A 144,179-nucleotide genomic window follows, 5' to 3' on the forward strand; every position below is an offset into this window, starting at 1 on the left:
AGGAACTCTGGGGCTCCCACAGCCTCCATACCATTCAGCCACAATTCCCACTGGTTTTTATAGCCTGAAGTTATAGGAACTTCTCTTTCTGACACTGTAACCCTGGGCTGAGGGGCCTGGTATGGGACTGGGACACCTTGCTCCTCATGGGAGGCCTTCATAGCCGAGATATCCCTCCTGCTCTAAAAAATGGCACACGTGGTGTCAGACCAGCCCATTCAGCCCTTCTGCCCATCCTGCCCGTCTCAGTGTGCTTTCTTTTTTACTTCTCTAGTTGTAGGACTTCCATTCAGACAGCTTTCAGGCACTTCTAAATGATGGTTGTTCTGTATTTTAGTTGTAATTTTGATGTGGTTGTGGGAGGCAGTGAGTACAGTGTTTACCTATGCAACCATCTTGGTTCTTCTACACAGTTTGAATGAGAAATGTTTTCATGCACTTGAGGAATATATGTTGAGTAATGGCCATCTCTAGAGAAAGGATATAGGATGCTGAGAAAAAAAACCTTTAAGATATAATAATGATGAAACAATATACATAAAATATAGGTCATATATACCATGCCATATGGTGTCATGTGAAGAAAAAGAAAGTACGTGTAAAATAGAGTGGATGGGATGTTATTTTATACTGTGAGTTCAGGAAGCCCTGCAAACAAGGTGACATTTGAACAGGGACCTCAAGGAAGTCAGAGTGGGGGACACAAGGTTATTAGGGGTGCAGGAAAAGAGTCAGTGAAAAAGCCCTGAGATGACACTTGTTCCCGATATTCAAGACTCAAAAAGGATCCAGCATGGTGAGGGGAATAATCGAGAGGGGAACAATAACAGGTGGTGTCAGAGAATGTGAAGGAACAAGGTGGCCTCCGTGCTCACAAAGAATCCCTTGTTCACGTGTTGTTCTCTGCACTTTATTAATTTTGTCTCAAAAAATACTGTAAATACTAATGGATTCCCCTTTTATATTCATGTGTTGGTTAACATTCTGGCATCTGTATTTTAACCAGTTAACTGCCACGATATTTTAAATTTAATTAAAAATGGTCTGCCGCTTGCATCTGTGGACTCTTACAGAGTACAAATGGTTAAGGAACACATTTTGGAGTATATGGGCTCAGATCCAACTGCCCCATAACACACACACACACACACACACACACACACACACACACACACACACATCCCGCCACCCCCCAAACATGAGAGTGCACTACTAATTACTATCTGGGGCCATGTTATCACCAGGCTTTTCTCACCCCATCATAATAATTAGAAAAATAATGATATAAGGAATGATGTCAATACCAGTTTATCTTTATCCTGAAGAATATAGAAGTAGTATCAAATTCCAGTTGGTAAGCCTCCTGTGGACATGTAAACAGGGGACTCTATTTTCTTATGGCTATGTTGTGTCCCCTATTTAAAGAAACTTTAAAAATTGATTAACTAATGAAGCAACAAAAAGCAGTTTATCCAAGAGAAAAAAGTGATATTTTACATTGTCAAGATGCTGTACAGATTGAACATTCCTTTGGAAAAAAGAGCAAAGGAAACAAACACACAATCTACATCAGCAAATACAACATACAATAATGGGGGTTATTGATGAAATGGAAAACAGTTTGTAAATGGTAATAATACATGCCAGCCATTTGTAATTCAATGACTGACTTTTCAGTTTAACTACCACATATTAGCTGTTTATACTTGCAGGCCATTTGAACCATTTCATTTCTTTAAATTAATTATATTTTTTGGTACGGCCTACATGGTTTTTACATGCTTTCTTTATTTTTTATCAATCAATTGATTAATTAAAAAAATTTTTAAAATTTATTTCAGAGAGGAAGGGAGCAGGAGAGAGAGATAGAAACATCAATGATGAGAGAGAATCATTGACTGGCTACCTCCTGCACCACCACACCAGGGATGGAGTCCGCATGCCAGGTATATGCCCTGACCAGGAATCAGACTGTGACCTCCTGGTTCATAGGTTGATTCTCAACCACTGAGCTACACTGGCCAAGCTAATTTATTTTTTGTTAATCCTGACCTAAGAATATTTTTTCCATTGATTCTAGAGACAGTAGAGGAAGGAAGAGGAGAGAGAGAGAAAGAGGGAGAGGGAGATAGATAGATAGATAGATAGATAGATAGATAGATAGATAGGAACATCGATGTGAAAAACTTTGATTGATTGCCTCCTGCACCTGCCCAGACCTGGGGCCAGGGAATGAACTTGCAACCCAGGTATGTGGCCTTGACTGGGAATTCAACTCATGACCCTTGGGTGTGTAGAACAACACTCTACCACTAAGCAACACTGGCCAGAACTATATGCCCTTTTAAAAAATGAGGTAACATTGGTTTATGACATTATCTAAGTTTCAGGTATACAACATGATAATTATTAATATCCTCACCTGATGGTGAAGATTGCAGCATCCATTGGCCCATGATGATGGACAGATAATCAATATATTATATGTAGAGTGCTTGGTATACTTCCTTCTTGTTGGTAAATGAATGGTTACCACTGTGATGGGATAAGGCTGATTATTCTACATCTCAAATGTCATTAATGCTGCCCAACATCTTGGTCTCCAATTCCACAGACATATTTCAGTTCCCTGTCATCTCTCCCACCAAACAGGTGGGCACCCCTTTAGTCAAATACTCACATTGACTCAGAGAGAACTTTAATGCTGATCATTGAACTCTCTGATTTAAATTCCTCCCCTAGTGACTCCTTACTGGATTTAGAAGCCCAAATTCTGTAGCTTCAGCTCAAGTGTCTGTGAACTTTCAGCCAGCTCCACCCTCACAGAGCCCTGGCCTCCCTCACACTGGTCTCCTAAACATTGAGCTTGACTCCAGCTTCAGAGCCTTTATGGGCTTGCTTTCCTCTGCTTGGGGTCTCCCCACTGGCCTTTTTGGAATTTTTCACCCCCCTCCATCCTCCAAACTCCAACTCATCTTTCAGAGAGACTGGATCCTCTCCTTCATGAAGCTTTTCTTTTTCTAACATTAGCACAGGAAAAGGTCACTTTCTCATGCTCTTAATCTAAGTGTTAGGGCACCCATGGTGAGATTTTAATTTAATTCCAAGTCTTTGTTTCTTGCTAGACTGTGAGTACCTGAGGCATATAGCATGCTATACAAACTCATTCTCCCCCTTCAGATTTAGTTTAGTGTGGCTGAATAAACATGTATTCTATGAAGCTGGGTGTGGAGGACAAGCTTGAGGAGTATTCTCCATATTCTGAGATCAGGAGCCATTAGGGTGCCAGATTACAGTTGTAAGAATGAAATAGAATGGAATCAAGGAGGCACAAAAGAAAGTATTAGAGTGTGTCATACACAGTGAGGGTACATACATAATCATTTCACGGTTCTCTTGTGTGTGTGTGTGTGTGTGTGTGTGTGTGTGTGTGTGTGTGTGTGTATGTGTGTACGTGCAAAAATGCTGGATAACAATATAAAAGGTGTGTCTTATTTTGAGACACAGTAGAACAGATCTGGAATTCTACACAAGAAATGCAAGAACTGCGTAAAAGGCCATTTCCTGCTAATGAAGGAAAAGTAATAATAGTGAAGAGCCCAGCAGAGGGCCAGGTGCAGAGAGAAGAGGGAGCCAGTGTGGCTGCTGAAGTTACCTGGGACTCAAGGGACCACACACCAATTGGACCTTCCCTGCTCCACTGGCCTCATCACAGCGTCCTCCCCAGCCTCTGATCTAATTATGATTCCTGCACCTATGCCACGTTTATTAGATCACTCTGGTGTTTATATGGCTCAAGAGCATCTTTCCTTTGCAATTTTTGGCTTTGAGGTTTCATCTCTTTTGTGACACAACTGATGGGTGGGCACTAGTCCTGGTTCTGTTCCTTGTCAACATTCAAATCATCCCTGAACATTTTTTATAAAATCCTGCTTATGCCACAACTATTGATCCCCTTTCTTCACATAATTATTCCTGAGAATACGATATCATAGCACACTTATTTTATTATACTGGACCTTCTTTGCATAATGTGAGGTTAAGTGAGCAGGGAGCCCACTGATTTTCCTCATTTATGTAGTTTTATAAATGTGTGCTTCTATATAGAAAAAAGTTAAGGTTTGGAATATTCATAATATAAAAATGGCAGGGGAAAATAAACATGGTTGAATATTGTATATTCACCTGATGGCTTTAATAAAATTGAATAAAACTGTAAAACTAATTTCAAAAGAAAAGAAAAAATATAAAACTTTAATCACATCTATATAGGCCTCTAATTCCAGATATATGGGCAAAGGTGTGGAATTAAAAATACAAAAATATACTTTTAAAAGGCAGTGGAGAAAGCAGTATCTACAGTTATAATTTCCACCTATGTAAACATAAATAGATTATGCTTACAAAATGAAAGGAAAAGATCATTAATTAAATGCAAAAGAATGTTTTTGCCAAGGTGAAAGATGTAGAACTGTTTACGTTTAAAAATAATGGGAGAAGACACAATATGACAGACTGATGGAATTGACCACACAAAATTAATACATTTTCATCCATTTCCCTAAATCCATCATACATATGTAAAGGAATTCTATGCCAAACAGCAATGACTTTAGAAGAAAACTAATTTAGCATACTAAATGTATTAACTATGTATTCACCTACCTAGCAAACATTTATGGCAGTCTCTCAGCTCTGAGCTGGCCTGGTTAGGCTCTCAGGTTACCTCAGGGAGAGATTCTGGGATGCAGTCCTTGAATCTTCCCACAGCATCTGCTGCACTCTCAGACTCACCTGGATGGGTCCCTGAAAGGAAGGGCTCCTTGTAGAAGTCTGAATTGCTCCCTGGATGGTTAATGTGGGAGACTGAAGCTCTGTTCTCAGACAAAAGAGCAGGAAGGAGTCAGCACTAGTCTCAGAGTCAGACTTGAGACTCCAAAAGAAGTAAACATGTTCTGTTCCAGTCTAACCTTGCACAGGTTGCAAGTCTGATGCAGAGGAGATATTATTCCTTCTTTATCTGCTCATTAGCTGCTGTTGGCATTGTTGCTCCCATCTCTGAGCACCTGGTTTCCCTGTGGGACACCCTGGTCTGAACAGAATGGAAAATTTTCCTGCCGATTCTTTGTTGCCAAGGGACCAGGTTAGATGTTAAGTGAATCCTGTTTTTGGTACGCCTTCTCTATGACCCTCTTGAGGTCTCATCTCCCAGCACCTTACCCAACTTTGAATTACATTTTCTCAAAGGTCCAAGACTGAGGAAACTGGCTTGGCTAGGAACCTTGGATATTCAAAGCACTGACTTGTTGTGGGGCATAAGCCATGATACCTCCAGAAAATTGCAATTTCTCTCTTCAACAAGAGAGAGGACTGTGTGACTTTGATGTAAGGTCATACTCCTTGGCTTCATGACATATTTATCAAATCAATGAGAAATTTCATACTTATATCAGAAGACAAGAGCTGCTATGTAGTCCCACATTGTAAGACCTTTGTTAATTTGAAGCCATAGTTATATAACTTATGCCATATCATCTGTTTTTAGTATCTTACAGGCTTTGTTTGATTTAAATTTTAGAAAAGTCCATTCTATGAACTTCATTCTCCATTGCAGGAATGGGGCTGGAAGGAGTTTAGTGATCTACCCAAAGTTATAATTGGAATAAGGAATAGGTGTTGATTGGAATTCTGTCTGCACACTTCAACTTTTCCTTTCCTTTAAAAAATATGTTTTTCCTAGAGGTCTGGTGCATGAAAACTCATGCACACGGGGGGTCCCTCAGCCCAGCCTGCGCCCTCTCACAGTCTGGGGCCCTTGTGGATGCACACCTGCTGGCTTAGGCCTGCTCCCCGAGAACAGATGATCTAAAAGAAATAATCATATCCTTGGGTAAGGATTTCTTAAAAAGGTAATGGTCACATGAAAATTCATTGCCTGCGGGGCTGAGGGGACTAGGCGCCACCATCTTGTGGCTGTGGGTGCCTCCATCTTGTGAGGGTGTGTTGGTCAATTAGCATATTGCGTCTTTATCATATAGGATTGATTTGAGAGAGAGAGGAAAAGAGAGGGAGAGAGAAACATTGATATGAGAGAGAAACTGGCTAATAAAATTATGCAGGTTTCAAGTGTACAAATCTATAATATATCCTCTGTATTTTGTATTGTGTGCTCACCACAGAAAATAAGTCTCTTCTTGTCACCAAATAGCTGACCTTCTTTACTCTCTTCTATCTGCCCCCACGCCCTTTCCCTCTAGTAATCACCGTACTGTTGTCTTTGTCTATGGGTTTTTGTTCATTTGTTTTTTTGTCTTTTTTATTGCTTTCAGTTTTATATCTCACATATAAGTGAAATCATATAGTTTTTTTTTGCATTTTGTGACGGTTTTATTTTTTAATTTTTTAAAATTTTTTAAGTCTCTTATTTTTATTTATTTATTTATTTATTTTTTAATTACTTTATTGATTAAGGTATCACATATTTGTCCTCACCCCCCCCATTCCCATCTCAAACCCCTCCCCATGCATGCCCCCACCCCCCTGTTGTCCGTGATCACTGATTAGGCTCATATGCAAGCACATAAGTCCTTTGGTTGATCTATCTCTCTTATCCCCTCCCCTACCTTCCCTCTGAGGTCTGATAGTCTAATCGATGCTATTTTTGTTCATCAGTCTATGCTGTTCATCATTTCCCCTAGATGAGTGAGCTCATGTGATACTAGAAATACACTTATAAGAACTGAAAATGAGACAAGCAATAATGGTTATGCTGAGAGGCAAATGAATCAGTCTATAGTGAGTTTCTTTCTGGGCCAACAGTTCTTTTGACTCCCAATTTCTATGTCCAACAGTTCCTTATGTGTACATAACAGCAATGATATTTCAGTTCTGGATGGTGGACAAATGGTGGTAATGCAGGTCCGACCCTCTCTGGTTTGGTCCTGGGCAATCTGCAGTGACGCACATCTGCTGACTGCTAGTATGGCAAGGCATCGTCAGCATCTTCCATCTCTGGACTGTTTCTCTTCTGTCTTCATGGCTGGAGCACTCCTGTCAATTCCTCTCTGTTGCAAGAATCCACATGGTTTCGGAGTTGTTTTCTGAAAATAAACAAACGAATTCTCGACCAAAAGTTAATAAAGGAATCTTTTCTATAAATTTGACTTGCGATCCTTTTTCATTTTTGCCCAAACGATTTTCCTTTGGCTTGTTTTGACACCATGTATGTTTTACATGGGTGTCTTGCTCTTAGCATTACAAATGAAAGTTAATTTTCTAAAGTAAAAATTTTCGGAGGAAGAAGGAGCCAAGATGGCGGCGGAGGTGAACGGATGATCTGTTGCCTCGCATGGCAGTTTCGGAAATACAACTAAAAGATGGACTGGTGAGCGCAGCGACTCCTGCTCGCGTCTCCCCAGGCCAGGCGGCTGCTCCTCTCGGTCAGCACCTCAGCCGGGGCCATGAGCTCGTGGGCGGCCGTGGCAGCTGCTGTGGCGGTGGCCGCGGACTCGGAGCAGTGGCTCTCGGTGAAGGAAGAGACCATCTTTCTGCAGGACGGGCCCATCCGCGTCACTGACCTGGCCGAGCTGCTCAGTGAGATCCTCGGGGCCCCGGAGACCGCCAACACCGACTTAGAGGATTTTTAGGACTTCCCGTCTTACATTCAAGTCCTTTAGCCATTTTGAGAGAGGAGAACCAAGAAGGCAGCAAAGTTAAACAAAGAAACTTCGCCGCACACAACAATTTCAAGGATACAACTGGAGGACAGAGCGTCTGCCACCCAGAACCACAGGAGAGCTGGCTGAATGGTGGATTTACAGCTAAGAGGGAAGAGGAAAGAGCGAACTCGGAGGGGCTGAGGTGCGGAGGCGCGTGGGTTGGGCTGGGGGCGGGGGAAGGGTCCTGCGGCTTTTGTTCCAACCCTAGGGGAAATTAGCTCCCCATCACCCTGAAATCCAGCTTCTGGGGACGCGCGGGAGACCCAGACGCCTGCGGGGAGAGGCTGGACTCTTGGCCTTTGTGTCGGAGAGTGGGAGTAACTTCCTTGTGGAGGTGCGCCCAACAATCAGTGTTTGCTGCGCTGGAGTGCGGAACGAGGGGGCTTAGAAACGTGGAAAGCAGAAAAAGCAGACTTGCAGCCAGTTCGGTTCGCCACGCCATGGCCTGGTGGCGCCCTGAGGCCCCGCCCCGCCCTGAGACCCGCCCCACCCTGGGACCCGCCCCGCACGTTTTGCAGACCCGCCCCGCACGTTTTGCAGGCCCACCTGGGCTCCAAGCAACGGCTTTTGCGTGTGGGTGGCCTGCCCTATGGCAGCTTGACCAGATAAACTGCGGTTCTAGTCAGACTGCTCCAGGGCCGCTCAGACAGGAGGAGGAAACTGCAGTTTTTGCTGTAATTCCTGCTGAGTGGCCTCAGGCAGTAGCTGACCTACACTCCATTGGAGACCCAGAAACGAGGGCATCTAGTGGTCGGTGTGAGATGACACCAGATTTCAACCACTCGCATAAGGGACACATTCAAGAGGCAGACTCAGTGAGCGCCAAAGCCTTGCTGCACCAAGACCCGGCCCATAAACATGTCTCCTACACAGCAACTCTTCCTTCATAGACACAGAGGGTCCGCACGGCCAATTGGCCTGGAGGACAATTCCTCCCAGCGACACCAACAACAATCAAGACTTAACTATACAAAGGAGGACCAAGATGGAGGCATAGGGCGGAAGCCTGATTGTTGCCTACCACAACAATTTTGAGTCTACGATGGGAGAGCAGAGCAGACACCATCCAGAACCACCGGAGGGCTGGCTGAGCAGATGCTCTACAACTAGAATAAAAGAGAGGGGTACGCGGGATGATGCTGATGCCGGTGACCCAAAGATCACACTTTAAGAACTACGGCTCAGGCGACACAATGGCGGCCTGGAACGTGCTCGGTGCAGTTCCCCCGGCGGTCTCCGGCTGAGGGGAAGGCTCCACTCGCTGCCGAGCACGGACAGACGAGCCACTGGGAGACATGGGGTGGGAGACCCCGCGCTTGCTGACCTCCGAGTCCTTCAAGAATCTCAACGCCCCGGAAGCGGCCAGGTGCGTACGCTCGGCGACCGGCCACCGCTGCAGACCCAAGGGCCGATGCAGCCAACCCGGACCAGCCCGCCGCCGCGCACCGGGCACACCGAAGCTTCGCCGAGCCCGCCACCCAATGAGTTCTGCGGCGGCTGCCCTGGAGCTCTGAGAAAATGGCCGAAGGAATTGCTGAGATGGAATTGACCAGCAGGAATTGGGATCAAGAAGACGAAAAACCGCTGGGTCCCAGATCCGGGTGAAGCCGCACGCCCCTGGGTCCGGGTGAGGCTGGGAACTGGGTCAGGGTGAGGCTGGGTCCCGGGTCCGGGTGGTGCGGCCCCCCCTGGGTCCGGGTGAGGCTATGCGCCCCTAGGTCCGGGTGAGGCTGGTACCTGGGTCCAGGTGGGGCCGTGGCCCCTGGACCAGGGTGAGGCCACGCGACCCTGGGTCTGGGAGAGGCCACGTGCCCCTGGGTCCGGGTGAGGCCACGCGCCCCTGGGTCCGGGTGAAGCTGTATCCCGGGTCCGGGTGAGGCCGTATGCCCCTGGATCCGGGAGAGGCTGGGTCCCGGGTCCAGGTGAGGCCTCGCGCACTTGGGTCCAGGTGAGGCCACGCGCCCCAGGGTCTGGGAGAGGCCACGCGCCCCTGGGTTCAGGTGAAGCTGAATCCTGGGTATGGGCGAGGCCCTGTGCCCCTGGATCCGGGTGAGGCTGGGTCCCGGGTCCGGGTGAGGCCGTGTGCCCCTGGATCCGGGTGAGGCTGGGTCCCGGGTCCGGGTGAGGCTGTGTGCCCCTGGATCCGGGTAAGGCCACGTGACCCTGGGTCTGGGAGAGGCCACGCACCCCTTGGGTCCGGGTGAGGCCACGCGCCCCTGGGTCCGGGAGAAGCTAGATCCCGGGTCCGGGCGAGGCCGTGTGCCCCTGGATCCGGGTGAGGCTGGGTCCTGGGACCGGGAGAGGCCAGGCGCCCCTGGGTCTGGATGAGGCCATGCGCCCCTGGGTCCAGGTGAAGCTGGATCCTGGGTCTGGGCGAGGCCGGGTGCCCCTGGATCCGGGTGACGCTGGGTCCCGGGTCTGGGGGAAGCTGCTCGCACCTGGGTCCAGGTGAGGCCACGCGACCCTGGGTCTGGGAGAGGCCACGCGCCCCTGGTTCCGGGTGAGGCCACGCGCCCCTGGGTCCAGGTGAGGCCATGTGCCCCTGGATCCGGATGAGGCTGGGTCCCGGGTCCGGGTGAGGCCACGCGCCCCTGGGTCCGGATGAGGCCATGTGCCCCTGGATCCGGGTGAGGCCACGCGCCCCTGGATCCGGGTGAGACTGGGTCCTGGGTCCGGGTGAGGCCATGCGCCCCTGGATCTGAGTGAGGCTGGGTCCCGGGTCCGGGTGAGGCCATGCGCCCCTGGATCTGAGTGAGGCTGGGTCCCGGGTCCGGGTGAGGCCACGCACCCCCGGGTCCGGGAGAGACCACGCGCCCCTGGGTCTGGGTGAAGCTGGATCCCGGGTCCGGGTGAGGCCATGCGCCCCTGGATCTGGGTGAGGCTGGGTCCCGGGTCCGGGTGAGGCCGCGCCCCTGGGTCTGGGAGAGGCCATGTGCCCTGGGTCTGGGAGAGGCCATGTGCCCTGGGTCTGGGTGAGGCCATGGGCCTCTGGGTCTGGGTGAAGCTGGATCCCGGGTCCTGGTGAGGCCGTGCGCCCCTGGATCCGGGTGAGGCTGGGTCCCGGGTCCGGGTGAGGCCGCGCCCCTGGGTCCGAGCGAGGCCACGCACCCCTGGGTCCGGATGAGGCTGGGTCCCGGGCCCGGGTGAGGCCGCGTGCCCCTGGGTCCGGGAGAGGCCACGCGCCCCTGCATCTGGGTGAGGCTGGATCCCGGGCCCAGTTGAGGCTGCACGCCCCCGGGTCTGGGTGAGGCTGCTCACCCCTGGGTCCGGGGGAGGCCGTGCGCCCCTGGGTCAGGGTGAGGGTGGAGCCCGGGTCCGGGTGAGGCCGCGCGCACCTGGGTCCGGGTGAGGCCACGTGCCCCTGGGTCCGGGTGAGGCCATGCGCCCCATGGCACGGGTGATGCTGGGTTCCAGGTCCGGGTGAGGCCGCGCGTCCCTGAGTCCAGGTGAAGCCGCGCCCCTGGGTCCGGGCGAGACCAAACCAGAGGGAGTCGGACCTGCATTACCACCATTTGTACACCATCCAGAGCTGAAAAGTCAGTGCCGACATGTACACATAAGGAACTGGTGGACATTGAAATTGGGTCTCAAAAGAACTGTTGGTCCAGAAAGAAACTCACTACAGACTGATTCATTTGCCTGTCAGCATAACTATTATTGCTCGTCTCACATTCAGTTCTTATAAGTATACTTCTAGTAACACATGATCTCACTCATCTAGGGGAAATGATGAACAACATAGACTTATGAACAAGAACAGACCCAGAAACAAGGAGGCATCGATCGGACTGTCAGGCCTCAGAGGGAGGGTAGGGGAAGGTGGGGGTAGGGGGGAGAGATCAACCAAAGGACTTGTGTGCATGCATACTAGCCTAACCAATGGTTAAGGACAACAGGGGGGTGGGGGCATCTGTGGGGAGGGGTGTGGGATGGGAATGGGGGGATGAGGACAAATATGTGACACCTTAATCAATAAAGAAATAAAAAAAATCAATGGAAAAATATCCTCATGTAAGGATTAAGATAAATAAATAAATAAATAAAACATTTTCCTATGATTTAAAAATAATGTAATTGTTAAAAAAGTATTTTTTTCTGATTTCAGAGAGGAAGGGAGAGGGAGAGAGAGATAGAAACATTAATGATGAGAGATAATTATGGATCAGCTGCCTTCTGTATGCCCTCTACTCGGATCAAGCCTGCAATCCAGACATGTGCCCTGACCAGGAATCGAACCATGACCTTCTGGTTCATAGGTCAATGCTCAATCACTGAGCCACACCAGCCAGGCCAAAGACACTTTTATCAGGCAAGATATCCCAAGGGCTCAAAGGTTACCATGGAGACATTTATGGTCAGAGACGAGAAATAATTCATGCAAAGGCAAGAGCCTCTTCTGCTTATTGTTAACAAAAGTCCCCAATCTGAGGTGTGGAAAAGAGAGACTTTGGTGAGGTGAACAGTTTGCAAATAGGGGAAATGCAGCCTCTGGTGGAAATTGAAAGTGTGTCTGCTGAGGCAAAGGGAGTCTGCCTTTTACAGAGAAAGTTCCCGCCCTGGTTTCTGATTGGTCCATTTTTTAGGCGAATGAGGAATCAAATGGGCACAGTTTGATTGGTCCAAATAGCACTATCCTGATTGGTCAGCATCATGTGTTCTGATTGATCATCATGGAGCTGCTCTGATTGGTCAGTATAGATGCAAATGAAAATGTAACTGTGTAGTTGCAAGATAAGGCAGGTTTCAGCCCATGGATTGAAAGATGATACCAGGAACTACCTTATAGGGGTAGACTCAGATGGCAGGAACACAGTGCAGAAGGCTGGCAGCTCAGTCTGTGGCTTTTCCCTGAAATGCACAGTGCAGGGGAGGCCTCTGTCAGCAATGGCTGCTGGCCTCTGGTTATGAATTTGTGCCCAGTTAACCACAAGGAGGCCTTCTTGAGGTTTACACTGTACAACACCCTACTCCACATTTGACCCTGGGGAACTTTGCCCGGGATCCCAGGCAAAAAGCAGAAATTCAGCCTCTGGCCTCAGACCACCCCATGGTCTGTGTTTCCAGTGTGCTCCTTGTAGGAGCAGGGTATATTACTTTGCTAGGGCTGCATGACAAAGTACCACAGACTGGGAGGCTTAAATAACAGAAATGAATTTTCTTATACTTTTGGAGGCTGGAAGTCTGAGATCAAGTTGTCAGCAGGACTGGCTTCTGTTGAGGCTTCGCTCCTTAGCTGGTAGATGGCTCTCTTCTCTTTGCAAGTTCATATGATCAGTGGATTTTTACATATTGATTTCATATTCTGCAACTTGACTGCATTTCACATAACCTCAGAAATCATCTCTGTAAATGAGTTTGCAGGGCACTGCTTCCAAACTAGGTACACATCGCATCACTTCTGAGGGTACATTTTAAAAGCCGGAGACATTTTTTTTTGAGAGCTCTATTTTGTCTTATTGGTTAGTTGACATCAATTCCAATTTAACTCTAATAATATCGACAAACTCCTATCAAAAGCAATGTTGGAGGAAAAAGGGTTATCATTGCCTCCTTCAATCTTTCAAGGAAAATAATCTTAAAAGTTGACAAATTTAAAAAAATGTAATCTTACATTTCACTTTTGGAAATCTAGGTGGTAGGCTGCAAAGAGACATATGGGCACGTGATAGGTGAATTGAAATGAGGCTTTCTTAACGAGTTACCTGGGAACCAAGGGAACCTAGACATCACATCTGGAGGTTAATGCAGCTGCCCTAGGAGTGATCCTGGCTCAGCAGGCAGCGCCCTGGGAACAAGCCAAGCTCTGTCTCCACCTCCATAATCCTGAACCCCCGTGACCAAAGCAGGGCACAGAGTCTCCATATAGGAGATACAGTATGAGACTTAATATTTTTAAAAAATCCAAACCATTACTTAAGGTAACTGAGAAAACACCAGGCTTTATTTATATAAAGTTAAAATGACTAGTTGTAAAGTGAAAAAGAGAATCCAAGATAGGACCTGAAGAAAAATAGTGAGAGAACAAAGAAGACCCAAGGAAAGTTTTGCTTTAAAACATATAAATTTAAGAAAATGGCCTGGCCTGTGTGCTCAGTGATTGAGTTGCTGGTTCGATTCCTGGTCAAGGCACAATGCCTGGATTTTGGGCTCGATCCCCAGTAGGGGGCGTGCAGGAGGCAGCTGATGGATGTTTCTCTCTCATCCATGTTTTTATTTCTCTATCCCTCTCCCTTCTTCTTTCTCTAAAAAATCAATTAAACATATTTTAAAAAAAAGGAAAATGAAAAATATCGGATAAAAGAAGCCAGGATTTCTGGTCCTCAGTATTGTGTGCTCAGCTACTCACCGGAGTCCTGTAACGGCTTTATCCCTGACAGTTACTCCCGATAAGGAGTCCCCCCAGAGCCCTCTTCATGTCCCTGTTCCGAAGACTGTAGATGAAGGGGTTCAGCATGGGGGTGACCGTGGTGTACATCACTGAGGCCACCAAACTTGTCCTAGAGGATGAAGTGGCTGCAGAACTGAAGTAGACCCCCAGACTTGTGCTATAGAACAAGGAGACCACTGACAGGTGAGACCCACAGGTGGAGAAAGCTTTGTACTTGCCGCCAGCTGAGGAAATCCTCAGGATGGAGGACAAAATCTGAGCATAAGAAAAGAGGATTCCAGAGAGAGGGAAAACAGCTAGGACAATAGTCAGAAAATATACCACCAGGTAATTGATGAAGGTGTCAGAACAGGTGAGTTTCAGGACTTCAGGGAGATCACAAAAAAAGTGTGGGATTTCAATGTTTGTGCAGAAGGACAGTCTCAAGATGGTCAAGGTTTCAAGCAGGGAGCCTATAACACTGATGCACCAGGACCCCAGAGCCAGTAGTCCGCAGAACCGAGGGCTCATGATGACGGTGTAGTGCAGGGGGTGACAGATGGCCACAAAGCGGTCATAGGCCATCACGGTTAGGAGTAAATTGTCCAAGCATCCAAACACAAGGAAAAAAAAAATCTGGGTGATGCAGCCTTCATAGGTGATGACTCTGCTCTGTGTCTGGATGTTCACCAGCATCTTTGGGACGGTGGTGGAGGTGAAACAGATGTCTATCAAGGACAGGTTGGAGAGGAAGAAGTACATGGGTGTGTGGAGGTGGGAGTCGGAGCTGATGGCCAGAATGATGAGCAGGTTCCCGGTAAATGTGACCAAGTACATGGACAGAAACAGCCCAAAGAGGAGAGGCTGCAGGTCCGGCTTCTCCGAGAATCCCAGGAGGAGAAAGTTTCTGACTCTTGTTTCGTTTCCTCTTTCCATAGAGCTGCTGGGTTTGCCCAGAAGGAGGAAAAAAAAAAATGCAACACAAATTTCACTTCAAATAAGGAATCCTTGGAATGATAGAAATGTCCTTAATCCAAACCCAGGAAAACCATAGTCATTCATCTTAGGTAATGAATGGTTGGCTGTCTTTGCTGGCAAATTGTGGTTACTGTTGTTACCTGGGAAAGTGTCTGTCTCTAGGCCCAGTGGTTCTCAAGTTGCGGTCCCTGACCAGCATCACTTGGTAAGCTGTTAGGGATGCACATTTTGGGGCTCACCTGACCTATTGAATGGGATACTTGGGGTGTGGAGCCGGTGTCTGTGCTTTAACATGCCCTCTCAGGAACTCTGATGCTCGAAGGCGAGGACTACTTCTTGAGCAGTGGTTGCCTGCATCCCTAAGCAGTCACCCCATTCCCAGCATCTCTGACACTTTTTTGCTCAGTACTTGTAGGAAAGGGGAGTTTCCTAACTCTGGAAGGCAGACCTTCCAGTAACTAAGAGGTTCCTTTATTGTGCTGTGGTTTCTGTATCTTAGATCTTCTGGACCTTGGGTTCTCCTTCTGCTAACAAAAATAATAACCCATGTTATTATTAATCATAGTCTACATTTCATGTATATTACTAGTGTTCCTAGATAAAATAAAAAACTGAATTTTTAAATATGATCTCCTAATGCTTCTAAACATTCAGTTTGTTTTTCACATGAGTTCATCTTTTCTTTTTAGCTTTATTGAGGTATAAGATTTATAAAAATTTGTACCTATTTAATGTATACCATATATCCTGATAAGTTTAAACATATGCATACAACCATGATACCAACACCACAATCAAGGTAATAAACATAACCATCACCTTAAGAAATGTTCAAGTATTCTGTGTGTGTGTGTGTGAGATAAGAACACTTATGATCTATCCTCTTGACACTTTAAAGTGCACAATACCGCACTATAGCAGATTTCTAGAACTTATTCATCTTGCATAACAGAAATTTTATACCCATTGAGCAACCATTTCCCATTTCCCCTCCCCCCCCGCTTCTATGTGTTTGTGACTATTTTAGAGTCCTCATATCAGTGGAATAATGCAGTATTTATCCTTTGATGTCTGGCTTATTTCACTTAGCATAGTGTCCTCCAGGTTCATACATGGTGTTGCAAACGGCAGGATTTCTACATAGTATTTTGATGCATTTTAGGCATAATGCCATTAAGAATAATGCTCCTCTACATTTTATCTCTGGTATTATTATTATGTTAGGAAAACTTTTGATTTTTTTTGCATTTATAAGGTGTCCTACGCATTTTCTGATTAATTTTAAGATTTAAGAAAATAAAAAATTCAAATACAGTTTACATTCAATATTATTTTGTATTAGTTTCAGGTTTACAGCATAGTAGTGGTTAGACAATCCCATACTTTACAAAGCGTTCTCCCTATTTTCAATACCCACCTGGCACCATATATAATACAATATTATTAACTATATTTCCCATGCTATACTTTAAAGATTTTCTCTAATATTTACCTACTTTCTCCAAATAATATTAATTTACAACACCTATTTATCTTTAGCTCTTATTGTATTGGTATGAACTTTGAGAACACTTCAAATTTATGGTAATAGTTGGCATTCTTATTCTTTCTTTCTTTCATGGGAATAATCCTAGCATTTTGTGATTTAATTTTACATTCACCATAATTTAGGATATATAATTTTTAAAAATAAACTACTTTTGGTTTTATGAATTGGTAATTTTATTTCTGTGATGTAAATTCCCAAAGGTGAATTAGATCAGTCAAAGGGTTTATATATCTTTTATTTTAGTAGGTGCTGTTAGATTACCTTCTAAAGAAGCTTAGCACTTCACATTTCTTTCATCAATGTAGGAAAATACCTGTATGAGTCTGAATAGACACAATTATGCTGCAGCGACTAGCAGTCCGAAATTCAGAGGCTAACACAATAAACGTTTATTTTTTGTTCATGCAAAATCTGATGTAAGCACAAACAATTTTCCAAGCCAATTGTTCTTTATGAAGTAACTGAGGCTTCTTTGAATTTTGGGCTGTCATCTCACCAATCATCTGGAAGCTTCAATCGTGTGAAGTCTCATCCACAAGCATGACAGCAGGTGAAGAGGGGAGAAAGACTAACTGCAATGACAATTGAGCACTTTGACACAGAATTCCCACATACCCATATTGCCCATTGATTAGCCAGAACTCGTGACATTGCCACACCTAACTGCAAAGGGTCAAGGGAAAGCAATCTTGTGTGTCCAGCACCAACTTGCAATTTTTATCCCTGGATACCTTAAAGGGACTTTTAAAGGTACAGATAATTGTTTAGAGAGTAACTACTTAGAAAAAAAACAATGTTAAATCCTATCTTCATGTTCCCAAACAAATTTCAAATGTTAAGTGTGGAGCAAGAGACTACTAGAAGAAAATAGATAAATATATAGGTAATATAAATTTATACATGAATATATGTACTCTTTGAAAGTGGAAGTTCTCTCTGACTATAAAGACTTTGGTATAAATAAAAGGAAAAAAAATCAATAATTGGGTCATAAATTGAAAAATTCTGAATGAGAAAATGTGCCTTCCAGAAAATTAGAATGCAAAAATACCCTATTTGGTTGATAAATTTTAATATCTTTAAAAAAGCCTTTATCATAAATTATAAAAAGATTAATGTGTTAACTAAGAAAAAGGCATGCATTGTTAATGATTCATAAAATGAAACATAAGGGTGACCTAGCTGGTTTGTTCAGTGGTTAGAGCGTTGGCTTGCAGACCGAAGGGTCTCAGGTCAAGGGCATGTACCTCGGTTGCAGGCTCAGTGCTGAGCCCCGGGAGGCAACCAATCGCTGTGTCTCTCTCACATTGATGTTTCTCTCTCTCTGTCTCTCCCCCTCCCTTCCATTCTCTAAAAAAATCAATGGGAAAAATATCCCGGGTGAGGATTAACAACAACAACAAAAGGGTAATTAAATATTTGAGAAAATTTTTATTCTTACTCTAAATTTACAAGGGTGAAATTAAAGTAGACACCTTTTTCACTGAGGGAATTAAGAATCCTTTTTAAAAAGAAAGAAAAATGCAAAATTCATCATGTGGAAAGAAAAATAATACTAAGACACTGCTATAAAAGGATACTTTGTCTACGTTCCTGGACTGGAGAAATCAAAACAGCATACATGTCTTTTATATTTAAACACATATTTGCATAGCATCAAGAAAAACTGATCTAAAGCAAGATACACCAAAAAAGGACAAGAATAATCTTTGAGTGGTAACATGAATCTTGATTTTTAGACTTACTTTCTTCTACTACTTCATTCAAAAGTACAAATGAACACACATGCAGTCTATCTTCAAGAAACAAACATTTAATAAAATGTGAAGATGTTAAGAAAACAAACCTAGGTATAGCAGAAAATTAAGGTAAAAGCAGAGTTAATGCATTAAAAAGACGAAAAATTTTAGAACTGAAAAATAAAATGTATAGCTAATTCTTGGCAAAAGCAAACAAATAGACAAAATTAGACAGAGTGTAATAAAAAAAAGACAAAAAGAGAGAAAGAACAGAAATGCCTAAAATTAGGAATGAGAAAAATGAACACAGAGGTAAGGAAATGCTTAAATTCACTGGGTAAGTAATATTATGAATTTTTTAAAAAGAAAATATGAGTGTCCAAAGTTGATTCAAGATGTAGGATAACAGATCAACAATGCAGGAAGGAATTAAATACACATTAAAACTCACCACGTTACCACCAAAAATGCCTGATGGCATATTCTGGCAGGAACAATAGAAGAATTCTCTTTTAAGTATTAAAGAAGAAAAGAAAGTCTGCCATCATTAATATTATTTATTAACTCTTGGGCAGTTTCAACCAATGCAATGCAAGGAGAAAAAGATATAAGAGTCCTAAGTATTGAAAAGGCAACTCTTCATTGTTTGAAGATGATGCATGGGCTGGAGATAATGAATTGGCAGCTGAAAACCTCTTTTAGCTGTGTATAGTTTTAGTAAGGCAGTTACCACAAAACAAATATATAAACCAGGAGCCACTTATTTTTATATTTATTTTTAAATAATCACTCAAGGATATTTTTGTTGTTGTTGATGAGAGAGAGAGAGAGAGAGAGAGAGAGAGAGAGAGAGAGAGAGAGAAACATCAATCAGTTGCCTCTCAGACACGCCCGACCAGGGGATCGAACTACAACCTAGGTATGTGGCCTGATGGAGAATTGAACCGACAACCTTTCGCTGTATGGGTCAAAGATCCAGCCAACTGAGCCATGTGGCCAGGGCACCAGTAGCCATTTTAAAGTATTTTCAGAATGTTTTGCAACCATTGTTTCCATCTAGTTCCAAAACATTTCATCATTATGGGAACTCACTGTACTGTCTTTGTAAGTTTTCTATAAATCTAAAATTATTCAAAAATAAAAATTAACAAAAAGTGGGTACAAGGGAAAAACCCCCCAGCAGTGTTTACATGTCTAGGAAAATCTCTTAGAAAATAGATTATAATTATTTCACATATTAACAAAAATTTAAATGTCTTGGAACAGGGACTGGAAACTTGCAAATACACAAAAATGAGAGTGATAAATTTACTAAATTAGCTACAGTTTCTTGAGGCTCTCATGTGTTGAGCACTTGTGCTATATTTTATATGCCTTGGTTTATTTTATCATCATCACTATTTTTTTATTTAACAATGAATATTTGCTTACAATAATACAATGGTGACAATTAAAATGTATAGGTGTTCACTAGGTGATAGACACAAAAATCTTCCCCTTGTTTATCTTTTTAAATTTAGTTCTCATATTATCCTTATGAAGAGGATACTATCAGTATTCTCATTTTACAAATGTGGAAACTAAGACACAGAAACATTAGTTAACTTGAGATCACAAGAGGTATGAATAAACTTATAAGTCCTCACTAGGCAGAATTCCAGAGAATGTTTCTTGTTTGAATGAATGAGTGAGTAAATGACTGAATACCGTTTTATAGATAGAAGAATATGGGTGAATCTTTGATAGAGGAACTTGTAGTGGCTCCTGAATAAATGGCTAAGATGGCTGGGTATGAAACTCTTGACAGATGTTGGGGGCAGAGAGAAAGTCAGTTTCCTTTAGGAAGGTCAGAGATCCTTAGAATTGAGTCCCAGAAGAGGGAGAAAAGGAAGCTGAGAGAAAGAGAAATGGAGAGAGACACAGGAATTGTACTGTGTAGAATGTTTTAAGTAAATGGATTCTCACTATTGTGCTATCCCCATTGGTACTATCAAAGTTCATCCTTTGAGAGCTCTGCCTGCCTCCATACCTGTTTGCACAGCAGATGTCTGATGGTATTGCCGAACCACTAGTTTCCTTGGTCCTTCCTTCCCTAGGTGATGGATATTTAACCCAGCTCCAAGGAAGGGCAGGGAGGGGGCATCAGGCGTCTGTGCTCTGAAAAGCACAGTTGGACTCCCTCCTTCCTGGAATAGTTGGTCTGTAGGTGAGAGAAGTAAGGGACATAGGTACTGCTTCTGGGGCTTTAGGGATTGACTTCTCACAAATCTTCATTAAATTAATTGTTCCATGGTTACTCTATTCTCTGAGCAATTTGGTTCCCATGAGTGAAGGAACAAAAATAAAACAGAACTTCTTTTCTTCTAGTTTTGTACCCTTGGGGCCATTTTAGAGGCCAGCTACATTTATCCCATCCCTTTGTTACTGGCGTGGGTTTGCCTCAGGCTGGCCTGTAGTGTGTGGGTCCTTGACTTCCTGTAGGAAAGATTTCACAACCTGAGTCCAGGCGGACTTGAGAGTATGTTTATTAACGCTGGGGACAGTGAAACAAAGGAAGAAACACGGGTAGAAGAAACAACAGGGGAGAGCCTAGGTGGTGCATGATTTTTTGAGATCATCTTAGGCTGTTTTATTTATTTATTTTTTTTAAATTAAATTTTATTGGGATGACATTAGTCAACATGAACATATAGGTTTCATGTGTGGATGACTAAGTTACAAAATCTGTATATAGGACCATGTGTCCACCACCCAAAGTCAAATATTTTCCTGTCACCTCATATTAGGACCCCTTTCTTCCCCCACCCCTTCCCTCTGGCAACCATCACACTGCTGATTGTGTTCATAAGTTCCAGTTTTATATTCCACGTATGAGTGAAATCATATAGTTCTTAGCTTTTTCTGTCTGACTTATTCACCTAGCATAATGTTCTCAAGGCCCATCCATGTTGTTGTAAATGACGCTATTTCATCCTTTTTTATGGCCGTGTAGTACTCCATTGTGTATATACCACATCTTCTTTATCCAGTCCTCTATCGCAGGGTGCTTTGGCTGTTTCCAAGTCTTGGCCACCATGAATAATGCTGCAATGAACATAGGGGTGCATATATCTTTGCATATAAATGATTTTGAGTTTTTTGGGTACATGCCCAGGAGTGGGGTTGTTGGGTCACATGGTAGCTCTATTTTTAATTTTTTAGGAATTGCCAGACTGCTTTCCATAGTGGTTGTACCAGTCTACATTCCCACCAGCAGTGAGTGAGGGTTCCCTTTTCCCCACAATCTCTCCAACACTTGTTGTTGCTTGTCTTGTTGATAATGGCCACTCTAACTGGTGTAAGGTGATGTCTCATTGTAGTTTTAATTTGCATTTCCCTAATTTCCAGTGATTTTGAACATGTTTTCATATACTAATGTCTATTGGCTATTTGTATGTCTTCTTGGGAGAGGTGTATTTTCAGGTCCTCTGCCCAGTTTTTGATTGGATTGCTTATTTGTTTGGTGTTGAGTTTTATGAGTTCTTTTTTATTTTTTTTAAAATATATTTTATTGATTTTTTACAGAGGGGAAGGGAGAGGGATAGAGAGCTAGAAACATCAATCAACTGCCTCCAGCACCCCCCCCCCCCCACCACTGGGGATGTACCCGCAACCGAGGTACACGCCCTTGACCGAATCAAACCCGGGACCCCTCAGTCCGCAGGCCGACTCTCTATCCACTGAGCCAAACCGGTTTCAGCATGAGTTCCTTATATATTTTGGAAATTAAACCTTTGTCAGGGCTACTGTATGCAAATATTATCTCCCATCTGTTTGGCTGCCTGTTTGTTTTGTTGTCCGTTTCTTTTGCTGTACAAAAGCTCTTCAGTTTGATATAATCCCATTCATTTATTTTTGCCTTTACCCCCTAGGCTTTGGGGGTCAAATCCATAAAATGTTCTCTACCACCCACGTCCATAAGTTTGGTACTATATTTTTCTCTATGTGACTCATAGTTTTGGGTCTTAGTCTTTGATCCATTTTGAATTAATTTTTGTACATGGGGACAGACTGCAATCCAGTTTCATCCTTTTTTCATGTGGCTTTCCAGTTTTCCAGCACCATTTATTGAAGAGATTATCTTTACTCCAATATGCATTTCCGGCTCCTTTGTCAAAAATTATCTGTCCATATATGTGTGGTTTTATAGCTGGGCTCTCTATTCTGTTCCATTGATCTGTGTAACTGTTTCTCTGCCAATACCATGCTGTTTTGAGTATTGTAGCTCTGCAGTATATTTTGAAATCAGGTAGCGTGATACCTCCAGCCTTGTTATTTTTTTTTTTCAGGATTGTTTTGTCTATTCTGGGTCTTTTGTGCTTCCATACATATCTAATGATTTCTCATTCTATTTTTTAAAAAAATGACATTGGGATTTTTATGGGGATTGCATTAAATCTGTATATTGCTTTGGGTAAAATGGCCATTTTAACTATGTTGATTCTTCCAACCCATGAATGTGGGATATTTTTCCATTTCTTTGTGTCTTTTTCAATCTCTTTTAATAATGTTTTGTAATTTTCAGTATGTAGGTCTCTCACATTCTTTGTTAAGTTTATTCCTAGGTATTTTATTCTTTTGGTTGCTATTGCAAAAGGAATTGTTTTCTCCATTTCTTTTTCTGAAGTTTTGTTGCTAGTATACAGGAAGGCCATGGATTTTTGCATATTGATTTTGTATCCTACAACTTGACTGTAATTATTTATTGTTTCCAGTAGTTTTTTGGTAGAGTCTTTAGGGTTTTCTATATACAGCATCATGTCATCCACAAAAAGTGACAGTTTGACTTCTTCCTTCCCTATTTGGATGCCTTTTATTTCTTTCTCTTGCCTTATTGCTCTGGCTAGAACTTCCAGTACTATGTTGAATAAGAGTGGACATCCTTGTCTTTTTCCTGATCTTAGGGGAAAAGCTTTCAGTTTTTCACCATTGAATATAATATTGGCTGAGGGTTTATCATATATGGCCTTTATTATGTTGAGGTACTTTCCTTCTATTCCTATTTTATTGAGCATTTAAATCATAAATTGATGTTGTATCCTATCAAATGCTTTTTTCTGCATCTATTGACAAGATCGTATGATTTTTATCCTTTCTTTTGTTAATGTGGTGTATTATGTTGATTGATTTGCGGATATTGAATCATCCTTGTACCCCTGGAATGAATCCCACTTGATCGTGATGTATTACTTTTTGGATGTACTATTGTATTCAATTAGTTAGTATTTTGTTTAGGATTTTTGTGTCTATATTCATCAGGGATATTGGTTTGTAGTTTTCTTTTTTTGTGTGTTATCTTTGCTAGGTTTTGGTATCAGGGTTATATTGGCTTCATAGAATGTGTTAGGAAGTATTGCCTCTTATTCAATTTTTTGAATGAGTTTGAAAAGAATAGGTTTTAATTCTTCCTTGTACGTTTGGTAGAATTCACTGGTGAAACCATCTGGTTCTGGACTTTTGTTTTTTGGGAGGTTTTTGATGGTTGTTTCAATTTCCTGACTGCTGATGGGTCTACTTAGATTTTCCAGTTCTTCATGATTTAGTCTAGGAAGGTTATATATTTCTAGGAATTTGTCAGTTTCTTTTAGGTTATTGAATTTGGTGGCATAAAGGCTTTCATAATATTCTAGTATGATCCTTTGTATATCTGTGATGTCTGTGGTGATTTCTCCTCTCTCATTTCTGATTTTGTTTATATGGGTCTTCCCCCATTTTTCCTTGTGAGCCTAGCTAGGGGTTGTCAATTTTATTAATCTTTTCAAAGAACCAGCTCTTTGTTTTTTTGATTTTTTTTGTATAGTCTTTTTGTTCTCTATTTCATTTAATTCTGCTCTAATTTTTATTATTTCCTTTCTTCTGCTAATTTTGGGTTGCTTTTGTTCTTCTTTCTCTAGTCTTTCAAGGTGTGATATTTAGGTTGTTTACTTGGAACTTCTCTTGTTTCTTGAGATAGGCCTGTAGTGATATAAACTTCCCTCTTATTACAGCTTTCGCTGCATCCCAGAGGTTTTGATATGGTGTGTTATCATTCTCATTTGTCTCTATGTTTCTTTTGATCTCATCTTTTATTTCTTCTTTGACCCAGTCATTTTTTAGTAGTATGCTGTTTAATCTCCATGTATTTGTAGGTTTTTTTTTAACCTCCTTTTTGCTGTTGCTTTCTAATCTCAAGGCATTGTGGTCAGAAAATATGCTTGGAATAATTTCAATCTTTTTGAATTTGTTGATGCTTGTTCTGTGACCCAATATATGGTCTATCCTTGAGAATGTTCCATGTGCACTGGAGAAGAATGCATAATCTGATGTTCTGGGATGAAATGTTCTGTAAATGTTGATGGTATCTATTTGGTCTAGTGTTTCATTTAAGGCCTATATTTCTTTATTGATTTTTTATTTGGTTGATCTGTCTAGAGCTGTCAATGGAGTATTAAGGTCTCCAACTATAATTGTGTTTTGATCTGTTTGTCCCTTTAGTTCTGTGAGTAGCTGTTTAATATATTTTGGTGCTCCCTGGTTGGGTGCATAAATATTAAGAAGCGTTATGTTTTCTCGATGTAGTGTTCCTTTTATCATTGTAAAGTGTCCATCTTTGTCTCTTGTTCCCTTGAGATTTATTTTATCAGATATAAGTATGGCTACTCCTGCTTTTTTATAAATGTTTTTTGCTTAGAGAATCATTTTCCACCCTTTTACTTTGAATCTACCTTTGTCTCTGCTCTTAGGTGAGTCTCTTGTAGGAAACATATGGTTGGGTTTTGTTTTTTGATCCACTCTGCTACTCTGTGCCTCTTTACTGGTGAATTTAGACCATTTACATTTAGGGTAATTATTGATGTATGAGGATTTCCTATAGCTATTTTATCTTTTGTTTTCTGGCAACTCTGTGCTTCCATTGGTTCTTTTCCTTTATGCTTCTATATGTTGTTTTTGTTTGGTGGTATTCCATACATGCCCTCCTCCCCCTTTTTAAGGCTATATGTCTTGTTTTAAAATATGCTTTGCTTTATTTATTTATTTATTTATTTATTTATTTATTTATAATATAGTTTTTATTGTTGATAGTATTACAGATATCTTCCATTTTCCTATATGCTTTATTTTAAAGAAGTTTTATTTGTATAAGAAATAAGGAAAGATAAATTATATACTTAAAAAATTTTTTTAAAATATATTTTATTGATTTTTTACAGAGAGGAAGGGAGAGGGTCAGAGAGCTAGAAACATTGATGAGAGAGAAACATCGATCAGCTGCCTCCTACACACCCCCTACTGGGGATGTGCCTGCAACCAAGGTACATGCCCTTGACCGGAATCGAACCCGGGACCCTTCAGTCCGGAGGCCGACGCTCTATCCACTCAGCCAAACCGGTTTCGGCAAATTATATATTTTAAAAAATTACATATAAGGACACTATAGGAATAGCCTCTATACCCTACTGTTGGCTTGTTCAAAAGCTCAAAGGGCCTCAGATTATAATGTATCGGGTGAGTCCTCCCCCTTGGACCTCTGACAGCCTCTGGCAGTGTCATAAGATATTCAGTATAACATGAAACTTCTTGTCAACTTTCAAAGCTGTGAACTACTTTATGTCAGCTTCCACTACAAAATAATGACCTTTGGTATCCTTTGTTTCTTCATCAATGAATCTGTGGTAGATATTTCTAGCCACAGAACTCATTGACTTTTTTGGTTGATGTAGGATCTTATATTTACTAACTACTGCCTTGTTGATTTCTTTAATAGCATCAGGAATTTGACAATAGGTTAAGTGGAATTTCATGTACGCAGGAATGCCATTAAACTCCTCAGAAGTTATAAATGGCATTTCTTTAATATTCCTCTGCTCTTTAGAGGGCTTCTTTGTGACTCCAGGTTCCTCAACTTTGACAGGTTCTTCAGAGTCAAGATCTGATACATTACCAGAGTTCTGGGTTACTGTTACTTGAGGAAAATGGGGAGGAATATTTTCTTTGAGATGCTCCACATCTTTATAATCTTCTTCAAGAGATGCACAGAGTTCCTTGAGTGAATTGGCAGTCTGTTCTTGAAATTAAATTTCTAATTCCAAATTATTTAGAAGTTCATTTATTACCATGATCTCATCTCCTATTTTATTTAATACTAGTGGCCTGATGCACAAATGAAGATTCGTGCAAGAATGGGCCTTCATTCTCCTCGCTGCTGGCATTGCCTTTGCTCTGGCTGGAGTTGCCTTTCTGTCTTCCCATGCTGCCCAGAGGCCTGGAGAGGCTGGGGTGGTGCGGAACACCTGCGTTGTCTCCATGGCAACGACACAAGCGTCCTGCCCCATGCTTGGCACCTGCGCATGCAAATTAACCCTACACCTTTGTTGGATTAATTTGCATACTCACTCCTGATTGGCTGGTGGGTGTCACAAAGGTACGGTTAATTAGCATGTTACTCTTTTATTAGGTAGACTAGAGGCCCAGTGCACAAAATTCGTGCACTGGTAGGGTCCCTAGCAGCTGTTGGCTGCCAGCCAGGTACTCCCTCCATTCCCCTGGCTGCCTGCCACCACTGGGGCCTCCCTCCCTTCCCCCAGCTAGCCCCGCCCCCTGGATGAACTCCCAGTTGAGGGGACAATTTGCATATTACGCTTTTATTATGTAGGATAGTCTTCGAGTTAGGTTCTTGACTGCAGTGTCTTAATGACAGAGATTTTTAAATATTGCCAATCTTTTCATTAATATGAAAACATATTTGGTCCAGATCTGAAGAGGACATCCTTTAAGCCTCTTCTGCCTGCTTCCGATGTCAGGATCCTCCATTTCACGTGGTTCCTGGAGCAAAGGGCCCACTCGGGGCCTAGAGGTGAGCCATTCAAGCTCTCTTGTTTGGGGGATTTTTGTGTGTGATTGCCCTTAGTTTTATAAAAAGTGAAGTTCCATATATACCATAGTTTTTACCCTTTTTGAGTGCATCTGATCTTCATCTTCCTTTACCTATTCAGACCTGTTCCTCTTCCCCTTGTATGTTTTTGTTGTCACAAATTATCCCTATTTATGCTACGAGTTTTTTGGCAATCCTACTGATAATGTTATGATCTTATGTTCTTTGTTTTAGGTAGAATAATTTCCTTAGGTATTTCCTGCAATGGAGATTTTCTAGTGATAAAATACCCCAGGTTCTGTATGTCTGGGAATGTTGTTATTTAAAGGATAATTTTGCTGGGTATAATATGCATGGCTGGTAAATTCTCTCAGACATTTGAATATTTGGTTCCACTCTCTTCTGGCTTGTAGAGTTTCTGCTGAGAAGTCAGGTGAAATTCTGATAGGTTTTCCTTTGTAGGTCACTTCCTTCTTTTTCCTGGATGCTTTGAAGATTTTTTTCTTTGTCACTAATTTTTGACAGCTTTATTACCAAGTGCCTTGGAAAGGGCCTCTTTGGATTGAGGTAACTAGGTGTTCTGTTTGTTTCTTGGATTTGAGGATCTAGTTCTTTCCATAGATTTGGGAAGTTCTCATCCACTATTTGTTTTAATAGACTCTCCATTCCATACTCTCTCTCTTCCTCCTCCGCTATGCCTGTGATTCTGATGTTATTTTTTTTTCATGGAATCAAAGATGTCTTATAGGGCTATTACATACTTCTTTATTCTCAGGTCTCGCTCTTCTCCCCTCTGCATCATTTCTTGATTCCTATCTTCAATATCACAAATTCTTTCCTCTAACTGGTTGGTTCTATTTTCTATGCTCATCAGCTCACTCTTAATTTATTTAACTGCCTGCTTCATTTCCAGGATTTCTGCTTGATTCTTTTTTAAAATTTCAATTTCTTTGGAGAAATACTCATTGTGTTCATTGATTTGTTTTCTGAGTGCGCTGAATTGCCTGTCAACATTTTCTCGCATCTCATTGAGTATTTTCAGAACTGCAACCTTGAAATCTCTGTCATTCAACTTGCATAATTCCATGTGTTCCAGTCTGTTTTCTGGGGATTTTTCCTTTTCTTTCTGTTCATCCTTGTGGTTGTTCACAGAGTTCACTGTTCTTTGTTTTCCCATTTATCTCTGAGGAGGTCTTTCTACTCTGTTCCAGTAGATGGCGCTGAATTGCAAGATTTTTATCCTCTGTGGCCTCACAGTATTGAGCCTCTGTTGCTTGGGGTTTGTTTTTCCCTGACAGTAATGGCTACTCCTGATCTCTGCAGGTCCAGCCCAAGCACCCCTCCCTGGGGTTCAGTCACAGAGGGAAATTGTGTTTCTACTGCAACAGCTCTTGGCGTACAGATAATACACTCCTGGAGCCAAGTCCTGGAGCCAACTCCAAGGGCGATGGGAAGCGAGATTTGGGAGTCCAATCAGTGGCAGGGCTCTGCGATTTCCTTCCTTTGCAGAGCTGCTCTGTAGGGCGGGTGTCTGCTGACCCGCAGCTCACGCATGCAACTTAGACCCCATTCACAACACGCCCTCAGCTTCAGACACTCACTGCTGGCGTGCACGACCGCACAATGCCGCTACTCCAGTGGCACCTCCAACCGCTAGCCAGTTGCCCGGTTAGCTCTCCATCCCTCCCAACCAGCGGAGGGAAGTGCCCATAATTGCCGCTGCCAGTTTCCAGCCGCGCAGACAAGCTGCTGAGCTGTAGCCCTGTTTGGCACGCCTCCCTTCTCCTCTCTCTGCTTATTCCAAGGAGCCCACCTTAGTTGTTCCAGTGTGCGGGTCTCTCAGGCGTGCATTTGTGTCGAACAGGGACTTCTTTATTGAATTGTAGGTGGTTATTTTTTTGAGATGCTAGGGGAAGAGGGGAGATGCGCCCTTACACCGCCATTCCTCTGACTAGGCTGTTTTCTTGGCTCTCTGGAAATGTTATAGGAAAGAAATGAGCCTAGTGGGGCTGCTTTAGCTCACTGAGAGGTCAGAGATAAAGGGGGCCTTGGAGAAGGCATCGGGGTGGAGCTACCACATGTTCCCCTGGTTGCAAGTCGCGTGGGGACCCTTAGAAATAAAAAGTTCATGCCTGGGAAGGGGCATGGGTGTGCTCTAGGGCAAGCTCACATTGAGCCTTTGTCCTGAGGGCTTTTTATCCTTTTTTCCCCTGCAGGAAGAATCTTAGGGGAGGATTTGGTAGATTATTCATCAGCTTTCAGGTGCATTTGTAATATGCTGATGCATTAAAATGAGTGTATAGGGGAGTGTTGGTTTATTCTTTGGTCTAATCTACTGTTTTACTTTTATCTTAGGTCTGTCTGGCTTTAATGGGGTTTTTGTTATTTATTCCTCTGACTTCATTTGTCCTTGGGTTTAGCTGGCACAAATGGCTTTAATTGGGTCTTTGTTCTCTATTTTCTTAGGTCAGCTAAGCTATGTTATTTACAATCGCTAAGATTTGGAAACAGCCTAAGTGCCCAGCAGTAGATGAATGGATAAAAAAGCTGTGGGACATTTACACAATGGAATACTATGCAGCTGTAAAACAGAGGGATCCCTTACCCTTTGGGACAGCATGGATGGACCTGGAGACTATTATGCTAAGTGAAATAAGCCAGTCTGAAAAAGACAAATATCACATCATCTTACTTATTTGTGGAATCTAATGAACAAAATGAATTGACGAACAAAATAAGGCCTGAAGCATGGAGGCATGGAACAGACTGACATACCTCGATGTGGGGATGGGAGGACAAGAAGAGATAAACCAAAGAACTTATATACTGATATGCACAGCCCATGGACACAGGCAATAGAGTGATGAAGACCTGGGTGGAGGTGGGGGGTAGAGGCTGGGAGGAAGGGGGAAAAAGGGGTGGGGAAATGGGAGACATCTGTAATCTATTAACAATAAAATATATATTAAAAAAATTAGAAAAAAGAATTAAAATAAATAAATAAATATAAGGGTTTTTTTTTTTTTTTTAAAAAGTCTCTTCTTCAGCTAGTCTTCAGTTGCTAATTCAGAGTAAATGTTCCCCAATATAGTTTTATTTCCAGTTTGGATCTGAGAGGAGGTGCAATAAAGATCCCCTGCTGTGACCTTCGTGGCAGGGTTCAGGATCTGAAGGCGGGGCCAATGCACAAATGAAAATACTATACAAGATATCTGATTTAGAAGGCATTGGGGGCCAGGTGGAGACCTCTTTCTTGAAGAGGCAGACCGACCTCTTGCCTGGTCTGTTTTTTATTTACTTGAACACCCATTTTCCCTTTAGCAATGCATACAGGCAGATCAAAGGTAAAGTTTGGTAAAGTATAATGATGATCAGGTTAGGAAATTGCCTTGAGCCATTGAGCCCACAGCAGGGTAATATTATGCTGATTTTCAGCCCTGCTGAATATCAGGGTCCATGGTATTCCAATGTTTCTTTTTGCATAAATATGCTAACTGCTGTTTGCTTTAGCCTCCGGCACCCCACTACTATCTTGAACACCCTTGGACCTGGAGATTATTATGCTAAGTGAAATAAGCCAATCAGAGAAAGACAAATACCATGTGATCTCACTTATATGTGGAATCTCATGAACAAAATAAACTTAAGAACAAAATAGAAATATTGACATGGTTAAGTTGTAAGACTGACAGCTGTCAGAGGAAAGAGGAGTGGGGGGACTGGCAGAAAAAAGATGAAGGGATTAGCCAAAAACATATATGCATAACACATAGACACAGACAACAGTGTGGTGACATCCAGAAAGAAAGGGGGGTGGAGGCTAGGGGGAGGTGGGCAAAGAGGGGGGAAATGGAAATGGAAGAGACTTTGTTTGGGATGATGGGCTCACAATGTAGTGTGCAGATGATGTTTTCTTGAGTTGAACACTTGAAGCCTGTATGGTTTTCCAAACCAACATCACCCCAATAAATTCAATTAAAAAGTATAATGGGGGTTTCATTTTTTAATTTTTTTGAGGAAATTCCATACTGTTTTCCACAGTGGCTGCACCAGTCTGTATTTCCACCAGCAGTGCACAGGGTTCCTCTTTCTCCACATCCTCGTCAGCACTTGTCGTTTGTTGATTTTTTTTAAAAATATATTTTATTGATTTTTTACAGAGAGGAAGAGAGAGGGATAGAGAGTTAGAAACATCGATGAGAGAGAAACATCGATCAGCTGCCTCTTGCACACCCCCTACTGGGGATGTGCCTGCAACCAAGGTACATGCCCTTGACTGGAATTGAACCTGGGACCCTTGAGTCCGCAGGCCGACGCTCTATCCACTGAGCCAAACCGGTTTCGGTGGTTTGTTGATTTGTTGATAGCCATTCTGACAGGTGTGAGATGGTACCTCATTGTCATTTTGATTTTCATCTCTTGGATGATTAGTGGCTTTGAACATGTTTTTATATGTCTCTTGGGCTTTTGTATGTCCTCTTTTGAAAGGGGTCTATTCAGGTCTTTTGCCCATTTTTTGATTTGATTGTTTGTCTTCCTTTTGTTAAGTTGTATGAGTTCCCTATAAATTTTGGAGATTAAACCCTTATCAGATATACTAGTCGGATATACTAGTAACATTGGCAAATATGTTCTCCCATGCAGTAGGCTCTCTTGTTGTTTTGTTGATGAATCCAGAGACATAGAAGTATTGAACAGACCATTCAACCTCATAGGGAAGGCGGGAGTGGGGTGTGGGGGGTAGGAGGTGTTGAAAGATCAACCAAAGGACTTGTATGCATGCTTATAAGCATAACCCATGGACACAGACAGCAGGGTGGTGAGGACAGGTGCTGGGGAGGTTGGGAAGGGGGGATGACCGGAGAGAGGTCAATGGGGGAAAAAGAAGACATATGTAATACTTTAAACAATAAAGAATTAAATTAAAAAATATAATGGGGTGATATAATATGACCGACTGACAGAACTGACCACACAAAATTAATTAATTAATTAATTAATTAATTAATTAATTAATTAATTAATATTTATTTTTTTCACACAAAATTTATTAAATTCACACATTCCCCCAATACATCTACACATATATAAAATAATACACTGTCAAACACTAAAATACTTTGACAGAAACTCCAATTTTGTTTGAAAGTATGGAATTCAAAACCACAACAAGAAACCAGCTCTCACTCTATAAACTGTGTAAAGAGCTTGTACAATTTACAGTGAAGTAAAAGGCTTATAACTCTAAATATAAACATTTGTACCGGGAATAAAATAATTGCAAAGTAAAATTGTTTAGTATTCTCTTTTAGACTTACTAAATAATATTTTTATGTGAATAGTCAATGAGAGATGATACTGTAAAATGTTTCTCTCAGGAATGAATGTGGCAAGGTTTTAGCTACTGCCATAGAGCTGAATCTTTTTAATGAATACAAAACAGCTACTACATAAGCACTCATGTTGCCCCCACCCATGAAGTTCCCCTTTTATTTTTAACTAGAGGCCTGATGCATAAAATTCCTGCAAGAATAGGCCCTTGCGACCCCAGTTGCCTTGTGGCCCCGTCCCCTGCCCACTGGTTGTTCTGGAAGGTCATTCCAGAAGGTCATTCCGCCGTCCAGTCTAATCAGCATTTTAGCTCTTTATTATATAGGATTTGATTTAATTATTTTTTTGGAACTCGAAATATATGCAATTTTATTTTTAATGTGAAGCACTTTCAATAAGAGTAAAGCGAGAAAGTTCACATTAGACAATGGATATATCGAGGGAGCAAAGTTTATTTGGGATCACATATAGAATTTTTGTGATTTTTACACAAGAATTAACATATTATAAAATTGCCCTTGTATAAAACCCTGAGTAACCTAGATAACTGACCATAGGGGTGACTCTGCTTTTGCTTCCCCTGCCCTAATTCCAACTTTTATATTTTAAATAAAAAGCAAACCCACAAAACCCTACCCATCCTGCCTTTGGCCTCCAATAAAGGCAGAGCCCTTCAGTCAAAGTCCATTTTTTTCTCTCTCTGTCTCTCTCTTTCACACACACACACACACACACACACACACACACACACACACACACACTTTCCTGTATGGCTTTCGGGCTTGCAGGACCTATGAGTAATAAAATTTACATTGTCATAGCTCCATGATGGTTATTTCAATTATAATAAGGATCAAAAGGGTCCATCTAGTCACAACATTGATTGTGGTCTGAGGAACAAGTAGTAGGACCCAGGCCAGTGCCCAGGCGTTCCTATCCTATTGCATCACTATCAACAGACTGAGACTTATAGGGAACAATCATAAAGTCTACAGTATCAGGAAGATCATTTAAGGTACCGATGTACAAAGAATGAGGGACACATAGTGAACACAAGAACAAATTACTTACAATGATATATGTCATTTGAGAAGAAATTATTGTTAAGACATCAATGTTGCCAATGAAGTAAATGAAAATTTCCAAATATTTCTGATCACAGTTGGAAAAAAGGACAAAGGGAAAACTGTCTACATAATAGACAAAGCAGAAAGCTTAATAAAATGATACCTGAAATTGTACAGAGAAGTTAAAACAAAGATAGGAAACTCAAGGACAGAAATAAAAGGAGCAAGTCTGAAAAACCACAATCTGATTAAAGAATCACAATTTCTGATTTTGAGCCTTGGAGCCTCAAAATCAAGGCCACTTTTTCTACCTCAGGATGATTGTCCCCTTTGTACCTGCGATCCCAAAAAATCTTTTCAGGGCCCTCTTTATGTCTTTGTTTCTCAGACTGTAGATGAAGGGGTTCATCATGGGTGTGACCACCATATACATCACTGAGGCTGCTGCACTTGAGTGAGAGCTCTGGGTAGCAGCAGAGCTGAGGTACTCACCAAAGACTGTACCATAAAATAAGGAGACAACTGAGAGGTGAGATGCACAGGTAGAAAATGCTTTATACTTCCCCTGAACTGATGGCATTCTATGTATGCAGGACACTATCTTAGAGTAAGAGTAAATGATACCAGCCAGGGGACCACCACCCAGTAGCACAGTTACAAAATACATCACCATGTTATTGAGAAAGGTGTCAGAACAGGCAAGTTGGACCACCTGCTTAAGTTCACAGAAAAAGTGGGGGATTTCCAAGTCCGTACAGAAGGACAGCTGCAATACCATTAAGCTTTGTAACAAGGAATTCAGGGCACTCATGATCCAGGTCACCAGAACCAGCAGTCCACAGAGTCGGGGGTTCATGATGACCATGTAGTGCAAAGGGCGGCAGATGGCCACAAACCGGTCATAGGCCATTATGGTTAAGAGGATGTCATCCAACACTGCAAAGAGTATGAAAAAATACATCTGGGTGATGCAGCCTTTATAGGTTATGACTTTGCTCTGTGTCTGGATGTTCCACAGCATCTTTGGGACGGTGGTGGAGGTGAAACAGATGTCTACCAAGGACAGGTTGGAGAGGAAGAAGTACATGGGTGTGTGGAGGTGGGAGTCTGAGCTGACGGCCAGGATGATGAGCAGGTTTCCCAACACAGTGATCAGGTACATGGAGAGGAAAAGCCCAAATATGAGGGGCTGTAATTCTGGTCCTTCTGAAAATCCCAGAAGAAGAACTTCTGAAATTGGGGTATCATTGCCTTGTCCCATGTGCTGTAGGTGACTAGTAGGAAAGAAAAAATAGCATGATTAGTTTTTACATAAATGGTCATTACTAATATAGTTGAAATGCTACAATTATATTTTGTATCATGGCCTTTAAGACACAACCCAGCCTATGACAACTCTGATTAGGAGTTTCTGTCCTCCTTAGACCTTTTCCCCAAGGTGGTCATGGGTTACATAGTGTTTTTATTTTGTTTTCAAATCTTTATTGTTGAGAGTATTATAGATGTCCCCCTTTCTCCCCTTATTACACACCTCCAACCAGTTCCCACCCCACCCCAGTCCTTCACCACCCTACCGTTTGTGTCCATAGGTAATGCATATATGCATATAAATTCTTTGGTTAATCTCTTCCTGCCCCCCTCCCCGCTTCCCTCTGAGATTGGTCAGTCTGTTCCATGTTTCCATGCTTCTGGTTGTATTTTATTCATCAGTTAATTTTATTCATTAGATTCCTTGTTCATTTATTTTGATTTTTAGATTCCATTGATGATAGATATGTATTTATTGCCATTTTATTGTTCATATTTTTTAAAATCTTTTTCTTTTTCAACGTTTTTGTTGAGAAATCAGTTGACAGTTGTATGGGCACTCCCTCATAGGTAACTAACTGCTTTTCTCTTGCTGCTTTTAAGATTCTCTCTTTGACTTTAACCTTTGGCATTTTAATTATGATGTGTCTTGGTGTAGGCCTCTTCGGGTTCCTCTTCTTTGGGATTCTCTGCACTTCCTGAAGTTGTAAGTCTGTTTCTTTCACCCGGTAGGGGAAGTTTTCTGTCATTATTATTATTTTTAAGTGTATTTTTTATTGTTGATACTATTACAGATATCTCCCATGCCCCCATTCCCCCTCCTCCCAGCCCCCCAGGTCTTCACTACTCTATTGCCTGTGTCCATGGGCTATGCATATAAGTGCATAAGTTCTTTGGCTTATTCAAATAAGTTTTTAATATCTTGCTCTCTTTTTTGTCCCTCTGGCACCCCCATAAGGAATGTTGGTATACTTCAAGTTGTCCCAGAGGCTCCTTACACTATCCTCATATTTTTGGATTCTTCTTTCTTTTTGGTCTCCTGATTGGGTATTTTTGTTTCCTCATATTTCAAATCACTGATTTGATTCTTGGCATCCTCTCTTGTACTGTTGAATCTCTGTAAATTCTTCTTTACTTCAGATAGTGCTTAATTTCTGACTGGTTCTTTTTCATGTTTTTGCTGTTCTCACTAAGATTCTTGAAATTGTCACTAAAGCCCTTGAAGGTCTCATTAAGATCCTTGAGTATTCTTATAACCATTGTTTTGAACTCTGTATCTTGTAGTATGTTTTCGTCCATTTCATTTAGTTTGTTTTCTGGAGATTTCTTCCATTCTTTAATTTGTGACATGTTTCTTAGTCTCTGCACTTTGGCTGCTTCCCTGTGTTTGTTTCTAAGTATTAGGTAGAGCTGCTTTGTCTCCTTGAATTGGTAAAATGGCCTTGTATAGTAGGTGTCCTGTAGGGCCCAGTGGCTCAGCCTCCTCAGTGCACTCTAGGTGCACCCCTGTGTGGGCTGTGTGCACAGTCTTGTTGTAGTTGAGCCCTGATTGCTGTTGGAATCACTGGGAAGAATTGAGCTCCAAGCCAATTGACTGTGAGGACCAGCTATTTCTATAGCAGAAGAGTTGCTGTGCAGTAAATACCCCTGTGGAGCAGGACTTGCTTCAGTGGGGCTTTGGTGCTCAATGAGTCTGCCCCTTGAGTGTGTTGCTTGTGGATGTGTAGAGTTGTAATCTGCTGTGGTCTGAAGCTGTCCACTGGGTGCATTGGCTCTGAGTCCTCCCAGAAGGTGCAAAGTTAGCCACTTCCTGGGGCCACCTGGCAGGAGCCACAGAGAGATCTGCAGATGGCTGCTACTTGTGTTGGGCTTACCAGTGCCTATGGGAGGCTGAAATGTGAAGCAAGGCAGGTTGCTGCTAGTGCCAGGCCTTGAGCCTTTTATTGAGAGATATGGGGCATGCTGATTGCAGCTGCTGCTTGTTTGAGAGATTTTAGGGAAGTCTGAAGCCTGAGCCAGGACAGGCCATTCGGAAAAGCTGCTGAAAATAGCTTGGGTGGGGCTGCAAATTTGGTGGGGTGAGGTCTCAGGGAATCAACAGGGTGGAGCAAACAGTGTGCTCCAGATGATGGAGACTCAGATATGGCTGCCAGTCAGCTCAGTGATGGGGGAGGTCTCAGCATAGGAATAGTGAACTCTGTGAGCACCCCAGTTTGGGAGAAACACCCCCCACCCAAGTTCTTGCCCTGATGCCAGACAATCCAGTTCTTTTCTGTATGTCCCATGACCCCCCCAATCTGCTGCCCTAGTTCTGGGGCTTAGAGGGAGCGAGTCTGGGTAAGTTCATGTTTTGGCCCTTTAAAAGGAACTCTGGGGCTCCTATAGCCTCCATGCCACTCAGCCACAATTCACACTGGTTTTTATAGTCTGAAGTTATAGGAACATCTCTTCCTGGCACTGGAACCCTGGGCTGAGGGGCCTGGTATGGGACTGGGACCCCTTGCTCCTCATGGGAGGCCTTTAGAGCTGAGATATCCCTCCTGCTCTAAAAATGGCACACGTGGTGTCAGACCAGCCCATTCAGCCCTTCTGCCCATCCTGCCAGTGTTGGTGTACTTTCTTTTTTACTTCTCTAGTTGTAGGACTTCCATTCAGACAGCTTTCAGGCACTTCCAAATGATGGTTGTTCTGTATTTTAGTTGTAATTTTGATGTGGTTGTGGGAGGCAGTGAGTGCCGTGTTTACCTATGCAGCCATCTTGGTTCTTCTACACAGTTTGAATGAGAAATGTTTTCATGCACTTGAGGGATATATGTTGAGTAATGGCCATCTCTAGGGAAAGGGTATAGGATGCTGAGAAAAAAAATCCTTAAAATATAATGATGATGAAAGAATATACACAAAATATAGGTCATATATACCATGCCATATGGTGTCATGTGAAGAAAAGAGAAAGTACATATAAAATAGAGTGGATGGAATATTATTTTATACTGTGAGTTCAGGAAGCCCTGCAAACAAGGTGACATTTGATCAGGGACCTCAAGGAAGTCAGAGTGGGGGACACAAGGTTATTAGGTGTGCAGGAAAAGAGTCAGTGCAAAAGCCCTGTGATGACACTTGTTCCCGATATTCAAGACTCAAAAAGGATCCAGCATGGTAAGGGGAATAATCGAGAGGGGAACAATAACAGGTGGTGTCAGAGAATGTGAAGGAACAAGGTGGCCTCCGTGCTCACAAAGAATCCCTTGTTCACGTGTTGTTCTCTGCACTTTATTAATTTTGTTTCAAAAAATATTGTAAATACTAATGGATTCCCCTTTTATATTCATGTGTTGGTTAACATTCTGGCATCTGTATTTTAACCAGTTAACTGCCACGATATTTTAAATTTAATTAAAAATGGTCTGCTGCTTGCATCTGTGGACTCTTACAGAGTACAAATGGTTAAGGAACACATTTTGGAGTATATGTGCTCAGATCCAACTGCCCCATAACACACACACACAAACACACACACACACACATCCCACCACCCCCCAAACATGAGAGTGCACTACTAATTACTATCTGGGGCCATGTTATCACCAGACTTTTCTCACCCCATCATAATAATTAGAAAAATAATGATATAAGGAATGATGTCAATACCAGTTTATCTTTAACCTGAAGAATATAGAAGTAGTATCAAATTCCAGTTGGTCAGCCTCCTGTGGACATGTAAATAGGGGACTCTATTTTCTTATGGCTATGTTGTGTCCCCTATTTAAAGAAACTTTAAAAATTGGTTAAAAAACAGAGAGAAAAAAATGGACATAAAGAGAGAAAAGATCTAATAGCGCAAGTGAGTGACTGAGATGAGGCAAAGCTCCTTAGTTCTGGCAGAATTCCAACCCCAGTCCTGTCCCCTGATGCCCAGAATAACTAATGAAGCAACAAAAAAGCAGTTTATCCAAGAGAAAAATGTGACATTTTACATTGTCAAGATGCTGTACAGATTGAACATTCCTTTGGAAAAAGGAGCAAAGGAAACAAACACAATCTACATCAGCAAATACAACATACAATAATAGGGGTTATTGATGAAATGGAAAACAGTTTGTAAATGGTAATAATACATGCCAGCCTTTTGTAATTCAATGACTGACTTTTCAGTTTAACTACCACATATTAGCTGTTTAAACTTGCAGGCCATTTGAACCATTTCATTTCTTTAAGTTAATTATATTTTTTGGTACAGCCTACATGGTTTTTACATGCTTTCTTTATTTTTTATCAATCATTTTTTTATCAATAAATTTTTAAAATTGATTTCAGAGAGGAAGGGAGCAGGAAAGAGAGATAGAAACATCAATGATGAGAGAGAATCATTGACTGGCTACCTCCTGCACCACCACACCAGGGATGGAGTCCGCATGCCAGGTATATGCCCTGACCAGGAATCAGACTGTGACCTCCTGGTTCATAGGTTGATTCTCAACCACTGAGCTACACTGGCCAAGCTAATTTATTTTTTGTTAATCCTGACCTGAGAATATTTTTTCCATTGATTCTAGAGACAGTAGAGGAAGGAAGAGGAGAGAGAGAGAAAGAGAGAGAGAGAGAGAGAGAGAGAGAGAGAGAGAGAGAGAGAGAAACATCAATGTGAAAAACATTGATTGATTGCCTCCTGCACCTGCCCAGACCTGGAGCCAGGGAATGAACTTGCAACCCAGGTATGTGGCCTTGACTGGGAATTCAACCCATGACCCTTGGGTGTGTAGGACAACACTCTATCACTGAGCAACACTGGCCAGAACTATATGCCTTTTTAAAAAATGAGGTAACATTGGTTTATGACATTATCTAAGTTCCAGGTATACAACATGATAATTATTAATACCCTCACCTGATGGTGAAGATTGCAGCACCCATTGGCCCATGATGATGGACAGATAATCAATATACTATATGTAGAGTGCTTGGTATACTTCGTTTTTGTTGATAAATGAATGGTTACCACTGTGATGGGATAAGGCTGATTATTCTACATCTCAAATGTCATTAATGCTTCCCAACATCTTGGTCTCCAATTCCACAGACATATTTTAGTTCCCTGTCATCTCTCCCACCAAACAGGCAGGCACCCCTTTAGTCAAATACTCACATTGACTCAGAGAGAACTTTAATGCTGATCATTGAACTCTCTGACTTAAATTCCTCCCCTAGTGACTCCTTACTGGAGATAGAAGCCCAAATTCTGTAGCTTCAGCTCAAGTGTCTGTGAACTTTCAGCCAGCTCCACCCTCACAGAGCCCTGGCCTCCCTCACACTGGTCTCCTAAACATTGAGCTTGACTCCAGCTTCACCTGACACCACAGCTTCAGGGCTCAGAGCCTTTATGGGTTTGCTTTCCTCTGCTTGGGGTCTCCCCACTGGTCTTTTGGAATTTTTCACCCCCTCTCCATCCTCTAAACTCGAACTCCTCAAAGAGACTGGATCCTCTCCTTCATGAAGCTTTTCTTTTTCTAACATTAGCACAGGAAAAGGTCACTTTCTCATGCTCTTAATCTAAGTGTTAGGGCACCCATGGTGAGATTTTTATTTAATTCCATGTCTTTGTTCCTTGCTAGACTGTGAGTACCTGAGGCATATAGCATGTTATACAAACTCATTCTCCCCCTTCAGATTTAGTTTAGTGTGAGTGAACAAACATGTATTCTATGACAGGATTCTATGAAGCTGGGTGTGGGGGACAAGCTTGAGGAGTGTTCTCCATATTCTGAGATCAGGACCCATTTGGGTGCCAGATTACAGTTGTAAGAATGAAATGGAATGGAATCCAGGAGGCACAAAAGAAAGTATTAGAGTATGTCATACACAGTGAGGGTACATACATAATCATTTCATGGTTCTCTTTGTTCTCTCGTGTGTGTGCGTGTGTGTGTGTGTGTGTGTATGTGTGTACGTGCAAAAATGCTGGATAACAATGTAAAAGGCATGTCTTATTTTGAGACACAGTAAAACAGATCTGGAATTCTACACAAGAAATGCAAGAACTGCGTAAAAGGCCATTTCCTGCTAATGAAGGAAAAGTAATAATAGTGAAGAGCCCAGCAGAGGGCCAGGTGCAGAGAGAAGAGGGAGCCAGTGTGGCTGCTGAAGTTACCTGGGACTCAAGGGACCACACACCAATTGGACCTTCCCTGCTCCACTGGCCTCATCACAGCGTCCTCCCCAGCCTCTGATCTAATTGTGATTCCTGCACCTATGCCACATTTATTAGATCACCCTGGTGTTTATATGGCTCAATAGCATCTTTCCTTTGCAATTTTTGGCTTTGAGTTTTGATCTCTTTTGTGACACAACTGATGGGTGGGCACTAGTCCTGGTTCTGTTCCTTGTCAACATTCAAATCATCCCTGAACATTTTTTATAAAATTCTGCTTATGCCACAATTATTGATCCCCTTTCTTCACATAATTATTCCTGAGAATATGATATCATAGCACACTTATTTCATCATACTGGGCCTTCTTTGTGTAATGTGAGGTCAAGTGAGCAGGGAGCCCACTGATTTTCCTCGTTTATGTAGTTTTATAAATGTGTGCTTCTATATAGAAAAAAGTTAAGGTATGGAATATTCATAATGTAAAAATGGCAGGGGAAAATAAACATGGTTGAATATTGTGTATTCACATAATGGCTTTAATAAAATTGAATAAAACTGTAAAACTAATTTCAAAAGAAAAGAAAAAGTATAAAACTTTAATCACATCAATATAGGTCTCTAATTCCAGATATATGGGCAAGGGTGTGGAATTAAAAATACAAAAATATACTTTTAAAAGGCAGTGGAGAAAGCAGTATCTACAGTTATAATTTCTACCTATTAAACATAAATAGATTATGCTTAGAAAATGAATGGAAAAGATCATTAATTGGATGCAAAAGAATGTTTTTGCCAAGGTGAAAGATGTAGAACTGTTTACGTTTAAAAATAATGGGAAAAGACATAATATGACAGACTGATGGAATTGACCACACAAAATTAATACATTTTCATCCATTCCCCTAAATCCATCATACATATGTAAAGGAATTCTATGCCAAACAGCAATGTTTTTAGGAGAAAACTAATTTAGCATACTAAATGTATTAACTATGTATTCGCCTACCTAGCAAACATTTATGGCAGTCTCTCAGCTCTGAACTGGCCTGGTTAGGCTCTCAGGTTACCTCAGGGAGAAATTCTGGGATGCATTCCTTGAATCTTCCCACAGCATCTGCTGCACTCTCAGACTCACCTGGTTGGGGTGTCTGAAAGGAAGGGCTCCTTGTAGAAGTCTGAATTGCTCCCTGGATGGTTAATGTAGGAGACTGAAGCTCTGTTCTCAGACAAAAGAGCAGGAAGGAGTCAGGCACTAGTCTCAGAGTCAGACTTGAGACTCCAAAAGAAGTAAACATGTTTTGTTCCAGACTAACGCTGCACAGGTTGCGAGTCTGATGCAGAGGAGATATTACTCATCCTTTATCTGCTCATTAGATGCTGTTGGCATTGTTGCTCCCTCCTCTGAGCACCCGGTTTCCCTGTGGGACACCCTGGTCTGAACAGAATGGAAAATTTTCCTGCCGATTCTTTGTTGCCAAGGGACCAGGTTAGATGTTAAGTGAATCCTGTTTTTGTTACTCCTTCTCCATGACCCTCTTGAGGTCTCATCTCCCAGCACCTTACCCAACTTTGAATTACGTTTTCTCAAAGGTCCAAGACTGAGGAAACTGGCTTGGCTAGGAACCTTGGATATTCAAAGCACTGACTTGTGGGACATAAGCCATGGTACTTCCAGAGAATTGCAATTTCTCTCTTCAACAAGAGAGAGGACTGTGTGACTTTGATGTAAGGTCATACTCCTTGGCTTCATGACACATTTATCCAATCAATGAGAAATTTCATAATTATATCAGAAGATAAGAGCTGCTATTTAGTCCCACATTGTAAGATCTTTGTTAATTTGAAGCCATAGTTATATAACTTATGCCATATCATCTGTTTTTAGTATCTAACAGGCTTTGTTTGATTTAAATTTTAGAAAAGTCCATTCTATGAACTTCATTCTCCATTGCTGGAATGGGGCTGGAAGGAGTTTAGTGATCTACCCAAAGTTATAATTGGAATAAGGAATAGGTGTTGATTGGAATTCTGTCTGCACACTTCAACTTTTCCTTTCCTTTAAAAAAATATGTTTTTATTAGAGGCCCGGTGCATGAAAATTCATGCACACAGAGGATCAGTCCCTAAGCCCAGCCTGCGCCCTCTCAAAGTCTGGGACCCTTGGGGGATGTCCACCTGCTGGCTTAGGCCTGCTCCCCGGGAACAGATGATCTAAAAGAAATAATCATATCCATGGGTAAGGATTTTAAAAAAGGTAATGGTCTCATGAAAATTCACTGACGACGGGGCTGAGGGGACTGGGTGTTGCCATCTTGTGGCTGTGGGTGCCGCGATCTTGTGAGGGTATGATGGTGAATTAGCATATTGCCTCTTTATTATATAGGATTGATTTGAGAGAGGTAGGAAAGGAGAGGGAGAGAGAAACATTGATATGAGAGAGAAACTGGCTAATAAAATTATGCAGGTTTCAAGTGTACAAGTCTATAATACATCCTCTGTACTTTGTATTGTGTGCTCACCACAGAAAATAAGTCTCCTCTTGTCACCATATAGCTGATCTTCTTTCTCCCTTCTACCTGCCCCCAAGCCCTTTCCCTCTAGTAATCACCATACTGTTGTCTTTGTCTATGGGTTTTTGTTTGATTTTTTTTGTCATTTTTATTGCTTTCAGTTTTATATTTCACATATAAGTGAAATCATATAGTTGTTGACTTTTTCCATCTCACTTATTTTTCTTAGCATGATACTCTCAAGATCCATGCATGTTGTCACAAATGTCAGTATTTCATCTTTTCTTGTGGCTGAGTAGTATTTCATTGTATATATGTAGCACATATTTATTCAATCACCTATCAAAGGCCACTTTGGTTGTTTCTATGTTTTGGTTGTTTCTATGTTTTGGTCACTGTGAATAATGTTGCAATGAATATAGGGTACATATATCATTGCAAATAAATGTTTTCAATTTTTTCAGGTATGTACCCAAAAGTGGGGTTGGGTACAGGGTAATGCTCCAACTGACTGGGCCACCTTGCCAGGGCCTGTTTATTTGTTTTTGCTTTTGCTTCTCTTGACTTTAGGGTCAAATTCATAAAATTCTCTCTAAGACCAAGGTTCATTAATTCTGTACCTATGTTTTCTTCTATGTATTTGTGTTGGCATAACATTTTGAATAAAAACTGGATAGTCATGTACCAGTCAATGATGGGATACGTTCTGAAAATGCATCATTAGGTTAGGTGACATCATAGAGTCACTTACACACACCTAGTTGGTATAGCCTACTGCACACCTAAGTGATGTCTATAGCCTATTGCTCTGTAGAGGAGGAAAAGTAATTTTACCTCTTACTTTTTGAATTCTTGGCTGACACATCCTTATAATAAAATACATTAATAGGAGCAAAACAAAAAAGTTTAATAACAGGTATAGCCTCTGTATACCTGGGACAGACTTAGGAAAAGTAACTCCTTGAAATGCCTGAGCTACCACATTTACTACCATCTTTAAGAAGCTGTTGTAATAGACAGTCAGTTATTGGGGGTTACCTGGAAAAAGCCCAGTAAATGGGATCAAGTTGTTATGCATATGTAAGTCATTGTGTTTTGCATTAATAAGGTCCCCTCTTCCACTCCTGGTATGGCAAGGGAGACATCCTTACAAATGGAGTTTTTTCTTACAAATGTCAATGTCTCTTGCGGAAGGCAACTTGTATTTCTACCATGTCTGTTGTCACTTAAAATGAACCAGCTTAAAATAATTGTTATGCCAAAGAGACATATTTTGGGGTGACAAACTCTGTTCCCCTAAAGCACCTAGGCTATAAACCTGTTCAGCATGTTACTGTACTGAATATGATAGGCAACTGTTACATGATGGTAAGTATTTCTCTCAAGCATTACATTATGAGATTACTGTGGTTATGATGTCAATAGGTGATGGCAATTTTTTAGCAGCATTATAATCTTACAGAATCACTGTATAGATATAGATGTGAACCAGACTAAATTCAATTCTGTGTGCTGCATTTCATGATTTTTAGGTTTCATGCTGTGACTTTTGACTAACTTCACTGTCCTTAGTAAGCATATTGAAGCTTTCTAATTTCTTAAAATATAGCTATAAATATTTTTGTTAATAATAGCTGGAATGACATGACAACTGAGATAAATATCAATCTGGTGATTATAAACAACCATCTATCACAAGACCACCAGGAGGTGTGGTCCCTGACAATCTTTGGCCCTTTGTCTTGTCAATCATCAACATGCTAGTTATACTATAAAAAAAATCACCTAATGAGTCTGTTAGTGGAGAATAATCTGCGCAAAATTTCTGGGTTGTCTCTTCCATTCCAACCCAATATTCTGTAAATAAATTGTCTTATAGTAAATTCTGTTATATCCTACAGCATTGCCTGCTTTGTTTCTTCATCTTAAGATAATTTCACCTTATGGTGGCCATTACATCTTTGCCCTACCATCTGGCAACCACCTTGTATACATGGTCCATCATTGACTGAAATGACCCAGAGGATGTGATAAATGCTGTGCTTAGTTAATTTATATAAGTATAGATAAAGTAGGCACCACATACTAAACCTGACAAGCTCAGGGGAAACTCACGTGGTGGGCCTTACAAGCCCAGAGAGCAAAGTAACCGCATAGATGGTCTGAATGTAAATTTTTCTTTACTAAATGCGGGTCATGGTAGGTAGTCATGTCCTAGGCCTGTAGCTTCCTTGACATAAGTTAATCTTGAACTTTGAAATTGTCTATTTCCTCTGTGCATTAAGATAGCATACCTTTGAAATGTCAACATAATCTTCTTTTCCAGACCCCTCGAAGGCACAACCATGGCACCAGACCACAAGACCACGAGGTTATTTTGTTGCCCACATACCATCCCTATGTGCTGTAAAAGTCAACTATCATGAACCTACCAATGTTAAGAGAGTGTGTATCTGTTTGTTTTACTTTTTATCCAATCTCAGAGACTTCTCTGCTTTGCTTTCTTCCATCCTCTTAATCTACCAGCAATGGATTACATGTAACCCCCTGACATCTCATCCTTTGATTCTAAAGTATGAAATAATCTGCAAACTTTCCGTTCTCTGGAGCATTTTCTCAATCCCTTGAGATTTTGCTTCCCAGAAGTTGTCCGTTTGGCTCAAATAAGTTCATAAACATTCCAAAAAATTAGAACGTTGGTTGTGACTATGTAGGTGGAAATAATGTAATCACCGTGGTCATGGAACGTGGAAGAATAGTTGAAATCAGAGGAAAGATGCTACACTGCTGGCTTTGGAGACAGAAAAGGGGTCATGAGCCAAGGAATGCTTGTGGACATGAGAAATTGAAATGGGAGAAGAACTGGATTTTCCCATGAAGCTTCCAGAAGAATCCAAGCCCTTTGGACATTTTGATTTTAGTCCATTGAGATGCATTTCAGGCTTCTGATCGCAAAGATAGTAAAAGCATAAAATTGTTTCTTTTGTACCCCACTGCTGTAATTAGTTATAGCAGCAGCAGGAATTTAATACATTTATCAAATAACAATTTTTTGGAGAAAACGCAATTTTAGCTCTTAATTCGTTCTATTAGCTTTCTTTGATAAGGGCATTTGTGTTGAAAGTTCACATTAAGTAGAAGAAAAGAATTATAAAGTCAATTTGGTGATTCTGCTCCATTAACTGATCTAGTAATTCCCAATTTCATAAAATTGAAACCGAAACAGAATCCTTTCTTAACCAAACTCCTACCCCCAATGGCTCACTTGTAAGGAAACAGACCTGAGTACCTTTTCCTTATATTCACCAAAGTAACTTTTTCAGACATAAATCAGGGTCTTGTGGCACTAGTCCCCCCTCTGGAATTTGTGATAACATAGGGACATATACCTTGAGTTGGTTTTATAAGAACTAAAATGTCCTACCAGGTAGAAAAACCACTGATTATAATGGATCACAGTGACTTAAACCCCAGACTAGCTACCATTTGATGACTGATGATCAGAACTCCTAAAATATCTCATTGTAACACCAGCTCCAACCAATCAGAATATACCCATGAGCTGATCACCTATTGAAGACCACTATCCCAATTTCACCCATTAAAACCAGCTACCGATAAAGGAACTAGGAGTTCGGATTTTGAGCACTAGCTTTTCCATTTTCCTTGCACAGTGCTACCAATAAAGTGAATCTAATCTCTCCACTACAAATCTCATGTTCAGTGTGTGTGACTCATGTGGTGCCGTGTGGACAAACGCTTCAGTTACAGAAGTAAATGTGGTTTGGACTTTGAGGTCTTTGTGCATTAATATAGGAAATGTAATTTGTTACTAAAACTAAGGTCAACATTCTATGTTACACCATTGTATCTAAATTATATTAGTTTCATATTAATTTAATCATTCATTCTTTAATTTCTATTGTCACCAAATTTGTTTAAAATTTTCTTTCAACATTAAAGGTGAGAATATTAGTGTGTCTGTGTTATGTCTTTGTGTGTTTTGTTTATTTGAAAGAAAATCACATACAAATGTACATACACTTCCTACCTATGGAAGAGTTATTAGACATACTCTATGTTTAAAAACATTTTATTTATTTCTACCAATATCTACCGGAATTAAGTTTATTATTCCACATCAGCAGCAGAAATAAGGAAACAGAGAATCAGGCTAATTACATGTTTTATAATTATATAACAAAGCAATTAAAGCTTTTGTATGTTTTTTGAGTTATATATATGAACCTATGCAGTATGAACTCTTAATTTTTGCATAACTCCTTTAATTCAGCAAATATTACTGTTAACTACTAGTATGTTCAGTTTATTTTATGTTATTATACTCCAATAAATTATTTTAAAAATTTCTTAGAGCCGATAAACAGGTTCAATAATGATACATGATACAAAATATGTAATAAACATTTGCATCTATATGAACAGTCAAAAGAGAAGTTAAGAGAACAATTCCACTTCTAATTGTATCAAAAAGCATTAAATACCTAGAAATAAAGTATAAAACATTGCTAAAAATATTGAAAAAGGCACAAATAAATGGAAAGATATTCTGTGTTTATGGCTATTCTGTGTTTAATATTGTTAATGTCCATACTATTGTTAAAGAGAAAACCACAGGCCCAAAATGGCATCACTCCAGTGACAAACCCATGATGCTAAATCTAGATTTCATACTGGATTTAATGGAAGTTTCAATCTCTCCCAGAAGCTTAGTTTTAATCAACCAGCCTTGAATTTTCTGATCAAGAACCAGTAAGGTAATTTGTCACTTGGGCCCTCCCCATCTCATACAGAAAGAAGAGGGAATCTGTCTGATAGAAATCCTTCCTCTCTTCTTCCTCCAAATAAAAGGTGTCATGGCCCTCAAATAATCATTTTCCCCTGTTTTTTTTTTTAATTTCTTTATTGATTATGGTATCACATAATTGTCCTCATCCCCCTATTCCCATCCCAAACCCCTCCCCACCTATGCCCCCACCCTCCTGTTGTCCATGACTACTGGTTAGGCTTATATGCATGCATACAAGTCCTTTGGTCGATCTCTCCCCTTTCCCCCCACCCTCCCCTGCCTTCCCTCTGAGGTTCGACAGTCTGATGGATGCTTCCCTGTCACTGGGTCTGTTTTTGTTTTTCAGTTTATGTTGTTCATTATTTCTCTTAGATGTGTGAGATCATATGATACAAGAAATACACTTATAAGAACCGAAAATGAGACAAGCCATAATGGTTATGCTGAGAGGCAAATGAATCAGTCTGTAGTTAGTTTCTTTCTGGGCCAACAGTTCTTTTGAGTCCCAATTTCAATATCGAACAGTTCCTTATGTGTACATGTCAGCAATGATATTTCAGTTCTGGGTGGTGGACAAATAGTAGTGATGCAAGTCTGACCGTCTCTGGTTTGGTCCTGGGCATCCTTCGGCGGCGCACAGCTGCTGTCTGCTAGTATGGCAAGGCGTTGTCAGCGTCTTCCATCTCTGGACTGTTTCTCTTGTCTTCATGGCTGGAGCAGTCCTGTCAATTCCTCTCTATTGCAGGAAGCCACATGGTCTTGGAGTTATTTTCTGAAAATATACAAACATATTCTCGACCAAAAGTTAGTAAAGGAATATTTTCTATAAATTTGACTTGGAGTCCTTTTTCATTTTTTGCCCAAATGACTTTCCTCTGGCTTGTTTTGACACCATGTGTGTTTTTCATGGGTTTCTTGCTGTTAGCATTACAAATAAAACTAAATTTTCTAAAGTAAAAATTTTCTAGATGTAATTTACTTACAGGATATTTTTCCTTACTATGATATTCTTCTACTATCACCCCCTTTTTAAAATTTAAATATTAGTCGGTTTTTGGGAATTTTATAATGTAGTCTTGATAGGTTTTACATTTTAATTTTTTGCACTAAAATATGATTGCTTTAGGTTCATTACATGTTATGCAATTTTACCATGAGATGAACTGCCAATCAAAATTTTTGTTAACACTTTAAGAACAGCTTTTTGTATGGTACATTCAATTTTTCTAGAATATTCGCTTATTTCAGTTAGCCAATTTAAATTACTCTGAAAATTTCACTACTATTCTACTGTCCAACTCAACACTCTAACAACAATCTTATTTTACCCTGTGTATATTAGGGGAAAGGATTATTTGCCTTCTTGAGTAGGCCCTAAGCATTCCTGGTTCTAGGCTGGATTTGGATATAAAAAACCCACTTCCCCACGCCATGGCTACTAGACATCTCAAACAAGTCTTGTTGCAGTGAGAGGGCATCTGCTGTCGGCCAAGTCTCTGTTTGTTGCCTGGGTCCCGATTTGAGCTGTGCATGGGAAGCGAAGCAGCCATAGGGGCAGGAGACCTCCCTTAGAAGGGGTGAAGGTTCAGGCCCCTGCAAAGTTGGGGGGGTTAAGGGTCTGTGCCCCACCTTTGTTGATCCCCAAGTTCTCTCCTGATGGCCCCTCTGTGACTGTGCCTGTCTTAGGTTGTTCCTTCCCTGAGGAATCTTACCGGTCTCTGGATAACCAGCCATCCTCCGGGGCCAAGCAGGGTGATGTAAGGTTCAGTTCTGTCTCCTTGGTATCCTATGCCCCTGTGGCCTCCATGCCAAGCACCTGCCTTGCACTGATCACATATCTTGGGGAACCCAGGTTTATTCTCCAGGAAGGGCCCACCTCACCCCACTGGGTGAGAAACAGATCCATGGTACCAGCTACCATGATGCTTCAACCTCAGCATGAACTGAAAGCTCAGGCAACAGCTGTGGGCAACTGGACCGCGAGAAGAGGGTCCTTCTTGGCCAAAAGGGCAAGGGGTGCCAATGTAGAATGCTCAGGTGCCTTCCCAGGGGGCCCTCTGCACAGTGGAAGGGATTAAACCCTTTCACGTCTTTTTTAAATTGCTGCCAGACATTCAAATAATTGGTTTGTAAGGTTGTTTGGGATAATTGTACATTATGCTGTTATAATTCTAAATTATCAAGAGATGTACCTTTGTCTCCAATCACCAAAAAGATGATTTTTTATTGATTCCCAAGGGTGAGAGGTACTATTATAGGTAATGAGGCTAACACAAATCTGGGGAAAATTATAATGACATTGTAGAATAATATCATGTAAGGATATTCTATGCTCTAGGCCATGGCAATTCCATTTCAAACTTGCTGTCAATTTCTTTTTATTTTGTTTTTTTAAAATATATTTTTATTGATTTTTTAAAGAGGGGAAGGGAGAGAGATAGAGAGTTAGAAACATTGATGAGAGAGAAACATCGATCAGCTGCCTCTTGCACAGCCCCTACTGGGGATGTGCCCACAACCAAGGTAATGTAAATGTGCCCACAACCAAGGTAAATGTAAATGGATTAAATGCCCCAATCAAAAGACATAGGGTAACAGATTGGATAAGAAAACATGACCCATATATATGCTGTCTACAAGAGACCCACCTCAGAACAAGAGACTCACACAGATTGAAAGTGAAGGGATGGAAAAATATCTTTCAGGCAAATGGAAATGAAAAAAAAAAGCTGGGGTAGCAATACTTATATCTGACAAAATAGACCTCAAAGTAAATGCCATAACAAGAGATAAGGAAGACCACTTCATAATACTAAAGGGAGAAATCCAACAAGAAGAAATAATTCTGGTAAACATATACACACCCAATATAGGAGCACCCAAATACATAAAAAAACTCCTGGAGGATATCAAGGGAGAGATTAATAGCAATACAATCATAGTAGGAGACTTTAATACCCCACTATCACCATTGGACAAATCCTCTAAACAAAAAATCAGCAAAGAAACAGCAATCCTAAATGACTCACTAGACCAGATGGAATTAATTGACATCTTCAGAACATTTCACCCCAAAGCCGCAGAATATACATTCTTCTCAAGTGCACATGGGTCATTTTCAAAGATAGACCATATGCTGGGTCACAGGCAAAGTCTCTTCAAATTCAAGAAGACAGAAATTATATCAAGCATCTTCTCAGATCACAGTGGCATAAAACTGGAAATCAACTACAATAAATACAATCCAAAGAAATCAAACACATGGAGACTAAACAGCATGCTATTAAACAAGGACTGGGTCACCAGAGAGATCAAGGAAGAAATAAAAAACATCATGGCAACAAATGACAATGAAAACACAACAATCCAAAATCTATGGGACGCAGCGAAAGCAGTCCTGAGAGGGAAGTTCATAGCTCTACAAGCCTATTGAATAAACAAGAAACAATGGTAATAAATTACTTAACCCTACAACTCAAAGAGCTAGAAAAAGAGCAGCAAGAAAATCCCAGTGTAACCAGAAGGAAGGAAATATCAAAGATCAGAGCGGAGATAAATGACATAGAGACCAAAGAAACAATACAAAAGATCAACAAAACCAAGAGCTGGTTCTTTGAAAGGATAAACAAGATTGATGGACCTCTAGCCAGGCTCACCAAGAAGCAAAGAGAGAGGACCCAAATAAACAAAATCAGAAATGAAAGAGGTGAAATAACAACAGACCCCGCTGAGATACAAAGGATTGTTACAAAATACTACGAACAACTCTATTCCAACAAACTGGACAACCTGGAGGAAATGGACATATTCCTAGAAAAATATCATCTTCCAAAAATCAATCAAGAAGAATCTAAACAGCTCAATAGGCCAATAACTATGGACGAAATTGAAGCAGTCATCAAAAAGCTTCCGGCAAACAAAAGCCCGGGGCCTGATGGCTTCACAGGAGAGTTTTACCAAACATTCAAGGAAGAACTAAAACCTATCCTCCTCAGACTATTCCAAAAAATTCAAGAGGAAGGAACACTTCCAAACTCCTTCTATGAAGCCAGCATCACCCTAATAACAAAACCAGATAAAGACAACACAATGAAAGAGAATTACAGACCAATATCCCTCATGAACATAGATGCCAAAATCCTCAACAAAATTCTAGCAAATCGGCTCCAGCAGTACATCAGAAAGATCATACACCATGACCAAGTAGGATTTATCCCAGGAATGCAAGGATGGTACAATATCCGCAAATCAATAAACGTGATATATCACATAAACAAATTGAGAGATAAAAATCACATAGTCATATCAATTGATGCAGAAAAAGCATTTGAGAAAATCCAACACCCTTTCTTGATAAAAACTCTCAACAAGGTGGGAATAGAAGGCTCATACCTCAACATAATAAAAGCTATATATGATAAACCCACAGCAAACATCATACTCAATGGACAAAAACTAAAAACATTTCCCCTAAGAACAGGAACAAGACAGGGATGCCCACTCTCACCACTCCTGTTTGACATAGTACTGGAAGTATTAGCCATTGCAATTAGACAAGAAGAAGAAATAAAAGGCATCCAAATTGGAAAAGAACAAGTAAAGCTGTCTTTATTTGCAGACGACATGATATTGTACATAAAAAATTCGAAAGACTCCGTCAAAAAACTAATAGACTTAATAAATGAATTCGGCAATGTAGCAGGATACAAAATTAACGCCAAGAAGTCTATGGCCTTTTTATACACCAATAGTGAACTTACAGACAGAGAGACTAAAAAGGCAATCCCATTTACCATCACACAAAAAAAATTAAGATACCTAGGAATAAACTTAACTAAGGAGGTAAAAGACCTATACACGGAAAACTACAGGACACTGAAAAAAGAGATAGAGGAAGACGTAAACAAATGGAAGAACATACCATGTTCATGGATTGGTAGAATCAACATCATTAAAATGTCCATACTACCCAAAGCAATCTATAGATTCAATGCACTCCCCATTAAAATACCAACGGCATATTTCACAGACCTTGAAAGAACTCTCCAAAAATTCATCTGGAATAAAAAAAGACCCCGAATAGCCACAGCAATCCTGAGAAAGAAGAATAAAGTAGGAGGGATCTCAATACCAGATTTCAAGCTGTATTACAAAGCCACTGTTCTCAAAACAGCCTGGTACTGGCACAAGAACAGATATATAGATCAATGGAACAGAATAGAGAATCCAGATATTGACCCAAACCACTATGCTCAATTAATATTTGACAAAGGAGGCATGAACATACAATGGAATAAAGACAGTCTCTTCAATAAATGGTGTTGGGAAAATTGGACAGATACATGCAAAAAAAATGAAGCTAGATCACCAACTTACGCCATACACAAAAATAAACTCAAAATGGATACAGGACTTAAACATAAGACGGGAAACCATAAAAATACTAGAGGAATCCACAGGCAACAAAATCTCAGACATATGCCAAAAGAACTTCTTCACCGATACTGCCCCTAGGGCAATGGAAGCTAAAGAGAAAATAAACAAATGGGACTACATCAAAATAAAAAGTTTTTTCACAGCACAAGAAACTATCAACAAAACAACAAGAAAGCCCACTGCATGGGAGAACATATTTGCAAATGGCATCACTGATAAAGGTTTAATCTTCAACATCTACAGGCAGCTTATACAACTTAATAAAAGGAAGATAAATGATCCAATAAAAAAATGGGCAACAGACCTAAATAGAATCTTTTCCAAAGAAGACAGAAGGAAGGCCAAGAGACACATGAAAACATGCTCAACGTCACTAATTATCTGAGAGATGCAAATCAAAACAACAATGCGGTACCATCTCACACCTGTCAGAATGGCTATCATCAACAAATCAACAAACGACAAGTGTTGGCGAGGATGCGGAGAAAAAAGAACCCTCGTGCACTGCTGGTGGGAATGCAGATTGGTGCAGCCACTGTGGAGAACAATATGGAGTTTCCTCAAAAAAAATGAAAATGGAACTCCCATTTGACCCAGTAATCCCATTCCTAGGAATATATCCTAAGAAACTGGGAACACCAATAAGAAAGGATATATGCACCCCTATGTTCATAGCAGCACAATTTACAATAACTAAGATCTGGAAATAGCCTAGGTGCCCATCAGCAGATGACTGGATCAGAAAACTATGGTACATCTACACAATGGAATACTATGCTGCCATAAAAAAGAAGGAATTGTTACCATTTGCAGCAACCTGGATGGAATTGGAGAACCTTATGTTGAGTGAAATATGCCAGTCAATGAAAGAAAAATACCACATGATCTCACTCATTTATGGATACTAAAGAACATTATAAACTTGAACAAAAAGATAGATACAGAGGCAGTAAAGCATCAAGCAGTGTGTCAAATTACAGCAGGAAGGGTAGGGAGAGGTGGGAAAGATAGATCAATCAAAGGACTTGTATGCATGCATATAAACATAACCAATGGATGCAAAACTCTGGGTGGTGAGGGCATGTATGGGAGTGGGGTGGGGGGGGGGGGCAATGGTAAGATTTGTACACATATAATACCTTAATAAAAAAGTTGAAAAAAATATTTTTATTGATTTTTTAAAGAGGGGAAGGGAGAGAGATAGAGCGTTAGAAACATTGATGAGAGAGAAACATCGGTCAGCTGCCTCTTGCACAGCCCCTACTGGGGATGTGCCCACAACCAAGGTACATTCCCTTGACCAGAATCGAACCTGGGATCTTTCAGTCCGCAGGCTGACGCTCTATCCACTGATCCAAACTGTTTCAGCTCAATTTCTTTTTGTATAGACCAGGTCTTAGTTATATTTTCTGCACCTCTCCCAGGAGCAAGTAGTGATAGTCTCTTCCTTTGGTGTCCACGCAAGCCAGAAACCTCTTTTTATTTATTTATTTTGTTATTATTATTATTTTTTAAAATTTCTCCATTGATCAAGGTGTCACACATTCGAACCCATCCCCCCACTCCACCCCCCCCCCACGGATGCCCCCCTCCCCCCTGCCGTCCCCAACCACCGGCCAGGCTCGCATGCATGCACACAAGTCCCCCGGCTGATCCCTCCCCCCTACCCCCACCCCCCTCCAACCTCCCTCTGAGGCCCGACAGTCCGATCGATGCCTCCCTGTCTCTCGGTCCGTTCTTGTTCATCAGTCTACGCTGTTCATCATTTCCCCTAGGTGAGTGAGACCATGTGTCACCAGAAATATACTTATAAGAACCGAATGTGAGACGAGCAACAATAGTTATGCTGACAGGCAAATGAAGCAGTCTGTAGTGAGTTTCCCTCTGGACCAACAGTTATTTTGAGACCCAACCCCAATGTCCACCAGTTCCTTATGTGTACATGTCAGCACCGACTCCTCAGTTCTGGATGGTGGACAAATGGTGTCAATGCAGGTCCGTCTCCCCCCGGTCCGGTCTTGCCCAGACCCAGGGGCGCGGCCTCAGCCGGACCCAGGACCCAGCATCACCTGGGCCCCGGGGCGCACAGCCTCACCCCGACCCAGGGGCGCGTGGCCTCACCTGGACCCAGGTGCGCGCGGCCTCACCCGAACCCGGGATCCAGCCTCACCCAGACCCAGGGGCTCCAGCATCACCCGGACCCAGGGGTGCGCGGCCTCACCCAGTCCCGGGGGCGCATGGCCTCACCTGGTCCCAGGGGCGTGCGGCCTCACCTGGATCCAGGGGCGTGCAGCCTCCCCCGGACCCAGGGGTGCGCGGCCTCACCTGGACCCGGGGGCGTGCAGCCTCACCCGGTCCCGGGACCCAGCCTCATCTGGACCCAGGGGCACGTGGCCTCTCCTGGACCCAGGGGTGCACGGCCTCACCCGGACCTGGGATCCAGCTTCACCTGGACCTGGGGGCGCACGGCCTCACCCGGTCCCAGGGAGGCGCGGCCTCACCCAGACCCAGGGGTGCGCAGCCTCACCCAGACCCGGGGGCATGCAGCCTCACCAGGGCCCGAGTCCCAGCCTCACCCGGACCCAGGGGCACGGCCTCACCCAGACCCAGAACCCAGCCCCACCCGGACCCAGGGGCACGTGGCCTCTCCCGGACCCGGGACTCAGCCTCACCCTGACCCGGGTCCCAGCCTCGCCCGGACCCAGGGGCGCGTGGCCCCACCCGGACCCGGGACCCAGCAGGGCTTCATCTTCTTGATCCCAATTCCTGTCAGTCAATTCCCTCTCAGCAATTCCTTCGGCCATTTTCTCAAAGCTCCGGGGCGGCTGCCGCGGAACTCACTGGGGGCGGGCTCGGCGAAGCTCCGGTGCACCTGGTGAGCGGCGGTGGGCTGGTCCGAGGTCGCTGCGGCGGCACTCGGGTCTGCAGCGGCGACCAGTCACCAGGCGAGCGCACCTGGCCACTTCCGGGGCGCAGAGATTCTCAAATGACTCGGAGGTCAGCAAGCTCGAAGTCTCCCACCCCATGTCCCCCAGGGGCTCGTCTGTCCGTGCTCGGCAGTGAGCGGAGCCGTTCCTTCAGCAGGAGACCGCCGGGGGAACCACGCCGAGCACGTTCCAGGCCGCCATTGTGTCACCAGAGCTGTAGTTCTTAAAGTGTGATCTTTGGCTCACCGGCATCAGCATCATCCCGCGTCCCCCTCTCTTTTATTCTAGTTGTAGAGCATCCGCTCAGCCAGCCCTCCGGTGGTTCTGGATGGTGTCTGCTCTGTTTTCCAGTTGTAGTTTCAAAATTGTTGTGGTAGGCAACAATCAGGCATCTGCCCTATGCCGCCATCTTGGTCCTCCAGAAGATTCTTAAGTAACCTTATAAATGCGGTTCTGAACATTGTGTTGTCCATTAGTTTACTTTCCTCCATCCCTTCTATTTGTGACCTGCTTCGGTGTCTCCACATTTTGGCTGCCTCCCTATGTTGATGGAGTGGCTTTGTGTGGTCAGTGACCTATAGGGGCCGGTAGCTCAGCTTCCCCAATCTCCCTAGGTGGTCGCTCTTGGTACCCCCCTTTGTGGGCTGAGTGCAAAGTCTTGGTGTTGTTAAGCCTTGATTGCTGTTGGTACACTGGGAGGATTTGACCTCCAGTCCAATTGGCTGTGAGGATCAGCTGTGTCTACGCTGGGAGACAGCCTTATTCAACTAGACTTGCAAAATTGTGAAAGCCTCTGTGCTCAGCTTGGATGGGGAGGAGTTTCAGGGTGGAGCCTACAGCCTTGGCTTCCCGTCAGCCCTGCCCTATGAGGTTCCTGTGTCTCAGTGTCCCTCTGTATTCCCTGCAAACATCTCTGAGAGAAAGGCGCCCTGGAGTTTCGCCCGCTGGCAAACAGTCTAGTCTCTCCCCCAATGAATCTGGATTCCCAGATTCTCGCCCGGAACTGGGGTTCAGTGTAGTTGGAACTGGGGCTCAGCGCAGTCCAGAGCTTTTGTCTCCTTCCCACTAGGGCAATTCAGCGGCACAGTCAACAGACCATCCTCTGCGCGCATTCCCGTGCGCACCTCCGGAGCTCTGCCTTTCGCCGCACCTCTGCGTTTCCGCCTTACAGCCCAGATTTCCCCAGTATGAGCCTGGCTTCCCAGGGTCTCGCCCAGAACTGGGGTTCAGTGCAGTCAGAACTGGGGTTCAGCGCAGTCCGTAGCTTTTGTCTCCTTACCGCTAGGGCAATTCAGCGGCACAGGCAACAGTCTGTCCTCTGTGCGCATTCACGCGCGCACCTCCGGAGCTCTGCCTTTTGCCGCTCCCCCTGTGTTTCCGCCTTACAGCCCAGATTCCCGCAGTATGAGCCTGGCTTCCCAGGGTCTCACCCGGAACTGGGGTTCAGTGCAGTCGGAGCTGGGGTTCAGCGCAATCTGGAGCTTTTATCTCCTTCCCGCCAGAGAACGCCAGCCAGGCAGTCAACGCCCCGTCTTCTCCAGCTCTGTCCTTGCCGCACGCACGCGCACCCGTGTCTCCGCCTGTGTCTCTGTACCTTAGGCTTTTACAGCTCCTCTGATTTTCCTTGTGGTTTTCTCTTTCCTTCTAGTTGTGGGCATTTCAGTCAGCCAGCTTTCCTGTGGTTCTGGATGATGTCCGTTTTCACTTTTAGTTGTATTTTTGAAATTGTTGTGCCAGGCTGCAGGTTAGGTGTTTAACCTATGCTGCCATCTTGGTTTCTCCCAGAAACCTCTTTTTAATTTTACACACAAAGGAGCCATGGTTTGATTTTGTGTCCTACAAAAGGGAAGCTGGGTGGCAAACCCTGTGTAATTATACTTCCTTGCCACACCCATGGTCCTCCTGGATGACCAAGGTATTTGGTATCATTGGTGACAACATTAGGTGGGGGTTCAGCCCATCTAAGGGCTTCCCCTGTTTTTAATAGCTCCTTTGTCCCTCCCGCTTTCCTATAAAAACCTTCTATTTTGTACATCTCCTTTGAGCTCCCCTTTAGTTGCCAGATAGGAACTTTTACCTCTCCCTTAAAGAATTTAAATTTTGAGTCTTGCCAATAATAAGAGTTATCACTAGAGATAACATTTTGTGACCTATATCTAGGGCAGGGAAAATTTCTAATTCTGAGCATCTTTTCTTCTTATTGTCCTACAATGTCCTTCCTCCCTTCTGTAGCTCCAGGTGCTTTACCTCATCTTTAGCTCAGAAGGTCATATAAACGGTACCTCACTGTCTCTTTCTATTTCTAAACCTCTCATATATGCTTCAACGTATATTCCATTGGGGATAGATATTTGGTAACCAAGTTTTGCCAGTAACTATGGTAGTTCATGATTGTTCCCTATAAATCTCAGTCTATTGATAATGATGCAATAGGGTAGGAATGCCTGGCCACTGTCCTAGGTCCGACTACTTTTTCTGAGACCAGAGTCAATATTGTGACTAGATGGACCCTTGTGGTTCTTATTATAATAGCCACAATTGGACCCTCATCTAAATAAGACAATAAAACCTGGAAATTGTATGAAATACAGGAGCATGTTTGTAGCACAAGTACCTGACTAAGCTTTTTTTCAAACACATCCATCTCAGATAATCATATTGCCAGATGTATGACACTGCTACTAAATAAGCACTCATGTTGCCGCCACCCACGAAGTTTTCTTTTTATTTTTAATTTTCTTTGGAACTTGAAATATATGCCATTTTATTTTTAATGAGAAGCAATTTCAATACAAGCAAAGAAAGGAAGTTCACATTAAACAATGGATATATCTAGGAAGCAAAGTTTATTTGGAATTAAACACTGAATTTTTGTGATTTTTATACAAGATTAACATATTATAATATTCTCCTTGTAGGAAACCCTGAGTAACCTAGATGACTGACCACAGGGGTGAGCCTGCTTTTCCTTCCCCTGCCCTAATTCCAACTCTTATGTTTTAAAGAAAAAGTGAACCCACAAAAGCCTAGCCATCCTGTCTTGGACCTCAATACAGGGAGAGCCCTTCAGTCAAAGTCCATTTTCTATCACTCTGTCTGTCTGTCTGTCTGTCTGTCTGTCTCTTTCAGACACACACACACACACACACACACACACACACACACACACACACACACACACTCACTTTCCTGTGTGGCATGTGAGCATGCTACACCTCTGAGTAATAAAACTTACATTTTCATAGCTCCATGATGGTTGTTGCAATCATAATAACGATCATAAGGATCCATCTAGTCATAACAATGGCTCTGGTCTGAGGAACAAGTAGTAGGACCCAGGCCAGTGCCCAGGCATTCCTATCCTATTGCATCACTATCAAAAGAATGAGACTTATAGGGAACAACTATAAAGTGTACAGTATCAGGACGATCAGTTAAGATATTGATGTATAAAGAATGAGGGAAACATGGTGAACACAAGAACAAATTACTTACAATGATACATGTTATTTGAGAAGAAATTATTGTTAAGACATCAATGTTGCCATTGAATTAAATGAAAATTTCCAAATATTTCTGATGAAGGTTGGAAAAAACTTTGTGAAGGTAAAAAAAGACAAAGGGAACAACTGTCTATATACCAGACAAAGCAGAAAGCTTAATAAAATGGTTACTTAAATTGTATAGAAGAGTTGAAACAAACAAAGGAAATTCAAGGACAGAACACAAGGAACAAGTCTGAAAACTACAATCTGATGAAAGAATCTCAATTTCTGGTTTTGGGTCTTGGAGCACTTTTCTACCTCAGGATGATTGTCCCTTTTGTACCTGCCATCCCATAGAATCTTCTCAGGGCCCTCTTTATGTCTTTGTTCCTGAGACTGTAGATGAAGGGGTTCAGCATGGGTGTGACCACGGCATACATCACTGAAGCTGCTGCACTTGAGTGTGAGCTTTGGGTAGCAGCAGAGCTGAGATACACTCCTAGGCTGGTACCATAAAATAAGGAGACAACTGAGAGGTGAGATGCACATGTAGAAAATGCCTTATACTTCCCCTGAGCTGATGGGATTGCACGTATGGAGGACACTATCTTAGAGTAAGAGTAAAGGATACCAGCTAGGGGACCACCACACAGTAGTGCAGTTACAAAATACATCACCATGTTATTGAGAAAGGTGTCAGAACAGGCAAGTTGGACGACCTGTTTCATTTCACAATAAAAGTGTGTGATTTCAATATCTGTACAGAAGGACAGCTGCAATACCATTACACTTTGTAACAGGGAATTCAGGCCACTTGTGATCCAAGACACCAGAAGCAGCAGTCCACAGAGCCGGGGGTTCATGATGACCATGTAGTGCAGGGGGTGGCAGATGGCTAAAAAGCGGTCATAGGCCATCACGGTCAAGAGGATGTCATCCAACACTGCAAATAGTAGGAAAAAATAAATCTGGGTAATGCAGCCTTCATAGGTGATGACTTTGCTCTGTGTCAGGTTGTTCACCAGCATCTTTGGGACGGTGGTGGAGGTGAAACAGATGTCTACCAAGGACAGGTTGGAGAGGAAGAAGTACATGGGTGTGTGGAGGTGGGAGTCTGAGCTGACGGCCAGGATGATGAGCAGGTTTCCCAACACAGTAGTCAGGTACATGGAGAGGAAAAGCCCAAATATGAGGGGCTGCAGTGCTGGTTCCTCTGAAAATCCCAGAAGAAGAAATTCTGAAATTGGGGTATCATTGCCTCGTCTCATGGGGTGTAGGTGACTAGCAGTAAAGAAAAAATAGCATGATCATTTTTTAAACAAATGGCTATTACTAACATAGTTGATATGCTACAATTGTATTTTGCAGTAAAGTAATTAATATCTATTTTTTCAACATATCACATCTCTGATTAGTAATTTCTGTCCTCCTCAGACCTTTTTTCTAAGGTGGTCATGGATTACACAGGTTTTTTTTGTTTGTTTGTTTTAAAATCATTATAATTGAAAGTATTACAGATGTCCCCCTTTTTCACCCCATCACCCCCTTTACACAGTTCCCACTCCACCTCAGGCCTTCACCATCCTATTGTCTGTGTCCATAGGTAATGCATATATGCATATAAATTCTTTGGTTAATCTCTTTCCTACTCTCCCCTTTCCCTCTGAGATTCATGAGTGTGTTTCATGTTTCCATGCCTCTGGTTCTATTTTGTTCATCAGTTTATTTTGTTCATTAGATTCTTTGTTCATTTATGTTGATTTTTAGTTTCAATTATTGATAGATATGTTTTTATTGCCTTTCTATTGTTCATGATTTTGATCTTTTTCTTTACCTCTTTTTTTCCTCCACCCCAACCTCCTCTTCCTCTTTTCCTCCTTCTTCTCCTTCCTTTCTCATCCTCCTATTCTTTTTCTTCTTCTTGTTAAAGAATACCCTTCATCATTTCTAGTAATACTGGTTTGATGGTGATGAACTCCTTTAGCTTTTTCTTGTATGTGAAGTTCTTTATCTGACCTTTAATTATAAATGGTAACTTGGGTGAGTAGTGTAATCTCTGTTGTAGGTCCTTGATATTCATCACTGATTACTTTTTGCCACTCCCTTCTGGCCTGCAACGTTTCTGTTGAGAAATCTGATGGGAGTCATATGGGTGCTCTCTTGTAGGTAACTAACTGCTTTTCTCTTGCTGCTTTTAAGGTTCTCTCTTTGTCTTTTTCTAAAAAATATATTTTTATTGATTTCAGAGAGTAAAGGAGAAAGAGAGAAAGAGATAGAAACATCAATGATGAGAGAGGATCATTGATCGGCTGCCTTTTGCACACTCCTTACTGGGTATGGAGCCCTCAACCCAGGAATGTGTCCTTGACCAGAATTGAACCTGGGATTCTTCAGTCTCAGGTTGATGCTCTATCCACTGATTAGGGCTACAGCCTAATAATTGTTAATTATTAATAATTGTTAATAATTGTTAATATCTTCACCTAATGGTGAAGATTGCAGTATCCATTGGTTGATGATTGTGGACAGATAATCAATATGCTGTACGTAGAGAGTTTGGTGTACTTCCTTCTTGTTGGTAAATGAATAGTAACCACTGTGATGGGATGAGGCTGATTATTCTACATCTCAAATGTCTTTATTGCTTCCCAACTCCTCGGTCTCCAATTCCACAGACATATTTCAGTTTCCAGTCATCTCTCCCATCTAATAGGTGGGCACCCCGCTAGCCAAATGCACACATTGACTCTGAGAGAACTTTAATGCTGATCATTGAACTCTCTGATTAAAATTTCTCCCCTAGTCATACCTCACTGGAGATAGAAGCCAAAATTCCATAGCTTCAAACATGAGGCTCAAGTGTCTGTGAACTTTCAGCCAGCTCCACCCTCACAGAGCCCTGGCCTCCCTCACACTGGTCTCCTACACATTGATCCTGACTCTTGCTTCTCCTGACACCACAGCTTCAGGCCTCAGAGCCTTTATGGGCTTGCTTTCCTCTGCTTGGGGTCTCCCCACTGGTGTTTGGGAATTTTTCACCCCCCTCTCCACCCTCCAAACTCCAAGTCCTCTTCAGAGCGACTGGATTCTCTCCTTCATGAACCTTTTCTTTTCCTAACATTAGCACAGGAAAAGGTCACTTTCTCATGCTCTTAATCTAAGTGTTAGGGCACCCATGGTGAGACTTTTAATTACCTGTCTGTGTTCCTTGCTAGACTGTGAGTACCTGAGGCATATAGCATGTTATACAAACTCATTCTCCCCCTTCAGATTTAGTTTAGTGTGAGTGAACAAACATGTATTCTATGACAGGATTCTATGAAGTAAGGTGTGGAGGACATGCTTGAGGAAGTTTTCTATATTCTGAGATCAGGAGCCATTAGGGTGTCAGATTATAGTTGTAAGAATGAAATAGAATGGAATCAAGGAGGCACAAAAGAAAGTGTTAGAGTGTGTCACACACAGTGAGGGTACATACATAATCATTTCATGGCTCCCTTTGTTCACTCATGCATGCGTGTGTGTGTGTGTGTGTGTGTGTGTGTGTGTGTGAGTGTGCGCGAGCAAAAATGCTGGGTCACAATGTAAAAGGCATGTCTTATTTTGGGAAACAGTGAAAACAAATCTGGAATTTAACACAATAAATGCTAGGACAGCTTAAAAGGCCATTTCCTGATAATGAGAGGGAAAATAACAGTGAAAAGCCCAGCAGAGAGCCAGGTGAAGAGAGAACAGGGGGACAGCGTGGGTGCTGAAGTTACCTGGGACTCAAGGGACCACACACCAACTGGAACTTCACTGCTTCAGGGGCCTCATCACAGTGTCCTCCCCAGCCTCTGATCTAATTGTGATTCCTGCACCTATGCCACGTTTATTAGATCACTCTGGTGTTTATATGGCTCAATAGCATCTTTCCTTTGCAATTTTTGGCTTTGAGTTTTGTTCTCTTTTGTGACACAACTGATGGGTGGGTACTAGTCTTGGTTCTGTTCCTTGTCAACCTACAAATCATCCCTGAACATTTTTTTTTATAAAATCCTGTTTATGCCACAACAATTGATCCCATTTCTTTACATATTTACCCCTATGAATTCAATATTATAGCACACTTATTTCATTATACTGGGCCTTCTTTGTATAATGTGAGGTCAAATGCGCAGGGAGCTCACTGACTTTGTTCATTTATGTAGTTTTATAAATGTGTGCTTTTATATGGAAAAACCTTAAGGTATGGGATATTCATAATATAATAAATGGCAGGGGAACATAAACATGGTTTAATATTGTGTATTCAAATAATGTCATTAATAAAATGGAATAAAATTGTAAAACAAAGAAGAGCCAAACCCCCCGCCCCACAAAACTTTAATCACATCAGTATAGGCCTCCAATGCCAGATATATGGGCAAGGATGTGAAAATAAAAATACAAAAATATACTTTTAAAAGGCAGTGGAGTAAGCAGTATCTACAATTACAATTTCTTCCTATGTAAACATAAATAGATTATGCTGAGAAAATGGATGGAAAAGATCATTAATTGATTGCAAAAGAATGTTTTTGCCAAGGTGAAAGATGTAGAACTGTTTATGTTTAAAAGTAATGGGAGAAGACACAATATGACAGACTGATGGAATTGACCACACAAAATTAATACATTTTCATCCATTCCCCTAAATCCATCTATACATATATAAAGCAATTCTATGCCAAACAGCAATGTTTTTAGGAGGAAACTAATTTAGCATACTAAATGTATTAACTATTTATTCGCCTACCTAGCAAACATTTATGGCAGTCTCTCAGCTCTGAGCTGGCCTGGTTAGGCTCTCAGGTTTCCTCAGGGAGAAATTCTGGGATGCATTCCTTGAATCTTCCCACAGCATCTGCTGCACTCTCAGACTCACCTGGTTGGGTCTCTGAAAGGAAGGGCTCCTTGTAGAAGTCTGAATTGCTCCTTGGATGGTTAATGTTGGAGACTGAAGCTCTGTTCTCAGACAAAAGAGCAGGAAGGCGTCAAGCCTTAGTCTCAGAGTCAGACTTGAGACTCCAAAAAAACCCACAAATATGTACTGTTCCAGCCTAACCTTGCACATGTTGCCAGTCTGCTACAGAGGAGATATTACTCCTCCTTTATGTGCTCATTAGATACCTGTTGGTATTGCTTCTCCCACCTCTGCGCACCTGGTTTCCCAGTGGGATATACTGGTCTCAACAGAATGGAAATACTTCCTGCCGATTATCTGCTCCCCAGGGACCTGGTTAGATGTTAAGTGAATCCTGTTTTTGTTACTCCTTCTCCATGACCCTCTTGAGGTCTCATCTCCCAGCACCTTACCCAACTTTGAATTACATTTTCTCAAAGGTCCAAGACTAAGGAAACTGGCTTGACTAGGAACCTTGGATTTTGAAAGCACTGATTGTGATACCTCCAGAGAATTGCTGTTTCTCTCTTCAACAAGGGAGGGAACTGTGTGACTTTGATGTAAAGTCAGAGTCCTTGGCTTCATGACACATTTATCAAATCAATGAGAAATTTCATACTTGTATCAGAAGATAAGAGCTGCTATTTAGTCCCACATTGTAAGACCTTTGTTAATTTGGAGCCATAGTTATATAACTTATGCCATATCATCTGTTTATAGTATCTTACAGGTTTTGTTTGATTTACATTTTAGAAAAGTCCATTCTATGAACTTCATTCTCCATTGCATAATGGGGCTGGAAGGAGTTTAGTGATCTACCCAAAGTTATAATTGGAATAAGGAATAGGTGTTGATTGGAATTCTGTCTACACATTTCAACTTTTCCTTTCCTTAAAAAAATATGTGTTTACTACAGGCCCGGTGCATGAAAATTCATGCACACGAGGGGTTGGTCCCTCAACCTAGCCTGCACCCTCTCACTGTCTGGGACCCTTATGGGATGTCCACCTGCTGGCTATGGATGTCCACCTGCTCCCTGAGAACAGATGATCTAAAAGAAATAATCATAATCTTGGATAAGGATTTCTTTTTTTTTATTGAGGTATTATATGTGTACATATCTTACCATTCCCCCCCCACACCCATACATGCCCTCACCCCCCAGAGTTTTGCGTCCATTGTTTATGCTTATATGCATGCATACAAGTCCTTCGTTTGATTTCTTATCTCCCCCACCTCTCCCTAACTTTCCCCCTGTAATTTGAAAGTCTGTTTGTTGCTTTACTGTCTCTGTATCTATCTTTTTGTTCATCAGTTTATAATGTTCTTTATTATCCATAAATGAGTGAGATCATGTGGTATTTTTCTTTCATTGACTGGCTTATTTCACTTAGTATAATATTCTCCAATTCCATCCAGGTTGCTGCAAATGATGAGAATTCCTTCTTTTTTATGGCAGCATAGTATTCCATTGTGTAGATGTACCACAGTTTTCTGATCCAGTCATCTGCTGACGGGCACCTAGACTGTTTCCAAATCTTAGCTATTGTAAATTGTGCTGCTATGAACATAGGGGTGCATATATCCTTTCTGATTGGTGTTTCTAGTTTCTTCGGATATATTCCCAGGAGTGGGATTACTGGGTCAAATGGGAGTTCCATTTTCATTTTTTTGAGGAAACTCCATACTGTTCTCCACAGTGGCTGCACCAGTCTGCATTCCCACCAGCAGTGCACGAGGGTTCCTTTTTCTCCGCATCCTCGCCAACACTTGTCGTTTGTTGATTTGTTGATGATAGCCATTCTGACAGGGGTGAGATGGTACCTCATTGTTGTTTTGATTTGCATCTCTCGGATAATAAGTGACTTTGAGCATGTTTTCATGTGTCCTTGGCCTTCTTTCTGTCTTCTTTTGAAAATATTCTGTTAGGTCCGTTGCCCATTTTTTAATTGGATCATTTATCTTCCTTTTATTAAGTTGCATAAGCTGCCTGTAGATGTTGGAGATTAAACCTTTACCAGTGATAGCATTTGCAAATATGTTCTCCCATGCAGTGGGCTTTCTTGCTGTTTTGTTGATGGTTTCTTTTGCTGTAAAAAAGCTTTTTATTTTGATGTAGTCCCATTTGTTGATTTTCTCTTTAGCTTCCATTGCCCTAGGGGCAGTGTCAGTGAAGAAGTTCTTTTGGCATATGTCTGAGATTTTGTTGCCTGTGGATTCCTCTAGTATTTTTATGGTTTCCCGTCTTATGTTTAAGTCCTGTATCCATTTTGAGTTTATTTTTGTGTATGGTGTAAGTTGGTGATCTAGTTTCATTTTTTTGCATGTGTGTGTCCAATTTTCCCAACACCATTTATTGAAGAGACTGTCTTGACTCCATTGTATGTTCATGCCTCCTTTGTCAAATATTAATTGAGCATAGTGGTTTGGGTTGATATCTGGATTCTCTATTCTGTTCCATTGATCTATATGTCTGTTCTTGTGCCAGTACCAGGCTGTTTTGAGAACAGTGGCTTTGTAATACAGCTTGAAATCTGGTATTGAGATCCCTCCTCATAGTAGGAGACTTTAATACACCACTGACATCACTGGATAAATCCTCTAGACAAAAAATCAGCAAAGAAACAGCAATTCTAAATGACGCACTAGATCAAATGGACCTAATTGACATCTTCAGAGCATTTCACCCCAAAGCCACGGAATATATGTTCTTCTCAAGTGCACATGGGACATTTTCAAAAATAGACCACATATTGGGTCACAAGCAAAGTCTCCCCAAATTCAAAAAGATTGAAATCATATCAAGCATTTTCTTAGGCCACAATGGCATAATATTAGAAATAAACTATAATAAAAACATCCCCCCAAAATTCAAACACTTGGAAGCTAATAGCATGCTATTAAACAATGATTGGGTGATCAATGAGATCAAAGTAGAAATTAAAAACATCCTGGAGACTAATGACAATAAAAACACAACATTGCAAATCCTATGGGACACAATGAAAGCAGTCCTGAGAGAGAAGTTTATAGCTCTACAGGCCTACCTCAAAAAAGAAGAAAAAATGGTAATAAATCATCTAACTCTACAACTCAAAGAATTAGAAAGAGAGCAACAAGAAAAGCCCACAGTGAGCAGAAGGAAGGACATAATAAAGATCAGAGCAGAAACGAATGACATAGAGACCAAAAAAAGAATACAAAATATCAACAAAACCAAGAGCTGGTTCTTCAAAAGGATAAACAAGATTGATGAACTTCTAGCGAGGCTCACCAAGAAGCAAAGAGAGAGGACCCAAATAAACAAAATCAGAAATGAAAGAGGTGAAATAACAACAGACCCCACAGAAATACTAAGGATTGTTAAAAAATACTATGAACAACGCTATTCCAACAAAATGGACAACCTGGAGGAAATGAACACATTCCTAGAAAAATACAACCTTCCAAAAAGATTCTAAAAATCTCAATAGGCTGATAACTATGGAAGAAATTGAAGCAGTCATCAAAAAGCTTCCAGCAAACAAATGCCGGGGCCAGATGGCTTCACAGGGGAGTTTTAACAAACATTCAAGGAAGAACTAAAACCTATCCTCATCAGACTATTCCAGAAAATTCAAGAGGAAGGAACACTTCCAAGCTCCTTCTATGAAGCCAGCATCACCCTAATACCTAAACCAGATAAAGATAACACAATGAAAGAGAATTACAGGCCAACATCCCTCATGAATATAGATGCCAAAATCCTCAACAAAATTCTAGCAAATCGAATCTAGCAATACATCAGAAAGATCATACACCATGACCAAGTAGGATTTATCCAGGGGATGCAAGGATGGTACAATATTCACAAATCAATAAACATGATACATCATATAAACAAATTGAGACATATAAACCACATAGTCATATCAATTGATGCAGAAAAAGCAGTTGACAAAATCCAACACCCTTTATTGATAAACACTCTCAGCAAGGTGGGAATAGAAGGATCATACCTCAACATAATAAAAGCCATGTATGACAAACCCACAGCCAACATCATACTCAAGGAGCAAAAACTAAAACCATTTTCCCTAAGAACAGGAACAAGACAGGGATGCCCACTCTCACCACTCCTGTTCAGTATAGTGCTGGAAGTACTAGCCATTGCAATCAGACAAGAAGAAGAAATAAAAGGCATCAAAATTGGAAAAGAAGAAGTAAAACTGTCCTTATTCACAGATGACATGATACTGTACATAGAAAACCCTAAAGAATCTATCAAAAGATTATTAGACTTAATAAATGAATTCGGCAATGTAGCAGGATACAAAATTAACACCCAAAAATCTATGGCATTTCTATACACCAATAGTAAACTTACAGAAAGAGAGATTAAAAAAGCAATCCCATTTACCATTGCACTAAAAGAAATTAAGATACCTAGGAATAAATTTAACTAAGGAGTTAAAAGACCTATACATGGAAAACTACACGACACTGAAAAAAGAGATAGAGGAAGACATAAACAGATGGAAGAACATACCATGTTCATGGATTGGTAGAATCACCATCATCAAAATGTCCATACTACCCAAAGCAATCTATAAATTCAATGCACTTCCCATCAAAATACCAATGACATATTTCACAGACCTAGAATGAACTTTCCAAAAATTTACCTGGAATAAAAAAAGACCCTGAGTAGCTGCAGCAATCCTGAGAAAGAAGAACAAAGTAGATGGGATCTCAATACCAGATTTCAAGCTGTATTACAAAGCCACATTTCTTAAAACAGCCTGGTACTGGCACAAGAACAGACATATAGATCAATGGAATAGAATAGAGAACCCAGAAATTGACCCAAATCACTATGCTCAATTAATATTTGACAAAGGAGGCACAAATGTACAATGGAGTCAAGACAGTCTCTTCAATAAATGGTGTTGGGAAAATTGGACAGATACATGCAAAAAAATGAAGCTAGATCACCAACTTACACCATACACAAAAATAAACTTAAAATGGATAATGGACTTAATCATAAGACGGGAAACCATGAAAATACTAGAGGAATCCACAGGCAGCAAAATCTCAGACATATGCCAAAAGAACTTCTTTACTGATACTACTCCTAGGGCAATGGAAGCTAAAGAGAAAATAAACAAATGGGACTACATCAAAATAAAAAGCTTTTGCACAACAAAGAAAACCATCAATAAAACAACAAGAAAGCCCACTGCATGGGAGAACATATTTGCAAATGATATCAATGATAAGGGTTTAATCTCCAACATATACAGAGAACTCATACAACTTAACAAAAAGAAGATAAACAATCCAATCAAAAAATGGGCAACTGATCTAAATAGACACTTTTTGAAAGAAGACAGAAGTCAGGCCAAGAGACATACAAAAACCTGCTCAAAGTCACTAATCATCAGAGAGATACAAATCAAAACAACAATGCAGTACCATCTCACACCTGTCAGAATGGTTATCATCAACAAATCAACAAAGGACAAGTGCTGGTGAGGATGCGGAGAAAAAGGAACTCTTTCACACTGCTGGTGGAATGCAGACTGGTGCAGCCACTGTGGAGAACAGTATGGAGTTTCCTGAAAAAACTAAAAATGGAACTCCCGTTTGACCCAGTAATCCCACTTCTAGGAATATATTCCAATAAAGTAGAAACACGAATCAGAAAGGATACATGCACCCCTATGTTCATAGCAGCACAATTCACCATAGCTAAGATTTGGAAACAGCCTAGGTGCCCATCAGCAGATGAGTGGATTAAAAAACTGTGGTACATCTACACAATGGAACAGTACGCTGTGGTAAAAAAGAAGGAGTTCCTACCATTTGCAACAACATGGATGGAGATGGAGAGCATTATGCTTAGAGAAATAAGCCAGGCAGAGAAAGATAAACACCATATGATCTCACTCATTTTGGAATATAATGAACGGCATAGACTGATGAACAAGAACTGATCCAGAGACTGAGAAACGTCGATCAGAACATCATACCTCAGGGAAGGTAGGGGAGGGTGAGGGTAAGGTGGAGTAATCAACCAAGGGACTTGTGTGCATGCATATGAGCGTAATCAATGGACACAGATAACAAGGGGGTGGGGCATAAGTGGGGGGTGGAGGGCTATATGGGGGAATAAGGACACATATGTAAAAAATAAAAATTAAAAAAATTATAAAAAAAAATAAAAATAAAATATTAAATCTAATCCATACTAGTGGTCACCATAACCTTAAGAGAAATTGTTTCATGTGACAAAGATTTTTAATGAAACTCTCTGTAGCCTGAAAATTATTTTGGAAGGAAACAAAGAGAAGTTTCCTTCAAAAGTCATAAGGATTGTAATTGAAAGTCAATATATTTGGCCTCTTGAACTAAAGTAAGTAATTTGTGTTTTTGCCTCCCTGACAAAGTTTATATAAAGTTACAAAAAGTAATTGACAGCCAGTCTGAAATTGAATTGCCATGGCCTAGAGCAAAGAATATCCTTACATGATATTATTCTACAATGTCATTATAATTTTAGATATTTTACAACAGCATATTGCACAATTATCCCAAACAAACTTACAAACTAATTCTTTGAATGTTTGGCAGAAATTTAAAAAAGGACATGAAAGGATTTAATCCCTTTCAGAAAGAATTAAGGCACTGGGAAGGCACTTGAGCATTCTATATTGGCCCCTCTTGCCTTTTTTGCCAAGAGGGAACCTCTTCTCACAATCCAATTGTCCTCAGCTGTTGCCTGACCTTTCTGTTCATGCTGAGCTTGAAGCCTCGTGGTGGCTGGTACCATGAATCTGTCTCTCGCCCAATCATGTGAGCTGGGCCCTCCCTGGAGAAGAAACCTGTGTTCCCTGAGATATGTGATCAGTGCTGGGGCCCCGCCAGCAGGCGAGGGGATCCCAAGGCAGGTGCTGGGCGTGGAGGCCATGGGGGCATAGGCTACCAAGGAGACAGAACTGAACCTCACATCACCCTGCTTAGCCCCGGAAGATGACTGGTTAGCCAGAGACAGGTAAGATTCCTCAGGGAAGGAACAACCTAAGACAGGCACAGTCGCAGAGGGGCCATCAGGAGAGAACTTGGGGGTCAACAGAGGTGGGGCACAGACCCTCACCCCCCCCAACCTTGCAGGGGCCTGAACCCTCACCCCTGCTGACGGAGGTGTCCTGCCCCCATGGCTGCTTTGCTTCCCATGCCAAGCTCAGATCAGGACACAAGTGACAGACAGAGACTTGGCCCAGCTCAGATTGGGATCCAGGTAACAGACAGAGACTTGGCCAACAGCAGCTGCCCTATATCTAAATCCAGCCTAGCACCAGGAATGCTCAGGGCCTACTCAAGAATGCAAATAATCCTTTCCACTAATATTTACAGGGTAAACTAAGATTGTTGGTAGAGTATTAAATTTGACAGTAAAATAGTAATCAAGTTTTCAGATTAATTTAAATAGGCTAATTGAAATAAGTGAATATTCAAGAAAATTTAATTGTACTGGACAAAAAGCTGTTCCTAAAGTAGTAACTAAAATTTCTATTGGTAGTTCATCTCATGGTAAAATTCCTGAACATGCAATGAACCTAAAGCAGTCATATTTTTGAGCAAAAAATTAAAATTTAAAGTTATCAAGACTGCATTATAAAATTTACAAAAGCCTCCATTAATCAATAAAAGGGGGGATAATAGGGTAATATCATGTAAGGAAAAATATCCTATAAGTAAATTACATCTAGAAAATTTTTACTTTAGAAAATTAATTTTCATTTGTAATGCTAACAGCAAGACACCCATGAAAAACACACACGGTGTCTAAATAAGACAAAGGAAAATCATTTGGGCAAAAATAAAAAGGATCCCAAATCAATTATATAGAAAAGATTCCTTTATTAACTTTTGGTCGAGAATATGTTTGTATATTTTCAGAAAACAACTACAAGACCATGTGGATTCCTGCAACAGAGAGGAATTGACAGGTCTGCTCCAACCAAGAAGACAAGAGGAGAAACAGTCCAGAGATGGAAGACGCTGACGACGCCTTGCCATGCTAGCAGTCATCAGCTGTGCGTCGCTGCAGATTGCCCAGGACCAAACCAGAGAGGGTCGGACCTGCATTGCCACCATGTGCCCACCATCCAGATATCATTGCTGACATGTACACATAAGGAACTGTTTGACATTGAAACGGGGACTCGGAACTGTTGGACATTAAAATTGGGACTCAAACAAAAATAAAAAATAAAGTATGAAATAATCTGCAGTTTCCATTCTATGGAGCATTTTCTCAATCCATTGAGATTTTGCTTCCCGGCAGTTGTCCATTTGGCTCAAATAAATTCATAAAAATTCCAAAAAATTAGAACGTTGGTTGTGACTATGTAGGTGGAAATAATGTAATCACCGTGGTCATCGAACATGGAAGAATAATTGAAATCAGAGGAAAGGTGCTACCCTGTTGACTTTGGAGACTGAGAAGGGGTCATGAGCCAAGGAATGCTTGTGGACATGAGAAATTGGAATAGGAGGAGAACTGGATTTTCCCATGAAGCTTCCAGAAGAATCCAAGCCCTTTGGACATTTTGATTTTAGTCCATTGAGATGCATTTCAGGCTTCTGATCGCAAAGACAGTAAAAGCATAAAATTGTTTATTTTGTACCCCACTGCTGTAATTAGTTACAGCAGCAGCAGGAATTTAATACATTTATCAAATAACAAGTTTTTGGAGAAAATGCAATTTTAACTCTTAATTCGTTCTATTAGCTTTCTTTGGTAAGGGCATTTGTGTTGAAATTTCACATTAAGTAGAAGAAAAAAATTCTAAAGTCAATTTGGTGATTCTGCTCCATTAACTGATCTAGTAATTCCCAATTTTATAAAATTGAAACCAAAACAGAATCCTTTCTTAACCAAACTCCTACCCCCAATGGCTCACTTGCAAGGAAACAGACCTGAGTACCTTTTCCTTATATTCACCAAAGTAACTTTTTCAGACATAAATCAGGGTCTTGTGGCACTAGTCCCCCCTCTGGAATTTGTGATAACATAGGGACATATACCTTGAGTTGGTTTTATAAGAACTAAAATATCCTACCAGGTAGAAAAAACCACTGACTATCATGGATCACAGTGACATAAACCCCAGACTAGCTACCATTGGATGACTGATGATCAGAACTCCTAAAGTATATCATTGTAACACCTGCTCCAACCAATCAGAATATACACATGAGCTGATCACCCATTGAAGACCCCTATCCCAATTTCACCCATTAAAACCAACTGCCAGTAAAGGAACCAGGAGTTCAGGTTTTGAGCACTAACTTTCCATTCTCCTTGCACGGTGCTACCAATAAATTGAATCTAATCTCTCCACTACACATCTCATGTTCAGTGTGTGTGACTCACCTGGTGCCTGGTGGACAAACACTTCAGTTACAGAAGTAAACGTGGTTCTGACTTTGAGGTCTTTGTGCGTTACTGTAGGAAATGTAATTTGTTACTAAAGTTAAGGTCAACCTTCTATGTTAACACCATTGTATCTAAATTACATTAGTTTCATTTTAATTTAATCATTCATTCTTTAATTTCTATTGTCACCAAATTTGTTTAAAATTTTCTTTCAACATTAAAGGTGAGAATATTAGTGTGTCTGTGTTATGTCTTTATGTGTTTTGTTTATTTGAAAGAAAATCACATACAAATGTACATACACTTCCTACCTATGGAAGAGTTATTAGACATACTTTATGTTTAAAAACATTTTATTTATTTCTACCAATATCTAGCAAATTACGTTTATTATTCCACATCAGCAGCAGAAATAAGGAAACAGAGGATAAGGCTAATTACATGTTTTATAATTATATAACAAAGCAATTAAAGCTTTTGTGTGTTTTTTGAGTTATATATATGAACCCATGCAGTATGAACTCTTAATTTTTGCATAACTCCTTTAAATCAGCAAATATTGCTGTTAAGTACTAGTATATTCAGTTTATTTTATGTTTTTATACTCCAATAAATTATTTTAAAAATTTCTTAGAACCGATAAACAGGTTCAATAATGATACATGATATAAAATATGTAATAAACATTCGCATCTATATGAACAGTCAGAAGAGAAATTAAGAGAACAATTCCTTTTCTAATTGCATCAAAAAGAATTAAATACCTAGAAATAAAGTACAAAACATTGCTAAAAATATTGAAAAAGGCACAAATAAATGGAAAGATATTCTGTGTTTATGGCTATTCTGTGTTTAATATTGTTAATGTGCATACTATTGTTAAAGAGAAAACCACAGGCCCAAAACGGCATCACTCCAGTTACAAACCCATGATGCTAAATCCAGATTTCATACGGGATTTAATGGAAGTTAAAACATATCCCAGAAGCTTAATTTTAATGAACCAGCCTTGAATTTTCTGGTCAAGAACCAGTAAGGTAATGTGTCACTTGGGCCCTCCCCATCTCATACAGAAAGAAGAGGGAATCTGTCTGATAGAAATCCTTCCTCTCCTCTTCCTCCAAATAAAAGATGTCATGGCCCTCAAATAATCCCTTTTTTCTCTGTTTTTAATAGCTCCTTTGTCCCTCCTCTTTCCTATAAAAACCTTCTATTTTGCACACTCCCTCTGAACTCCCTTTTATTTTCCAGGTAGGAACTTTTACCACTCCCTTAAAGAATTAAATTTTGAGTTTTGCCAATAATAAGAGTTATCACCAGAGATAACATTTTGTGACATTTATCTAGGGCAGGGAAAATTCCTAATTACTGAGCATCTTTTCTTCTTATTGTCCTACAATGTCCTCCCTCCCTTCTGTACCCCCAGGTGCTTTACCTCATCTTTAGCTCAGAATGCCATATAAACGGTACCTCACTGTCTCTTTCTGTCTGTGAACCTCTCATGTATGCTTCCAAGTAGATTCCACTCGGAGATAGATATTTGATAGTCAAGTTTTGCCAGTAATTATGGTAGTTATGATTGTTCCCTATAAGTCTCAGTCTATTGATAATGATGCAATAGGGTAGGAATGCCTGGCCACTGTCCTAGGTCCTACTACTTTTTTTGAGACCAGAGTCAATATTGTGACTAGATGGACCCTTGTGGTTCTTATTATAATTGCCACATTGGACCCTCAGCTAAATAAGACAATAAAAACTGGAAATTAAGTATGAAACACAAGAGCATGTTTGTAACACAAGTACCTGACTAAGCTTTTTTTCAGAGACATCCATCTCCGATAATCATGTTGCCAGTTGTATGACAGTGCTACTACATAAGCCCTCACGTTGCCACCACCCATGATGTTTCCCTTTTATTTTTAATTTAATTTGGAACTTGGAATATATGCAATTTTATTTTTAATTAGAAACAATTTCAATACAAGCAAAGGAAGGAATTCACATTAAAGAATAGATATATCTAGGAAGCAAAGTTTATTTGGAATTAAACACAGAATTTTTGTGAGTTTTACACACGATTAACATATTATAAAATTCCCCTTGTAGAAAACCCTGAGTAACCTAGATAACTGACCATTTGGGTGATCCTGCTTTTCCTTTCCCTGTCCTAATTCCAACTCTTATATTTTAAATAAAAAGTGAACCCACAAAAGCCTAGCCCTCCTGTCTTGGACCTCAATACAGGCAGAGCCCTTCAGTCGAAGTTCATTTTCTATCTCTCCGTCTGTATGTCTCTCTCTTTCTCACACACACACACACACACACACACACACACACACACACACACTTTCCTGTGTGGCATGCTGGCCCTGTGATTAATAAATCTTACATTTTCATAGCTCCATGATGGTTGTTACAATCATAATAAGGATCCATCTAGTCATAACAATGGCTCTGGTCTGAGGAACAAGTCGTAGGACCCAGGCCAGTGCCCAGGAATTCTTCTCCTATTGCATCACTATCAATAGATTGATACGTATAGGGAAAAATAATAAAGTCTACAGTATCAGCAAGATCAGTTAAGATATTGATGTACAAAGAATGAGGGAAACATGGTGAACACAAGAACAAATTACTTACAATGATGCATGTCATTTGAGAAGAAATTATTGTTAAGACATCAATGTTGCCATTGAATTAAATGAAAATTTCCAAATATTTCTGATCAAGGTTGGAAAAAGCTTTGTGAAGGTAAAAAAAAAGACAAAGGGAACAATTGTCTATATAACAGACAAAGCAGAGAGCTTACTAAAATGGTTTCTTAAATTGTATAGAAGAGTTGAAACAAACAAAGGAAATTCAAGGACAGAATACAAGATCCAAGTCTGAAAACTACCATCTGATGAAAGAATCTCAATTTCTGATTTTGGGTCTTGGAGCACTTTTTCTACCTCTGGATGATTGTCCCTTTTGTACCTGCCATCCCATAGAATCTTTTCAGGGCCCTCTTTATGTCTTTGTTCCTGAGACTGTAGATGAAGGGGTTCAGCATGGGTGTGACCACGGCATACATCACAGAGGCTGCTGCACTTGAGTGTGAGCTTTGGGTAGCAGCAGAGCTGAGATACACTCCTAGGCTGGTACCATAAAATAAGGAGACAACTGAGAGGTGAGACGCACAGGTAGAAAATGCCTTATACTTCCCCTGAGCTGATGGGATTGCACGTATGGAGGACACTATCTTAGAGTAAGAGTAAAGGATCCCAGCTAGGGGACCACCACCCAGTAGTGCAGTTACAAAATACATCACCATGTCACTAACAAAAGTGTTGGAACAGGCAAGTTGGACGACCTGTTTCATTTCACAAAAGAACTGGGTGATTTTAATGTCTGTACAGAAGGACAGCTGTAATACCATTACGCTTTGTAACAAGGAATTCAGGCCACTGATGATCCAGGACACCAGAAGCAGCAGTCCACAGAGCCGGGGGTTCATGATGATCATGTAGTGCAGGGGGTGGCAGATGGCTACAAAGCGGTCATAGGCCATCACGGTCAAGAGGATGTTATCCAACATTGCAAAGAGTATGAAAAAATACATCTGGGTGATGCAGCCTTCATAGGTGATGGCTTTGCTCTGTGTCTGGATGTTCACCAGCATCTTTGGGACGGTGGTGGAGGTGAAACAGATGTCTACCAAGGACAGGTTGGAGAGGAAGAAGTACATGGGTGTGTGGAGGTGGGAGTCTGAGGTGACGGCCAGGATGATGAGCAGGTTTCCAAGCACAGTGATCAGGTACATGGAGAGGAAGAGCCCAAATATGAGGGGCTGCAGTTCTGGTTCCTCTGAAAATCCCAGAAGAAGAAATTCTGAAATTGGGGTATCATTGCCTTGTCTCATGTGGTGTAGCTGACTAGTAGGAAAGAATAAATAGCATGATCAATTTTTAAACAGATGGCTATTACTAACATAGTTGATATGCTATAATTATATTTTGTAGTAAAGTAATCAATAGCTTTTCAACATATCATATCCTTTAAGACACACACCCCAATCCATGACATCTCTGATTAGGAATTTCTGTCCTCCTCAGACCTTTTCCCAAGGTGGTCATGGATTACACAGGTTTTTGTTTGTTTGTTTTAAAATCATTACTATTGAGAGTATTACAGATATCCCCGTTTTTCACTCCATCACCCCCTTTACCCAGTTCCCACTCCACTGCAGGCCTTCACCATCCTATTGTCTGCATCCATAGGCAATGCATATATGCATATAAATTCTTTGTTTAATCTCTTTTCTACTCTCCCCCTTCCCTCTGAGATTCATCAGTCTGTTCCATGTTTCCATGCCCCTGGTTCTATTTTGTTCATCATTTAATTTTGTTCATTAGATTCTTTGTTCATTTATCTTGATTTTTAGTTTCAATTATTGATAGATATATTTTTATTGCCATCTATTGTTCATGTTTTTGATCTTTTTTTGCCTCTTTTTTTCCTCCTCCCCCTCCTTCCCCTCCTCCTGCTCTTCCTTTTCCTTCCCTTTTCCCTTCCCCTCCTCTTCCTCCTCCTCCTCCTTCTTGTCTTTCTGCTTTTCCTTCTCCTTCCTTCCTTCCTTCCTTCCTTCCTTCCTTCCTTCCTTCCTTCCTTCCTTCCTTCCTTCTCTCCTCCTCCTCCTCCTCCTCCCCGTCCTCTTCTTCTTCTTAAAGAATACCCTTCAACATTTCATGTAATACTGGTTTTATGGTGTTGAACTCCTTTAGCTTTTTGTTGTATGTGAAGCTCTTTGTCTGACCTTTAATTTTAAATGGTAATTTGGATGGGTGGAGTAATCTTGGTTGTAGGTCCTTGATATTTATCACTGAATATGTCTTACCACTCCCTTCTGGCCTGCAATGTTTCTGTTGAGAAATCAGCTGAGAGTTGTATGGGTGCTCCCTTGTAGGTAAGTAATGTCTTTTCTCTGGCTGCTTTTGAGATTCTCTCTTTGTTTTTTTCTAAAAAATATATTTTTATTGTTTTCAGAGAGGAAAGGAGAAGGAGAGAAAGAGATAGAAACATCAATGATGAGAGAGGATCATTGGTCAGCGGCCTTCTGCACACCCCTTACAGGGGATCGAGCCCGCAACACAGAAATGTGTCCTTGACCAGAATTGAACCTGGGACCCTTCAGTCTCAGTTTGATGCTCTATCCACTGAGCCAAACCGGTTAGGGCTACAGCCTAATAATTGTTAATATCCTCACCTGATGGTGAAGATTGCAGTATCCATCAGCCCATGATGGTGGGCAGATAATCAGATAAATATACTGTACCTAGAGAGCTTGGTGTACTTCCTTCTTGTTGGTAAATGAATGGTAACCACTGTGATGGGATGAGGCTGATTATTCTACATCTCAAATGTCTTTATTGCTTCCCAATACCTCAGTCTCCAATTTCACAGACATATTTCAGTTCCCTGTCATCTATTCCATCTAACAGGTGGGCACCCCTCTAGCCAAATGCACACATTGACTCTGAGAGAACTTTAATGCTGATCATTGAACTCTCTGATTAAAATTCCTCCCCTAGTCATACCTCACTGGAGATAGAAGCCAAAATTCCATAGTTTCAAACATGAGGCTCAAGTGTCTGTGAACTTTCAGCCAGCTACACCCTCACAGAGCCCTGGCCTCCCTCACACTGGTCTCCTAAACATTGAACTTGACTCCAGCTTCACCTGACACCACAGTAGCTGCAGGGCTCAGAGCCTTTATGGGCTTGCTTTCCTCTGCTTGGGGTCACCCCACTGGTCTTTTTGGAATTTTTCACCCCCCTCTCCACCCTCCAAACTCGAACTCCTCTTTCAGAGAGACTGGATCCTCTCCTTCACGAACCTTTTCTTTTTCTAGCATTAGCCCAGGAAAAGGTCACTTTCTCATGCTCTTAATCTAAGTGTTAGGGCACCCATGTTGAGACTTTTAATTCCATGTCTTTGTTCCTTGTTATACTGTGAGTACCTGAGGCATATAGCATGCTATACAAACTCATTCTCCCCCTTCAGATTTAGTTATTGTGACTGAATAAACATGTATTCTATGACAGGATTCTATGAAGCTGGGTGTGGAGGACATGCTTGAGGAGTGTTCTCCATATTCTGAGATCAGGAGCCATTAGGGTGTCAGATTATAGTTGTAAGAATGAAATAGAATAGAATCAAGGAGGCACAAAAGAAAGTGTTAGAGTGTGTCACACACAGTGAGGGTACATACAAAATCATTTCATGGCTCCCTTTGTTCACTCATGCATGCGTGTGTGTGTGTGTGTGTGTGTGTGTGTGTGTGTCTGTGCAAAAATTCTGGGTCACAATGTAAAAGGCATGTCTTATTTTGGGAAACAGTGAAACAAATCTGGAATTTAACACAATAAATGCTAGGACAGCTTAAAAGGCCATTTCCTGATAATGAGGGGAAAACAACAGTGAAAAGCCCAGCAGAGAGCCAGGTGCAGAGAGAACAGGCAGCCAGTGTGGCTGCTGAAGTTACCTGGGACTCAAGGGACCACACACCAACTGGACCTTCCCTGCTCCACTGGCCTCATCACAGCGTCCTCCCCAGCCTCTGATCTAATTGTTATTCCTGCACCTATTCCATGTTCATTAGATCACTCTGGTGGTTTATTGGCTCAATAGCATCTTTCCTTTGTTATTTTTGGCTTTGAGTTTTGTTCTCTTTTGTGACACAACTGATGGGTGGGCACTAGTCTTGGTTCTGTTCCTTGTCAACCTACAAATTATCCCTGAACATTTTTTATAAAATCCTGCTTATGCCACAACATATTTACCCCTATGAATTCGATATTATAGCACACTTATTTCATTACTAGAGGCCCGGTGCACGAAATTCATGCATGGGGGGTGGGGGGGATCCCTCAGCCCAGCCTGCACCCTCTCGCAATCCGGGACCCCTCGGGGGATGTCTGACTGCCATAATCAGGCCCAAACTGGCAGTCGGATATCCCTTTTGCAATCCACGATCGCTGGCTCCTTACCGTTGGCCTGCCTGCCTAATAACCCCTAACCACTCTGCCTGCCTGCCTAATCACCCCCTAACCCCTCTGCCTGCCTGCCTGATCACCCCTAACTGTTCGCTTGCCCCTAACCACTGTCTGCCTGCCTAATCGCCCCTAACCACTTTGCCTGCCTGATCGCCCCTAACCTCCTCTGCCTTGGCCCCCGACGCCGCGGCTTCGTTCGGAAGGACATCTGGAATGATGTCTGGAAGGTCATTCGGCTGTCCTGTCTAATTAGCATTTTACGCTTTTATTATTATAGATACTGGGCCTTCTTTGTATAATGTGAGGTCAAATGAGCAGGGAGATCACTGACTTTATTTATGTAGTTTTATAAATGTGTGCTTTTATGTGGAAAAACCTCAAGGTATGGGATATTCATAATATAATAAATGGCAGGGAAAATAAACATGGTTAAATACTGTGTATTCAAATAATGGCATTAATAAAATGGAATAAAATTGTAAAACAAAAGAAAAGCCAACTCCCCCACCCCACAAACTTTAATCACATCAGTATAGGCTTCCAATGCCAGATATATGGGCAAGGGTGTGGAAATAAAAATACAAAAATATACTTTTAAAAGGCAGTGGAGTAAGCAGTATCTACAGTTATAATTTCTACCTATTAAACATAAATAGATTATGCTTAGAAAATGGATGGAAAAGATCATTAATTGAATGCAAAAGAATGTTTTTGCCAAGGTGAAAGATGTAGAACTGTTTATGTTTAAAAGTAATGGGAGAAGACACAATATGACAGACTGATAGAATTGACCACACAAAATTAATACATTTTCATCCATTATCCTAGATCCATCTATACATATATAAAGCAATTCTATGCGAAACAGCAATGTTTTCAGGAGAAAACTAATTTAGCATACTAAATGTATTAACTGTATATTCGCCTACCTAGCAAACATTTATGGCAGTCTCTCAGCTCTGAGCTGGCCTGGTTAGGCTCTCAGGTTACCTCAGGGAGAGATTCTGGGATGCATTCCTTGAATCTTCCCACAGCATCTGCTGCACTCTCAGACTCACTTGGATGGGTCTCTGAAAGAAACTGCTCCTTGTAGAAGTCTGAATTGCTCCCTGGATTGTTAATGTTGGAGACTGAAGCTCTGTTCTCAGACAAAAGAGCAGGAAGGAGTCAAGCATTAGTCTCAGAGGCAGACTTGAGACTCCAAAAGAAACAAATATGTTCTGTTCCAGCCTAACCTCAAACAGGTTGGGAGTCTGCCCCAGAGGAGATATTACTCCTCTTTTATCAGCTCATTAGATACCTGTTTGCATTGTTGCTCCCTCCTCTGAGCACCCAGTTTCCCTGTGGGACACACTGGTCTGCACAGAATGGAAAAATTTTCTCCCGTTCTCTGTTCCCAAGGGACCAGGTTAGAAGTTAAGTGACTTGTTTTTGTTACTCTTTCTTCATGACCCTCTTGAGATTTCATCTCCCAGAACCTTACCCAACTTTGAATTAAATTTTCTCTAAAGTTCAAGACTGGCTTGGCTAGGAACCTTGGATTTTCGAAGCACTGAATTGTTCTGAAGCACAAGCCATAATACCTCCAGAAAATTGCAATTTGTCTCTTCAACAAGGGAGAGGACTGTGTGACTTTGATGTAAAGCTTTGGGCACCACCCTCCTTGGCTTCATGACACATTTTCCAAATCAATGATAAATTTCATACTTATATCTGAAGATAAGAGCTGTTATTTAGTCCCACATTATAAGACCTTTGTTAATTTTGAGACATAATTATATAATTTAATGCTATGTAATCTGAGTTTAGTACCTTATATGCATTACTTGATTTAAATTTTATAGAAGTCCTTTCTCTGAACTGATAAAATTATCACCTTCATTCTCCATTGCAGAAGTCGGCTTGAGGAAGTTTAGTGACCAACCCAACATTATAATCAGAGTAAGGTGTTGATTAGAATCTGTCATGATGCTTTCATTTTTAAATTTTATTTTATTTTTTAAATATATTGTATTGATTTTTTACCGATTGGAAGGGAGAGGGATAGAGAGTTAGAAACATCAATGAGAGAGAAACTTTGAGCATCTGCCTCCTGCACACCTCTTACTGGGGATGTGCCCACAACCAAGGTACATGCCCTTGACCGGAATTGAACCCGGGACCTTTCAGTTCGCAGGCCGACACTCTATCCACTGAGCCAAACTGGTTAGGGCTGTCATGATGCTTTCAGTTCTCAAACTGTGCAGTGGTTCCCAAAGAGGGAACATCTGAAGGTAGGCTGCTAAATACTTGCAATACCCAACACAAATAATTATGTCATATTTAGAAGATAAAAATTCCTAGTCTAGATGAGCCCTTCTCCAACTTCACAGTGCATATTATTGACTCAACAATTTTATTGACTGGGCGTTTTATCACCAAAAGGATTTATTCAGGAAAAAGAAAGTATTGCAACCCATGCATGCAGACATGACAAGCCACATGCACACTCTGGCCTGTGTGCCAAGATGGAGGAGTCCTTATGGAGGGGAAAGGAAGAGGGAAGGGGAAGTTAGAAGCATGAGATTTTTATAAACATAGAGTTCTTCGTGTAGGGCTCTCACTATTACAGACAGTGTGAGAAATTCCATTAGTGCTAGCTCCTCCCATAAACCCTCCTGACTGGTTATGTTTGCTTAAATTGCTTTTAGTCTTTATCAATATGAATCACCCTCGATTGTAGTTCAAGTACAGATACTGATTCAGCAGGTGCTGGTGGGCCTGGGGCATCTGCATTTCTCAAAAGTCTCAGGAAAATGCTGGTTTTGAGGTCCTGGTCTGAGGACCACTCTGTGAGTAGCAAATTTTGGTCCTGTTGTAGAGTAAGGGGCATGTAGTTGTAGGCCATCTTCACCAAAAATTGTGTTTGCTTAAGATTTTGAATAGAGATGTACAGTCATGCACTGCTTAACAAACAGGGATATGTTCTTAGAAATGCATCCATAGGCGATTTTGTCATTGAGTGCACATCAGAAAACTGAGATGGAAACCTAGGAAAATTAAGTAATCCTGAAAATACCACCTTAGCCACCATCATTAACTGAAGTCAGAAAAAGGTGTTGATGGAGGGGAGTCAGATATAGGTGGTTACCAGGAAAAGCACAGTAAACAGGGTAAGGTTGTTATGCAGGTTAAAGTAATTGTCTTTTGCATTGATATGAGTTTCTAGAAATAAGATCACTGCCTCCCCATTCCTAGTACAGGCTCAGATAGCACACTCCTTTGTGGGTTCTAAGCTCGGACAGGATGGCATGGGGGCTGGGAGCGTGGGCTTGTGCAGTCCCCTAGGCTGATGCAGATTGGAGGGGAGTGTTTGCCCCAGGAAAGATGGCACTGGTCTTGATGTGGCTTCTTCTACAAATATTTGGTTGTAAGACTTCTGTTCAGCTGTTTTCAGTTGGATCTCCAGGTTGATTGTTGTATAATTTAGTTGTGATTCCAAGTCCTGTCTGGGAGGAGGAGAGAGCAACTTCTACCAGCTCTGCCGCCATCTTCCTCAACAATTCTACTTTAAATCTTTGTGTCTACATTTCTTTCTTTTTTTTTGTATTTGTATTTGTATTTTATTTGTTTTATGATTTTATTTTTTTAATTTTTTAAAATAAATCTTTATTGTTCAGATTATTACAATTGTTCCTCCTTTTTCCCCCCATAGCTCCCCTCTACCAGGTTCCTACCCCCCCTCTGCCCTTACCCTCCCCCAGTGTCCTCCTCCATAGGTGTACACTTTTTGTTCAATGTCTTCCCACACCCCGCACTCCCCCTTTCCCCCGAGAATTGTCAGTCCACTCCCTTTCTATGCCCCTGATTCTATTATATTCACCACTTAGTACTATTCATAAGATTTTTTATTCCCTTGGTTTTTAGATTCACTTGTTAATAGTTACCTATTTGTTGTTCATAATTTTTATCTTTATCTCCTTCTTCCTCTTCTTAAAGAATACCTTTCAGAATTTCATATAATTCTGGTTTGGCAGTGATGAACTCCTTTAGCTTTTTCTTATTTGTGAAGCTCTTTATCTGGCCTGAATGATAACTTTGCTGGGTAGAGTAATCTTGGTTGTAGGTTCTTGCAATTCATCACTTTGAATATTTCTTGCCATTCCTGTCTGGCCTGCATAGTTTCTGTTGAGAAATCAGCTGACAATCGTATGGGTACTCCCTTATAGGTAACTAACTGTTTTTCTCTTGCTGCTTTTAATATTCTCTCTTTGTCTTTTGCTCTTGGAATTTTAATTATGATGTGTCTTGGTGTGGTCCTCTTTGGATTCCTTTTGTTTGGGGTTCTGTGTACTTCCTGGACTTGTAAGTCTATTTCTTTCATCAGGTTGGGGAAGTTTTCTGTCACTATTTCTTCAAATAGGTTTTCAGTATCTTTCTCTCTCTCTTCTTCTGGGACCCCCATAATTCTTATGTTGGTACGCTTGAAGTTGTCCCAGAGGCTTCTTACACTATCTTCAACTTTTTGTATTCTTTTTGCTTTTTCAGAGGAGTGTTTTTTGCTTTGTGGTATTCCAAATCTTTGACTTGATTCTTGTGATCCTCTAGTCTGCTTTTAGGTCTCTATATAATGTTTTTTATTTCAGTCAGTGTATGCTTTATTTCTAGTTGATCCCTTTTCATGTCCTCGAGGTTCTCGTTTAATTTATCGGCCTTTTCTAGGAAATTCTTGAAAAACCTTATAACCGTGGTTTTGAACTCTATATCCAGTCTTTTGCTTTCCTCCATTTCCTTTAATTGTGGCCTGCCTCTTTGTCTCTGCATTTTAGCTGCTTCCCTGAGTTGATGGAGTTGCTTTGTGTGTAGGTGTCTTAGCAGAGCCCAGTAGCTCAGCCTCCCCAGTTACCTGTGGTGGATCCTCTTGGTGCACCCCTTTGTGGGCTGTATGTGCAGTCTTGTTGTAGTTAAGCCTTGCTTGTTGTTGGTATCACTGGGGGGAGTTGATCTCCAAGCTAATTGGCTGTGAGTATCAGCAGTGTCTCCACTGGGAAGGCTTCTGTGCTCAGCTTGGATGGGGCGGAGTCTCAGGGTGGTGCAGACAAGCTTTGGTTTCCCATCAGCCCCGCCCGAATGTCCCGCAGTGATGGCTGTGTGCACCTCTGAGAAGGCTGCTCTCGAGTTTCTCCTGTTGCCAGAGAGGCCGGCTTCTCCCCTACCGGAGGTGGATATCAGTGCGGTCGGGAGGTTTTGTTTTTCTCCTGAATGAGAAAGCTAGCCACTGGGAGGGCTTCTGTGCTCAGCTTGGATGGGGCGGGGTCTCAGGTTGGTGCAGACAAGCTTTGATTTCCCATCAGCCCTGCCCTAAGAGGGCCTTGTTTTCCGTATCCCGCTACAATGGCTGTGCCCCTCTGAGAGAAGGCTGATCTCAAGTTTCGCCTGCGGCCAGACAGGCCAGCCTCTCCCCAACCGGTGCTGGATATCAGTATAATAGGGAGGCTTTGTTTTCCTCCCGAACGAGAAAGCCAGCCACGCACTTGGTGCCCACCCTCTCCACGCGCTGCGAGCAAGCCAGTCGTGTATTCAACCTCCCGCCCACTCCGCGCTCACAGATCTCTGCACCTCCACAGCTCCCAAAGCTTTCTCTTTTATTCTAGTTGTAGAGCATCCGCTCAGCCAGCTTTCCAGTGGTTCTGGACGAAGTCTGCTCTGTTTTCCAGTTGTAGTTTCAAAATTGTTGTGGTAGGCAACAATTAGGTGTTTACCCTATGCTGCCATCTTGGTTTTTCCTGTGTCTACATTTCTACTTTCTTTTAATTTCACTTTAATTTAACCATTTGTTCTTTTAGCTTCCATTCCCTCCAATTTTTTTTTCATGTTCTCTTTCAACATGAAAGATGAAAATTTTAACGAGTCTGTGTTAGACATATATGTGTGTGCGTTTATGAGAAAGAAATTCAGATAAAATGCACACGCATGTATGCATACATATACTTCTTACCTGTCAAGGAGTTCTTAGACTCACCAAATATTTCTAAATATTTTATTTATTAACAAAATTGACTGAATTAGGTTTATCACCTCACATCATCACCAGAAATAAGGAAGCAGAGGATCAGGGTAATTACTGGTACTCTTAATTTCTATATGGCTTCTTTAATTCAGAAAAGTTTGCATTTTAAATGCTTTCAGTTTATTTCATTCATTAATTCCAATAATTTATTTAAAATAAAAACAATTTGTTAGGACCAAAAAATGAATTTCAGTAACATTGTGGGATAAAAAAATGAATTTACAGAAATCTGTGGTGTCTAATAACAAACTGTCAGAGAGAGAAGTTAAGAAAATAATTCCACTTACAACTGCATCAAAAAGAATAAAATACTAGGAAGTGAAAGACCTGTACACTGAAAACTATAACATATTGCTGAATGTTATTGAACAAGATGCGAAAATGGAAACGTATGCTCTGGCCACTGATTGGAAGAATTAATATTGGCATCACTCATGCTAAAAGTCCAGGATGCCAAACCCAGATTTAATACTGGATCTAATGCAAGTTTCTACATCTTCCAGAAATACAATTTTAATCAGCCAGGTTGGAATCTTTTGGTCAAGCACCAGTAAGGTAGTCTGTCACATGGGCCCTCTTCATCCCTGTCAAAAGAAGAAGGAATCTGCATGATAAAACCTTCTTGTTCTCCTCTCCCAAAGAAAATATGTCAAGGCCTCCAAATCCTTTCTTTTCTGTTACTAAGAGCTTCCTTATGCTACCCTTTTTTTTCGGTAAAAACTTACTCTTGTACAACCCTTCAGAAATTTGTCTTACTTGTTAGGTGGGATGCTGTCTGATTCATGAATCACTTAATAAAGCAAATTAGATCTTCAAATTTATTAGATTGAATTAAAAAAACACCCAAAGCAATCTATAGATTCATTGCAATGTCTATCAAAATTCCAATGTCATTTTTTCACAGAAATAGAGCAAATAGTTCTTAACCTTGTAGGGCACTACAAAAAAATCCTGAATAGCCAAAGCAATCTTGAGAAAGTAAAACTAAGCTAGAACCATCATGCTCACAGATTTCAAACTACATACAAATATATAGTAATTAAAGCAGTACAGTACTGGCATAAAAACAAACTCACAGATCAAAGAAACAGAACAGAGAGCTCAGAAATAAACCCATGTGTGCTGCGCTAGCACAGACAAGGATTCGGCAAGCCTGAGGCAGGGCCGGTGAAGGATGAAGAAAAGACAGACAAAGAGAATAAGCTGGGTCGTGGTGGATCTTCTGTGCCTGGATGAGGCCACAGAACAGATTCAGACTGCAAACTGAGCCTTTATTTTATAGTCAGAGGTAAACAAGGTAGTGGTTACCATAGTTACAATGTTCTTGGGAGTTTCACTTGTTTTGGCAGCACTTGCTGCACCTCCCACAGCCCATTAGCTACCCAGGAAAGATCTAGGGAGGGTCATAAGGTCAAGCTCAATTATTCTAAGAGGGCTGTGCCCTCTAAGCAGAGGCTTGTTTGCAGCTTTGCCAGCAGGTCAGTCCAAGGCTTAACCCTACACCCATGCACATAAGGTCATTAATTTAGGAAGAAGGAGCCAAGCGTACCCAATGGGGAAAGGGTAGTATCTCCAATACCTCTCTTTATCTCAGAATGTCACATGTGCCTCATTTCCCCTTTGTCTCTGTACCTCTCATATATGTATGTGTTACTGGACCGCTTGTGTGCTGGGGGCTGCCCCTGCCCCAGCACAATCCAGAACTTTCGAGTGTCAGGTGATCTCCAGATCCTTGACTCATCCAGGAAAGATTTCAAGGATGAATCAAAGCAAGTTTTACTCAGGTAGAGACAAAGAAAGAGGCCTGGGCGTGGGTGCCACTGTAGAAGAAAAGTACCCATATGAGTGCACCAACATGAGAGTGAGTTGCACCGGTGGTCAGTTTGCTCCTGGGATTTTATGTGTGTTCAAAGTGGAAGAGGGTGGGGGGTGTCTCCAAGTGCTGTGGCACCAAATTCTGACTCTGCCTTTTGGGTGGGAGGGGGCCTTGTTCCTAACAGGGTTGTTGTGGAAGTGTCATGGAGTTTGTCCCCCTTGGCCACCTTTCTATTTGTGGTGTCACTTTTCATTGTAATGATGGTATAATGAGCTTTGGGGTCGATCTTTGGTCAATTTTCTTCCATCTTGGAATGATCTGGTTCTAGTCAGTCCTTGTTGTTGTGACCTCTAACCACTGCAGGGGTTTCCTGCCATAAACTGTTTTCTCTTTGATCATGCCCAGATGTGGGGGTTTTGGTTTCTTTCTCTCCTGCCTCATATCCATATAGAAGCCACTTTGACATATATACTTGATAATCAATCTTCCCAGGTAGTATTCTAGGAATTCTGGACACTGAGTTTAATAAGATGATAAAACTAGGAGATTAGTTATAAATCCTAGTAGTATAATACTAGTGTAAATACCTGACATTAAACTTTTGATGTATGAGGCATCTGTTTCAAAGACATCTATCCTATATAATAAAAGCCTAATATGTGAAGTGTCCGGTCATCCATTCACCAATCATAGCAAAATATGCTAATGATATGCTAAGGCCACTCAACTGCTCAGTATGACGTGCACTGACCACCAGGGGCAGACGCTCCGACCAGTAGGTTGTCTTGCTGCTGGGGTCTGGCCAATTGGGACTAAGCAAGATGGAAGAGCAGTTAAAGTACTGATACCCTGGAGCCCTCCCATCGTCCCTCTCCAGCTGACCAACCTCCCGCATCCCTCCTGACCCCGATCATGAATTGATGGGGTCCCTTGGCCTGACCTACACCCTCTCACAATCCGGGACCCCTTGGGGGATGTCGGAGAACTGGTTTTGGCCTGATCCCACAGGTCTGGCCGAGGGACCTGACTGGTACACGAATTCGTGCACCGGGCCTCTAGTCTCAAATAACCCTATTGCCAGTTTTATGACAAGGCTACTAGAGAAGCACTCAGGTCTCTCCTCACAACTCAACCTATTTTTTCTCTCTCTCTCCCTTCTCCCTCCCTTCTCCCATTCTGAGACCTTCTGATGTGGCCCTTAGGATGTTGTGTATCCTCTAGGACCTGTAAGTAATAAACCTTGTGATTTAATATTTTATTGATTTTTTTACAGAGAGGAAGGGAGAGGGATAGAGAGTTAGAAACATTGATGAGAGAGAAACATCGGTCAACTGCCTCCTGCACACCCCCTACTGGGGATGTGCCTGCAACCAAGGTACATGCCCTTGACCGGAATCGAACCCGGGACTTTCCAGTCCGCAGACCGACGTTCTATCCACTGAGCCAAACCGGTTTTGGCATAAACCTTGTGATTTAATAGATCCCTCATGATTGTTGCAATTTTAATAAGGACCACAAGAGCCCATTCAGCCACAACATTGGCTGTGGTCTGAGGAACAAGTAGCAGGGCCCAAGGCTAGTGCCCAGGCATTTTCACCGTATAGCATTACCATCCATAGGCTGAGACTGATAAGGAACAATGATAAAGTCAACATTACCAGGAAGAGCAGTTAAAGTACTGATGTATAAGGAATGAGAAACATAAAAGTTAAAATTGAGGTGTCAGATTTTTCTGTAATGAAATTATATAAGTAGTGTGAATAACCAAGCAAAGTTTTTCCCAGTGAATAATACAACTTATGACTATTCTATCTATAAAATAAGAACAACTTCCTTACAATGATATATGTCATTTGAGAATAAATTAATCTTAAGAAATCCATGTTGTCCATGAAATAAACTGGAATTAGCATTCTGATCAAGGTTGGAAAAAACGATGTGAGTTTAGAACAAAGAAGAAAGGGAAAAACTGTCTGTATAATAGACGTAGCAGAAAGTGTAATGAAATGGTTACTTAAATTGTATAGAGAAGTTGAACTCAAACAAAGGAAATTCCGGGAAATAAATAAAACAAGCAAGTTGTACAAACACAATCTGATTAAAAGATCTTAATTTATGGTTTTCAGTCTTGAAGCCATGAAATCAAGTGCACTTTTTTCAGACTCAGCACAGCTCTTTTTTTATAGCCTCCATCCCAAAAAATCCTTTCAGGGCTCCTTTTATGTCTTTGTTCCTGAGACTGTAGATGAAAGGGTTCAGCATGGGTGTGACCACAGTATACAACGCTGAGGCTGCTGCACTTGAGTGTGAGCTTTGGGTAGCAGCAGAGCTGAGATACACTCCTAGGCTTGTACAATAAAATAAGGACACAACTAAGAGGTGAGATGCACAGGTAGAAAATGCCTTATACTTCCCCTGAGTGGATGGGATTGCACGTATGGAGGACACTATCTTAGAGTAAGAGTAAATGATACCAATGAGGGGACCACCACCCAGTAGCACAGTTATAAAATACATCACCATGTTATTAAGAAAGTTGTCAGAACAGGCAAGTTGGGCCATCTGACTGAGTTCACAGAAAAAGTGGGGGATTTCCACGTTTGTACAGAAGGTTAGTCGCAACAACAGTAAACTTTCTAACAAGGAATGCAGAGCAGTTGTGATCCACGACACCAGAACCAGCAGTCCACAGAGCCGGGGTTTCATAATGACTGTGTAGTGCAGTGGGTGACAGATGGCCACAAACCGGTCATAGGCCATCACAGTCAAGAGGAAGTCATCCAACACTGCAAAGAGTGAGAAAAAATAAATCTGGGTGATGCAGCCTGCATAGGTGATGACTTTGCTCTGTGTCTGGATGTTCACCAACATCTTTGGGACGGTGGTGGAGGTGACACAGATGTCTACCCAGGACAGGTTGGAGAGGAAGAAGTACATGGGTGTGTGGAGGTGGGAGTCTGAGCTGACGGCCAGGATGATGAGCAGGTTTCCCAACACAGTGATCAGGTACATGGAGAGGAAAAGCCCAAATATGAGGGGCTGCAGTGCTGGTTCCTCTGAAAGTCCCAGGAGAAGAAATTCTGACACTCCTGTAAGATTCCCTGGTTCCATGAGGTGGGGGTGACTTCCAAGAAAGAAGAAAGGAGCATGAGGACTTTTCATACACTCTAGTGTTACTCACGTGGCTCTAACGCTACAGTGCGTCTCCCGCAGTCAAGAAAGTAGCTTCAGTATTTTGGTCTGGATTTGGTTTCATCTAGGACCTTCCTGTGTCATTTCAGAGTACGAATTTTTGTCCCAATCTCCTTTTTACCTAAGATGTCAGGTATACTATAGTTTTAATGGGAAAATTTTCATGCATTTCAGGAATATGAACTGAGTGCTGACCATGTTTTCAGCATTGTCTGGGCTATGAGTAGAGGGTGCTGAAGAACAAAAATTTGGGGAAAGAATATAGAAGCAAATAATAGAAATACCGATATATAAAAATAACATTACAAATGGTGAAAGATCTGCTCAACGTTAATATCAGAGTATGTGATGGGCATTGCATATAATTTAGTCAATCTGACTCAACCAGAAATGATTTTGCCCTGAGGGTGTCTGGCAATGTCTGAAGGGATACCACTAAATACCTACAATTCACAAAAAGCACCCCCCTCAATTATTATCCCTCCCCAAATGTCAATGGTAAAAGGTGAGAACACCTAGTTTAGATCAGCACTTCTCCAATTTCCATGTTCCTATGCAGTCCCCAGGATTCAGGCTCAAATGCAGAATTTGATGCAGCAGTTCTGGAGGGCTCAGGATTCTGCATTTCCGACAGGCTCCCTGGTGGTGTGATGCTGCAGGACCTGGCCTGAGGACCACTGTCTGAGTAGAAAGACTGTGGTTCTGTGTTAGAGTTAGCTGCAGGTAGTTTTAGGTCTTATGATCCAATTATTGACTTTGAATGGAGTTTTAAAGGAATAGTTAGTTATTCACTCATTCTAGAGGCTATGATTATTTATTGTTTCCTTTATATAAGGGCTCTTGAATGACACAAAATAATACTGAAAAAATGATTTATAACAGGTAGAATAAGAACCTCTAAAAGATGTCCACACCCTAATCCCCAGTACTTTAAATATATTATTTTTTATAGCAAGGGAAACTTAGGGTAGCAGATGGAACAGGGTTGTTAATTGGCTGACTTTATTTTATTTAAAAAAATATATTTTCATTGGTTTTGGATAGGAAGGAAGAGGGAGAGAGAGCTAGAAACATCAATGATGAGAGATAGTCACTGATCAGCTGCCTTCTGCATGCCCCCAACTGGGATTGAATTCACAACCCAGGAATGTGCTCTTCTTTTGTTTTCTTTAAATTTTTATTGTTTAAAGAATTACTATGTCTCCTTTTCCCCACATTGACCTCTCTCTGGCACTCCTACTCCCCAGCACATGCAGGGCGTGTGCTCTTGACTGAAACCCAACCTGGACCCTTCAATCCACTGGCCATCGGTCTATTCACTGAGCCAAACCAGGTAGGGCACTAATTGACTGACTTTAAAATAGAAAATGAGCCTAGATCATCCAGATGGAACTAAGGTAAACACAATGGTCCCCTAGATGCAAAAGGGGAGACAAGATGAAAATGTACACTATTGGTTTTATTTTGTTTTAAATATATTTTTATTGATTTCAGAGAAGAAGGGAGACTGAGAAAAAGAAAATAATGATGAGAGTGCATCATTGATTGGCTGCCTCCTGCAAGCCCCCTACTTGGAATTGAGCCTGTAACCCCAGATTGTGCCCTTGACTGGATTTGAACCCAGGACCCTTCAGTCCACAGGCTGATGCTCTATCTACTGAGCCAAACCAGCTAGGGCTACACTATTGGTTTTGATGAAGGAGGAAGGGCCCTGAGTGATGGAATGCAGGTGGTCAGAAATGCAAACTGGAATTGGGAAGAAAACAGATTCTCCCCTGAGCCTCTAGAAGGAACCCAGTCCTGCACACATCTTGATATGAGACTCATTTCAGGCTTCTGGCACCTAGGCCTGTATATGGTCACTTTCAACAAAGACTGCAGGAATATTTTACAGCAGCAATGGAAATCTAACGGAGTAATTTATTCAGTAAAATACGATTCATGGAACTGAGTTTAAGTCTCTCTATTCATTAGGTTCCTTGGTTAAGGGCATTTTACAATGGCATCCCACATGAAGTAAAGAAGAAATTTTTAAACTATTTGGAGATATTCCACCCCATTATCTGGAACAGTGAAGTCCTCATTACATTGAGGTAAACTGTTGTGAACTATGATGCCTTTGTGTCATTAAGACTTAAGGTACAATGTGTGGCCTTAATTTCTCTATCACTGAACTGTAAGAAGTATTGTTTCTCAGCACACTATACTCTTTGGCTAGAAGTTGGTCAGTCCTCAATTTATATTCACCCAGTGCATGGCAGAATTTCTCATTCAAAGTATGGAAAAATGACCACTGCAGGAAAAGGCTCAGTGTGGGACAGGAATTTCCACTAACTGTGCAATACAGAAAGTAAAAGAGTACAAAACGCCAAAATATATGCAGCCTCACGAGTGATGAAGGAGAACTATTTAGTATTCCTCTTTAGACTTATTAAATATTTTTCGTGTGAATACCACTGTGAGAGAAGAGACTGCAATGTATGTCTCACTAACTGCTGTTTCAAGCTACTCATATCTACACTCATTAGTCCGAATCTTTTCAAAGAACACAAAGCAATTTCAAATACACCTCATCTTAGAACTTTAATACAAACACTCTCACTTCACTGCATTGTCCTCCACTCCTAATACTCTATCTCCTTCTCCCTGAACAGCAAAGCTCCTCAATATGTTTTCATTTCACTACAGGCATTTTATGCATCTCATTCATTCTACAATGTCATCGAACTGGACTCCCATTCCCACCACACAATTGTCCACTATGGGCCATATATTGCAGATTCAAAGAGATACATACATATTAACATAGTAAGTAAATTGAGTATAAGTTAGTTACTTTACTTAACCAAGCATACAAACAGAGATAAAGGGTCTCTGGGCTGGGCTGCTTAGGGTCACAGTGACTCAGGTAAAAGCTGACATGTTCCATCCTTTCTGACCCTTTCCTGATGTACTTGCTGCATTACCAGACTCACCTGGATGGGTCTCGGAGAGGAAGGTCTCCGTGTGGAAGTCTGAATTGCTCCCTGGATGGTTGATGATGAGACTGAAACTCTGCCCCACACCAGACAGCAGAAAGGAGTGAAGCATCAGTTCCTCAGCCAGCTCAGGAATCAAAAGCCAAAACCATGACCTGTCCCCCAACATTTTACAAGCTGAGGACTGCACAGGGGAGATATTTACATCTCTCTCTATAACCTGCTCATCTGGCACATTTCCCTTGTGTCTTTTAAACATCTAAGCACATGATTTCCCTCTAGGCCTCTGGAATAAACAGATAGAAATTTTTCCTAATGATTCTCTGATCCCAAGAGACCAGTTAAAAATCAAGTGAGTTCAGTTTTTATGATGCCTTGTCTTGATCTTACATGCTTTCCAGAGATCTAACCTCTTACTACCTCATTCCAACACTGATTGACCATTTTCTTCAATGTCTGAGATTATGGAGCCCATCAGGACCAGGTCCCTGTGATCCCCAAGCACTGATCTGTGGTGGGGACACAGCCCTGATGTCTCTAGAGAATTGCTCTTCTCCTCGCCAACAAAAGGACTGAGTTCCTTTGATATGGAATGCTGGGCTTCACACTCTTTGGCTTCCTGACACACTTGTCAAAATAATAAGGAATTTTGTACTCATTTCACAAGTGAAGAGCTGTCATTTAGTACCTCATTGTAAAATATTTGTTAAGTATTAGATACATTTTGAAAGTTTTATGCCATTTATTCTGAGCTTAGTACCTTATAGAGTTTGCCTGATTTAATTTTTCAAAATGCCATTCCCATTACAAAAATTGCGTTTGAAGGAGTTTATTGATTAGCTCAAAGTTATGAACTAAATAAGGGATGGGCCTTGATTGGAATCTGTCAGGTTTCTTCCAATTTTCAAACTTTGGGTCAGTGGTTCTCTACCTGAGATGATTTTGCCCCTGGAAATATTTGGCAATGCCTGGAGGAAAGTTGCTCAACACCTATAATACCCTACACCAATAATTATGCTGCCCTAATTGCCAGCATGAGAAGGTGAGAAAATCTAATGTAGACCAGCACTTCTCCAACTTCAATGTGCATATAAGTTACCAGGATTATAGTTCAAATGCAGGTTTTGGTGGGCCCAGAGATTCTTTGAATCAAACAAGTTCCCAAGTGCTGTTGATGCTGTAGGTGCTGGTCTGTGGACCACACTTTGAGTAGAAGGGTGTGGCTGTGTTAGAGTCAGGTGTAGGTTGTTCAAGGTTTTTAGAACTAAAAATCATTTTGCATGTAATTTTGAATGCATAGTGTATTCACTTATTCTAGAAGCTGTTATAAATTCATTGTTCAACTATTTTTATAAGGATTTATAAATGACATCATATGATAGTCTTCTGAAAAAAATACCTTTTTTGATTTTTTTATACAAGGGCTCTCGTGTGACACCATGGAATACATTATTGAAAAGATTTTCATAGTAGGCAGAGCTTCCAAAGATATCCACATCATAATCCCCAGAAACTTGTAATATGTTACTTTTCATTGCAAGATAAGATTAGAGTAGCAGATTGAATAGTTGGGCTAATCAGCTGACTTTAATATAAGATTGGCCATAATAATGTAGGTGGGGACTAATGAAAGCATTGTGGTTCTAACATTGGGAAGAGGAAGAAAGAATTGTTGGAATCAGAGGGAGACTAAAAGATGCTACACAGCTGGCTTTAAAGATGGAGAAAGGGCCATGTGGCATGAGAAACTGGAGTAGGAGAGGAAATGGATTCTCCCCTGGAGACTCCAGAAGTAAAACACTCCTACAGACATCTTTTTAAAAATTACTATTTTATTCTATTTTTTATTTTTTATCTTTATTGTTGAAAGTATTTCAGATTTCTGCCAATTCCTCCATTGTCTCCTCCACTTCACTACTGCCCCCATCCTGGCCTTCACCACACTAATGTCTGTGTCCATGGATTATTCATATCCTATGATATAATAAAAGGGTAATATGCAAATTGACCCTAACGATGGAATGACCAGAAAGACCACTCAGCAAGTCACTATAAGGCTCACTGATCAACTCTCGGCCACTTTCCCCATCCTGCAGGCTCTCATTGCCCAATGGCTAATGGGGAACCAGGGGTGGGTGGCAGCAGGAGGTGGGGCTGACAAGCGGGCGGAACAGCTGACCTGTTGTTCCCTTCCCCCGTCTGGCAGGCTCAGATCGCCCGATGGTGAATGGGAACTGGGGGTGTGTGGTGGGGGACATGGGTGGCGCCAGGGCATGGCCCCTGCCCTGCTGGTTGCCCCTCACACAGAGGGCGACCCGTGGTGGGGGTGAGGCCAGCCAGCGGGTGGGAATGGCTGACCTCTTGGTCCCTCCCCTGGTCCATCAAGGTCCGATCACCTGATGGCAAACAGGGAACCAGGGGTAGGTAGCAGTTGGGGGCAGCACCAACTGCAGGCAGCCCGGGAAGATGGCTCTGATTGCAGGCCAGGCCTAGCTTCCGTACCAAGAGTAATATGCAAATTAACCATCACTCCACTATATAACCCACGCCCACCAGCCAAGCCACTCCCACCAGCAAATCAGGGTGAGTATGCAAATTACCCCCAACCAAGATGGCTACCAGAAGGCAGGCTTGGGTTTCCCCGGCAACAGAGGAAGCCAAGCTTTTCACACACTCTGGCGGGCCCAGGCCTCCACTCAAGGGTACAAAGTTTCAATTATAGAAGATACATCAATCCCAAGAGAAATGGCTGCCAGCCACGGATCGAGCAGGAGGCTTGGCTCCACTCCAGGCTACAAAGTTTCAATTGTAGAAGGTAAATAAGTTCCAGATACCAGGGCCTCTGCTTGGGTCGCCAGGGGGCGTGGCCGGCCTGCAAACCACCACAGGCCCCTCGCCCAGGCTGCCCCACGCCCCAAGGGAACCCCACCCTGATCCAGGACACCCTTCAGGGTAAACCAGCTGGTCCCCACCCGTGCACCAGGCCTCTATCCTATCTAATAAAAGAGTAATATGCAGATTGACCATCACTCCAACACACAAGATGGCTGCCCCCATGTGGTCAAAGATCCTGCCCCCATGTGGACACAAGATGGCCACCACAAGATGGCCAGCAGGGGAGGGTAGTTGGGAGGGACTAGGCCTGCAAGGGAAGGCAGTTGAGAGGGACCAAGCCTGCAAGGGAGGGCAGTTGGAGGCGATCAACCCTGCAGAGGAGGGCAGTTAGGGGTGACCAGGTCAGCAGAGGAGGGAAGTTGGGGGCAAACAGGCTGGCAGGGGACCAGTTAGACATCAATCAGGCTGGCATGGCAGTGGTTAGGGGGTGATCAGGCTGGCAGGCAGAAGCGGTTAGGGGAAATTAGGAAGGCAGGCAGGTGAGCAGTTGGGAGCCAGCAGTCCTGGATTGTGAGAGGGATGTCCGACTGCCTGTTTAGGCCTGATCCCAGTGGGATCAGGCCTAAACAGGCAGTCGGACATCCCTTGAGGGGTCCCAGATTGGAGAGGGTGCAAGCTGGGCTGAGGGACACCCTTCTGCCCCCGTGCACGAATTTCATACACCGGGCCTCTAGTATATAATAAAATCCTAAGCAATCATTAAAGTGGAATGATCAGGACGACTGGTCGCTATGATGTGCACTGACCACCAGGGGGCAGATGCTCAATGCAGGAAGCCTGGCTCATGGCTGAGGATCAAATCAGTGGTGTTGGGAGCCTCTCCCGCCTCCGCAACAGTGCTAAGCATCAGGGAGCAGGTGGGTGATAAGGAGCAAGGGGTCTTGGACTGTGAGAAGGCACAGGCCAGGCTGTGGTTCCCTGCCTTTCCACCCACCCCCCACTCCCCAGTGCACAATTTTCATGCTCCGGGCCTCTAGTATGCATATAAGCATATAAGTTCTTTGGTTATTCTCTGCATGCCCCTCCTCCCCCCTTTTCTGTGGGATGCATTAGTCTGTTCTATGCTTCCATGCCTCTGGACCTATTGTTTTGGTTGGTTTATTTTGCTTATTAGATTCCACAAATAAGTGAGATCATGTGATACTTGTTTTTCTCTGACTGGCTTATTTCACTTAGCACAATACTCTCCATGTCCTTTCATGCTGTCTCAAAGGGTAAGAGATCCTTCTTTTTAAAAACTGCATAGTATTCCACAGCTTTTTTATCCACTCATCTACTAATGGTTACATGGTTTGTTTCCAGATCTTAACTGTTGTAATTAATGCTGCTATGAACATCAGGGTGGCATATACCCTTTCTGATTGGTATTTCTGTTTTCTTAGGATATATTCCTATAATGGAGATTATTGGGTCAAATGGAAATTCCATTTTTAGTTTTTTGAGGAAACTTCATACTGTTCTCCACAGTGGCTGCACCAATTCTGCATTCCCACCAGCAGTGCAGGAGGGTTCCTTTTTCTCCGCATCCTCACCAGCACTAGTCATTTGTTGATTTGCTGATGATAGCCAGGTGTGACAGGTGTGAGATGGTACTTATTGTTGTTTTGATTTGCATCACTCAGATGATTAGTGACTTTGAGCATGTTTTCATATGTCTCTCGGCGTTCTGTATGTCTTCTTTTGAAAAGTGTCTATTTAGGTCCTTTGCCCATTTTTTGATTGGTTTGTTTATCTTCCTTTTGTTAAGTTGTATGAGTTCTCTATAAATTTTCGAGATTAAACCCTTATTGAAGATAACATTGGCAAATATGTTCTCCAATGCAGTGGGCTTCCTTGTTGTTTTGTTGATGGTGCAGAAGCTTTTTATTTTGATGTAGTCCCATTTGTTTATTTTCTTCTTAGTTTCCATGGCCCTAGATATTGCTCAACAAATGTCCGCTATTTTGCTGCCTATAGCTTCTTCTTAGATCTTTATGGTTTCCCATCTTACGTTTAAGTACTTTATTCATTTTGAGTTTATTTTTGTCTATGGTGTAAGTTGGTGGTCTAGTTTCATTTTTTTTGCATGTATCTCTCCAATTTTCCCAACACTATTTATTGAAGAGACTGTCTTGACTCCATTGTATGCTCTTGACTCCTTTGTCAAATATTAATTGAGCATAATGGCTTGTGTCGATTTCTGGGATCTCTGTTCTGTTCCATTGGTCTATGTGTCTGTTCTTGTGCCAGTACCAGGCTGTTTTGAGAACAGTGGCTTTGTAATAGAGCCTGATACATGGTATTGAAATTCCTTCTACTTTGTTCTTCTTTCTAAAGATTGTTGTGGCTATTCAGGGTCATTTTTTAATTCCAGGTGAATTTTTGGAAAGTTGGTTCTAGGTCTTTCAAATATGCCATTGGTATTTTAATGGGGATTGCATTGAATCTGTAGATTGCTTTGGGTAGTATGGACATTTTAATGATGCTGATTCTACCAATCCATGAACACGGTATGTTTTTCCATCTGTTTATGTCTTCCTCTATCTCTTTTTTCAGTGTCCTGTGGTTTTCCGTGTATAGGTCTTTTACCTCCTTAGTTAAGTTTATTCCTAGATATCTTAATTTTTTTGATGTGATGGTAAATGGGATTGCTTTTTAAATCTCTCTTTCTTTAAGTTTACTATTGGTGTATAGAAATGCCATAGATTTTTGGGTGTTAATTTTGTATCCTGGTACATTGCCGAATTCATTTATTAAGTCTAATAATCTTTTGATAGAGTCTTTAGGGTTTTCTATGTACAGTATCATGTCATCTGTGAATAAGGACAGTTTTACTTCTTCTTTTCCAATTTGGGTGCCTTTTATTTATTCTTCTTGTCTAATTGCAATGGCTTGTACTTCCAGTACTATGTCGAACAGGAGTGGTGAGAGTGGGCATCCCTGCATGTTCCTGTTCTTAGGGGAAATGGTTTTAGTTTTTGCCTATTGGGTATAATATTGGCTGTAGATTTGTCATATGAGGCTTTTATTATGTTGAGTTAATATCCCTCTATTCCCACTTTGCTGAGAGTTTTTATCAGGAAAGGGTGTTGGATTTTGTCAAATGCCTTTTCTGCATCAATTGATATGATTATGTGATTTTTGTCTCTCAATTTATTTTTGTGATGTATCATGTTTATTGATTTTCAGATATTGTACCATCCTTTCATCCTTGGAATAAATCCCACTTGGTCATTGTATACGATCTTTCTAATGTAATGCTGGATTTGATTTGCTAGAATTTTGTTGAGGATTTTAGCATCTATGTTCATCAAGGATATTGGCCTGTAGTTCTCTTTCTTTGTGGTGTCTTTATCTGGTTTTGGAATTAGGGTAATGCTAGCTTCATAGAAAGAACTTGGAAGTGTGCTTTCTTCTTGAATTTTTTTGGAATAGATAGGTTTTAGTTCTTCTTTGAATGTTGGTAACACTCCCGTATGAAGCCATCTGGACTATGGTTTTATTTACTGGATTTTTTTTTTTTACTACTGTTTTAATTTCATTAGTAATTATTGGTCTTTCAGGTTTTTGGATTCTTCCTGATTGAGTTTTGGAATCTTTTTTCTAGGAATATGTCAATTTTGTCAAAGTTGTCCAGTTTTTTTGGAGTAGAATTTTTCATATTATTATTTTACAATTCTTTGTATGTCTGTGGGGTCGGCTGTTACTTTACCTCTTTCATTTCTGATTTTGTTTTTTGGGTCTTCTCCCTTTGTTTCTTGGTGAGCCTGGCTAGAGGTTCATCAATCTTGTTTATCCTTTGTAAGAACCAAATCTTGGTTTCATTGATTTTTTTTGTATTGTTTTTTTGGTCTCTATGTCATTTATTCCTGCTCTGATCTTTATTAAATCCTTGCTTCTGCTTACTCTGGGGTTTTCTGGCTGCTGTCTTTCTACTTCTTTAAGTTGGAGGGTTAGATAACTTATTACCATTTTTTTTGAGTTAGGCCTGTAGAGCTATGAACTTCCACTCAGGACTGTTTTCACTGTGTCCCATAGATTTTGGATTGTTGTGTTTTCATTGTTGTTCATTTTAAGGTTGTTTTTAATTTCTTCTTTGATCTCTTTGGTAACTCAATCATTGTTTAATAGCATGTTATTCAGCCTCCAAGTGTTTGAATTTTTGTAATTTTTTTTATTGTAGTTGATTTCTAATATTATGCCACTGTGGTCTGAGAAGATGCTTGATATGATTTCAATCTTCTTGAATTTGGAGAGACTTTGCTTGTGACCCTATATGTGGTCTATCTTTGAAAATGTCCCATATGCACTTGAGAAGAATGTATATTCTGTAGCTTTGGGGTGAAATGTTGTGAAGATGTCAATTAAGTCCATCTGATCTAGTGAGTCATTTAGGATTGCTGTTTCCTTGCTGTTTTTTCCCCTAGAGGATTTATCCAGTGATATCAGTGGGATATTACATTCCCGTACTATGATTGAATTGTTGTCTATCTCACCCTTGATTTCTCCAAGAAGTTTTTTTTTAATGTATTTGGGTACCCCTGTATTGGGTGCATATATGTTTACCAGAGTTCTATCTTTTTGTTGTATTGATCCCTTTGGTGTTATGAAGTGGCCTTCCTTATCTCTTGTTATGGCCTTCACTTTGAGGTCTATTTTGTCAGATATAAGTATTGATACCGCAGCTATTTTTTCATTTCCATTTGCATGAAAGATATTTTCCCATCTCTTCTCTATTAGTCTGTGTGCTCCCCTTGTTCTGAGGTGGTCTCCTGTAGATGGCATATATATATGGGTCATGTTTTCTTATCCATTCAGCAACTCGATGTCTTTTGATTGGAGCATTCAGTACATTTACGTTCAAGGTTATTATTAATAGGTACTTGTTTGTAACCATTTTTATTTTTTGTGCCTGTGTTCCTTCTTCCCTTTTTCTTCCTTCCTTCCTTCCTTCCTTCCTTCCTTCCTTCCTTCCTTCCTTCCTTTCTTTCTTTCTTTCTTTCTTTCTTTCTTTCTTTCTTTCTTTCTTTCTTTCTTTCTTTCTTTTTTTTTTTTTTTTCAACAGTCCCTTTAGCATTTCTTGAATTGCTGGCTTGGTAGTGATAAACTCCCTTAGGCTTTTTTTTTTGTCTGTGAAGCTCCTGATTTCCCCTTCAACTTTGAAGGGGATATAGTATTCCCCTTGCTGGATATAGTATTCTTGGACTCAGTCCCCTGCCCTGAATCACTTTGTATACTTCCTTCTATTCCTTTCTAGCCTGATGTGTTTCTGTTGAGAAATCATTTGAAAATCTAATGGGAGATCCCTTGTAGGTAACTCTCTGTTTTTCTCTTGCAGTCTTTAAGTTTCTCTCTTTGTCATTAAAGTTTGCCATTGTAATTATGATGTGTCTTGGTGTGTTTTTGGGTTCATTTTGATGAGACTCTCTGTGATTTGTGACTTTCTTCTTCCCTAAATTAAGGAAGTTTTCTGACATTATTTCTTCAAGTAAGTTTTTTAACCCTTGCTCTTCTTCTTGTCATTCTCTCATCCCTATTATACATATGTTGCTTCATTTCATGTTGTCCCAAAGCTCCCTTTAGCTCTCCTCCTGCCTTTTAATTTTTTTCTTCAATTGCAATTCAGATTGGATGTGTTTTACTGCCTTGTCTTCTAATTCATTTATTCGGTCCTCCACTTATTTTAATCTACTGTTGAAACCTTCCACAGTGGTTTTTATTGTAGTTATATCACTCTTTATTTCCTCTTGATTCATACATTAGTTGTTGATTTTCTCATCCATCCAGTTTATGAACTGTATGACACTTATTCTCAATTCTTTTTCTGAAAAATTGCATGCTTCCGTTTCATTTAGTTCCTTTTATGGAGATTCATCCTTTTCTTTCCTTTGGGGGTTGTTTCTTTGTCTCCCCATTTTTGCTCTCACTGAAAGATCTAGGTGTCGAGTCACACTGGGCCTGTGACTGCAGCAGCGGCCTTGGTGGTAGGTCACAGGGTCACCAGCCCATGGTCGATGCATCGGACTTAGTGGGGATTTGTGCAGTTGCGGTGCTCGGGGTTGCTGTGTAAGGCTTGGCTGTTTGCACGCACTGTCACGGCGCCCGGATCTAAAACGTCTGGCTGAAGTGAGAGGAGCATGTTCCAAAACTCACAGGATCCGGCAGTCAAGGAGGTTGGAGTCTTGTGTTTGTGGGTCCACAGATGAGGCAGCAGATCCCTGGCCAGAGTGGCTGTAGGGTCCCGGGTGGTGTCTGAGGGCACCCTGCATGGAGGTGAGGCTGGGCTCCCAGTCACAGCATCTCTCCCCTTCAAGATGGCGTGGCCTCTGTGGCAGAGCTGGCTGCCCTGGGAGAGATTGCAACAGTAGCAGAGACTGCCCGGCTAGGGGAGCCTGGTCCACCACCCCCCCAAAGTCCTGGGGAATCTAACTGCCCTTCACGCACACATACATACACCCCACACATCCATGCACTCCCATTTTGCTCCCTCATTCACTCACACGCTCTCCCTCACTGCCGTCCTGCCAGCCACCATCTTCCTTCCACAATACTATTGTTAAAGAGAAAACCACCGGCCCAAAATGGCATCACTCCAGTTAAAAACCCATGATGCTAAATCTAGATTTCATACTGGATTTAATGGAAGTTTCAACATCTCTCAAAAGCTTAATTTTAATCAATCAGCCTTTAATTTTCTGGTCAAGGACCTGTAAGGTAGTCTGTCACATGGCCCTCCCCATCCCCCACAGAAAGAAGAGGGAATCTGTATGATAGAAATCCTTCCTCCTGTCTTCCCCCAAATAAAAGATGTCTTGGCCCCCAAATAATCCTACTCCCCCCCCCCGTTTTTAATAGCTCCTTTGTCCCTCCCTCTTTTCTAAAAACGTTCTTTTTTGTACATCCCCTCTGAGTTCCCCTTAATTTGCCAGATAGGAACTTTTATCTCTCCCTTAAAAAATTTAAACTTTGAGGTTTGCCAATAATAAGAATTATCATCAGAGATAACATTTTATGACCTACTAGTGACCCGGTGGTTGAAATTCGTGCACTTGGTGGGGTCCCTCAGCCCAGCCTGCACCCTCTCCCAGTCAGGGAGCCCTCGGGGGATGTCCAACATCCTTAGCACTGCTGTGGAGGTGGCAGAGGCTCCTGCCACTGCTGCTGCGTTAGCCAGCTGTGAGCCCAGCTTCTGGCTGAGAGGCTCTCCCCCTGTGGGAGCACACTGACCACCAGGGGGCAGCTCCTGCTCTGAGTGTCTTCCCCTGGTGATCAGTGTGTGTCATAATGATAGGTCGTTCTGCCATTCAGTCAATTTGCATATTAGCCTTTTATAATATAGGATACCTAGGACAGGGCAAATTTCTAATTACTGAACATCTTTCTTCTTATTGTCTTACAATGTCCTTCCTCCCTTCTGTAGCTCCAGTTGCTTTACCTCATCTTTAGCTCATAATGTCATATAAATGGTACGTCACTGTCTCTGTCTCTGAACCTCTCATGTATGTTTCCAAGTTGATTCCTCTGGGAGATAGATATTTGATAATCAAGTTTTGCCAGTAAATATGGTAGTTATGATTGTTTCCTATAAATCTCATTCTCTGATAATGATGCAACAAGATAGGAATGCCTGGGCACTTGCCTGGTTTCTACTACTTTCTCCTGAGACCAGAGTCAATATTGTGACTAGATGGACCCTTGTGGTCCTTATTGTATTTGCCACAATTGGACCCTCATCTAAATAAGACAATAAAACCTGAAAATTATGTATGAAATACAGTAGCATGTTTATATCACAAGTATCCGACTAAGCTTTTTTTCCGACATCCAACTCAGATAATCATATTGCCAAATGTATGACACTGCTACTACGTAAGCACTCATGTTGCCACCCCCCACGAAGTTCCCCTATAATGTTAATTTGATTTGGAACTTGAAATATATGCAATTTCATTTTTAACTAGCGGCCCGCTGCATGAATTCATGCACGGGTGGGTTCCCTCAGCCTGGCTGGCGATTAGTGCTGATCGGGGGTGGCTGGTCAGTCAGGTGGTGGGACTGTGGGAGGTTGGCTGTCTGGTTGTCATAGGGAAGCTCCTGTGTTGAGCATCTGCCCCCCGGGGGCAGTGCACTTCACAGTGACCAGTTGTTCAGTCGTTTGGTCTTTCGGTCGTTCGGTTGTTCAGTTGCTTAGGCATTTATATATTTAGATTAGAAGAAATTTCAATACAAGCAAAGGAAGAAGTTCACATCAAACAATGGATATATCTAGTTAGCAAAGTTTATTTGGAATTAAACACAGAATTTTTGTGATTTTTACACAAGATTAATATATTACAAAATTCCTCTCGTAGAAAGCTAGATAACTGACCTTATAGGTGAACTCGCTTTTCCTTCCCCTGCTCTAATTCCAACTCTTATGTTTTAAAGGGAAAGTAAACCCGCAAAACCTTAGCCATCCTGTCTTGGACCCTAATACAGGCAGAGCCCTTCAGTCAAAGTCCATTTCCTATCTCTCTGTCTGTCTGTCTGTCTGTCTCTCTCTTTCACACAACACACACACACACACACACACACACACACACACACACACTTTCCTGTGTGGAATTTGGGCATGCTGGACCTGTGAGTAATAAAAATTACATTTTCATTGTTCCATGATGCTTGTTGCAATTGTAATAAGGACCGTAAGGATCCATCTGGTCACAATATTGACTCTGATCTGAGGAACAAGTAGTAGGACCTAAGCCAGTGCCCACACATTCCTATCCTATTCTATCACTATCAATAGATGGAGACTTATAGGGAACAACCATAAAGTCTACAGTATCAGGAAGATCAGTTAAGGTACTGATGTACAAAGAATGAGGTACACATGGTGAACACAAGAATAAATTAGTTACAATGATACATGTCATTTGAGAAGAAATTATTGTTAAGACATCAATGTTGCTAGTGAAGGAAATGAAAACTTCCAAATATTTCTGATCAAGGTTGGGAAAAACGTTGTGAAGGTCAAAAAGACAAAGTGGACTACTGTCCATATAACAGACAAAGCAGAAAGCTTACTAAAATGGTTACTTAAATTGCATAGAAGAATTGAAACAAACAAAGGAAATTCAAGAACAGAATATAAAGAACAAGTCTGAAACTACAATCTGATGAAAGAATCTCAATTTCTGGTTTTGAGTCTTGGAGCACTTTTTCTACCTCTGGATGATTGTCCCTTTTGTACCTGCCATCCCATAGAATCTTCTCAGGGCCCTCTTTATGTCTTTGTTCCTGAGACTGTAGATGAAGGGGTTCAGCATGGGTGTGACCACGGCATACATCACTGAGGCTGCTGCACTTGAGTGTGAGCTGTGGGTAGCAGCAGAGCTGAGGTACACTCCTAGGACTGTACCATAAAATAAAGAGACAGCTGAGAGGTGAGATGCACAGGTAGAAAATGCTTTATACTTCCCCTGAGCTGATGGGATTGCACATATGGAGGACACTATCTTAGAGTAAGAGTAAAGGATCCCAGCTAGGGGAACACCACCCAATAGTGCACTTACAAAGTACATCACCATGTTATTAAGAAAGGTGTCAGAACAGGCAAGTTGGACGACCTGTTTGAGTTCACAAAAATAGTGGGCGATCTCAAAGTCTGTACAGAAGGACAGCTGCAATACCATTACGCTTTGTAACAGGGAATTCAGGCCACTAATGATCCAGGACACCAGAACCAGCAGTCCACAGAGCCGGGGGTTCATGATGACCATGTAGTGCAGAGGGTGGCAGATGGCTACAAAGCGGTCATAGGCCATCACAGTCAAGAGGATGTCATCCAACCCTGCAAATAGTAGGAAAAAATACATCTGTGTGATGCAGCCTGCATAGGTGATGGATTTGCTCTGGGTCTGGATGTTCACCAGCATCTTTGGGACGGTGGTGGAGGTGACACAGATGTCTACCAAGGACAGCTTGGAGAGGAAGAAGTACATGGGTGTGTGGAGGTGGGAGTCAGAGCTGACAGCCAGGATGATGAGCAGGTTTCCCAACACAGTGATCAGGTACATGGAGAGGAAAAGCCCAAATATGAGGGGCTGCAGTTCTGGTTCCTCTGAAAATCCCAGAAGAAGAAATTCTGAAATTGGGGTATCATTGCCTCGTCTCATGTGGTGTAGGTGACTAGTAGGAAAGAAAAAATAGCATGATCAATTTTTAAACAAATGGCTATTACTAACAGATGAAATGCTACATTTATTATTTGCAGTAATCAACATCTATTTTTTTCAACATATCATCTCCTTTAAGACACACATCCCAACCCATGACATCTCTGATAAGGAATTTCTGTTCTCCTCAAACCTTTTCCCTTAGGCAGTGATGGATTACACAGGTTTTTGTTTGTTTGTTTGTTTTAAAATCCTTATTATTGAGAGTATTACAGATGTCCACCTTTTTCAACCCCATTACCCCCTTTACCCAGTTTCCACCCCACTGCTGGCCTTCACCATGCTACTGGCTGTGTGCATAGGTAATGCATATATGCGTACAAGTTCTTTGGTTAATGTCTTCCCTACTCTCCCCCTTCCCTCTGAGACTCCTTAATCTGTTCCATGTTTCCAGGCCTCTGGTTCTATTTTATTCATCAGTTTATTTTGTTCATTAGATTCCTTGTTCTTTTACCTTGATTTTTAGTTTCAATTATTGATACATATGTTTTCATTGCCATTCTATTGTTCATATTGTTTTTATGATTCAAGGATTTATTAAGTCATACATGCAAAACATACTGTTAACTGCATTAGCAAAAGATCAATGTAAAAACACTCCACAAGTCTGCAAATGTCAATTTAAAAAATGTTGTTCTAGTGGTTGAAAGGTCCAATTTTGTGTTCTTGCCAGTGGGTAAGCTGTACAGAATGTCGTTAGCACAAGCACCAGGTCACAACCTCCCACCCAAAGGAACATGGTTAGGCAGAGCACAGGAAGCGTGACCACACAGGGAGGCGGAGGGGCCAGCAGCGGCCAAGGTACAGTGCTGGGATCTGGCAAGACAGTGGTCGTAAGAAGGCTTGTAGTTTAAGAATATCTAAAATACTTAAAAAACGATAGAGATGCAACACGTGATTTTTACACCTAGTTACTAGAAAACTAAGGAAAGCACTTATTAGCTTTGAATGAAAGAACGTGAAAACAGGAATGCACTTTACTAATATACAAAAAAACTAATGCATTATCAAGAAAGATTTTATACAAGGAGGCATATTGCTCATTGAGAAGGGGGTCTATAAGAAAAGCACTAAGTTAGCAACTATGGGAATGACCAGTTCCAAGATGAATTAAATGCCCAATTGTGGGAGGGATTACAGGTTTAAGAAAAAGGAAAATCTTAAGAAAACACTTACTGATTAATACCAACTTTCACCATGGACTTCATTTGACAGAAACTAGCTTTTCAAATCTTACCCATGACACTTTTATTCCGTTTGTTACGCATACAATGTAGTGTAAATTAATCTCCACTTCATATTTTGTCAAATATTATCTTCATCCTTTGATCACATCAAGTGTTCCCCACACTCCACCCCAGTGTGCCCGCCTGAGCAGAATACTTCATCAGAGGAACACACGAGGAAGTGTTCTGTTCACGATCTCAGCGAAAGCTAACATATGAATTGTTTAAAATCAATTCATATTTATACTACGAAATAAAGACCAATCCAAAGAGTTGAGTTGATGTACAGTACAATGTTAGGTAAGGACCTGGGTTGATAAATTATGAAAGGCAACGTTTAGTAAAGAAGGCTGCGTGTGAAACTCATTAGTAAGTGTCTGCCTTCCCTAATGTCAGAGGCTAGTCTTCTGCAAGACAAAGGCCTTTAAACAGTTTAGTGCTTAGTGCTCTTAGCACAACAATGCAACTTAGTTCACAAGGAATTTTGGCAACTCTTATCTGAGCAAGAAAGGGGCTTTTGAAAAATAAGGCTTCATGAAAGCTTGTCATTTTAGGGCTAAATTTTAATAGAATGTGAAAGTTTGAATCCTTACACTTATTTGTTTAAATAAAACATAAAAATTACTGATTGGTTCAAAATGGTTTTAGGGAAAAGCTAATTTGTAACAAAAACTTGGCGTTGAGTACGAAGGCTCCATCGTTTTTTGAGCAAAGCATACAAAGGTTCGCAGGGGCCAGGGCCGAGGGGAGAGGCCCAGACGTTTACAACAGCAGGCATTTTCCCTTCCTCTTGTTGACGGGCGGCGGGCAGAGAATGGCTGGAATAGCTTCCTCTAACACAGTCTTGAGGCCTCGCTGTGTGAGCGCTGAGCACTCCAGGTATTTTACAGCATCTGATCTCCTTGGCCATGGCTAAGCCCTGCAGGTAGGTGTTGGGTGTCAGCTTCTTCTCCTTCAGTTTCTCAATCCTGTCTTTATCATCCCTAAATCAAGCTTGGTCCCCACCAGGATGATGGGAGTGTTGGGATAATGGTGTCAAACTTCAGGGTACCACTTTGCACGAACATTCTCAAATGATGCAGGACTCACAAGAGAGAAGCAAATTAAGAATACATCTGTCTGCGGATGGGAGAGGGGACGTAATCTGTCATCATCTTCTTGTCCAGCAGTATCCCATAAGCCCAGATTCCACGGTTTTCCATCTACCATAACATCGGCAGAATAGTTGTCAAAGACAGTGGGGGTATATTCTCCAGGAAATGCATTGGTAGTATAACTGATCAGTAGGCAAGTTTTACTTACCTACAGCTCCGTCTCCCACCACCACACAATTGAAGGCCTGTATCTGGGCCGCTGGGGGAGGGGAGGGGCGGGGGGCGAGCCAAGGCAGTGGCGGCCTGGGGATGAGGAGGGAAGCAGCTGGCTTGGCTCGCGGCTGGTGGGCGGGCTCCAGGGCGTGGGGTGCCGGGGCCGCTGTCCACGGCCGCCTCGCCCTCCTCCAACAGGAAGCTGAAGCCCAGCAGTGGCCACCACCCAAAGCTGGGGAAAACTGCAGAGACTATTGTTCATATTTTTTATCTTTTTCTCCTCCTCCTCCTCCTCCTCCTCCTCCTCCTCCTCCTCCTCCTCCTCCTCCTCTTCCTCCTTCAAGAATATCCTTCAATATTTCATGTAATATTGGTTTGGTGGTGATGAACTCCTTTAGCTTTTTCTTGTATGTAAACCACTTTATATGACCTTTAATTCTAAATGGCAGCTGGGCTAGATAGAGTATTCTTGGTTCTAGGTCCTTGATATTCATCATTTTGAATATTTCTTACCTCTCCCTTCTGACCTGCAAGTTTTCTGTTTAGAAATCAGCTGAGAGTCGTATGGGTGCTCCCTTATAGGTAACTAACTGCTTTTCTCTTACTACTTTTAAGACTTTCTCTTTGTCTATTTCTAAAAAATATACTTGTATTGATTTCAGAGAGATGGGAGAAGGGGAGAGAGATAGACACATCAATGATGAGAGAGGATCATTGATCGGCTGCCTCCTGCACACCCCTTACTGGGGATTGAGCCAGCCACACAGGAATGTGTCCTTGAGCGGAATTGAACCCGGGACCCTCCAGTCTCGGGTCGATGCTCTATTCACTGAGCCAAACCAGTTAGGACTGCAGCCTAATAATTGTTAATATCCTCACCTGATGGTGAAGATTGCAGTATCCATCGGCCTATTATGATGGACAGATAATCAATATACTGTACGTAGAGAGCTTGGTATACTTCCTTCTTGTTGGTAAATGAATGGTTGCCACTGTGATGAGATGAGGCTAATTATTTGTTTTTACCTCTCAAATGTCTTTATTGCTTCCCAACACCTAGGTCTCCAATCCACAGACATATTTCAGTTTCCTGTCATCTCTCCCATCTAACAGGTGGGCACCCCTCTAGCCAAATGCACACATTGACAGAGAGAACTTTAATGCTGATCATTGAACTCTCTGATTTAAAGTCCTCCCCTAGTGACTCCTTACTGGACATAGAAGCCCAAATTCTGTAGCTTCAGCTCAAGTGTCTGTGAACTTTCAGCCAGCTCCACCCTCACAGAGCCCTGGCCTCCTCACACTGCTCTCCTAAACATTGAACTTGACTCCTGCTTCATCTGACACCACAGCTTCAGGGCTCAGACCCTTTATGGGGTGCTTTCCTCTGCTTGGGGTCTCCCCACTGGTCTTTTTGGAATTTTTCACCCCCTCTCCATCCTCTAAACTCGAACTCCTCTTTCAGCGAGACTGGATCCTCTCCTTCGTGAACCTTTTCTTTTTCTAACATTAGCACAGGAAAAGGTCACTTTCTCATGCTCTTAATCTAAGTGTTAGGGCACCCATGGTGAGATTCTTATTTAATCTCATGTCTTTGTTCCTTGCTAGACTGTGAGTACCTGAGGCATATAGCATGTTATACAAACTCATTCCCCCCTTCAGATTTAGTTTAGTGTGGCGGAATAAACATGTATTCTATGACAGGATTCTATGAAGCTGGGTGTGGAGGACAAGCTTGAGGAGTGTTCTCCATATTCTGAGATCAGGAGTCATTAGGGTGCCAGATTACAGTTGTAAGAATGAAATAGAATGGAATCAAGGAGGCACAAAAGAAAGTGTTAGAGTGTGTCATACACAGTGAGGGAAAATACATAATCATTCATGGTTACCTTTGTTCTCTTGTGTGTGTGTGTGTGTGTGTGTGTGTGTGTGTGTGTGCGCGTGCGTGAGCGCTCACGCAACAACTTTGGGTCACAATGTAAAAGGCATGTCTTCTTTTGGGAAACAGTGAAACAAATCTGGAATTTAACACAATAAATGTATGGACAGCTTAAAAAGCCATTTCCTGATAACGAGGGAAAAATAACAGTGAATAGCCCAGCAGAGAGCCAGGTACAGAGAGAAGAGGGGGACAGCGTGGGTGCTGAAGTTACCTGGGACTCAAGGGACCATTCTGACTGGAACTTCACTGCTTCAGGGGCCTCACCACAGCGTCCTCCCCAGCCTCTGATCTAATTGTGATTCCAGCACCTATGCCATGTTTATTAGATCACCCTGGTGTTTATATGGCTCAATAGCATCTTTCCTTTGCTATTTTTGGCTTTGAGTTTAGATCTCTTTGTGACACAACTGATGGGTGGGCACTAGTCTGGTTCTGTTCCTTGTCAACCTACAAATAATCCCGGACATTCTTTATAAAATCCTGCTTATGCCACAACTATTGATCCCCTTTCTTCACATTTTACCCCTGAGAATATGATATCATAGCACACTTATTTCATTATACTGGGCCTTCTTTGCATAATGTGAGGTCAAATGAGCAGGGAGCTCACTGACTTTGTTCATTTATGTAGATTTATAAATGTGTGCTTTTATATGGAAAAAATGTTAAGGTATGGAATATTCATAATATAAAAATGGCAGGGAAAATAAACATGGTTGAATATTGTGTATTCAAATATTGTCATTAATAAAATTGGAAGAAAATTGTAAAACAAAAGAAAAGCCAAATACTCCCCCCACCGCCTCCACAGAACTTTAATCACATCAATATAAGCCTCCAATTCCAGATATATGGGCAAGGGTGTGCAAATAAAAATACAAAAAAATACTTTTAAAAGGCAGTCGTGTAAGCAGTGTCTAGAGTTATAATTTTTACCTATATAAACATAACTAGATTATGCTTAGACAATGGATAGAAAAGATCATTAATTGAATGCAAAAGAATGTTTTTGCCAAGGTGAAAGATGTAGAACTGTTTATGTTTAAAAATAATGGGAGAAGACACAATATGACAGACTGATGGAATTGACCACACAAAATGAATACATTTTCATCCATTCCCCTAAATCCATCTATACATATATAAAGCGATTCTATGCCAAACAGCAATGTTTTTAGGAGAAAACTAATTTAGCATACTAAATGTATTAACTATGTATTCGCCTACCTAACAAACAGATATGGCAGTCTCTCAGCTCTGAGCTGGCCTGGTTAGGCTCTCAGGTTACCTCAGGGAGAAATTCTGGGATGCATTCCTTGAATCTTCCCACAGCATCTGCTGTACTCTATGACTCACCTGGTTGATTCTCTGAAAGGTAGGGCTCCTTGTAGAAGTCTGAATTGCTCCCTGGATGGTTAATGTGGGAAGCTCTGTTCTCAGACAAAAGAGCAGGAAGGAGTCAGGCACTAGTCTCAGAGTCAGACTTGAGACTCCAAAAGAAACAAATATGTTCTGTTCCAGCCTAACGCTGCACAGGTTGCGAGTCTGCTGCAGAGGAGATATTACTCCTCTTTTATCTGCTCATTAGATACCTGTTGGCATTGTTGCTCCCACCTCTGAGCACCAGGTTCCCCTGTGGGACACACTGGTCTGAACAGAATGGAAAATATTCCTGCCGATTCTCTGTTCCCAGGGAACCAGCTTAGACTTTAAATGAATCTTGTTTTTGTTACTCCTTCTCCATGATCCTCTTGAGGTCTCATCTCCCAGCACCTTACCCAACTTTGAATTAAATTTTCTCTAAAGTCCAAGACTGGCTTGGCTAGGAACCTTGGATTTTCAAAGCACTGAATTGTTGTGAGGCACAAGCCATTATATCTCCAGAGAATTGCAATTTCTCTCTTTAACAAGGGAGGGAACTGTGTGACTTTGATGTAAAGCTTTGTGTACCACCCTCCTTGGCTTCATGACACATTTGCCAAATCAATGAGAAATTTCGTAATTATATCAGAAGATAAGAGCTGCTATTTAGTCCCACATTATAAGATCTTTGTTAATTATGAGACATAATTTTATAATTTTATGCTGTACAATCTGAGTTTAGTACGTTATATGCATTATTTGATTTAAAATTTATAAAAGTTCTTTCTCTGAAATGATAAAATTATGACCTTCATTCTCCATTGCACTAGTGGGCTTGAGGAAGTTTAGTGACCAAGCCAACATTATAATCAGAGTAAGGTGTTGATTAGAATCTGTCATGATACTTTCAGTTCTCAGACTGTGGTTCCCAAAGAGGGAAAATCTGAAGGTAGGCTGCTAAATACTTGCAATACCCAACACACATAATTATGTCATATTTAGAAGGTAAAAATTCCTAGTCTAGACGAGCTCTTTTCCAATTTCACAGTGCATATTATTGACTAAACAATATTATTCACTGGGTGTTTCATCACCAAAAGGACTTATTCAGGAAAAAGAAAGTATTGCAACCCATGCATGTAGACATGACAAGCCACATGCACACTCTGTCCTGTGTGCCAAGATGGAGGGGTCCTTATGGAGGGAAAGGAAGAGGGAAGGGGAAGTTAGAACCATGGAGTTTTATCAACATAGAGTTCTTCCTGTAGGGCTCTCCCGATTACATACAGTGTGAGAAATTCCATTAGTGCTAGCACTTCCCATAGCCCCTCCTGACTGGTTATGTTTCCTTAAATTGCTGTTAGTCTTTATCAATATGAATCACCCACGATTGTAGTTCAAGTACAGATGCTGATTCAGCAGGTGCTGGTGGGCCTGGGGCATCTGCATTTCTCAAAAGTCCCAGGAAAATGCTGGTTTTGAGGTCCTGGTCTGAGGACCACTCTTTGAGGAGCAAGTTTTGGCCCTGTTGTAGAGTAAGGGGCAAGTAGTTGTAGGCCATCTTCACCAAAATTGTGTTTGCTTAAGATTTTGAATGAGAGATATACAGTCATGCACTGCTTAACGAACAGGGATATGTTCTGAGAAATGCATCCATAGGCGATTTTGTCATCTAGGGCACATCAGAAAATGCACTTACACAAACCTAGATGGAAACCTAGGAAAATTAAGTAATCCTGAAAATATCACCTTAGCCACCATCATTAGCTGAAGACAGAAAATGGTGTTGAGGGAGGGGAGTTAGATATAGGTGGTTACCAGGAAAAGCTCCCTAAACAGGGTCAGATTTAAGTAATTGTATTTTGCGTTGATATGAGTTCCTAGAAATATGGTCACCGACTCCCCATTCCTAGTACAGGCTCAGACAGCACACTCCTTTGTGGGCTGTGAGCTCAGACAGGATGGCAAGGGGGGCTGGGAGCAAGGGGCTTGTGCAGTCCCCTAGGCTGATGCAGATTGGAGGGGAGTGTTTGCCCCAGGAAGGATGGCACTGGTCCCGATGTGGCTTCTTCTGCAAATATTTGGTTGTAAGACTTCTGCTCAGCTGTTTTCAGTGGGATCTTCAGGTTGATGGTTGTATAATTTAGTTGTGATTCCAAGTCCTGTCTGGGAGGAGGAGAGAGCAAGTTCTACCAGCTCTGCCGCCATCTTCCTCAACAATTCTACTTTAAATCTTTGTGTTTACATTTGTACTTTCTTTTAATTTCATTTTAATTTAACTATTTGTTCTTTTATCTTCCATTAGCTCCAATTTTTTTCAAGTTCTCTTTCAACATGGAAGATGAAAATTTTATCGAGTCTATGTTGGACATATATGTGTGTGTGTTTATTAGAAAGAAATTCAGATAAAATGTACACACGTACACATACATATACTTCTTACCTGTCAAGGAGTTCTTAGACTCACCAAATATTTCTAAATATTTTATTTATTAACAAAATTGACTGAATTAGGTTTATCACCTCACATCATCACCAGAAATAAGGAAGCAGAGGATCAGGGTAATTACTGGTATTCTTAATTTCTGTATGGCTCCTTTAATTCAAAAAAGTTTGCATTTTAAATATGTTCAGTTTATTTCATTCATTAATTCCAATAAGTTATTTAAAATAAAAACAATTAGTTAGAACCAAAAAATGAATTCAGTAACATTGTGGGATACAAAATGAATTTACAGAAATCTGTGGTGTCTAATAATAAACTGTGAGAGAAATTAAGAAAATAATCCACTTACAACTGCATCAAAAAGAATAAAATACTAGGAGTAAACATAACCTAGGAAGTGAAAGACCTGTACACTGAAAACTATAACATATTGCTGAATGTTATTGAACAAGATGCAAAAATGGAAACGTATGCTCTGGCCACTGATTGGAAGAATTAATATTGGCACCACTCATGCTAAAAGTCCAGGATGCCAAACCCAGATTTAATACTGGGTTTAATGGAAGTTTCTATATTATTGTAGGTATTCTGGACACTGAGTTGAATAAGATAAGAAAACTAGGAGATTATTTATAAATCCTAGTAGTATAGTACTAGTGTAAATACCTGACATTAAACTTTAAAAAAAATATATATATTTTATTGATTTTTTACAGAGAGGAAGGGAGAGGGATAGAGAGTTAGAAACATCGATGAGAGAGAAACTTTGATCAGCTGCCTCCTGCACACCCCCTACTGGGGATGTGCCCACAACCAAGGTACATGCCCTTGACCGGAATCGAACATGGGACCTCTCAGACCGCAGGCTGAAGCTCTATACACTGAGCCAAACCTGTTAGGGCCTGACATTAAGCTTTTGATGCATGAGGCATCTGTTTCAAAGACATCTATCACAAATAATCCTATTGCCAGCTTTTTGACAAGGCTACTAGAGAAGCACTCTGGTATCCCCACCCAACTCAACCTATTCTCTCTCTCTCTCTCTCTCTCTCTCTCTCTCTCTCTGTCTCTCTCTGTCTCTCTTCTTCCTCCCTTCCCCCATTCTGAGACCTTCTGATGTGGCCCTTAGGATGCTGTGTATCATCCAGGATCTGTGAGTAATAAACCTTGTGATTTAATAGATCCCTCATGATTGTTGCAATTTTAATAAGGACCATAAGAGCCCGTCCATCCAAACATTGACTGTGGTCTGAGGAACAAGTAGCAGGGCCCAAGGCCAGTGCCCAGGCATTTTCACCGTATAGCATTACCATCCATAAGCTGAGACTGATAAGGAACAACGATAAAGTCAACATTATCAGAAAGAGCAGTTAAAGTACTGATGTATAAAGAATGAGAATCAGCCCAGGCTGGTTTGGCTCAGTGGATATAGCGTTGGCCTGTGGACTGAAGGGTCCCAGGTTTGATTCTTGTCCAGGACACATGCCTGGGTTGTGAGATCAATCCTCAGTAGGGGGCGTGCAGGAGGCAGCCAATCAATGATTCTCTCTCATCATTAATGTTTCTCTCTCTCTCCTTCTCCCTTCCTCTCTGAAATAAAAAATATATTTTAATAAAAATATATTTAAAAAAAAGAGTGAGAAACATAAAAGTTAAAATTGAGGTGTCAGATTTTCCTGGAATGAAATTATATAAATAGTGTGAGTAACCAAGCAAAATTTTTCCAACGTGAATAATACAACTTATGACTATTCTATCTGTAAAATAAGAACAACTTCCTTACAATGATGTATGTTATTTGAGAATAAGTTAATCTTCAGAAATCCATTTTGTCAATGAAATAAACTGGAATTTGCATTCTGATCAAGGCTGAAAAAAGCTATGTTAGGTGAGAACACAGGAGAAAGGGAAAAACTGTCTGTATAATAGACGTAGTAGAAAATATAATAAAATGGTTACTTAAGTTGTATAGAGAAGTTGAACTCAAATAAATGGAAATTTCGGGAAATAAATAAAACAAGTTGTACAAACACAATCTGATTAAAGGATCTTAATTTCTGGTTTTCAGTCTTGAAGCCATGAAATCAAGTGCACTTTGTCAGACTCAGCACAGCTGTTCTTTTATGGCTGCCATCCCCAAAAATTGTTTCAGGGCCCCTTTTATGTCCTTGTTCCTGAGACTGTAGATGAAGGGGTTCAGCATGGGTGTGACCAGAGTGTACAGCACTGAGGCTGCTGCAGTTGAGTGTGAGCTTTGGGTAGCAGCAGAGCTGAGATACACTCCTAGGCTCGTACCATAAAATAAGGAGACAGCTGAGAGGTGAGACGCACAGGTAGAAAAGGCCTTATACTTCCCTTGAGCTGATGGGATTGCACGTATGGAGGACACTATCTTAGAGTAAGAGTAAAGGATCCCAGCTAGGGGACCACCACCCAGTAGCACAGCTACAAAATACATCACCATGTTATTAAGAAAGGTGTTGGAACAGGCAAGTTGGGTCATTTGGTTGAGTTCACAGAAAAAGTGGGGGATTTCCAAGTCTGTACAGAAGGTTAGTCGTAACACCATTAAGCTTTCTAACAAGGAATGCAGGGCACTTGTGATCCAGGACACCAGAACCAGCAGTCCACAGAGCCGGGGTTTCATGATGACTGTGTAGTGCAGGGGGTGACAGATGGCCACAAACCGGTCATAGGCCATCACAGTCAAGATAAAGTTGTCCAAGCCAGCAAAAACTATGAAAAAATACATCTGGGTGATGCAGTCTTCATAGGTGATGACTTTGTTCTGTGTCTGAATGTTCCATAGCATCTTTGGGACGGTGGTGGAAGTGACACAGATGTCTACCAAGGACAGGTTGGAGAGGAAGAAGTACATGGGTGTGTGGAGGTGGGAGTCTGAGCTGACGGCCAGGATGATGAGCAGGTTTCCCAACACAGTGATCAGGTACATGGAGAGGAAAAGCCCAAATATGAGGGGCTGCAGTGCTGGTTCCTCTGAAAATCCCAGGAGAAGAAATTCTGACACTCCTGTAAGATTCCCTGGTTCCATGAGGTGGGGGTAACTTCCAAGAAAGAAGAAAGGAGCATGAGGACTTTTCATACACTCTAGTGTTATTCACGTGGCTCTAATGCTATAGTGCATCTCCTGAAGTCAGGAAATTAGTTTCAGTATTTTTGTCTGGATTTGGTTCCATCTAGGACAGTGGTTCTCAACCTTTTTAATGCCGCCACCCTTTAATACAGTTCCTCAGGTTGTGGTGACCCTCAACCATAAAATTATTTTCATTGCTACTTCATAACTGTAATTTTGCTACTGTTATGAATCGTAATGTAAATATCTGTGTTTTCTGATGGTCTTAGGCTCTACAGCAGCAGTTCTCAGCCTGTGGGTCGTGACCCACAGGTTGAGAACCGCTGGCAGGGTTGCCTAAGACCATCGGAAAACATAGATATTTACATTACGATTCATAACAGTAGCAAAATTACAGTTATGAAGTAGCAACGAAAATAATTTTATGGTTGGGGGTCACCACAACCTGAGGAACTGTATTAAAGGGTCTTAGATTCTAGGACCTTCCTGTGTCATTTCAGAGTAGGAATTTTTGTCCCAATCTCCTTTTTACCTAAGATGTCAGGTATACTGTAGTTTTAATGGGAAATTTTTCATGCATTTCAGGAATATGAATTGAGTGCTGACCATGTTTTCAGCACTGTCTGGGCTGTAAGTAGAGGGTGCTGAAGAACAAAGTTCCTTCAATTCAATCTGGGGGAAAGAACATAGAAGCAAATAATAGAAATATATAAATAGTAGTCGATGGTAAAAGGTGAGAACACCTAGTTTAGATCAGCATTTCTCCAATTTCAATGTTCCTATGCAGTCCCCAGGATTCGGGCTCAAATGCAGAATTTGATGCAGCAGGTCTGGAGGGCTCAGAGACTCTGCATTTCCAACAAGCTCCCTGGTGGTGTGATGCTGCAGGTCCTGGCCTGAGGACCACTCTCTGAGTAGAAAGACTGTGGTTCTGTGTTAGAGTTAGCTGCAGGTAGTTTTAGGTCTTATGATCCAAGTATTGTCTTTGCATGGAGTTTTAAGGAATAGTGTATTTACTCATTCTAGAGGCTATGATTAAATATTTGTTTCCGTTAAATAAGGACCCTTGAGTGACACAAAATAATACTGGAAAATGATTTGTAGCAGGTGAAATAAGAACCTCTAAAAGGTGTCCATATTCTAATTCCCAGTACTTTAAATATATTATTTTTTTATAGCAAGGGAAAATTAGGGTAGCAGATGGAATAGTGTTGTTAATTTGCTTACTTTATTTATTTTATTTTTTTTAAAAATATTTTTATTGGTTTCAAAGAGGAAAGGAGAGGGAGAGAGAGCTAGAAACATCAATGATGAGAAAGGATTATTGATCAGCTACCTCCTTCTCGCCCCCACTTGGGATCGAACTGGCAACCTAAACATGGGCTCTTTTCTTTTCTTTAATTTTTTTATTGTTTAAAATATTACATATGTATCCTTTCTCTCCACTGACCTCTCCCCGGCACTCCCACGCCCCAGCACATGCCAGGCATGTACTCTTGATTGGAATTGAACCGGGACCCTTCACCCTGCAGGCCTAAGCTCTATCCACTGAGCCAAATCAGCTAGGGCGCTAACTGACTGACATTAAAATAGAAGATGAGCCCGGATCATCCAGATGGAACAAAGGTAAACACAATTGTCCCCTAGATGCAAAAGGAGAGACAAGATGAAAATGTACACCATTACTTTTGATGAAGGAGGAAGGGCCTGGGTCAAGGAATGCAGGTGGTCAGAAATGCAAACTGGAATTGGAAAGAAAACAGATTCTCCCCTGAGCCTCTAGGAACCCAGTCTTATACACATCTTGATATGAGACTCATTTCAGGCTTCTGGCACCTAGGCCTGTATATGTTCACTTTCAACAATGACTGCAGGAATATTTTACAGCAGAAATGGAAATCCCATGAAGTAATTTATTTAGTAAAGTATGTTTGACGGAACTGAGTTTAAGTCTCTATTCTTTATGTTCCTTGGGTAAGGGCATTTTACAATGAAATCCCACATGAAGTAAAGAAGAAATTGTTAAACTATTTGGAGATATTCCACCCCATTAGCTAGAACAGTGAAGGCCTCATTACATTGATGTAAACTGTTGTGAACTATGATGCCTTTGTGTCATTAAGACTTAAGGTACAGTGTGTGGCCTTAATTTCTCTATCACTGAACTGTAAGAAGTATTGTTTCTCAGCACACTATACTCTTTGGCTAGAAGATGGTCAGTCCTCAATTTATATTCACCCAGTGCATGGCAGAATTTCTCATTCAAAGTATGGAAAAATGACCACTGCAGGAAAAGGCTCAGTGTGGGACAGGAATTTCCACTAACTGTGCAATACAGAAAGTAAAAGAGTACAAAACCCCAAAATATGTGCAGCCTCACGAGTGATGAATAAGAACTATTTAGTATTCCACTTTAGACTTATTAAATATTTTTCGTGTGAATACCAGTGTGAGAGAAGAGATTGCAATGCATGTCTCACTAACTGCTGTTTTAAGCTACTCATATCTACACTCATTAGTCTGAATCTTTTCAAAGAACACAAAGCAATTTCAAATACACCTCATCTTAGAAATTTAATACAAACACTTTCACTTCACTGCATTGTCCTCTACACCTAATACTCTATCTCCTTCTTCCTGAACAGCAAAGCTCCTCAATATGTTTTCATTTCACTACAGGCATTTTATGCATCTCATTCATTCTACAATGTCATCGAACTGGACTCCCATTCCCACTACCTAATTGTCAACTATGGATCATATATTGCAGATTCAAAGAGATACATACATATTAACATATTAAGTAAATTGAGTATAAGTTAGTTACTTTACTTAACCAAGTGTACAAACAGAGATATAGGGTCTCTGGGTTAGGCTTATTAGGGTCACAGTGACTCTGGTAAAAGCTGACAGGTTCCATCCTTTCTGACCCTTTCCTGATGTACCTGCTGTGTTACCAGACTCACCTGGATGGGGTCTCTGAGAGGAAGGTCTCCGTGTGGAACTCTGAATTGCTCTCTGAATGGTTGATGATGAAGACTGAAGCTCTGTCCTACACGAGACAGCAGGAAGGAGTGAAGCATCAGTTCCTGAGCCAGCTTAGGAATCAAAAGCAGCAACTATATGCTGTCCCCCAACATTTTACAAGCTGAGGACTGCACAGGGGATATATTTACATCTCTCTCTATGCCTGCTCATCTGGCGCATTTCCCTTGTGTCATTTAAACATCTAAGCACACGTTTATTTCCCTCTAGTCCTCTGGAATAAACAGAAAGAAATTTTTCCTAATGATTCTCTGATCCCAAGAGACCAGGTTAAAAATCAAGTGAGTTCAGTTTTTATGATGCCTTGTCTTGATCTTACATGCTTTCCAGAGATCTAACCTCTTACTACCTCATTCCAACACTGATTGACCATTTTCTTCAATGTCTGAGATTATGGAGCCCATCAGGACCAGGTCCCTGTGATCCTCAAGCACTGATCTGTGGTGGGGACACAGCCCTGATGTCTCTAGAGAATTGCTCTTCTCCTCTCCAACAAAAGGACTGAGTTCCTTTGATATGGAATCCTGGGCTTCACACTCTTTGGCTTCCTGACACACTTGTCAAAATAATAAGGAATTTTGTACTCATTTCACAAGTGAAGAGCTGTCATTTAGTACCTCATTGTAAAATATTTGTTAAGTGAGATACATTTTGAAAGTTTTATGCCATTTATTCTGAGCTTAGAACCTTATAGAGTTTGCCTGATTTAATTTGTCAAAATGCCCATTCTGTTATAAATTTCATTCCCCTTTGCAAAAATTGAGTTTGAAGGAGTTTATTGATTAGCTCAAAGTTATGAGCTAAGTAAGGGATGGGCCTTGATTGGAATCTATCAGCTTGCTTCCAATTTTCCAACTCTGGGCCAGTGGTTCTGTACCCGAGATGATTTTGCCCCTGGAAATATTTGGCAATGTCTGGAGGAAGGTTACTAAACAACTATAATACCCTACACCAGTGATGGGCAACCTTTTGAGCTTGGTGTGTCAAACTTCGCCAAAAAACTGAGCATAACTCGGGTAGTGTGTCACTTTGAGGAAAAAACATTATTTCGTGATATTTATAGTTTAAATAACATAAATGTATAATTGTTATATATAATTGTATTTAATAAACCAAAAACTAAATATTTAACTTACCTGCTTAGTGACTTCTTTGTTCATCCGTCAGTTGGTTTCTTTTGTTGGTCTTGATATTATTTAGCTTGTGTGTGGTGCCGTGAACTAAGATAAGTGAGGGGGAGGGGGAATTCTTTAACTAACCTGCCTATTAGTGACTTTTTTGTTGCTGAATTTCATTGGCTAAATCTTCAATTGAAGGTTGGTATTTTGTACACTTCAGGCCCAAGCACGCGCTACTAACTTCATCTGTCAATCTGTTTCTTTTGTTGGTTTTGATATTATTTAACGCTGAGAATAAGGCCTCACAAAAGTATGTAGAGAAAAAAATTGTGAGTAAAGCCATTGCTATATTTTTCAGGGTGCTAAAAGTGTCTGGTAGTCAGTTCCAGGCACTCCAAATTCCCTGTTCGTAGTGGCACTCCTCTTGATTCTCCAAGCGGCACCTTTCCAGATTCTCAAGCTTTGACCTCAAGTTGACAAACGCCTGAGCCCAGATACTGTCTTGAAATTCTTCAAGTTTCATCTCCAAGTCATCAATTTGCATCCATTGGAAACCATTTAATTCCAAACTACTGTAGACTACTACATCAGGATACTTAATTATTTTCATGGTCTGTTCTAGACTTCTAAATTGACTAAATCTATCACTAAACTGGTCAAGTAATGAATCTAAAACATGCTGGTACTTCATATGCAAGAGTTCCATTTCATTTTGTACAGCTGCACTGGCCTCCTCAAAATACTTTGTTACTCGAGGAAAATACTTATATAAGTTTTAGTTTCTACATCTTGCTTGAAAATTTTAACTTTACTTTCAAAAGCTTTTATGTATCCAAACATAACGTCAATACTTTTGCCAAAACCTTGTAACTTTAAGTTCAGTTCATTAATATGAACAGAGAGATCTGTAAAAAACATCAGGGTGTTGACCCACTTATCATCATTAAGCTGAGGAAAGTTTCCCAGATCCTTATCGTCAAGAAATACCTTAATTTCTTCAAAGCACTCCACAAAGCGCTCAAGAACTTTGCCTCGGCTCAGCCATCTTACATTATTGTACATCAGCAGTCCACTGTAGGTGGAACCAACCTCCAGTAAAAGTGCCGAAAATTCTCGCTTGTGAAGGGGGAGAGCAGCTATTAAATTAACTATTTTTGTAACAACTGACATTAAGTCGTTTAAGTCGGTGAATCCTGCCTTGGCACATAAAGCCTCCTGATGGATAATACAATGAAAAGGCACAATCGGATGTCCAATAGCTTCTGTAAACAATTTGACAAATCTGACTTTTTCCCCCACCTTATTTGGTGCCCCATCTGTCGTTACTGACACAACTTTAGAGATATCAATGCTTAGGTCATGAAATGTTTGTATAATATAAGATTGGCCATAATAATGTAGGTGGGGACTAATGAAAGCATTGTGGCTCTAACATTGAGAAGAGGGAGGAAGAATTGTTGGAACCAGAGGGAGACTAAAAGATGTTACACAGCTGGCTTTAAAGATGGAGAAAGGGCCATGTGGCATGAGAAACTGGAGTAGGAGAGGAAACGGATTCTCCCCTGGAGACTCCAGAAGTAATACGCCCCTGCAGACATCTTTTTTAAAAATTACCATTTTATTCTATTTTTTATTTTTTATCTTTATTGTTGAATGTATTACAGATGTCTGCCAGTTCCTCTATTTTCCCTCCCCTCCATCTTCCCCTCCCCCAGCCTTCACCACACTATTGTCTATGTCCATGGATTATGCATATATGCAAACAATCATATAAGTTCGTTGGTTATTCTCTGCCCACCCATCCTACCCCCTTCCCTGTGGGATCCATCAGTCTGTTCCATGCTTCCATGCCTCTGGACCTATTGTTTTGGTTGGTTTATTGTGCTCATTAGATCCCACAAATAAGTGAGATCATGTGATACTTATTTTTCTCTGACTGGCTTATTTCACTTAGCATAATACTCTCCAGGTCCCTTCATGCTGTCTCAAAGGGAAGAGATCCTTTTTTATAGCTGCATAGTATTCCACAGCTTTTTTTTTAAATCTATTCATATACTAATGGGCACATGCTCTGTTTCCAGATCTTAACCATTGTAAATTGTTCTGCTATGAACACAGGGATGTGTATATTCTTTCTGATTGGTGTTTCAGGATTTTTAGGATATGTTCCTAAATATGGCACCATGAGGTCAAACAGCAGTTGGATTTTTAATTTGTTGAGGAAATTCCATACTGTTTTCCATAGTGGTTGTACCAGTCTGCATTACCACTAGTAGTGTACTAGGATTCCCTTTTTCCCACATCCTTGCAAATACTTTTTTTGTTAGTGTTATTGAGTTACCACGTGATACCTACCAAATGTATTATTGGCAAATATGTTCTCTCATATAGTGGGCTCCCTTTGCATTTTGAGGATGTTGTGTTTTTGTTTGTTTGTTTGCTTTTTGTGTGCAGAAGGTTTTTAGTTTGATGTAGTCCCACTTGTTTATTATTTTCCTTTGTTTCTCTTGCCCTAGGACAGGGGTCCTCAAACTTTTTAAACAGGGGGCCAGTTCACTGTCCCTCAGACTGCTGGAGGGCCGGACTATAGTTTAAAAAAAACTATGAACAAATTCCTATGCACACTGCACATATCTTATTTTGAAGTAAAAAAACAAAACGGCAAAAACACCCGCATGTGGCCTGCAGGCCGTAGTTTGAGGACGCCTGCCCTAGGAGATGTATCTGTGAAAATTCTGCTATGTGAGATGTGTAATACTTTGCTGCCTATATTTTCTTTTCAGATTTCTATGGTTTCATGACTTACAATTAAGTCTTTTATGCATTTTGAGTTTATTCTTGTGTATGGTGTAAGTTGGTAGTCTAGTTTAATTTTTTTTGCATGCATCTCTCCAATTTTCCCATGACATCTTCAATTTTACATGACATTGTACATAGACAACCTTAAAGCCTCCACTGAAAAACTATGAGATTCAACAAATGAATTAGGCAAAGTAGCAGGATACAAAATTAACATCCAGAAATCAGTGTCATTCTTATACTTCAATAATGAACCTTTGGAAAGAGAAACTAAAAACAATCCAATTTACAGTGCAACAACAACAACAACAACAACAACAACAACAACAAAAATAAGGTGCCTAGGAATAAACTTAACCAAGGAGGCAAAAGATCTGTACTCAGAAAACCATAGGACAGTGAAGAGAGAAATAGAGGAAGATAGTAACAAATAAAAGCATATACTGTGCTCATGGATTGGGAGAATTTACATCATTAAAATGTCCATACTATGCCCTAACCGGTTTGGCTCAGTGGATAGAGCGGCGGCCTATGGACTGAAGGGTCCCAGGTTCCACTCTGGTCAAGGGCCTGTACCTTGGTTGTAGGCACATCCCCAATAGGGGGCGTGCAGGAGGCATCATCGATATTTCTAATTCTCTATCCCTCTCGCTTCCTCTATGTAAATAAATAAATAAAATATATATTTAAAAAAAATAAAATGCCATACTATCCAAAGCAATCCATAGATTCAATGCAATCCCCATTAACATACCAAAAGCATATTTCAGAGATCTAAAACAAATACTCCAAAAATTTATATGGAACCAAAAAAAGACTCTGAATATCCTCAGCAATCTTGAGAAAGAAGAACAAAGTTGGAGTGGTCACAATACCAGATACCAAACTATACTACAAAGCCACTGTAATTGAAACAGCATGGTACTGGCACAAAAAAAGGCATATAGATTAATGGAATAGAACAGAGATCCCAGACATCAACCCACGCCATTATGGTCAATTAATTTTTGTCAAAGGAGTCAAGAGCATGTAATGCAGCAAGATGGTTTCTTCAATAAATGGATTTGGGGAAAATGGACAGGTACAAAGAAAACATGAAATTAGACCACCAACTTACACCATACACAGGAATAAACTCAAAATGGATAAAAGACTTAATTGTAAGCCACGAACCCATAAAAATTCTAGAAGAAAACAGGCAGTAATATCTCAGATACCTCATGTAGCAGTATTTTTCTTGATACATCTCCTAGGGCAAGGGAAACAAAGGATAAAATCAACAAATGGGACTACATCAAACTCAAAAGCTTCTGCACAGCAAAAGGAAACCACCAACAAAATGAAATGGGAACCAACTGTATGTGAGAACATATTTGCCAATGATTCATCTGATAAGGGGTTAATTTCCAAAATATATAAAGAACTTATATAGCTCAGCACCAGGAAAACAAATAATCCAATTAAAATTGGGCAAAGGACCTGAATAGACACTTCTCCCAAGAGAACCCACATATGGCTAATAGACATGAAAAAATGCTCAAGGTCACTAATCATCAGAGAGATGCAAATTAACACTACAATGAGGTATCACCTCACACCTGCCGGAATGGCCACCATCAACAAATCAACAAACAACAAGTGCTGGCAAGGATGTGGGGGGGGGGGGGGGGAAAGAGCACTAGTACACTGCCAGTTAGAATGCAAACTGTTGCAGCGATTGTGGAAAACAGTATGGAATTTCCTCAAAAAAATCACAATCAAACTGCCGTTTGACCCAGAGATCCCACTTCTGGGAATATAGCCTAAGAATCCACAAACACCAAATCAGGAAGAATATATGCACCCTTATGTTCATAGCAGCATTATTTACAATAGTTAAGGTCTGGAAACAACCCAAGTGCCCATGAGCAAATGAGTGAATGAAAAAGTGATAGTACATTTACACAATGGAATACTAAGTAGCTGTGAAAAAGCTCTTACCCTTTGTGATAGCATGGATGGACCTGGAATCTATAGTGCTAAGTGAAATAAACCAGTCAGAGAAAGAAAAATATTACATAACCTCACTTATATGTGGAATATAATGAGCAAAATAAACTGATTACCAAAATAGGTCCAGAGACATGAATACATGGAACAGATGACACATGGCAGTGTAGATGGGGCTGGGGGAGGGGGGACAGGAAGAAATTAACCAAAGACCATATATGTACATTTGCATAACACATGGACACTGACAATAATGTGGTAAAGGCCTGGGTTGGGGTGGGTGCTGAGTAGAGGGGGCAAAGAGGAGAATGGGGGATTCCTGTAATACTGTCAACAATAAAAAAAGACAATAGATATCATCATTAAGGCAAAGATTGACTTTTGTCATGGAAGATTCTAGCCTAGGAGATGACTGCCTGCTATAACCTGCTTTTAGTTAGAAAGTTTTAATTTCAGACCATCTTATATGGTTGCATTAGGTTTTTGAGTTTTTAAGGCTACTATGCAGTCCCCTCCCCCTCCCCCCCCCCATCCCCCGAGCTTTTCAGTTTTCATTTGTGGTGCTTTTTTCTTCCACATGACAAAATTTAGGAAAGAAGAAGTAATTTCCTGGAGCTATGGAGGAGTCATAATTGTAGACAGCATTGGAATTTTCAAGCAGAAAAGAAAATATAATTTACTAAAAATTAAAAATACACTAACCAATCACTGACCCTAATGCATAAAGCCCCGTATACATGGACATCAATCTTCCATACTTTGATGAGTACAGCATGAAAAAGCAATATTTTGCGTAGTAACAAAATTAGTGCTTAACAATCTTGCTTCCTCATATTTCAGGTCATCTCTGACATTAAAGCTGTATTAGATTAATTGATGAAAACTTGCCTTTCCATGTAGACGTCACTAGTAGATATATATATATATTTGATAGTCAATTTTTGTCAGTGTCTATAGTAGGAATTGGGGACACTGAGCTGAATAGCACCATAAAGCCAGGAGACCAGTGATAAAGCAGAGTGGCATATTTGTAGTGAAATTGCCTGACACTGAACTTTAATTTCCAAGGCATTCATTTGAACGATAACCATGTTGAATAAACATATGGCCACCTCTGTGACACAGCTATGAGATAAGCACCCAGGCCAACTGGCCCAGGAAGTTCTCCTTATGGAAAGCCCTGGATAACATAGATAACTGACCTCATGAATGACTCTCCTTTTCAATTTTCCCACGCTAACACCTGCTCTTAAGTTTTAAATTCACCAAGAAAGAGTGAAAATTTGAAACTCTATGAATCCTGCCCTTGGACTGTAATAGCTGCAGAGACCACAGTTGTGTTCTCTCTCTCCTTCCCACTCTCTCTCTTCTTCCTTCTCCTCCCTCTTTCTCTTCCTCCTCCTCATTCTCTTCTTTCCTCCTACTTCCCCACCCCTCCCCTCTCCCCATGACCTTCTGTGTAGACTTCAGGCAGGATGTGTGAGCAGGATTTGTGAGCAATGGACGTTGCTTTTACCAGGGTCCCTGATTGTTGCTGCTTGTGTGCATCTTGCAATCATAATAAGAACCACAAGGGCTGGTCCAGGCACAACATTGGCTCAGGTCAGTGTCACAAGGATTCATGCTCAAGTGAGTGCCCCAGGCATCTATAATGAATATCTTTCTTATCAATAGGCTGAGACTTAAATGGAACAACATTTAAAATCTACATTATCAGGAAGAGATAGTGATATAAAAATGAATGACAGATACAAAGTGAAAACTGGTTTCATATTTTCCTGTACAATATAATTAAATATAAGTCCTTGAATGACACATATAGTTTTGTCCATATGAGTAATACAACCCTGATTATTTTTTCAGGAAAACTAGAGGAAAATGTCTTAGCATAATATATGTCAATTGAGAAGAAATTATTTTAGAGAAATCCAAGTTGTCCCATGGAAGATATGAAAATTTCCAAATATTTCTGATGCAAGGTTGAGAAAAACTTTGAGATTGTATAAAAACAGTAAAAACAGAAAACTGTTTATATATTAGACCAGAAGCTTGATAAAGTGAGTTACTTATATAGAGAAGTTGAACACAAAAAATGGACACGCCAGGCAATAAAGAGAAGGATCCAGTTCTCTTCCGCATGATCAATCACAGTTTCTGGCTTCAAGGGGTTGAGCCATGAAATCAAGGGCACTTTTTCAGCCCCAAAACAATTGTCCCTTTTATACCTGCCATCTCCAAGAAGCTATTCAGAGCCATCTTTATGTCTTTGTTCCTGAGACTGTAGATGAAAGGGTTCAGCATGGGTGTGACCACGGTGTACATCACTGAGGTGACTGCACTTGACTGTGAGGTGCGGGTAGGAGCAGAGCTGAGATACACGCCTAGGACTGTACAATAAAATAAGGAGACTACTGAGAGGTGAGATGCACAGGTAGAAAATGCTTTATACTTCCCCTGAACTGATGACATTCTACATATGGAGGACACTATTTTAGAGTAAGAGTAAAGGATCCCAGCCAGGGGACCACCAGCCAACAGCCCAGTTGTAAAATACATCATTGTGTCATTAAGAAAGGTGTCAGAACAGGCAAGTTTGATCATCTGCTTAATTTCACAGAAAAAGTGGGGGATTTCTAATTCTGCAGGGAAAGATAGTCTCGATATCATTAAGCTATGTAACAAGGAATTCAAAACACTCATGATCCAGGACACCAGAGCCAGCAGTCCACAGAGCCGGGGGTTCATGATGACTGTGTAGTGCAGGGGGTGGCAGATGGCCACAAACCTGTCATAGGCCATCACAGTTAGAAGGAAGTTGTCCCAACCTCCAAAGAGTGTGAGAAAATACATCTGTGTGATGCAGCCTTCATAGCTGATGGCTTTGCTCTGTGTCTGGATGTTCACCAGCATCTTTGGGACGGTGGTGGAGGTGAAACAGATGTCTACCAAGGACAGGTTGGAGAGGAAGAAGTACATGGGTGTGTGGAGGTGGGAGTCTGAGGTGACGGCCAGGATGATGAGCAGGTTTCCCAACACAGTGACCAGGTACATGGAGAGGAAAAGCCCAAATATGAGGGGCTGCAGTGCTGGTTTTTCTGATAATCCCAGAAGAAGAAATTCTGAACTACTTGTGTCATTGCCTGGTCCCATGTGGTGGAGGTGATGACTAAGAATGAAAAAATACTATAATTAATTTTCATATAAATGGGCATTACTAACCATTGAAATGCTACAATTTATATTTTGTGATAATGTAATCTATCATCTATCTATCTATCTATCTATCTATCTATCTATCTATCTATCTATCTATCAGGAGCCCAGAGTGCGATTTGAAATTGTGTGGTGCCGCCCACCCTCCAGTTGCAGTTGGCCCTGCCTCCCTCCCTTGGCCCCGCAGCAGCTGCGGCCACTGCCGGTCCGGCCCTGCCTCCCTCTCCGGCCCTTGAAACAGCTGTGGTCACTGCTGATCAGGCCCTCCCCCAGCGCAGGTGCGGGGGCCCCTGCCGCCCTTCCCCCCACGCTGCGCTTCCAACTTCCTCCTGTCCAGTTGACCTGTTATGGCGTCCTGTTTAATAAGCATATTTCATATATATATATATATGTATATTACAAATCATACCCCTTTAAGGCATCCCCTGTGACATCTCTGATTTAGGAGTTTAAGTACATTCAGACTGTTTTCCCCAAGGAGGTAATGTATTTCACAGTTTTATTGAGAAATGCTCTCATGTCCCTGAGGAATATATGTTGAGTACTGACCATCTTAGGAAAAAGGTGTAGGATGCTGAGAAGCAAACTCACTAGAATATAATGGTGGTGAAAGACTATATGCAAAATAAATACCATATAATGTTAGATGGTGTCAGGTGCCCTAAAAAAAGTAGTTATAAAAGAGAATGGATGGGTGTTATTTTTTACTGATAGTTCAGGAAGAACTGCAAATAAGGTAGCATTTGAAAAGAGAACTTAAGGAAGTCAGAGTGGGAGACACGAGGTTATTTAGAAAATTGTTTGAGGAAAGAGCCAGAGCAAAGTTCCTGAGGATAACGTTGGTTTCAGATGTTCAAGACATAGGTTATGACTCTGCTCTGTGTCTGGATGTTCCATAGCATCTTTGGGACGGTGGTGGAGGTGAAACAGATGTCTACCAAGGACAGGTTGGAGAGGAAGAAGTACATGGGCGTGTGGAGGTGGGAGTCAGAGCTGACGGCCAGGATGATGAGCAGGTTTCCCAACACAGTGATCAGGTACATGGAGAGGAAAAGCCCAAATATGAGGGTCTGCAGTGCTGGTTCCTCTGAAAATCCCAGAAAAAGAAATCCTGAAATTTGTGTATCATTGCCTGTACCAAGTGCTGGTGGTCATGACTAGGAATAAAAAATATTGATTTTCACATAAATGGGCATACCTAACATGGTGGAAATGCTACAGTTACACTGCTACGAGGGAACAAAAAGCATGTATAACAGTGATGTGGGGTGTAATTACTGTGAGTTCAGGGAAACCTAAGAACAAGATAACATATGAACAGGGAGCTCAAGGAAGAGAAAGCAGGAGACATACAGGTTTTTATGATGCCTATGCCCTGCAGGGGAAAGAACCAGTGCAAAGTCCATGACACTTGTTTCAGATATTCAAGGTTCAAAATGGAGCCAGCGTGGTGAGGGGGATGAGCAAGAGTGGAACGATGAGAGATGGTGTCAGAGAATGTGGGCAAATGAGGTGGCCTTTCTGCTGATATGAAATTTCAAGTCACAGGGAATCCCTTGTCCAAAAGTTGTTCATTGCACTTTATTAATTTTGTTTCTATGTAATATATATTTAAAAATATATTTCTATTGATTTCAGAGAGGAAGGGAGAGAGAGATAGAAATAACAATGATGAAAATCATTGATTGGCTGCCTCTTGCATGCCCCCTACTGAGCCACACAGCCTGGGGTATGTAACTGAATTTTGAAACTTGGATCTGCCACATGTTAGCTGTTTGAATTTGGAGAGACAACCAACCCATTCTAAATGTTAATATTCTCACCCAAATAGAGAGGGCAGCAATGTCCATCCTCCTAATGTGGTCGACATATTTGGTCAATAGCTGCAAAAGTTTACCACAGTTCCTTCCTGTTAGTAAATATATGGGTATCACTGGTGATAATTCTCATTGTTTTTCTCTGTGTGTACATTCATGTTTATTTGTGTGTTTTCATGTGCACACATGCCTGCTCACAATGGAAAAGGCATATACTGTGAGACATGTTAAAAATTGGAATATTGCTGTAAAGAAAAATATAGTTTTAAAAGGATAACAGTTGCTGCAAAGGAGAGGAAAACAGTGAGTGAAGAACCCAGCAGGGAGCCAGCTTAGAGAGAAGAGGCAGCCAGTGTGGATGCTGAAGTTACCTAGGACTCAAGAGACCACACACTGACTGGACCTTTATTGCTCCTCTGGCCTCATCATTGCATCCCCCTCACCTCCTGATCTGATTGTTATTCCTGTATCTATTTCATGTTTTCATATGACGCAATAGTGGATGAGGCTGGCCCTTCTCTTACTTTTCTTTGTGGCATCATTCCTTTGTTGTTCTTGAACTTCAGGATATTATTCTCTCTTTTGTGGCACTCCCAATGGTTACACTCTAGTTCTGGTTCTGATCCACAAAGTCCTCCCCAAATCATACTTTATAAAATCCTACACAAGCCAGATAATCTATCCCCTTTCTTCATGTGTTTATAACTAAAGACATTGTGCCATACACACATTTACTTCACTGCACCTGGCCTTCTCCACTTAGTGTAAGGTCAAATGAGCAGGGACTTCACCTCCTTTGTTCACTTATATGTTTTCACAAAGTGTGCATTTGCATAGAAACAAATTTTAAGAAAAAGAAAATTAATGAAATAAAATATTGGTAGGGAAAATAAACCTATGTTATATATAGTGAGTTCAAATGAAATTGAATAAAATGGAATAAAATATAATATTCACAGCTGAAAGAAAATCATAATAATTCATCTCTAATTCAAGATGAAATGGGTAAAAGGAGATAAAAGATTATGAAATATATTCTTTAAAACACAGTAGAGGAAATAGTATCTAAAGTTATAATTTCATCCTATATAAACATAAATGGACTCATCATACTTATGAAAAAGATATAGGTGATCTTCAGTTGAATATAAAAAATGTTTTTCAAAACATCACAGAAGACGATTGCTATTTCAGAAAATAGATCTAATCACAAAACAAAAAATGGTAGAAATAACAAAAAGTAGACGTGAAATCAGATACCAAAATGATTCATTACTACTAAGGATGCAGAAGAGCTTTCAATGTTCAAAAGCAATGAGGGAACACAATGTGACCAACTGATAGATTTGAGCATACAAAATTTATAAACTCTCACACAATGCCACAAATGCATCTTTACATACATACAAAAATTAAATGGAAAAGAGAAAAGTTGGTGAAAAAATGTGATTCTTTTTTTGAAAGAATGCAATAAAAACCAATAAAAACATTGAGACCCCAATACATAAAAACAAAGTACTTGCACAATGTCATCCCAATAAATTCAATAAAACAAACAAACAAAAAAGTGCTTCCAAAGACAATTTTCAATGTAGCAAGTAAATGGCTATAAACTAAAAAATATATTCAGCCTCCCAGGAAATCAAATAATTGGAAAGTAATGCTCCTTATGAGAGATACTTTGAAATACATGTCTAAAGATCCTGTGTTGCAAGATAGACTCTACCTTTTAATAAATACAGAATTTGCTCAAATACACCCCATCTGAAAAAAATTTAAATGCCCTCACTTCACTGCTTACACATTTACATCTAATACTGTTTTCCGACTCCCTTGAACTTCAAAACTTCCTTGGAACCACTTTATGCCCCCCATTCCTTCCTCAGTCTTATCCAACTGGACTTCCATTCCCACCATGTAATTGTCAACAATATCCTTGTATTGTTGAGTCCAATGAACAGTTCTCTTTTTAAAATATTAAATATGTTACTTTTAAACTCATTAGTAAACAAAACTGGCAATCTCTGGGCTCTGAGTGAGGCTGTTTAGGCTCTCAGGTGACCTCAGGTAGAAATTCTCATCTTCCATTCTCTCAGAACCTTTCCTGCAGTACCTACTGGGCTCTCAGACTCACCTGGATGAGGCTCTAGAAAAAATTTCTGTGTGGCAGTCCAAATTTCTCTTGATGGTTGATGATAGAGACTGAAGCTCTGTCCCCAGTCAAATGAGCAGGAAGGAGTGAAGCACGGGTCTCCAGCAACTAAGGAATCCAAAGCAACAACCATGTTCTTTCCAGATCAAGGTTGCACATGCTGCGGAGGAGATATTGTCAGCTACCTATACCTGCTCGTTAGATACTGTTTCCATTGTGACCTCCCCCTCTGAGTACCTCATTTCCCTTAGGGCACTGATCTGGACAGAAAGAACCTTTTGTCCTGATGTATTCCCAGCAGACCATATTAGAAGTCAGGTGAATCCATCCTTGATTTGTTTTTCCATGAACTCACCTGCCTTCCAGAGTCTAACCTCCTTGCACCTTTCCCCAAACTTGTGTTAGTATTTTCTCCAAATCTAATACTGAGGAACCTGTCTGGACCTCTAAAATATTGAAAGCTGGAGAGCAACAGCTCCTCATATCTCTAGAAATTGCTATTCCTCTCTTGAACAAGGAAGAGAGTTCAGTTCCTTTGCTATAATACCATGGTACCTTAATCCTTGGCTGCATGATGCTTTTGACAAGTCAATTAGGAGATTCGTGCTTGTAACACAAATGAAGAGTTGGCATTTAGTGCCTCACTTAAATAATGTTTATTCCTTATAATATTCAGATCTTTTTATACACCATGGACTGAAATTAGATTCTTACGTGGATTGTCTTATTTCGTTTTTATAAGAGTCCATTCTCTGAGGTTGTACTATTATGAAATTCATTCTACATTTGCAGAAATGAAATTTAGAGGGTGAAGCGATCTGCTCAAAATTATGAACTAAAAAAGGGGTGAGCTTTGATTGGAACTCCATGAAGATGTTTCTAGTTCTCTGCTCTAGACCAGTGGTTGGCAACCAGAGGTCATTTTCCCCCTAGAGGACACCTAGCAAAGTCTGGAAATTTTATTCTTGCTGTTACAACTAGGGAGGTGCTACTGGCACCTAGTGTATTGAGGGCAGGGATGGCTCTCAACATTTTACAATGCACTGGATAGCCCCACTACAAAGAAGTATCCAACAGAAATGTCAATTTCTCATGCAGAGATGAGAAATACCATTCCAGATCAGAACTTCCCCAACATCAACATGTACATGAATCTGGGATCTTGTACAAATGTAGATTTTGATTGGCAGGTCTAGGGTGAGCTAGACATTCATCATTTGAAACTAGCTCCTACTGAATATTGATGCTGTAGGTCCTGGTCTGTGACCACTTTAAGCATCAAGGTGGGTTTTATATTCAGGGGTAAGTAGTTTTTTGCCCTCTTCAACAAGAATCTTCTCACACACTTCAGGTCTGGCCTTACACTGTCAAATGTTGGGCTCTGTAACTCAGCTTCTGCGTACTCAGGCATTATACATGCCTCTTGAGTATTTCTCTCATGACAGGAAGTAAAACTTTCAGGCCTTTGGTTAATTTTCTGTACATAGGGAACTTCCACCTATGCTATTTTTTCATCAAATCTATTGGGGTGACATTTGTTAATTAAACCATACAGGTTTCAAATGTACAACTCAATAAACATCAGTCGCATACTGCCATCATGCACTTATCACAAAGTCAAGTCTCTTTCTGTTCCTACTTACCCCTTTGCCCACTTCCATCTCCCCCACCCCCCTTTCCATTTTCCTCTGCCTGTCACCACATTGTTGTCCATGTCTATATGTCATATACACTGAGTGGCCAGATTATTATGACCACCCCATCAGTACTTCGTTGGGCCACCTTTTGCCTTCAATACTGTGGCGATTCTTCTTGGCATTGACTCCACGAGATGTTGAAAGGTGAGGCGAGGAATCTGACACCATGCCTGATGAGTAGCACTGTCCAGTTCTGTGAGATTTGATGGTTGTGGAACCAGCTGCCTGATGACTCTTTTAACTTTGTCCCACAAATGCTCAATTGGATAGAGATCTGGTGATTGTGGGGGCCACCCAAGCAAGGTAAAGTCGCCCTCATGTTCTTGAAACCACTCCTGCACAATACAAGAACAGTGGCATGGCGCATTGTCTTGTTGGAAGAAGCCATCTCCATTGGGATACGCCATCAACATGATAGGATGAACTTGATCAACAACGATACTTAGGTATGTTGTGCTATTCAGACGTTGTTCCACATGAATTAAAGGGCCCAAATCATGCCAGGAAAACATGCCCCAAACCATAACACTGTCCCCACCAGCTTGAAGGGTTGTACTCATGCATGTGGGGTGCATGCTTTCATGCTGTTTCCACGAAATTCTCACTCTGCCATCTGCATGATGCAACTGGAAACGTGATTCATCGGACCACATGACTTTTTTCCAATGCTCGACTGTCCAATCCTTGTGTTCCTGTGCGAATTGGAGACGTTTTATCTTGGTAACTGCAGACAGCAAAGGTGTTCGAACAGGCCTTCGGCTTCCATATCCCATACGATGCAGGTTATGGCTAATTTGCCTACAAACAACAAACATCATGTGGTCATAATAATCTGGCCACTCAGTATATATATATATACTATCCATCTCCCTTCCGATCTGTAAAAAATCATATATATTTGATTTTTTACAGATCGGAAGGGAGATGGATAGAGAGTTAGAAACATCGATGAGAGAGAAACATCGATCAGCTGCCTCCTGCGCACCCCCCACTGGGGATGTGCCCACAACCAAGGTACAGGCCCTTGATCAGAATCAAACCTGGGACCCTTCAGTCCGCAGGCCAATGCTCTATCCACTGAGCCAAACTTGTTAGGGCTGTTTTTCTTTGATAATTGTTTTGAAACTGGACAACCAATGGGTCCTGGCTGCCTGTCACTACTTGAGCCAATTAAGCAGAGACAGGCTGGAATCATATATGAGTATTTATTCCAATAATGCTGGCATATGGGAGAGTAGCAGGTCATCCACAAAATCTGCTCTGCAATTCCCTTCTCCCCCCCCCTCCCCCCGGCCTCCCCTTCCCCCCAGAAGCTTATATTGGTTAGAAGGAAAAAGACTGCACGGGGAAGTGGGAAAAAGGAATTACAGGCATGGGGAGGTGGGCAAAAGGAATAAGAATGGGTACAATAACGGTGGTACATTTACAAATGGAGTACTATGAAGCTATAAAAAAGAGACAACATGGACGGACTTGGAGAGCATTATGCTAAGTGAAATAAGTCAGTCAGAGAAAACCAAGTATCACATGATCTCACTTATATGTGGAATCTAATGAACAAAATAAACTGACAAACAAAATTGATCCAGAGACATGGAAGCATTCAACAGACTGAGAATCCTCAGAGGAAATGGCAGGGGGGAGGGAAGAGAGGGAAGAGATCAACCGAAGTATTTATATGCCTATATGCATAACCCATGAACACAGATAATAGTGGGTTGAAGACCTGGGGATGGGACAGGAGTGGAGAGGAGAAGGGTCAAAGGGGAAAAAGGGTGACATCTGTAATACTTTCAACAACAAAGATTAAAAAGAAGAATGGGTATAATGGTTACAGTTTACAGGCAATGAGGGCTCAGGGCGGGTGCCTCTGGGACTCCATTGTTTCAGCAACAAAGTTGTTAATATTTCCATGATAATAGGCAATTCTCAGATAAGGAGAATGGACCACATTCCCCACATTCCAGGTTAACTGCCATGTTCCAGCTATCCAACTCTCAGTTAGGTTAGAATGTGCTTTCTTTAGAACGGAACAATCACGGTTAACAGAGCATGGTTAATATTTCCGCCCCTAACATTCCCCACTGCTATCTCTATCATCTCGTATATAAAGGATTAGTTTCAGGTGAAAAGTCTCATCCTGCTGGACTGCATTTGCTTCTGCCTTGAAAGTAGTTTGTTGGGCTAGAATAAAGTGAATGCAGGATCTAAAAAGAGGGAGACATTGAATACAGCAGCAAATGATCAGATTACAAATAATAAACAGGATAAAAATTTAAAAGAATTCCCTCAGCCCAGACAGGCTTGGTAGCCAGGAAGTTAACTTGGACAAGTAAAAAAAAAATCTTTCCCATTGTTTTACTTTGGAGATGGTTTCCCTAACTTATTGAATGCTGTTTTCTACCAACTGAGAGTTGTCAGAAATACTAAAACAGCACATTCCTTTGAACTCCTCACAACTGTGGTTATGCTGCAACAGCAAATAATCTAGAGCTGCCCGGTTCTCTAGAACTGCCTCCCTAACCTGACTCAGCTCTTGACTTATCCCGTGGAGAGCCCTGGAAGTGCCATTCATGGCTGTTACCAGGCTACATGCCAGCCGGGTCACTTCTAATTCAGGGAGCCTACCATTACTGGCATAACAAAAACGGTCAAAACAATATGGTCAGCGGGGCTCCACAGGTGGAGATTATTGTTGCAGTCTGGTGCCACTGCTGTGAGAAGGCCTTTTTTGGTTCAGACCCTGTGATGTTTCTGGAGCATAAAGACACTCAGTCGTCCTAAGGAACAAGCCTCCCCCCTCCTCACCCCCCCCTCCCAGCTCTCCCCAGTAATGTTGGCAGGTATATATGGATAAACATATATATGAATAACCCCACATATCAGAAAACAATCAGCTGGCAGTTTAGTATGTCCATTACTATAAGGGAAAGTGAAATTATCAGAACAGTTTATATTGTAGTTATTAGATCCTGAAAGACAATAACTAGAACACCAGATAAAAGCCGGACATTTGCCAGAGGAAGCTACTGCAGCAACCTTTAGAGAAAACATCCCTGCATCCTTTTCCTGAACAGTGGGTCCCAACTCATGAAGGTCCCCGTATATGCCTTTCTTCTCCAAATGAATAGAATGAATATAATTGTATATATTAGCGATAGGTGTCCCAACTCCTACTAGGCAGGATGTAAAGGCTTGTACTACATAGGTTCCTCCTGAAAGGCAAAAGTCAGAGATTTTAAGAACATTTTTGCTAAATACACTCAAGTATTTTCATCTCTTTTGAACGGAATTAGTTATCCTTCAGCCAGACCAGCAGTGGTTAAGAGCATGATTATAACAGATGTTGCCTTTGAAAGATGATGACCTTGAGGTGTTCACTGGACTCAGTCACCCGTTATCCCCCTTCTGGTGCTCTCTTCACTCTGGTGTGTTGGATCCAGTGTTTTAACCCTGCCAGCTTCAGAGCAGTTGGAGTGGTGAGAAGCATGCCCCAGGGTCCCCTCAGTTTTCCTCCAGTTGCTCATTTGGTAATCCAGTTTTCCATGTTTTGAGCAGAACTCTTTCTCCTGCTTCAAAGGGATATAGAGAACCTTGCCCATCATCCTTGCTCTGCTCAGGTCTGTCTAACTTCCTACCACATCCCTCCTCAAGGATCTTGGCTGTGGATTCTTTCAGAGAAAAGGAACACAGGTCTCTTCTGTAGCTGCTTCATGCTGAGAAGGGATGAAGTTTTCCTTCAGAGCTAAAGGATCCTTGCTCTCTGTCAGAGGGACAATGAGGCCTGGGCACAGAGGAAGGTGGCAATGGTGTCTAGAGGTGGTATACTCTGAACACGAGTGGGGCTTGTAACCTGATAGAAACAAACTTAAGTCTAAAATTTTGTATTATTGGGTCAAAAGTTAGAACAGCAAGAAAACTTTGAAGACAATTAATTGAATTAGTCTAATATTCACAATTGTGTATTATAGTCTATTGAAACACAATTTCCCCCTAAAGTTATCCCATTTTTATTAAAGAGCCAAATTAAGACTAATTTATTTATTGTATTAAGTCTAGTTTCAATTTCCCCCCAACATTGTATTGTTCACCTCCAAGCATCTCTTATCTGGCTCTGAGCAGTGGAAAGCGTTCAAATGGTCATAAGAATGCTGAAAAGGTTGGAAGACAAACATGCATGAACACAATAAGATAGCAATTGATCATATAGGCTTTTAAAAATCTGCTTTGCTGGAATCTCATAATTGAGCTTTAATTAGCCCCTCAGGGCAAAGAAGCTGAGCCATCTAACTGCCATCAGGTTTTCCTGCAATCCCTGTAGACTTGGGTGAATTCCTCAAGCTCTTGATGTACCCAATTAAGTCTTGAGGTTCCTTCTTTGCCATCTCTCAGGAGAGCAACCTTTGTTCCTTATCTGGAAAGACTGCTATGAACCTCGTGATCAAGGAAGGTGCCAGGCTTTCTCCAAGGGGCTCTTATTGGCTTCTTAAGGCTTTTTGGTGGCATCCGGAGCCAGGCGTATCTTAGACATGACATTCCAAAGTCTTGGTTAATAAAACCACAATTGAAAACTGGACTTATTGAATTAATTTAAAGAAACATATTGCCATGACTCACTCATTAAGAATTGCCAAATTCTGGAGGGATAAAGTAGGGAGAAAAATATAACTATCTCAATATTGCTTATCAAAGTATAATTTACCAAACTGCTTTAAAAAAAGAAACCAATTTCTTTATTTCTGAAAATCAAAAATATGCAAAAAAGCAATACTTTCAACAATAAAATTACAAAAACTATAAATATTTTCAGTTTACTCAGTCCCATAATCAGTTTTAGTTTCTCCTGATTTTTCTTGCCAGTGCTTTTATAAATCCAGATACTCTATAGCAGGGGTCCTCTAACTTTTTAAACAGGGGGCCAGTTCACTGTCCCTCAGACCATTGGAGGGCCGGAGTATAGTTTAAAAAAAACACTATGAACAAATTCCTATGCACACTGCACATATCTTATTTTGAAGTAAAAAAAGAAAACGGCAAAAACACCCTCATGTGGCCCACGGGCCGTAGTTTGAGGACGCCTGCTCTATAGAGTTCTAATAATTTTCATCCAGTTCAAAGGGGATGATCTGAAAATTTATTCTCAGAGATATGTAATTTAAAATAAGTCAGAGTCTTTTCCATGAATCTCTCAAAAGATGTAACATTTTTGCAAATGCATTATAACAAAACAGTGACTGTCTCTAAATGACAAGAAGAAATTAAAAATTTGAATTTGATTATAATGCAATTGACATAACCATTATGGAACCCTGCCCTTTGCAAAACACAGTATTTTAGAATAACAATTAGAGTTATAAATGAAAGTATATCAAAATTTATGGACTTGTGGAGATTTTTATGCAATTTCCGGATCATATATATATATATATATATATATATATATATATATATATATACACATATAAAGCCAGTGTAATGCCGATTGCACACTGACCACCAGGAAGTAGACGCTCAATGCAGGAGCTGCCCCCTGGTGGTCAGTGCGCTCCCACAGCAGGAGAGCCTCTCAGCCAGAAGCCAGGTGCATGAGCCTCTCCTGCCTCTGGCAGGCACAATCTCCAGCAAACAGATTGCAGTACCAGTGCCTGGGTGGTGGGGGTGTAGCCGGAATGACCATGGATCAGCTGTCGCCGGCCCTTGGAACCCTCCCTTCAGACCCTGTGGCTGCACCTCACCCCTTACCTATTGCCCTCTGGGTCTCCAGATGCAGGTTCGGGAAAAACCCACAGAGGCACTTCACAAATGTACTGCCTGGGCTAGCCCCCATCTCAAGAGCAAGTGCTGGTAAAGTCCAGCTCAATGACCAACACCCACGCATGTCCGCAGGCGAGCCCTTTGCAACTTCCACCTATCACCCGGCCCCGGCCCCATCTCCTGGAAAGGTCCGCGACCTGGCACCGAATACCCGCTCCTGGATCACTGCAGAGTGCTGGTCAGCTCTGGTGGGTGGAGGGGCACCAGAGGTGCTGCCCTGACCTGTTTGGTTCAGGCAGCGCCACACTTGGGCCAGGAGTTGCATGGAAAAATCTCGTATACTCTGCTGGTACAATCCACTATGAACAAATGCAGCATGGAACATTTGTTTGTGACTGGGACAACTTTGATACTGACGTCAGCCCCCTGGAACTCCCCCTC

At 41.2% G+C, this 144,179-nt stretch overlaps 8 protein-coding genes and 1 pseudogene across 9 annotated transcripts; all 9 read right to left on the minus strand.

Annotated features, from left to right (window-relative positions):
- Positions 1–14,082: 14,082 nt before the first annotated feature.
- On the minus strand, positions 14,083–15,021 carry LOC307100381 (olfactory receptor 7C2-like; the record flags this gene model as incomplete). The annotated part of the gene is made up of 1 exon (XM_079772753.1): positions 14,083–15,021. The coding sequence occupies one exon, from the start codon at positions 15,019–15,021 to the stop codon at positions 14,083–14,085; it is 939 nt and encodes a 312-aa protein (XP_079628879.1).
- Positions 15,022–25,970: 10,949 nt separating this feature from the next.
- Positions 25,971–28,255, minus strand: LOC307100382 (SKA complex subunit 1-like; the record flags this gene model as incomplete). The annotated part of the gene is made up of 2 exons (XM_079772754.1): positions 25,971–26,434; positions 28,246–28,255. The coding sequence occupies 2 exons, from the start codon at positions 28,253–28,255 to the stop codon at positions 25,971–25,973; spliced, it is 474 nt and encodes a 157-aa protein (XP_079628880.1).
- Positions 28,256–33,946: 5,691 nt separating this feature from the next.
- On the minus strand, positions 33,947–34,983 carry LOC307099300 (putative olfactory receptor 7A2; the record flags this gene model as incomplete). The annotated part of the gene is made up of 1 exon (XM_079770651.1): positions 33,947–34,983. Exon 1 carries the CDS (start codon positions 34,898–34,900, stop codon positions 33,947–33,949), a length of 954 nt encoding a protein of 317 aa, XP_079626777.1. The 5' UTR covers positions 34,901–34,983.
- A 25,597-nt stretch (positions 34,984–60,580) lies between these two features.
- On the minus strand, positions 60,581–61,534 carry LOC307099292 (olfactory receptor 7A10-like; the record flags this gene model as incomplete). The annotated part of the gene is made up of 1 exon (XM_079770642.1): positions 60,581–61,534. One exon carries the CDS (start codon positions 61,532–61,534, stop codon positions 60,581–60,583), a length of 954 nt encoding a protein of 317 aa, XP_079626768.1.
- Positions 61,535–77,564: 16,030 nt separating this feature from the next.
- On the minus strand, positions 77,565–92,627 carry LOC307100424 (uncharacterized protein; the record flags this gene model as incomplete). Its single annotated transcript, XM_079772841.1, is given in 3 exon segments — positions 77,565–78,547; positions 78,550–78,599; positions 91,687–92,627. Coding segments are annotated over 3 exon segments (1,974 nt in total).
- Positions 92,628–107,763: 15,136 nt separating this feature from the next.
- LOC307099289 (olfactory receptor 7A10-like) lies at positions 107,764–108,717 on the minus strand (the record flags this gene model as incomplete). Its single annotated transcript, XM_079770636.1, has 1 exon — positions 107,764–108,717. The coding sequence occupies one exon, from the start codon at positions 108,715–108,717 to the stop codon at positions 107,764–107,766; it is 954 nt and encodes a 317-aa protein (XP_079626762.1).
- Positions 108,718–110,765: 2,048 nt separating this feature from the next.
- LOC307100469 (ras-related C3 botulinum toxin substrate 1-like) lies at positions 110,766–116,175 on the minus strand (annotated as a pseudogene). The gene is made up of 2 exons: positions 115,999–116,175; positions 110,766–111,305 (listed from the first exon to the last, which is right to left on the minus strand). The product of its transcript is annotated as a ras-related C3 botulinum toxin substrate 1-like (transcript).
- A 2,989-nt stretch (positions 116,176–119,164) lies between these two features.
- LOC307100470 (olfactory receptor 7A5-like) lies at positions 119,165–120,112 on the minus strand (the record flags this gene model as incomplete). The annotated part of the gene is made up of 1 exon (XM_079772932.1): positions 119,165–120,112. The coding sequence occupies one exon, from the start codon at positions 120,110–120,112 to the stop codon at positions 119,165–119,167; it is 948 nt and encodes a 315-aa protein (XP_079629058.1).
- Positions 120,113–131,286: 11,174 nt separating this feature from the next.
- Positions 131,287–132,255, minus strand: LOC307099282 (olfactory receptor 7A17-like; the record flags this gene model as incomplete). The annotated part of the gene is made up of 1 exon (XM_079770630.1): positions 131,287–132,255. One exon carries the CDS (start codon positions 132,253–132,255, stop codon positions 131,287–131,289), a length of 969 nt encoding a protein of 322 aa, XP_079626756.1.
- Between the last annotated feature and the right edge of the window lie 11,924 nt (positions 132,256–144,179).

Source organism: Cnephaeus nilssonii (genome assembly GCF_951640355.1).
Source record: "Cnephaeus nilssonii genome assembly, chromosome: 5".
Lineage (NCBI taxonomy): Eukaryota > Metazoa > Chordata > Mammalia > Chiroptera > Vespertilionidae > Cnephaeus > Cnephaeus nilssonii.